Here is a 142,967-nt window from a genome sequence, read left to right on the forward strand (position 1 = left end):
GGGGACTCCCACAGGCCCCCGCCCGGGCCGTGCCAGGCGGGCCAACACCCCCCAGCCCTGAGGCGGCCCCAGGGAAAGCAGCGGACCCCGGCTGAGGAGAAACGGCGGGAAACTGCCGGGGAGAGGGCGACCCCCTCCCCCCATGGAGGAGTCACTTGGTATCTCCCTCCTGCCCCCCCCCCCCGCCACCGCGAGGAGGTGGTTTCATCTCCCCCCCACCCCGTTCGACAAGGGGAGGGGCGTGGCCGGGCTGGCTGGGGTTTCCCCGCCTCCTTCGTCCATATTCATGAGCGCGAGCCGGGAGGTGCCCGCGTAGGGAGGCGGTGCGCGGAAGCCCCGCCCCGCCGCCACAGCGGCGGGGCGGGGCTTCCGCGCGCCACCTCCCTACGCCGGCGCGTGCCCCGCCCCCCGCGGTGAATATTGATGAGGCGTGATGCGCGGCGTAGTGTCGTCTCGGGCGGCGCGGCCGGCGATTGGCCAGGTGCGTGTGTGCGCGGTGACGCGTGTCGCGGCGGTGCGGGTCCCGATTGCTGCAGCCGCTTGTCAGTGTGACGAAGATTGGCACCCAGGTAAGCGCTGTCACTCAAACCCGCTCCCAGCCAGCCAGCCAGCCATCCATCACGGCGCGCCCGCCGCCGCCGCCGCCGGCCGGGCCCAGGCGTACCACCAGACCGGGGGGGTGGTTGGGGAAGGAGCGGGGGGGGCGAGCCCGGCACGCGGAACAGCGGGGAGGGGGCACCCGCACTCCGCAACTCGCCCAGAGGGGGGTTAGGGGCGGTGGCGGACAGGCGCGGGGAGGGGAGGAGGGTGGGGGGGAGCGAGGAAAATTCTGGAACGGCCGCCGATGTAACCGTTGTCTCTTGTGGGCGCGCGCCGGCGGGGGCGCGCAGGCGCCGCGCGCGGGGAGGGGAGGGGAGGGAAGGGGCGAGAGGGAGCGCGGGCCGCTGCTCGGAGCCGCGCGGAGGAGACGCGGCGGCCGGAGGGGGGGGAGGCGGAGGAGGAGGAGGGAGAGGGGGCGCCGGGAGGAGGGGGGGGAGGCGACGTGATACTTAAAGGGCCAGCGCCGCGCTGGCAGGCGTTCCTTGGGGGGGAAGGGGGGCAGGGCAAGGCTGAACGGAGAGCCCGGCAGGGGCTCTCCGGGGTCCCCCTCGCCCCCGCCTCCCCTCGCTGCCGTGCCAGGCCCCGTCGACCCGGCCCACCCCGAGCCAGCCCGAGGAGCCCTCGCCCGTGGCGGGGATCAGACCGCCGCGGCAGCTGCCTCCCCTCCGCACCTGCCCAGGCCCGGCCGGGTGCGGCCCCAGCCCCGGCGCCCGCGGCGTGGGGGGGGGGAGGGGGCTGGCGGCGTCAGTTGGCCGCGCGCGGGCCCCGTGCCGGCGGGACGGGTGGTGACCCCCGGCCCCGGGGCCGCGGCGGTGGCGGCGCGTTCCGGCGGAGCCCGGCCCGGCCCCCGGGAGCGCGGGGGCTGGCGCGCCTTGGGCTGTGCCCCCCCGCCTCCCCTCCAGTTCATAGAAAGCAGATTCTGTCAGCGGCTGGCACTTGGGGCGGTGTGCGCCGCTCTGGCGTGAGGCGGTTTCTTCCTCTCTTTTTTGGTTTTTGTTTTGTTTTGGGTTTTTTTTTTTTGTGATGTGACCTCATTGTCTCTTGGTTATGTGTAGAGGCTTCTTGACACCTAGACCGAGGCTTCCTGAGTGTTTACACAGCCGCAATTAGGAGCTGAAACTTGACATTGCCCAGAGGCCCTGCATATGATGTGTGTAAACAATAATAAATCAAGTGCTGGTTTTATCCTGAAATATTGCCTCAATTAGCCACATGTCCCGGGTCTCCCTGGAGTAGTCGATGGCTTTCCCTCATTCCCACAACACCAGCTGTATGGCACAGAGTTCATTGCTTAACAACATAAGTAGTTAACACGCCTGTGTGATACTTCTCTGTATAGCTTGTAACTACCTGTTTTTATTATTTCTTAAATATTTTCTGTTGTCCTAAATGGGAACATACAGTGTAACTTTAGAGACACAGTCACAGTATTCTTATTTTTTTTATTTGCTGCTGCAGTTTGTGACCCCTTTTTGTCAGTTACGTCTAACTAGATCACTAGTGTGGTTTTGGGAGGGAGAATGAGACTCTAGATCTGGTATGATGCCCTTATAGGTGAATTTTTATGCCACACAATGATTTAAGGTGGTTTTGGGGGTTTTTGTTTGTTCATTTTTTTGAGTGTGTTGGGGTTGTTTTTTTTTTTGGTTTTGTCACATGCAGTTAAGAGCTATCCAGGCAAGATCAGTTTTTGTCCTTGCCCCGTGTTGGAATATGATGTGTGCGTTCCGTTAAATAGATCACAGGAATAGAGAGTGTGGACAATATGTTCTGATCTGTGGTTAGTGGAAAACGCTTGAGCCAGCATCTTACGGAGGATAGCAGGAGCGTGTAGATCATTTTCAATGTATGCTAAATGTCTCATCATACTGTTATAAAAAAGCTAAAAGATTCTTTCTTAGTCTTTACAAAAATATGCATGTATCGTTGGTTCCTGATACTGTTCGTAATTTCATTCTAGAGCATGCGCTGGGCAAAGTTTCACCAGTGCAGATTGTTTGATTAGGGGAATTGTAACAACTGTAGCTTAAGAAATTTATGCACCTTGCTATTTTCTATACCATGGATACACTTACAGGTCCCTTTCCTCTGTGGGATATAAACTGTTTATGGTCTGCCTGTGCTATGGGGTTATATCCCTTTAGTTACATGTGTGCAGTTAAAGTAATATAGCTTTTGCAGCTGGGTAAGCACTGAAGTCTTGTTTAAGAATGAGATCTGGTTAGTGCCTGTTAGCTGCATGTACCAATTTCATGGATTATACTGAACCAGGAAACAAACTGTTGTGATTGTATCAGGAATCTTCTGATGTATTTCCAGACTGTGTCACTGCTAGAGTAATCGAGCAACAGCAAATGCATTTTGAGTGCATTTTCTAAATTGCTCTGTAAAATAAAATTGCCAAATTATCCTTTTCTGAGTCTGTGTGTAGCCATATATAATCATTACACTTAAGTTTTCAAAAACTTGTGAGGGGAAAAAACTCAAAATATTTCACATTTATTCAGTGTGAAGAAACAGTCTCACACTTCTTGGTATGACATTATTTTTAATCTATCCAAAACAAATAATTAGGATTTTTTTTTAAAATGTGTGTTTTATCTTCAGTTTATCTTACAAAGTGTATAGTATGTTTTTACTGTTGACTGTTGCCACTTTACGTATTTTCTTGTCATCTTAGGTTCAAAGTATCCATAGGAAAACTTCAGTGTAGGTTTCACTATATTTTCTTAATGTAAGCTTCAGTTAAGTAGTGAAAGGCATACCTGCATTTATTTCATTCGCAGGGTAAAGATAGGCAGCGTGGAGGCTATTGCGCTGCACTGAGACTTTGACGACTGATACTGTTCATTCTTATCGATCTCCCCAGTGATTCTGGGGCGTGCATTTTTTTTTATCTGTGTATGTGTATTCTCTACTTAAAGTGAATACTAATACCTTTCTCATACCTGAAGTGGGTCTTATTATCATGTAGTACAAGTGCTTTGCTGGACTGGAATTTATGTCATTAACATTTCCTGTGTACTAATAGTAAAACAGAATTCTTAAGATTTTGTGTATGTTATTGTTACAGTTGGTTAGGTTTATTTCATATTTGGAAATTTCACTTTGGCGTGTAAAAAGTTTAAGTTACAGCCTTGATTTTTTTCGGATTGTCTTTTGGATATAAAATAACATTTTAAAACTAAATCCTTGCAGTCTTCCATTAGTGCAGCTGAAAGGAGTTCAGAATGGGTGCAATACGTGTGTTTATTCTGAAAACTTCAGTCTTATAAAATGGATGTGTCTTCTAGAAGCTGTACTTCCTTTTTCAGAATTTTGCTTTCCGAGTGTATTTTTCTCATACCTTTTCCTGTACTGTAAATGCAGTGCTGTAATAAAATCGTCATAATTCTGATTCCTACCACAGCAAGTTTAGAAGTGTTTAGGAGCAATTCAGTTTCCTGGAAAAGAATAGCTCTCTTGATGTTTTTAAGCCATGTGCTAACAGCCAGGGGTGAACGATCCACAGAGCCACTACTGCAATAGTGGAGCTGCTTGTTCTAATGGCTGTGTTAATGTCCTGAGTGAAGAAAGATGTAGTCCAAACTGTATTTCAGAATATTATGTAGTGGTCTGGGAATCAAATGTTACCTCTGCAAAACTGGTACACATGTGAAAGCTTACAATAAAGCAGCTGAATATTTTATTTTGGTGTAAGTAAGACTGAATTGGGTTTTTTGGTGTGTAATTTGAAATGGTACAAACGTTACTTCTCTTTTGCAGCAGCTGGTTGCTTGACTCTCAGTGTTTAAAAGTGTCTGTAGGCTTACAAGTGAGTCTCAGGGTGGGGATGTGTATTTTACCACAGCTCAATATTGTACAAAATGTAAAACAACTTCTCTTCTAAGCGAGAGGATTCCAAGAGCAAGGAAAAAACCTGCTGGTAGAGTTCTTTTCTTTGCTTAACTTGGTGCCAGATGTTACTGAAGTATTGTAGCCAGACCATTGTTGCTCTCCCCGAGGTAATGGAATGCTGAAGTATTCACATTTGTTAGCAGGTTCTTCACTTTGCTCTGTAAGATTGTTCCATGTTGTAACTGTGGTACACAGGTATCATCACACGGAACTGGGTAGAAAATAAAAGTAGTGACACCGAGAATCTGGGAACACCAGTCTTTGTTTACAGAGCAGCATCTTTTTATGAAGTTGGTAAAGGGCAGTAACTTGGTTCCCCTGCCAGCAGCCTGAGGATACAAAGTCGTGTGTGTTACTGAAAGACAAAAAGGAAGTTGATGTTAGAAGTGGAAATAAAACTTAGATCTACTTGTCATCACATGCTTGCTTATCATCCTTCATATGAACACACTTGTTTATTTTTACTATAGCAGCTACTTCAGGCCATGATACTCTCATTTTTTCTACATAGGTGTGTAAAAGAGGTATTTGCTGTTAAATGGAAGGCCATTTCAGTGCTTAGTCAAACGGTGATTTTTGAAAATGGGAGCTAACTGACTGTGATAATCACATACTGCCCCTTAGCCTGCTATACCTGTGGATCTCTGTGATCTTCTGCAGCTAACAGTAAATTCAGGCAAAAAAAGTAGAATATGGTAGCTTACTGCTACTAAAAGAGGGATCCATTTTTTTCTTTTTAAACCACCAAATTCCAATTAATATTTTATTTGTGAGCTTTTGGAACTGGCTGTGTTTTTTCTTGAGGACAGGAAGTTAGGAAATGTGGCTATACTTCACATCCTGCTTAGCTATTTTTCAAATTACATAGAGAACAAAACAAAGGGAAAAGGATATTATAATACTTATTACTGAAAAATGAAAGCCAAGTCTTTAATACTTAAAGGAAACTGAGACGATTTTGAAATGGGAATTGGAGCTTTACACATGTTTAACATGCCTAGAGAACAGGGGAACAAAAATGTGTGTGCTGTTTTATGTTTTTATAACTAAAGATCTTGAACTCCAAGGTCAGTCTATGATCACTTAATTTATATGTGTTCTAGCCCATTTTTATGGGTTACAGGCCATGACAGTAGCAATGCCAGGAGCAAGGTGACCTGGTTATTCTATTTTTTGTTTGGAGATAGTGTTTTCAGTGGCTTATTTGTTACTCATACTGAAATTTGCCATGATGAATACGTTTGAGCAGGGTTATTCCGGAAACTTTAAGCTAAAATGACTTGGCATTTTGAAAACTACTTTAAGAGAAAGTAAATATGTTAATTTAAGGGGGGGAAGGGATATGCTTGTTAGTCTGCCTTATTTAAGAGCATACCAACGTTTCAGTTCTAGAATTTAGCATTGTAGAGCATAAGCATTCAGATGGAGCATACAGCTGTTCCTTGAGAAACTTCAACAAAACATAAAACTTTGGACAATCTGGTTCATGCATGGTAACTTGGCAAATATTTATTAACTAAATTACCTGAATAATCCATGTAACTTGGGTATCTTCCTGTCTGTCGGTCCTTGCATGTCACCTGACTGTGCAGTCATCATCTGGACCAAGTATTTAAGCATGATGCATCCCACTGCAGTAGGTGATGGGTAGATTTAATCCTGAATAGTCTTTCTTTATCTGTGCGTTTCCCCCAACCCCAGAATGCATAGGCAGCAGCTGTACTCATGGAGGGGTGAAGGCTGGTTGGTATTCGGGGAGAGGTGGGGAACAGAGATGGAAGTTTGGTGGCAATACAGGTCCAGGAACCTGAAAAGCAAAAATGACACATGGTCAGAAGTGGGGGGAAAAGAGAGGGCAAGAACTGAGAAGGAGGAGAAGCGGTACATGGGTGTGGAAGGAATAATAGGGAAGGGTAGTATGAGGCTGAAGAGCAGAAAGGACATGGATAGAAAAGAAAGGGAACATGAAGATCATTGGCGGGAGGAACAGAAGAGGCTAGAACATGTCTGACTTGCAAAAACTAGTTGAACTGATGGCTTCTGGTCCACCATTGCTAAAGAGTTGTCATGAAGCGGAGCAGGAAAGGAAGAATTCTTATTTAATCACCATTTTTAAAATAAAATTACAGTTCATTTTATGGCCTACACTTAGTAGCAAAGCGAAGATGTTCTTGTTTAACCAAATGTTACAGTCAAAAGAGGGAAGAAGATTATGGAAAAGTTACTGACCAGTTGGAACTGGATTTTCACAGAGGGTTGCAGGACCAGGATTTTCTGTCACTTTAGTGTATTCAGTGAGTCCAAGTTAACACTTGGTTCGTTGACAGGCTCATTATTTCTGAAATCATGAAGGACATAAAAATTAAATAATTGATGATGGAGCACCTTGATGAAGTGTTTTAAGGCTAAAACTGTGTAGAGGCATAAAAATGAAATAATTGCCAATGGAACACCTTAATCTTCATGAAGTGTTTAAATGCCAAAAATGTGTAGAGGGGATTTTCTTATGCATTCAACATCTTAAGTGCATTTTAAATGGAGTTACTAGTTAAAAAAACCGTCTTCATCCTTTAACTGTACTTCAGCAGCATTAGGAATTCAGTCTTTCATAGAAGGACTCATTAGAAACTTTTATGGTTTTCTAATAAAAATGTCAGAGAAGTTACGTGTGCTTACATAAACTGCTTGCTAACATTGTATTCAATAGCAATAAAGGCATACTGAGATTGGTGGTTATTCTGTGTCTTCTTTATGAAACTGCAAAGAATAAACACAAAACAAGATCAATTTCAGTCATAGTTTATTGGGTGCTGATTCAAATCATTAAAATAGGATTTCCTGTTGCTTTGGTTTAATTTGCCTAGAAGGATATGATAAAATGAGTGTCTCCAGTAGCAAGAGATTCACTACATACTTGCGTAGATATTCCACAGGCTTCAATGGCAAAGGAATGGAGTTGGGTTTAGCACATATGCAGACCTGTTTTTCATCCATGTGGGGAACACTGTCCTTGTTTGTTTGTTTCGGGGGGCTGGTTTGGGTGTTTTGGGGAGGGATTTGGTTTTTTTGGGGGTGTGTGTATGTTATTATTTTAAAATTGTGCTTTAAAAAGTTGTTAAATATCATTAAGTAGGAAAGTTGTACCAGAATTTGTTCCAGCTATGGAATTGCTGATACGTCCTCTGGTATGTAAGGTGGTTTTGGTAGTCTTTTCTAACGCAGTCCTCTTACCACCATAGCAGCCAGGCAGATACTACACTACCTTCTTGATCTTGGGTCTACAATGTTATGATGACAGCACTCTGGGTAAATACCGAGGGGGAAAAAAATACTTCTCTGTCCTGTGACAAGCAGATACGTGTGAGGATTCATGATGTGTATGCTAGGATTCACAAGTGAGAACCATACAAAGTTCTGTTTGCAGTGTTAAGAATACAGAAAAAATGTAAAAACTGAAGGAGTCTTCATTTCCTATGTGAATATTGGGGATGGATGAGGGAGTAATGGGAAATATTTTTGCTCCCTCATACCCTAATCCTTTGGGAGTCTTGGAGCAATTAAAGAAGGGAGGCTTTCTTTCCCTAAAGTTTATTTTCCTTTTACCAAAGTTTCTATTTAGTCTTCTTAATTCCTTACTTTATGGAGCTAATAAAGCAGGGTCAAATTACAGCGTGAAATGGGTAGGAGAAACTGAGATGCTGCAGGAATTATCTTGAATTTGAGAATCTCTTAATAGTTAGAAGAATGAAGTTTTCATTTGGCAGAATGTAGGAGAGCAACCTGAGGATTTCCTTCTGCAATGCCAAGAGCTACCTGGAGGCAAGATACCTAGCATACTGAGGCGACATTATTTTATGACTAGATTTGATAGGATTTCTCATCTTTCTCTTTCTTATTGTTAAGCACTTTGGTAAGTTGGTGATATGTGAACCATGTTTATGTGTGCTTCCCAAGAAATATGCTGCTGTAAACCCAAAGGGTGTATGCAGAATTAAGGAAATTAAGTTCTTTAGAAGACCCAGATGCCCTTAATTCTGCTTTTGTTGTTGTGCCTTGAGAAACTTAAATTATTTTATGCATCTTTAATATCCATTTTATCAGTTACTGCATATGCAATTTTAACTTGTGAAGCAGTATGGGGTTTTATAACACTTTTTTTCATATTTGGTATCTGCAAATGGGGCATTTTCCGGAACGACTTTGAAATACTGAAAACAGAGTTTACACAAAGAGTGAATTGCTAAAGTAATGCAAGTTGTTTCATGAGGTGGTTCATCATATGTTATGCTGTGTGACATTGTGTGGTGGTGCTTGGAATATAGTCTCTGATAGAAATACTTTGTATGGCTTGTTAAATTCTGAAATGAGGTTATATGAAAATAGGATGCTATGAACGATTAATGGGACAGCAAATCGGTAATGTTGGAGAGGTCTTGCTGAGTAAAGTCAGTGTTACATAGTATCTATGTTCAAAATCCTACAGGCAAAGAAAGGTGGATGATAGATTTTAGTGTAGCCCGTATTTCTGAAGAAATTTAATGGTGGATTCTAATTTATTTTTAGTTTTCAGTTTATTAAAGTATAATATGCATTTGTTTTTTAATGTAATCTCATATTTATCATGATTAATATAGAAATAACTTTATTGCACCACCAAACGATAAAGGGAAAAAAGTGACACAAAGTAAATCTCATTTTACTGCAGCTGAAAATTGGTTTCTTGGCTTTTTAGGGCTTGTCTCACAGGGAAATCAACAGCATAGCTGTTGTCTAATAACTGTTTAGCTGTATCTACGTAGCACAACTCCCTGAGGCTGGTATTATATTCCCGAATAGTAACATTGTTTTTCTAAAAGTATAATTTTCCAAATAATGACTATATTTTGTAAGTATGTAAGATAGAGGAAATGGAAGCCACCTTGCTGGTGAATGAAGAGTATGTTCTCATTGAGCAGTTTTAATAAACTTGTATGCATCAACTTCATATTGATTTGTTTGTCTTAATTTTACTGAGTGTCTCTTTGTAGGCAGGTTGATGGAGAGAGAACCGCTGCAGCAAAAGTAGAATGAATCCCTGATAGCGTGTTGTCATATGTACTATACATACTGCTTAATTATTGTTACTTAAATCTAGACAAATATATTTTGATCTCAATGTTGGCTAATATTTGCGTATGTGAATGTATGCACAGGTCTTTGTTTCTTACTAGCTGATGTGCAAAATGAGAGAATGACTGAAAAGAGAGTACTTCTACACTTGAATGAGCAAGGTCATATTTTCGTAGTAAAAAACTTCAATGGTGATATGCCTTTTAATTGACAAAGCAAGTTGCTCTTGGTTTTGGTTTCATAGTTAAGCATCTTTATTATGATAAATGACTTTAAAACTTGTCTGCAAGAGAAATAAAAGGAAAAAAATTGGCACTAGCAATTCCAAGTTTAGGCTCCATAGTGCCTTGATGTTGTCTCTGTCCTTTAACAGGTGTATCTGCTCCTTGTTCTTGCTCCCACATGTGAGAGGATATAACATGCAAGCTCAGATCTCTCATTTTCTTGTCTGGTGTGTTTTAGGCTGGACTCTAGTCTTCATTGCTGTCAAGTATCTCATGGAAGAAGGCAATATGACTGCAATGACCTCTGGCTTCTTCTCAGCCAAACCTTTTCCTCTGCAGCATCTTTCACCTGGGCTGGCATTTTTTTCAGTACCTCTTTCTTTCTGCCCTTGGTATCTCATATTCTGTCTAGAAACTTGCCTATTTCCAGAGTTTTAGCTGAAGACTTTGCAGGCAAGGGCTACTTCTTCATACATGAAATATTTTTGATTGACCAGTTCGGGCACAGTGGCACAATCTGTTCTTTGCTGCAGTTGTTTCTGATTGAAGGGAACAAGTTTTCTAGACCTGCAGTGGTGAAGTAGTCCTCCTTTATGGCTGAGCAAGAGACAAGGAACAGATAATCCCAATTTATCTGACCTCCATTCAGAAGATGTTACAGTGAGAAGTCCTCTTGCTATAGTGAATAGTTCTCTATTTCAAAGTAGCCCAGTAAGTTGAGGTGGGTGAAAATGAATACCAAAAATATGGAAGGTAAATAGCGTGTGAAGAAGGGACTAAGAGGGTACTCTGTCTTCTCAGAACAGAATTGAGTTTCAAAAATGAGAGAAGCCCATTCTTTGGGGACATAAGTCTTTGACAGTTCAAGAGAAACTGGTAAGAACGTCTAATGTCATCTTCCGCTTGAGGCTTCAAGACCAGGCGTATCAGTTCGGACTGAAACCCCCTCTAGCTCAGTACTTAATCTCTAACCATGTCTGAAACTTATACTGCCTTATAACTCCTCAGAGTATCTTCTCCCTGCTCTTCTAGAGCCAGGTTTCATGAACCGAGGTGGCATCTATATTGACTAACCCTTAGCATCTTGGTTTTTTCTGTGAACTTGTCTGAAAAACATTATTTCTACAGTATGTGTGGATGAATTTTGCTTCTCAAAATCCAAATACCAACTTCATCTCACTTTCAAAAATGTTGGGAGTTACTTTCATTCCAGTTCTTATGCAGTTGGCAAAACTGGGTATGTAGTTCCCAGCCTTGTCTATGTGAGAAACAGAAATAATCTGAATCAAGATCGCATCTGTGTGTTTAGCCATTGTATCATTTCAGATGGCCTTTGGTGCAACATTAGTGTCTGGAACTTGCCCCGAGATAGTTTTGAAGGCTTTTTGATGCTTTTCAGCAGTTGTGTGTTCTAAACACATTTTCACAATCTTTGCTACTTTGCTTTCACAGTCATTACTACTCTTTTAAAATAGCTTTAATATATCAAACAGGTGCTATTAAATATAATTAAAGTAATTTTAAGTGGTAATTTTTTGAAAGCTTTTTAAAATTGCTGAATAATCTTGTAGGAGAACCTGTCTTCACAGAACATGTGATCCTAACAGTGGCTGGTGCCCTTTCCGATAGTCTGTATCATGTAGCAGATTACTTGATCGTACCCATAATTAGAATACATTCTATGGTAAACTCAAAGCATGATTATGCAGGAGTTAAACTTGAAGAAAGGTGAAAGCCTTTTTTTTGTTTTGTTTTTTGTTTCATGCTTAATTTTTACAACACTGCTGAGTTATTCCTATTTGCATTTTGTAGTTTTGTTTTTGGGATGTGTCTTGTCTAGTCTAAGCAGACAGACGCTGAGCCAGAGTGTAAAATACGAAGGTTGAACAGCAAGTGAGTTAGCAGTCCAAATGTAGTCTTCTGTTAAGACAAAGGTAATAATGGAGAATGAATGGAATAACATGCGAGAAAGTTGAAGTAATAGCATGGGATAGTGGGTATGATCAGAAATTATTAGAAATAAAAAAAAAAAATTGCAAAACATGAAAAACCTGTCAGTTTATTGAAACTTGGGGAGGGGACCACATAATAAAGCAAAACATCTTCTGTAATCATATTTAGTTTCAGGAAATATGTTCTCTGTTGTTGTCTCCTTCTGAATATTTCTCTTGGTTTTTAGGTTTCTGTCCCCTACATCGTACATCAGTGGGATCACTCTGCTGGAACAAAATAATGTCATCTTCAACCCATTGAAGGAAAGGGGTGAGCAGCTTTCTCATGGCCGGTATTTTACCTCCTTTAGAAAGCAGCGTGCCCTGGAAGCAAATATCATCATCTGTTTTGATGAAGAGTGAAGCCAGTTCTAGATGCTTTCTATGCATCAAACAGGCTTGCCGTTTTGTTTTTTGTTTCTTTTTAACTTTGTGTGTGAATATAAGAATCTATATTGTATAGAGCAAGTGCCAGGACTGAAGTTAAATAATGAACAAATAGCCGTGCTGAATCTGCCAATCGTCGGTTTCTCTCTGAAGGACTTCAAAGGAACGTGTGTAGGGGAAAGTTAGAAGGAACGAACTTGTTAACAAGTCTGTTGGGTAGTTTCTTCACAACCCTGAGACAGTTAGTGGTTAGTTTATAGCCTGAAGCATAACTATTTATATCTCTTACAAACATCTGTTGTAGCTTGTATATGTTAAAAGTGATATTACTGAACTCCAACAGCTTACTTGCACCCTATGTTAACGTTACTGGGTGGTCCCTTTGCTCTTAATTATGAAAAAGTAGAGCAAGTGAGGAGTGATGTGTGTTAACTGATGACTTTGTGTACAAGTTTCAGCTCACCTTTAATCTATTCTCTTAGATGCTCCTTACCTTGCACAAAGTCTCCACATTTCTAATTATGATTACTCCTCTTAATTTAGCTTCCTTTCTACTCTACTTTTTACCTGCATACTTATTTTTATTAAAGGCTTGAGGTTTTTTTCCTTTTTGCTTTGTTTTACAGAATGCAATGCGTCTATGAATTCCCTTTCACCACAAATATCAATGGAGTTTCTGATTGCAGTTCATGCATCAGCTTCCACTTTACATGACCTTAAACATTTCCTTGGGTTTTCCTCACACTGTGTTTTCAAAATAAATAGAATGAGAGTTAATTCTGTTCTGCATGAAGCAGACTGGCTGACTCTCTCACCCCCAGCTTATTTTTGTTACTTGTAACTCTTTGAATGTAACACAAATGCACAGTTTTCCTTCTACTCTCAGTTTCTTTAACAAAGATTAATTGGCATTTTTAAAGCTAAGTTGTCCAAAAGTCATAGGTTCATATGCTTGTTTCAGATACCTTAGGTCATATAGTGTTGGGTATAGCTGTGCTGGTTAAAGATGGTCCTGCTGTGAGTTGATAATCACCACATATGAGCCAGAAATTACCATGCTAATAGGTCAACCGAGAGCTGGGATTGTATGAGTGCACAGCAGTGTACTTAAGACAAAGTCAGCTGGTTTACATCATAGCCACCTTTAACAGTGGGTTGAACTAGCCTAACTGACTTAATGTAAAAAGGATGAGAAATCATTTGCGTGTTCTGTGAGCTCAGTGGTAGAGCTGTGGAAGTAATTAGCTCTGGCAGGGTGGCAGTGGTAAACATCTGGGAGCGATACCAGCTTCATCTAGCATTGTTTGCAGAATGAACATCTGCTTAGGCTGTGTATCTGCTAACTAGAACTGGATGCTTTACCCTAAATTAGGTTATAAAAGCCAAATGTGTAAATACCTTTTCAGTTATTTTTCTTAAAGTTTAACATAGTTTGTTTCTTACCACTACTGTGTAATGAGGAGATGTTTCTCTTTAGTGAACCAAAGTAATTCCTCAGTTAATTGCCTCAATTTAAGTGTGTGATTAGCTCAATTTGTTCTTCTTGATTTGCAATAGTTGTCTTCACTAAATCTCATCAGTTGCTATCTTGCCTAATAGCTTAATCTTCTTCTACTGTAATTATAAGTCAGAGGGGAAGCTCTTACGGGAAATAAATGATACACCCATGTAGAATTCTTTCCAGCTGTTCCCCTGGGAGAGAATAGGGCAAAAGTCCTTCTTGATGAAATAATCTATGGATCTAGCTCAAAGCTGTGCACCTCTTTCTTCCTTAGTGGGGCCTGAGGGATTTAGATGTGGAATGGCTCTTCTTTATGGAAATCTGGAAGGAAGGGTTGGTCCAGCTTGTCCGATTCTTCAGAAATTCTTGCCATATCCTATTGTCTTTACCAGTTTACATGTGTTATCTCTGTTGCTTCCCTCTCCATGTTGTTCTTTGTGTCACTAATATGATCTTGCATCCTTGCTAACTGTAAAGCATTCTTCTTTTTATGTGACTGTTTTACCTCTTATTTCCTCACTTCTTGCTGAGAACTTCATCTTTATCCCACAGCTAAACAATTTATTTTAACAGCATTTTGTGAGGAACTTCTTCAGCCTCTAAAAGATTAAATAGTGTTTACTCTTTCTTTGTTAATCTGTTCAACTGTTATGCTTTTATTTTGAGGGTAGCCTGGTCTGTGCTTCGGATATCATGGTCAGAAATTAGATGCGTGTCTTTTGAGAAGGAAGAAAAGCAGCATTTTGTATGTGCCTGTTCACTCTAAATACTGAAAGACACTAATGCCCTCGCTGGTGTTTTAAAATGTGTCCCCTTAAAGTATTTTGAAAGATATCTCACTTTGTTATTGTAGTAAATGCTGTTTTAATTTTAACGTTAAATGATTCACAACTTTAAAAAAAAATAAATTAAAAACTAAGCACTCCTATTGGTGAGTGCATTATGTCGTTCCTTTTTTTTTTATTTTGGTGGGGAAATCAATAATGTATTTGGGGTTTCAAAGAAAGAGATACTGATTTTATAAAGACAGCTAGACAAGCTAGAACCAGAAAATACATTCATTAAAGCTATTAGACAACCTCTAAATGCAGTTTTTACTCTTTTCCTCTGTAAATTGTATTCTTAAGAAAAATACACTTCATCATAGGAGTCCCCAAACTGTAGCATACCTTTTAGCTAGTATTCCACAAGCTACTTAAGATGATATGTGCATGTTGTCTACAAATAGAAGCTTGTTCAGCTCTGCAAGCACATGACCCAATGCCAGAACCAAGATCTGCTCTGTCTGCTCATATTTGTGGTTCCCAAGATGCTTTTGCGTGCATAAAATGGCACAGATTCCCTAAGAGTAACAGCTCCATTTAAGCACGAGTGAGTGAAAGTCAGTAACCTAGTTTGTAAGTGAAGTCATGCTTATGTCATCCTGGTGAACTACTTTGGTCTTTAAAACTGGAAAAAAAAATAAATAATGCAGTAATGTTTAGGAATCGTACTTTGAGTAGAACCTGATGCAAAGTAAGGCCCGAAGTTTGTCTCTATGCCTGAAGCTGTTAAGTAAACAATGAAGGGAATCTTGAAATGTATCCTGTTTTTCCTAAATTAGACATGTACTCGAGACTGTTATAATCTGTAGGGGAAAATATCCAGAAATGTAAAAATTGCTCTTCAAAATGGTCATATACTGTAGCAGTATGCAATGGTGAAGAGACGATTTAAAAATAGCTGAAAAAATGTGTAGTGGTTGAACACATTACAAAGAAAAAAGGCTCTGTTTCAGAACTTAAACCAATAAAAATTCTAAAACTTGGTTGTTTGATATTGACCTAAGTGGAAGAAAGCAGAAAAGCTGGAATTAATACCTGGATGTAATCTTTTTCAAGACTTGAGCTCTATCTTCTTTTCTAATATTAGTATTTTTTATAGTCGTTAAAAATTAGGATTCCTATGCGTCAAGGAAAATTGAGTTTTGTGGTAGTTTTTAATGGTAATAGCTTAATGATTTGTGTGATTTCAGTTATAATGGCTGCTAATCTGACAAGAAAATGAAACATGAATTAGTAATTTGATGGAAAAACTATCTGGTGTTGATATTATGCTACTTTTTTTTTTAAATCGCTGAATGTCTAACTTTAAAAAAAAAAATGCTGAACTCATCTGGGCACCAAGCTCCAGCTAATGCTTAGAGGGAATAACATACATAAATTTACTTGTATTATAAATCCAATTAACATTATTATTTCCCAAAGTATAGAACGTCTATGAAAATGAGACTTGTGAATTCTTAGGTTGCTTTTGAAACTATATATTCACATAGGCCTAGTTGTTTAACAGTTGCTAGATATTGTTCCATTCTTTGTTGAGCCTTAATGAGTTGGACTGTAGATTCCTGATGTCAGAAGTGATTTGAATATTTGGTTTCTAAAAGTAATTTCAGGCCATTACTTTACAATATGGGATTCATACTCATAAGAGATGAGGAATTCCTTAACAATTTTTACATTTGGGTCATTAGTTGTAAACTACTGTTATTTGAGTTATAGCAATGACTTTTCAAAACAGAAACATAAATCTTTGCTTGTTTCTAGATTTTATGTATTACCTTAGAATAAGTAGTGCAAAAATAAATGCTAAAGTTTATTTGAAGTTTATGCATGTTAAAGAACCTCAACTTCTTATGAAAAATTTAAATTTAAAATACAAAATGATACAATGATTTTTTTGCTGATGAAATCTGTTGTGTTTTCCAACTTTTTTTCTGAGAATACGTATGTAACTACCATTGTCAGTAAACTTGCTGATTTTTTTTTACAAGGGGAGGTATACATAAATCTTAATCTTTTACAACTGAATTCTAAGTGGTCACTTTTGTAACTGACTTTTTTTTTTTTTAAGAATATTTGTTCATACTTATGATGATTTGACATAATTAACGTTTTATTAACCATGATGGCAACACAGACATTAAGTATAGACAACTATCAAGATGGACAACAGGTGGGTGTGGTTTTCTTTCTCTACAAACTAAATACAGTTAGCAAGAGAAAAAAAGGTAGTGTTTTTTTTCCTTAAAGTCTGCTTTGTCATTGTTTAACTATCTGTTCTTGTTTGTAAACCAAAATCTTTAAAGTGATAAGCTGCTATTCTTTAATACTTAGATACTTATTAAAGACTTAGCATGACTTTGCTGAACTTGTGCAACAATGGTTAGGTAAGGGATTTTCTTCTGAATCTGCTCTAGGTGATTTGTGTGCTGTAATGTTCCTATTTTTAGGAAAGTCAAATGGATATCTGTAATATTTTGTGTATATGATGTGTCTGTGTTCTTATGTGCTTGCAGTTACAGTAGGCAGATGATGTTTATGCAGTCATAGACTTGCTGGTCTTGCTTAAGTGAAGGATAAATCAAGTTATCTAGAATTATATGCTACTTTGACAACATATAAGTTGATGCAATTATGCTGCAGGCTGAAAACTGGTTAAAACACTTGAATTAATTTTAACGAGTTTATTGATTAGAATTACTAATTTCAAAGCTGGTCAGTGGGATTCCAGTTTCTTATTTCTGTTAACAGCTAGAATAATGAAAAATACTGAGATATGTCTGGTCATGATGTTTCTTTTTTGTACAACAGGCTGTATATTGCAACAATTTGAATTGCTAAATTAAAATAAATTAACTGGAGACAAGTCATGCAGTGGCCTGTACTCTGAAGACACATTTTTACATTACTATGTGTCAGCCCTAAGCAGTAAAAACAAGTACTTCTGTCAGCAGATGGCAACAGTGGCGAACAGTCAGAAGAAAACCAGCAACTTTTCCCATCTCTTAGAAGATGTGTATCTGAATGCAATCTGGGATTATTGATTTTTGTTGTTGTTTGCTTCTTTTATTGCAAATCTTAATTTCTCTGTGTCCTCTTACCTACCTTAGATCTTTTACTATATACCCCCAGCAAATACATGCCATCCTATGACACATCAGTGAAAGTAATACATGTTTTTGTAAAGAACAGAGTGGGAGAGAGCCTTTTCTTTCTATTTTGTATTTTAACCTCTCGGTGACCAAGATAGGTCATTTGGCATCTTGTAGCTTTTGTAGTTTGGAAATGGCCCACAGAAAGTAGTTTGCAGTTTTAAGTGAGCTGTTTTCTCCTCCTAGTGAGATAGAGCCCTAACTGAACATGCTCTCTCCCTTCAGACTCTGCAGATGTGTAGCTCAACATTTATAATCAATTGTATGAGTCATCCTCTTTTTATTTTGCTCCGCCTTCTTGTCCTTAGCCACGGCGAGTCCATTAGTTGCATCTTTTCTGCAAACACTCTGTTTTAAAAATCATCTGTGCTTGCTGAGGAAGCTTTTGCAAGGCAGACTGCTCTGTTGGGTAGGATACGCTGGCATTTTCTCAGCTTCTGATTTTGCTTAGGAGATGGCCCGACAAGTAATAGAGCACAAACCTTTCAGTTATCCCAGACTTCTTGTTCAGAATAGTATAAATTAATTTGCTACTGTTGTGTGAAAATAGATTACATTCTCTCGGAGTCAGGTTCTCTACTAGTTTCTGGAAGCCAGCTTTCTTCTTGGAGGTTTTCTGTGAGTGATGTGATACGTACATCTCACAGGAAAAGAGGGCAGAGGATTGCATTCTGTACACTTCCTTTCTGGAGGTGTCAGTTCTGGCTGCCTGGTGATATCTAGAACAATGTCTGTCCTCTAGTCAAGATAGATGTCGTTAGGTTTAAAATAGAAAAGAAAGACTGCAGTAATTTCTTGTCTTCTTACAGATGGTTCCTAGTGGTCAAAGGAGAGAAGACAAAGAAGTTTGGGTTGGGGGGTGGAAACTGACTTTCACAGGTCAGGTTCCTTTAAGAAAAGAGATTTAGCTGGAGGTGATGGGACAACCACATTTGACACCTTCAAAGCACCTCAAAGGCATTACCAGCCACCTAGTGCAGTTTAGGAAGTGTTCAGTAGAAGCTGTGTCTCCTTGGTGTTTCTCCAGCAGTGGCAGGTTGTGAAACTGTGTTAAATGGATTTGTAGAAGCAGTTACTGCTCTTTTCTCCAATAGGTCAACATTCCTGAAATAATTGGTTATTACAATACATAAATTTGAGTGGTAAAGGTCAGGGGAGGTTATGCACCTGATAACTCAAAGATTGGAAGGACATAGAATATTTCAATGCTTTCTAAGAAAATGCATGTTTCAATGGGCAAGAAAAACTTCAGGATCCCTTTTGTTCAGTATCCCAATAAAATGTACAGTAAGAAATAAGAGAACTTATGACTAGAAACTTTCCTTTCTATTTTCATCCTAAAGGATTTTTCTGCAGACATCCCCATATTTTTTTTGGAGCAATGTACTGTAGCATATTCCAAAAATTCAGAGACAAAATGCTTTAAGAATTTACTAATATTTGTCATTCCCATTTTACAGCTGAGTGCTGAAACTTGAAGTGACCTTTACATTACCCATTAAAAAGTGTCAAGGATTAAAAAAGGGGTTTTGTAACTGCTCTGGCTTTTTGAGTAACTGCTACGTCATACCAACTTTCTGGCAATTTAGTAGCCCTTTCCATTGCTGTTTCATTGGAAAACAGTACGCTTATTTTACATCAAGCATACAGATTTACTTATCGTTTTCTACAGATGCAAGTAGTAACAGAGTTAAAAACTGAACAAGATCCCAGCTGCTCTGAAACTGATGCAGAAGGAGTGAGTCCTGCCCCTGTAGAATCTCAAACTCCAATGGATGCAGACAAACAAGCCATTTACAGGTAGTAATGGACTTGTGTTCTGTCTTTGAAGGGTAAAGAATAGAGGATTTTATATTTTTTTCATTAATAATAAGTAGCCTAAAATCAAATGATCTCTTGGCTAACTGTCTTAGTAGCTTGCAGGGATAGAATGAGATCAAATTAGTTTCACTGTTAGTCTTCAGCCAAGAAAAAAACACTTCCCTTTATTGTGGGATTCTTCAGTTTCAGCATAGTTTTAAAGAATGTTCTAAGCGGGACTGCCTTTAAAGCAGAAGTGAAATTTAGCAAGCTACTCAGACTGTTGAACTATGGTCACTATTTGTTATACTGCAGTTTTTATCTTTAATGTGAGATTTTATTTTTATTGTAATTAGGTTGATCTTTACTCCCTTTTCTTTAGGGATAACAATCTATTGCCCAGTAATTAGCTCAAACTGGATTAAATGTTGATGTATAAACATACTCATTTGAGGTTTTTCTAGTGTTAAGTGCTTTGCTGAGCAGTATGCTCAGTTTTTATGAGGTTAAGTGTTCTTTCACTTTAAGTGCTTTGTAAATACATAATTATTATGAGTTTGCAGGTAAAAAAACAAAAAACAAACAACCCAACCCAACCCCCCAAAAAACCCCAAACCAAACCCAAAAGGATGTATCCACTCATTTGCAGACTTGTGCTAACAAATTCATCTTCTGCTCTGAGCATGATTTCATAGGAGGCCTCTGAGTACAGTCTGGATACTATTCTCAGTTCTGTAAAGTTTTGTGATGTGTAAACATGACCCACATTGAAATAAAGTCTGATAAAAATAATTTATTCTTCATAATTTAGATCTGCATTCATCCTATTTGTAAATCCTAATCCTCATTCCTAATGCACTGTATTGATGTATCTCTTGCCACTCAATGACATTGAATGAAATACAAAGCCATAGCTTTGTAGATTGTGATTATTCTCTTTATTTAAATATGCATATTTAATGTTTTACTTGCCTCTAGGTTGTGTGGTAGATCAAAATGAAAACAACCCCAAACTTTCATCTTTTGCTGTAGCCAGTGGTGTTATATTCAGTCTCTTCCAAGATTTATCTCTTTCTTACATGAGCAACTGTTAACCTTACATTAGCTAGATGTTTTACTTTTCAGTGGTGTACAATGTGTAATACGTGAAAATATTTACTTATTTTAACTTTTATTCTAGGCACCCACTATTTCCCTTGTTAGCACTATTATTTGAAAAATGTGAACAATCTACACAAGGCTCAGAAGGCACAACTTCTGCCAGTTTTGATGTAGATATTGAAAATTTTGTAAGGAAGCAGGAGAAAGAAGGAAAACCCTTTTTCTGTGAAGATCCAGAAACTGATAATTTGGTAAGTATAAGCTGTTTCTTTTATTTCTGAAACAATCGTCACATTTGCCACCTCTAAATTCTGATCTCAACTGGTGCATATAGTTTCTCCTCACATTTTTCTTCCTATAAGAGATTCTTTTTTTATGTTAATGCTGAGAAACACTTTTTTTCTGACCCCTTTTTTGCCCTCTTATCTTTAAACTTACATTGAGCCCTTCACAGTTGTCTCCTATTCTAAACTGGCTGAGATCAGTGTATTAGAGATGAACAGAAACGTATGTTTGCCATAGCCAGGTTGACTGCAAATCAGTTTTGGAGTGTTAACTTAAAAATCAATTTATCCAAAACATGTATTCGATGTAAATCTTTTCCAACTGTGTTTTTTAATCAGGGTTCATCTACTTGGTGTGAGTGAAGGGCTGTTTTAAGACAAGCTTTAGAAACTCTTCAACATCTACAAATTTTTTCTTATGTGTCATTGTCTCCTTTAGGACTTTCTGAAAGTTCCTCCTGTGTCCCCCAGTGCTTCAGTCTCTCTTGAATCTCATCTATAGAGAATACCTCTCTTGGCATACTAGTATCTAATGCCTGCTTTCCTCTCTTTTGAGTCATGTTGCAACTAGATGTTATCATATTCAAGAGTGTTAGAATTATAGAGGTCGTGTTTTGTTTAACTCTTTTAAAAACCTGTTCCTTTAAGGGGACTGTGTAATAAAACAAGTCTTTTTCCTTGAGTTTACCTTGTAGAAGAAAAGGCTATTTAAAATATGGACGTTTACAAACAGAACTAAATTGATGAGAGATTGTGAACAACAGAAATGGTTATGTTTTAAAGCTGATAGCTAGAAAGACTTATGTGGGCAAACAGTATCCTTGTGGGAGGCTAAGATGATGTACCTGGCAAAAACTCTTAACCTAAACCAACACTTAAACAAGAAATAAGTCTGAGATGCTGTTTAGAATTGGCAGGAGTGTTGCAGTGAGCAGTGTGTTAGGAGGGGCACATACTACAGCAAAAAAGAGGTCAATTTTGCCTGCTTTTGCAATCAGACCAAATAGTCATTTTGTGTAACTTGATTTCTTTCTAAACACTTTATGACCAATCATTAGTGTACTTAAGTTCTGAGAAGATAGTATTTAAACAGTGTCATGAAAAATAAAGCTACAAGAGTCTGTATGTATAATTAGACCAGTGTGAGAGTAAAGAAGGTAGAAGACAGTCTGTTCTAGAATGAGACAAGCTTTTACAGTTTTAGCTAAAGAGGTGTAAAAAGTTACTTTCTTGGCTACTTGTTATATCCTTTTACCTGTAGGTTACAGTGACCAGGACAGAAGTATCTTAATACATTTATGTAAATATAAAGACATCTTAGATTAAATCTTCTTGAAGGATGGATCAAGTTAACATAATTCACTTTGAACTAATCCGCCTGCTTTCCAAAAGGTCTCTTACAGCTTTGGATATGGAGCTGTTTGTCTTACAGAAGATTTCATTTTCAGTTTGGAAACATTTTAAGGCTCAAAAAAGGGTTTTTGTGTTAGAAGGTGACCCAAAACAGTGCCCTTCAGAATGATGGAAAATCAGCTAAAGGAGGATGCGTAACATGATACATAATGATACTCTCAGTATTAGTGTAAAGATTCTCAGTTTATAAATGAAGAACTGAAGAACAGGTGTTGGGTACTTTGACCAAAGTTACAACTAGAACAGAGTTGAACCCCCAAAATCTCAATATCTTAATCATCATATTTGTGTGGGCAAATTTTGATGCAGCTCACCTGAGAAATATTTATTGATACAGACAGTGACTTGGTTTTCTAAGTAGAAAGAAGCATTGACATACCTACTAAAACAGTTCCATGAATAAGACCTGTAGAATGACTGTTGTTGCTGTAGAAATTAAAAATATACTACAAAAGAAGAAAAATAAAAGCAGGAGGGGAAAAAATGAACAATAATTACCTTCTTTAGTTACTGACCCAGTGTGAGCAGCAGTGGTGTGTGGGGTGCTTTGCTTTTTAAATATTTTTTTTTTATTTGAAATGTGAGTGGTGTAATAATACATTTATACTTGTAGCTCAATATAATGATTGTCTTACCTTTGTAAGCAGAGATATGTACTTCAGCACAGTTATAATGAGATGGTTTGTCTGTGAAAAGTTATGTTGGTTCTGTTGGGCTGCAGTAATCCTTGAAGACTGAGGGCCACTGGTACCATAATTTTAGATCTTTCTTGAACAGGAAAGCATTCGGGCAAATTTGGGGGGGAGTGTAATGTCAAGGGAAAAGGAGATAAATACTCTAAAGAGCTATTAGTTTCTGAGCAGGTCTAAATGCAGGCTAAAAACTGCAATTCATCATGGATGCTGATTTGCATATGTACAAAATCTTACACCTTTTGGTTGTTAAAGAATGAATTACACAAAGAATTCACCCAAAAACTTCCCAGCTTCAGGATCTTGTGGTTTGACCCAAGTACCTAGAAAGTTGACTACCAGGAGTGCTTATAATTTTTTAATTGCTTCTTTCTTTATCTCTTTAACTCTGTAATACGTTTGGGATTTTGTTACTGCTATCGAGTGACATCTCCAGAGTGCTGCTTGTGCATTAGCTGTGAATTTGAAGACACCAATAAATTTTTCCATGGCTCTTTCTTCAAAGACTTTTTTGAATATACTTGTCTCCAATGCTTTACTCAAAAAATGAGAGTTAGTTCTGTTCTGCATGAAGCAGGTCTGATGACTTGCTAAGCCTCAGATTAATTTCTTCATTTGTAACTCTGATTTCAATGAAAATACACTTTTCCCTTATAGTTCAACTCCCAGTCCTTTGTTTTCAGAAACATATCTGAAATCTAATCGTTGGAATGTTGTAGTTCTGATTCAGTGGTTGAGGAAGGAGCAATGGATGTGGTTTATCTTGACTTTAGTAAGGCTTTTGACATTGTCTACTATAATGTTCTTATAGAGAAACTGATAAAATATGGACTAGACAAATGAACAGTGAGATGGACTGAAAACTAGGTGAACTTCTGGGCTCAAAGGGTTGCAGTCAGCAGCATGAAGCCCAGCTGATGGCTACTCATAAGCAGTTTACTCCAGGGACTGATACTAGAACAAACACTGGTTTAACATCTTATTAATGACATTGACGATGGGACAGAGCAATAACCTCAGCAAGTTTGCAGATCTTGCTTAACTAGGAGTGAGTGGGTGATGACCATATCACTATGCCACTGTTGAGTTATTGTTGTATTTGGAGAAGCTGGCAAATGGGGATCTCATGGCGTTCAACAAAGGGAAATGCCATAGTCCTGTACCTTGGGAGGAATAACCTCATGCACTAGTACACTCCGGGGCCCAACGAGCTGGAAAGCAGGCTTGCAGAAAAGGATCTGGCAATCTCAGTGGAGTCAAGCCAAATACGAGACAGCAGTTCATCCTTGCAGCAAAGAAGTTCTACATACTTGGGCTGTGTTAGGAGGAACATTGTCACCAGGTCAAGGGGTGTGATCCTCTCCCTCTGCTTGGTACTGGTGAGACACATCTGGAATGCTGGGTATGGTTCTGAGCTTCCCACTACTAGACACCTACATACTGGAGTGAAGCCAGCAAAGGACCAAAAAGTTGATTAAGGCACTAGAGCATCTGTCATACGAAGAGAGGCTCAGCGAGCTGGGACTGCTTAGCCTGCAGCAGTGGTGGTTTGGGGCGGGGAGGATATTATCGATGTATCTAAATACCTAATGATGGAATAAAGAAGACAGACTCTCTGACTCTTCTCAGTGGTGTCCAGTGGAAGGGCAAGAGGAAGCAGATTTAAATTGAAACAGGGAAGTTCCATTAAAGCATAGGGACACCTCCCCGCCCACTCATTTTTACTGTAAGGGTGATTGAATACTGGAGCAGGTGGCCCAGAGAGGTTGTGGAGTCTCCATCCTTGGAGACAGTCAAAACCCAACTGGAAGTGGCCCTGAGTAACCTGCCCTAGTTGACCTTGCTTTGAGCAGGGAGGTTGGATTAAACAATCTCCAGAGGTCTCTTCCAACCTCAGCTATCCTAAGGTTTCTGTGAGCCTTCAGAGATCCATTTCCCAAAGATCCTGCATGCCTTGGCCTATTTAACATGCTTTTGGTTGTACACAAGCATTCCCTCAGGTCTAGCTTGCTTTGGTTGTAGATGGGTTTGCTGTGTTCAAATAGTCCTTCCTCCTGATTGACCTGTTTGTGACTTAAGTGGTGACAAAAGTCTTTTGGTTTATGTGGTATTCACTTTGTTGATGGCCTGCACAAATCTGGCTGATTTTGCTTGAGATGGATGAGGAAGTAACTGTTCATATCTTGTGTTCTGTGGCTACTGAGGTCAGTACTGTCTTAAACTAGAACCACACTGCAAAATCAAAAATCTTTGGCATTTGAACTCCTCTTCTGTAGTTGTATTGTTAGCTATGATTTTCTGTTACTGGATACCAAATGAAATCTGAGCATGACTTGTCCTCTGCCTGTCCTGAAGGCTGGGGACTCTGAACAGCTGACATTCTGACAGGCTATTCATTTTGTCAGGGGCAATAAGCAGAAGAGTTTCTGTCAAGTTGTGAAATAGCTACTATGGTTTTCATCTCTTCTTCAGCTTGAAATATTGGTGCTTGCACAGACAAGGCTGTAGCTGGGCATTTTTTCTGCCTTATGTCACATTAATCTGGAAAAAAATGTATATATTTAGAATCTCTTTTTAGTAGAGAGGGTTTCTAATATTGTGCACCCTTGTTATATCTTCTGTTCTTGCTGTCCCTCCCTTTTTAACTGCACAGTTAAATCCACCTTCACTTGAAAGGAGAAGCTAGTGAAGACTGCTAATTAGAACGAGCCAGAAGGGTGGAGTAGGTAGGCAGGACACCTACTTGCTTTTATCTGACCCCAGCAGAGTCGAACAAATAAGGTGTAAATGCTTGCTCCGTAGCAGTCATTCAACTTGAAGCCAGAGCTAAACTAAGATGAATGGCTCTATATAGTTCTATAATGTTCTAATTTCAAGTCCAATCTGAAAAGAGTGGCAGGCCTGCCAACAGTAAGGAAATTGGCCACTAATTCAGCTTTTTCTGGTTTTTTCCTTCTTTTGGAAGGGGCAGGTACAACTCAACTACACTGCACAGTGTATTTGACGGAGATTGAACTAATGGTTCCGAAACAGCAGAATATCATTTCAGGCTCTGTACTGCCTATAGGCTAATTAACTAGATAACAGAAATTGTCAAGATACTGATTGTAGGGCCTCTTAACAACCCTGGCAACGTTTCACATCCTGCACTCACTTGAAATGCCTTGAATATTCCAAAGGAAAAGTTTGGTTTTCATCCAGGGGACCATGGAATGTTAATCTGGGTGGCATAGGCATTAGATCGGTTTGACCAGAAAGGAAGTCGTTAAGAGCAATGTACTAACTTGAGTAGCTCTTAGTAAGCTGCAGTATACATTACCTTGTTACTTTGATACTGTGGTTCCCATTCTAAACTAGTTGGCGGTTTCCTGCATTAGTAGTATGAAGGATTTCAGCACAGGGAAATATAGGTAACATCCACCTTTTGAGGATATGTGTATCTTAAGCTGGCCTGTAAACCAAGTTTCAGTCCTTTTTTATTATCTAGGTGGAGGGATTCCACTCTTTCTAGTTAACTACTCCAGCAGTGCGAGTTGGTGGTTTTGAAGTGGCATGGCAGAGGGTTGTAGTCAACACAGAAATAGTGTCACTAGGCCTTCTGCTTTGGCGTTGCCTTTCCCAAGTCTGACTTTGTCAGGTGCATTGTCAAAACAGGGTGTTTGCAGTGAAATGGATGAGAACATTTCTGTAAATATTGATGGTTTCTGGATTGGGTGAGAACTTTGGTATTAGGCTTCAGCATATTTAGAAGAGTGAGAATTCCTCAAAAGAGATTGTAACAATTTGGAAACAGGGTAGAAAAACTGGCACTTCCCTATGGAAGGTTTTTTTCCTTAAAGTAATTTTTAAGGTACGCTGTGAAATGACCTGAATTAAGCATGTTTTTTATTTGATTTATTGTTATGTTCCTGATCTTTTTTTGTATGTGCATTCCTATAACAAAGTCAGCAAGTGTTTGTGTTCAAAACCTGTAGCACTAAAAAACCCACAAAATTGTGTTATGGCTTCCCTGATGATGTTGTCTCTTCCTGTAAGAGGTGTACAAGGTGCCTCTTTTCCTTCCAAGAAGAGCATATTGCAAAAGAACGCAAAGTTCAATTCTGAAATATGTTGAAAGAAAACTGAGAAGCTTCAGTGCTAGCTTCTGAGCAGATTTTATCAGCTCCTTCTGAGATGTAGGAAGTCTTGACATTCTGGGTATGTCTTTACTTTTAATGCAGAATCATCTTCCAGTTAGAAGAGGTAGCTGTCTTGGGACTGAAATTTTCCCAGGAGTTCCAGTCTATCCCTAATTAATACCTACAAACACAAAGTAGCTTTTCCGTGGTAGGTAATGTTTGCTCTTCAAGAACTATTGGCTGAAAACAGAACTATGAATTTTTTTCCTTCCAGTGTCACTGACTGACCATATAGGTTAGACTATTCAGGAAGGTAAAAAAAGAGAGGTACAGGTTTATGATTTTGTGCAGTATTTAGCTCTCGCAGATATGCATGGCACAGTATATTGTTGGAGCCAGAATTATTCTCTGTCTTGGAATGTCTTCTACAGGTCTATTCTATTCTTCAGCAGTTTTGTCTGTTCTGATTCTTGGTCCCTCACACTGTCTGTGTTTCCATTGTTCTTCTCTGAACTTGATGTAAGTGCTGATTAGCTGTAATAAGTGTTGCAGACCTTCCCTTTTCGAATCCTGATCCTTGCGGGAAGGAAGTGGAAGCTGAAGGTTGTGCACATTTTACTTGCTAGACTGAAAGTGTGCTTTCTTTCCCAGAGCTTTAACTTCCTCTCTTTTTTTTTTTTTATTGTTACTTGTCATCCACTTTAGTCCTTCTGTCAAGCATCATTACCAGAAGAGGTGTGTTCACTGTTAAGAACCAGATCTTGGTGGTCTGCATTGCTAGCTGTAGGTTCTTAAATGCACATGCTTCTTTCTGGAAGTGCGCTCAGCTGTATCCACATAACATGGAGCATCATCTGTTGGAGCTCCTTACCCTTTGCCATCTCTATCTCATTTTCACAGATAAAACAAATCTTGAAATGAAGCAATGAACCAACTTCTCCTTGTTCTCCACTAGTATCTTTTTGTGCTTAGGACTTAACATGGACGTTTTCCTACATGTCTTAAGAAGTTTTTCAACATGGGTGTTTCCAGATAATTTTTAGAGTTTTCACAGATTATATTGTATCTTTACACATTCAGTACTTCATAAGTTGTGTTGCTTACTGTTAACCCAACGACTGCAGAAACATCATGTTGCTTCAGGATGGTTCCTACCTCTTGTATTGCTTCTGTTCAAAGTAAACTCTTCCCATATATGGGTGTGGCTTTTTAAATTTCTCCACAGTCATAGGGCCCTAGGATGATTCAGGTTGGATTACAAGCTCGAGGTCTGTAGTCCAATCCCTTGCACAAAGGAGGGTCAGCTGTGAAGTCAGAGCAGGTTACTTATGGCTTTATCAAGTCTAGAAACAATACAAAACAATGAGTGTTAAATACACTCTCACTTTTGTATTTGAACAGGACACTACCTTTTTTGAAGACCTCTGAGTTTTTTGTTTTGTTTGGGGTAAGGATTTTTGATTCGGTACCCTCTTCTCAAAGATGATCCTATTGAATTTTTAGTTGTATCAGGAAAGGTTGTGGTGGTGAAGCCTGCTGATTTCATTTGAATATTCTTGACTGGACAAGTCATGCTTTTGTGTTTCTGAAAAGTGTTCTTGCTATTGTAATATGAAGAACTGTCTTGTAAACCTCTAGTCATCCCTTTCCTAGCTGTGTCTCCTAGCTGGGAACTCAAAATAGGCGAGAGATTATCAAATCAAAATAAATGAAAGCAAAATACCCTCTCTCCCAGAGTTTGTGTTCTTTCCCTGGAGACCTAAATTTCCCCAGAAGGATTTGCTCAGTAGGGTAGGTGAGCTGTGAATGTATGTATTTTAACTATTCTTGCAAATGAGAAGTCATTTGAGTGCAAATATTACTGGTCAGTATATGAAGATTCTTTCCTGTATGTTGTGCACATATGTATTTGCTATATGCTTATGTTATGTGCCCTGAAATCTGTAAAAAATTGTGTGTATATGTTTCAGATGAACAAAGGTGAGCTGGGGATTATGACTAAGGTGGTGCATAGTGTGGTCTGTGCCCTTTGCACCACATGCTTGAGGCACTGAAAAGATGGGACGCAGGCACAATCTAAAGCATTTTTAGGGCTAAAGATGTCTCCAAATTTAATATATGATATTGTTATATATGAATAAGCTCTGGATAGCAGTTTTAGCAAGAACTGGAAATTTTCCAGTAATCTTTCTTTGCTTAATAGTTTACCATTATTTTTATTTACAACAGTTTCAGTAGTGTACGTATATCTCATGGTTACTCCTATCTTTGTACATACCTCTGAAGTGATGCTCCAGGCTTATTTCTACAGCTGAAAAGACTGAATCAATTGGGTTATAAAAAATCATTGTTCTGTGGCATATTCTACTCAGCAGCTCTAAAGAACAAAACCATGGTTGTAGATTTTTAAGGTGTGCCTTTTAAGAACATAGGAATGAAATATTACTGTTGCTGTGATCTGTCTGAAAACATTTCTCTGTATTACCTTTGTTCAACGTGATTTATTTTTCTCAGGAGTTCTTGATTTTTTTTAAAATATTTTTTTTATTTAGTTTCAAGGGAAACCTGAACTTCTGATAACAAATGTAAGTTTGGTCCACCCATGTTGCAAGAGAGCAGGAGCCATGTGGCCACAATTAGTGTAGTTGTAAATGAGTAAGTCCTGGTGACAGGCGTGGTGTATTTACAAAGTTTTGTTTCCCTTCGTAACAACAGTAGCCCAGATTCCTGTAAGAGTAGTGTGACTGTGTGTGGCTCTGCAGAAGCCTGCACAGTGTTACTAATTCTTGGTTTATAGTTAATTTTTACTTTAATTCAACTTCACTTCAAGTATCAACCATCAGTTTGAAACTAGATCTAAGCTGAAGAAAGGACTTCAATTTTTCTTCCAAACAAATGCTGATAAATAAATAAATAATATAAATATGAGTAATAGTTTAAGAAAAAAAAACCCTCCTGACGGAGCAAAACTAATCACAAATACAGTCAAATATTATGTGCCCAAAGTTATGTTACCTCAATTTTGGCTGAGTGTTTAAGGCACTCACCAACATAGGTGCTTTGCCACACATGAAGAATTTTGTAACTTAAACTTTTTTTTTTGTCTCTGAAACAGTGACAGAATATCTTTATACATAGATGACGTTTGTTCTGTGTTTAAAATCTAGTTAAATTTGCATAATTTAACTTGGTTGTGTTTAAAGGTACTTAAACATAGTTTAAACAGCAACCACTGCTGAGGGCTGTTTTATATACCTCAGTGCTGGGCCATTTCACTTATTTCAAAAGGCTTTTGGTGTCATAAGGTCAAAAGAGTTACCAGATACAAAGTCTACAGCTCAGATTTTTCTGCAGCTGTGCTTTTAAAGATACAGGTTGGGGTTGGTTTTCTTTTTAGCCCTGAGAAGGGATAAGATTTCTTCTTACCGCTTCATTTTTTTTCCTCTTACTTATTTTAACATACAATTGCCTGCATTAGGTGAGTGTCATTTGTGTGCAATACCTTCTACTGAAAAAGCAGGGCAAATGTCTGTCACAATGAAACCTAAAGTGGTGATGGTGGAGAAGGGAGCACACACCCAGAAGTTTGCCTGTGTTGATCTCCTTCAGGTGCTTTGAACAAAGACAACTTCAGCTCCCGGTTGGCTTCTTTAGTTAGAATAAGTGGATTACTTATCCTGTATAGTGTATATATATATATATAAGTAAGCTATCATTTCTGGTCATTGGATTCAGTGCTCTGGCCAGGTAAATGAGCCTTCATGTAGGACAATTTTTTCCAAATAATGCTAAAATCAAGCTCTGCACTATGTTTCAAAATTACAATTATTCAGTTTCATAAAAGGATATTTTTCTTGGAGATCTAGTATAGCAAGTAAATGGGGATGGCGCGCTGTATAAAAAGTAAGTTAACTAATTACTTTGCCAATATGTTATGTATATATTTGAATGTCCTGGAATTCCTACTGCTTGATGAAAATTTAGACCATCTCAATTTGGTTTCAGCTTTTGGTCTTCTGCCATGACCCTTACAATCACCTAAGCTATTTTTATGCAGTATGTAATACCGTTAGCTATCCAAGCTTACAAGTCTTTTCCTTGCAGTAAGCATGTTAAGTATTCTCATGACATACATATCTCCTGCACTTCAATTTTTGTTTAAACATGGATTTGTTACTGGGTTTAGTGCCCTGTATTTAATGGTTTATATTTCAGAAACAGTCTCCTCACCTGAAAGTTCTTACAAGATGTTACCCCAGAGTTTTTAATCTTTTGACTTAAAATTGCAGAGGAAGTTCAAAGCTCTCAGGCTGAAGTGTTTGGTTACTTTTAAGCTTTTTGAACAGCGTGACAAGTTTGGCACCTCTCTAATTCTAAGCTATTGTATTTTTGTTACAGGTGAGATGGCAGGCCACCTCCTGTACCTTTCAGCCTCCCTAGCAATCTGTGTGACAAATTTATGCTAAGTCTAGAAGGGTCTTCTCAATATATCTCTAATTCACCTGTACACTTTTGGTTTTCTTGGGTCAGGGTTAATGTGGAACTGAACCTGATGTTTCTGATACATAGCTCAAGATGACTATTGCTTACCAAGCATGTTGCAACCATTCTTTCCAAATAGTATGTGTGGATGGAATTACTTTCCTTCACATTTGGTCTTGCGTGGTGTATGGCCCAGATTTGCTTGATGGGGATAAAGATCACATGGACATACAGGCTCATCCTGTGCTCCATGTACACCTTAACTATTCGCTTTTTCCTCGTGTGTCACATGTGACAAAGATTATATTGTTGTTGTGTTTCATTTCACCTGTATGGTAGTTTACTTATGTAGTAGAAGGGTACAGGTTTGGTATGTAAACATGTTCCTTTCACATTTTGGGAGCATAATGGTCAGAGCTAGAAAACTCCAGTCAGCACTTAGTAACTCTGCTTTAGTTGGTCTTTGTTACTGGCAAGTAGTGTTTGTTTAAATCTCTCACTAAGTAGTCTTAAATTAAGTTACTTTGTTTCTAAATATTTTTTCCTCAACTCTCCGTAGATGGTAAAAGCAATCCAAGTTCTACGTATCCATCTGCTTGAGCTAGAAAAGGTTAATGAACTCTGCAAGGATTTCTGTAGTCGTTACATTGCCTGCCTGAAGACAAAAATGAACAGTGAAACTCTATTAAGTGGAGAACCTGGAAGTCCTTATTCACCTGTGCAATCTCAGGTATGTTTCAAACACAGTTAGGTTTTGCTTAGGAAGTTATAACTACAGTTCTATTAGTTTGCAAACAGAGTTTCTGCAGTTTCTTGTACTTTCTCAAAACTCGTTAAGAGTAGAAAGAGCTGTATTTTTGGTGCACACCTGTGTGCCACTGCCTGATGGGCAAATTTGTTGAAATGTGCTAGAACACATTTTGGTTTATATGTCGCTGACACCACCTAAATGCAATAGCCAGTTGTATTTGTTGTAGTAAATTGACAACAGTTAATTAACAACAGTTAGTATATTATGGTTGATGCTTCTGCTGTCCGAGTACCTACTAGATACCTAGTCTTAGGGTGTGGCCCTTGTCTGCGTTACTAATGTGTTTGATGGTATGTATTCTGAAAAGCCTCAATTACTTTTAAACTTCACTGTCTGGACTCCTTACTGAGGTTTTGGTATCTGGAAGTGTGGAAAGGAAAGTCTAATATTAGACAAAACCAACTTTTAAAAGATTATTTTTGCATGTCTGTTACAGTCTTCTGTAGAGACAGGAGGGACTGAATTTTGCATTTGGTAACGAGATTATTCGTACATACTAAGAAATTTATAAGAGTTTGCATGGTAGGGGTTGAGTAAGAACTATCCTGAGCAGATTAAAATATTCTGGGCATCTTGAATTCTTATGCTTAATACATTTTTTTTGAAATTGAAGGAATTAAGGTAATAACTAAAATTCTAAAGCTTTGAAGTTTGTAATAAGAGCATCAAGGGTATATTCAGTTTGTCCTTTTTGCCTTGTGACTTTGGAAACTGTTTCTCTTAGTTTTTATATACCTAGAATCATTTCTCTTCTAAAATTTCTCAAGGTAGTTTTACATCTTTTCTAACAGTTGCTTTCATGAGGGTTTTCAAAGGTGTAATGGTTGGTGATAATGAGAAACTTAATGTAGGTAATGATGAACCTCTAATGAAGTCTCTTTCTCTTTGAAAGTTAATCCTGTGATTGAATTACAAATGCATTTTTAGAGCCAAAATTACACAAGCATGCTTCATCTCCTTTAAAAAAAAATATGCAAGCAACTAATTGTTTTATTTTTCTAGCAAATTCCAAGTGCCATTGCAGGCACACTCAGTCCCCAAGGGATTATGGTGCCAGCATCAGCATTGCAGCAGGGAAATGTAACTATGGCAACAGTAGCAGGTATGACATAGTGAAGAAAAACTGGCACCTTGCTCTTCATTTCTGTTTCTTTTATGGCTGTTACAAAAAATACACAAATGCTTTAAAAATTTAACTCTAATACCTGCAAAGTTGTTATAATACAGTAAAGTGCCTTATTGGTTTCCGAATGTTTAATTTATATGTGTACCAAGTATGCATGTGTGAGCGGAGGTTACATATATATATATATATATATATAATACTATGAGATTTTTCTGTGCAACACTACTTTTTTTGAAAGACATTTCAGTGACTGAGGTGTTTTACTCTCCCCCCCCCCCTTTTTTTTTTCTTTTTCTTCTTCAAAAAAAGGCTAGTTTGACATGTGTTACTTACAATACTGCACTTATTAGCTGTCTCATGCTCTATAGAATTTGGAAACTAGAGTCTGTGAAATCCTTGATGGTCCAAGTTGTTCTGCTATTGTAGGGAGATGACATTTGAAGTGAAATGTTTTATCTTCTAAACAAGGTTTTAAAACAAACAGGGGGAAAAAAAACCCTTGACTACAGATGCAACAAAGTGATGCAGTCTGCTCTTACGGCATGTACTTGCAGAGAGGCTGTCCTGAGACACAGCGTGTGCTTTGTGGCTTTGGTGCCCAGGATCCCCAGTGCATTCACTGAGATTGTCACCTTAGTTGACCTGAACATGTAGGTGTCACTCAGCTGACTGCCCTAACCACTCAACACACATGGGTGTGGTTTTGGTGTTGCAAGCCTGGTTGGCTGTAGTTAGCTCAGTTAAAACAAAATCATGAGTTATTTTATAGCCTGATAGTCATAGCATTTTCCTTTTGAAAATAGATTTAAAATGCCTAAAATACAGGGAAACATAATAAAATTTCATACAGATTTTTGTGGACAGAAAAAATTCTAGTGTAGCAAGGAGCACATCTTGCATGCTTACTAAAAAAGAATAGTTGATACATCATCAAAACTCTTGTATTGTCTGCAGTTCTGATGTATTTGTGTGTTTAAAGAGAATAATATGTGAAGGGCTTTTACTTACCTATGATCTTTGTTTTGTTTTAAGGGGGGACAGTGTATCAGCCAGTCACTGTGGTCACGCCACAAGGTCAAGTGGTGACACAAGCACTGTCACCTGGAACTATTCGGATCCAGAACTCTCAGGTTTGTTTCATGGGCTTCACAGAATAGTATTCTGGGTTCAAATAAATATCATTTTTTAAGAGTTTTGGTTTAAATTTAACACACTGTCAGTATAAGCTCTGTGTTCGTACACATAGTAACTAATGTAAAATTAATGGAAGCATTGCTATAGGAGTTACAAGTTGTATGATGTGGCATAAGGTCCCAGGTAGATTTTTCCATGCCACAACAGGTTATCATAGTCCCTACTTCTTAAATACAGTTTTTTACTGGTGGCAGAACAGTATAGGTACAGGGATTTTTAAAAAACAAAAGTCAATCAACCAAACAGAAACCAATAAAAAAACCCAAACCCAACAAACAAAAAAAACCCGCACCAAACCAAAAAAAGTCTGAATTATACAATTCAGTTTCAATTATTAAAACATTCCTAATTGTTGAACTAGATTTATGGCTAGATAGATTTACGATATTGCATTATGGTGCCACAATGCTGCTGTCAGAAACTTTACTTTTTATCATGATGGCAACCACTAGTACTGTGAAACCGTATATATTTCAGAATTTATGTATGTTGAGAAGCATTTTGCCACAAACCCTTCAAAATACCCAGCTGAGACTATGGGAGATCCTCACATTGGGCTCATTATACCCTCAAAGATAATAGCCAGCACCCTTTTTGGGGGAGGCTTGTAAAAGTTGCATTTGGAGAGCTCAAAGAAACAACTAAAGAAAAGAAACCATGAAAACTAGACCATCTTCAGTTACGGAAAACCTTGGCAAGTGGTAAATCAAATCATTTAGGAATCTGGGGTCAATTAAAAATGTGAATGAGGAGCTACCATCTCCACAGTATAAGATCTGTTGGTAATCACTGACTAACTGTCTTCTCTTCTTCCCCTTCTTCTGACTTCCAACTGAAAAAATATGCTTATTCTTACCTTCTTTTTATTTGCTGTAGCATATATGTACTTGCCCATACTCTTCTTTAGAATCCATGCAGTTCTGTCCTCAGATACCTTTCAGAAAGAAATGTGTAATGTTACTCTTCTAGACTGAAGTGGGTTTGAAGAAAAACGTGTTTTATAATTCTGACCAAAAAAAAGAAAATACTGAGTGGAAAATAACACCTGTAGTCTATAAACAAAAAAAGGACCTTCTATTTGTATTTGTGGCTACTCTTCATGTTAGTACGAATCTCCAAACCCACATCTGTATGGGCTTGGATTTGTATCCTTGTCACCCATAGGAAATCCTTCTTAGAATTCTTATTCCAGTGCTTTGGAATGCTGTGGAGGTAGGGGAAAAATGCTGGGGGCCAGCTGTTGAAAGTTCATTATAAAGCCTCCATATACAAGCAGATGATTTGAAATGTAAAACATTATTTTGAAAACAAAGGTATCCTCCAAATATGTATTTGTTGTAATTTGATAATCTCGTATGCAATTTATATGCTGTTTCTTCTTATTTCTGCATAAGCATGTAACAATGTATCCCCTAATGTTCAGATAACCCATGTGCAAATGATTTGATGTATCCACAGGCAGTGAAAAAGAAAGCAAAAGTGAGAAAGGAATATGAACCTTTAGGAAAATAGTAGGAGTGTTATGAAATGAATTAATGGTTCTAACATACGTATCTTCTTGCTCTTTGAGAATTTGGATCCATTTATTTAGCAGGATCCTTAGCGTCTTTGTTTACAGCTGTAGCATAATAATTAATTTTACTTTTGGTCCTTCATTTAAGTCTTAAATCAGTACTGGTTTGCAGCTTCCATAGTTGTTTATGTTTGCACACAGTGAGTATATTCGGCGTTGTATTTTTCAATTGCTCTTCACATGTGCAAATGACTGCATAGGGTGGCAAGGCTATCAGATCCCTAGGGTAGTGTAGATGAGTACAGGGGATCATTAACCTGACATGTACTACATAAGTGGATTTTATTCTAAATTATAGTAAATCAGCATTTGGCTGTTGTCACAATATCACATATACAGCCTGATAACAGCTGTAATTCTTAAAATGAAGTTACATAAAATGTGAAAACTATAGAAGTCTGATACAGCATTTTCCCTGGATAAAGACATTTTGGAATGCTATTGTAGGAGAACTGCTATTGTCTTTCCTAGCAAATAAAGTAGTTTTTTTTAATCAGCATGCCTCAAGCCTAATTTCTTTTCATTCCTTATTCATACATTGATACAGAATACTGCTATTACTATGTTAACTGCCTTATTTCTTCTAAAATTATATGTGCAGCTTCAGTTGCAATTAAACCAAGATCTAGGCATCTTGCATCAAGATGATGGCTCATCAAAAAATAAAAGAGGAGTTCTTCCCAAGCACGCTACAAATGTGATGAGATCTTGGCTTTTTCAGCACATAGGGGTAAGGACTGAACATGATCAGGAGTCACAGGTTTTTATGTAACTCTTTTATGTGATGTCTTATGATTTTGCTTCATGAAGAAGGTGAATTTATTCTGTTGTCATTTGTGTAATCTCAGTTTGGTTTTCCCTGAAGTAATTTGGAGTAGTTCCACAGTCTAATGTCAGTTGATCTTATTATTATTTTAATAAGTATGTTACATTTGTACCTCATGAGCTCAGTAAACGTTGTTCAAAGGGATCTTTCTTCATTTCATTGTGTTGAGAACTTAATGCTTTCTATACCTTCATTCATGGCGCAAGGAAGAATACTTCTATCTGTGTTCTGTGGGATATTCTGTAGAGGAGAATTTCAAATTTTCTGACTTTATCTTCTTTCTGACAATCCTTCTAATGTGTACCAAGTGTGATACTATCTTATTGTGCTTTCAGTAGAATGTCTTTCCTTTGCGTAAATACTTACCCTGAAAGGATAAATGGGTCTCAAGTTATATCGCGATGTTTAGCTGATTGGTACTTTTCACTTGCATCATTTGGCTGTTGTAAAATAGTTGTAGGGAGACTGCATGTATGCTTCTAATGTTGCATACACTCTCTTCATCTATTTAGTTCAGAGTAGCTTTATTTAACTAGAAAATGCTTGTCAGTACTCATACGACATTGCCTTCAGAGCATAACTAATCAGACCTTATCATATGCCGTGTTGCCCAGGGATCACGCTGTTTAACAAAGACTGTCAGCCATGAGAGGCTTTTTCTTCTGAATTACACATCAGCAGTTTAATGATATCGTATAACTTTCCTGGATAAAAACAATTTTGTGTAGTAAAGCTCTCTTTGTTAAATTATTTTTATCTATAAAAGTTTGTGAGGTTTCTAAAGTTCATTTTTTAATGAGTCAGATGGTCTTAATCTAGCAGCTTTAATCAGTTGTAATAAAGGAATCCTTATTTTTGATGAGGAGTTGAAACGTTTATGCCTTTTTTTTTTTTTTGCTTTTTTGTCCTGTTTAGCATCCATATCCAACAGAGGATGAGAAGAAACAGATTGCAGCACAAACAAATCTGACACTACTCCAGGTTAACAACTGGTAAGAGCAAAAACTTACTTAATGTCTGTCTCCATGTGCTTACAAGGTAGAGAAATAGTTAGGAGTATAATTTGGACATCTGGAGTTGAACTTACTGGTCTGCATATGTTACAAAATACATATAAAACCACAAGAATTATGCACTGATACACAAGCATATTATTCTAATAGTAAGGTATAATAATACCTGTGCCATTTAGATTATATAAGGGCTCCAGAAAACTTTGCAGCATTAAGGAATTACATTCTGTTCTATTGCTGAAAGAGACGGAAGTACTCATGTGTCTCTTCTGCCAGTGAAGAAATTGAAGTTTAAAGGCATTTAGTGACCTGAAGCTCTGAAAAGTGTTCTCTGGTAATCATGGTTGCAAATGTTGTAAGAAGTTACCAACAGCAGATACTATTCTGCTTTTGTACCAAAGGATGCTGTCTTCTGAGTGTGATGTCCAAATGGAGAGTGTCAGTACCTTAACTACTCTAGTTCATGGTTCAACATGTTTTAGCATGTCTTGTCTTCACTAGAGGCTTAAGATAATACCCCTGCCCCGGGAGAGTAGAGGAGTGAGGATGCTGACATGCATCCTGTTCTGCTTGTGGTATCGGTTCCTAAAATTATCGCAGCTAAGTCCAACAGGGATCTTCCTCAGATGTCAAAGATGATGCTGGCTGCACAGCTGCAGAGGGGACCAGTGGGGAAATACTTAAGATAGTGGCAGTACACTGGTTCCAAAAAGTAGAACAGTATAACAATGCCTGTGTGATGCAGTACTAACAGAGCTCTGTGGTACTGGGATCCAACTAATGTCTCTGCAAAGCATTGCATTCCACCACGTGGACCTGCCAGCTACACCCTGCTTCCTTCCATTGCAGGTGGAGATGGGTCCTGGATGTGTTTGTCAGTTTAGCAAGGGGTGCTAACCTCAATCACAGCACCTTGCCACAGCTAGCTGTGTTGACGTTCAGTTAACTGGTGGCAGTTAATTAAGATGTAGTTTAAGTATTTTTTTGTTCACTAGCAGAAAGGGGAAGGGCAACAATTAGCATGCTAAAGTAAACAAGTGAAAATAGAGGAACCAAAAGGAATTGGGAAAGAGCTGAAAAATGTGTTTGCTATTGTCTCCTGGATCAGGAACCAGACGCTGGAAAGCCAGAGAGCCTATAAAATAAGTAATACGGGAGCTTAAGGAAGTAAGTGAAATTAGACCAAACAAACTAGGTTAGGCAGGGGCTAGGTTTTAGGTGAACCCTACTGAGAGGGGAGTATCAGCTTTCTGGACTGTGCTGTCAGCAAATTATGTGGTGCTTAGTTTTTAATAAGATCTTGAAATGTACATCTGTCATACTGTCTGGAGAATTTCTCCTTCTGAGGTGGGGGAAAAAGTGCTACTAGCAGCAAAATGATAGAAGTACTTTCTTGGCTAGTTTGCCAAAATCAAAGAATGCCAGTGTTCCAGGAGCGGTATTGCACGTTAATAAGTGTGTCAAACCAAGCTGGTAGGGAGAAGATTTTATATTATGAATTTTTTCTTCCCCACTGCGTGCTTTGTAAATCTGAGAGAGAATTTACAGCCAACTGGTCATAAGCATTTCTTGCCTTTGATTGTGTTCAGGTTTATCAATGCTAGAAGGCGAATTCTTCAGCCAATGCTGGATTCCAGTTGTTCTGAAACTCCAAAAACGAAGAAGAAAACAGCTCAGAACCGACCAGTTCAGAGGTTCTGGCCTGACTCCATTGCCTCAGGAGTTGCTCAGCAGCAATCTAATGAGCTTACAATGTCAGATGGTAAGGAGAGCCCACTAAACCACAGATAAAAAAGTTAATTCCTCTGCAACAGGGAAATGAAGGGTTTGATGCCTTTGGAGGGAGGAGAACTTCTTGGTATTTCAGTATAGATTTTAAATCTGGAAAAATATAACAGAAATGTATCAATTTTTCCCTCTAATTTTTTCCTGTGTTTGCGGGGGTAGGGGGGGGTATTTTATTGGAATTTATGTTGGGAGACTGTTTTATTTCAAAAGTTAGGAAACCACAGAGAAAAGGTTAGATGTACAACTAAGTTCTCTCAGTATGTGTATGCATGTCAGTAGCGTTCCATTTGATTGGCAATATTGGACTGAAGTTTCAGTTTTCTGACTCCCCATTCTGTTCACATTCCTTTCACTATTGTTAGAGAGACTGAGCATCTGCAATTCTATGTATGCCTCATGTTTCAACTTGAACATTGAGAAGCAGAGAAATGTTACAGAGCTGCTAAAGACTTTGGCGCAACTTCCTTAGCATCAGGTCAAACAAATAGACTCAATTTAAGAAAGATAAATAATTCCTTTAATCTCAAAACCATCCTTTCTGTCCTGCTGCCTGCTGCTTTATTCCTTTGCAGTTTGTATGAACTTGTCACTCAGTCTCCACTGGATTTGACAACAGCTTTATCCATTTAAGTCACCTTGAATCTCAGTGAACACTCCCTTTTTTTTTTTTCTGCAATGGATTAAGCTGAAATACTTTGCAGAAACGGTCCTGTGATGACTTGATTGGAGAATTGCTCTAATGGGTGTTCATGACACAGCTAAGTTTAAGATTCCTGGCCAACTTAATTTTGTCATTTTCTGATATTTAAGTGTTTGCCAACCTATATAGCTTTTATTTTAATTTAGTTCTCTAAGCTTTCTTCCTGTCGATTAGAAGTAAATTCTCTTATATATAAAAATGTATAACTTAAAATTAGAAACCAAGGAAGATGCTAAAATACTATGATTGTGCTTCTCCAGGTGCTGTTGTAACAATTACAGCTCCAGTCAACATGAATGTAGACAGTCTCCAGTCTTTGTCATCTGATGGTGCTACTTTGGCTGTTCAGCAAGTTATGATGGCAGGGCAAAGTGAGGATGAGTCTGTAGACAGCGGTGAAGATGATGGAGGAGATCTCTCAACAACGAATATCAGTGGGCTGGTCTTGGATAACAGCGATTCTCTGCAGTAGGAAGCAAGAGAGTGTGACAATGTTTAGGAAAAAGAATGGACTGACTGACTTTTTATAGTTTGCACAGCAAACATTTTACACAAGTTTTATTTCTAATATGTTTTATATGTAGATATAGAAGGGTGCACTTTTTTGTATTTCATAGTAAGCTTAAAGAGTGTTTTTGCAGGTGCAGCAACTTCTTTCAAATGTGTTTTTTAATTTCTTTTCCTTATTTCAGAAAATTATATCTAGTAATATAAAAGACCACATGGGCACCCATTTGTTCTATGAATTGGAAGTGCTGCAATTTCTAAAGAATTACACAGTTTCATTTAGTGCTGTTATTTAACAGCTTTTGATGGGGAGGTGATGTAAATTTAAAGCATGTGACACTAGTGTGTGAAACTTGATCGTTAAGTTAGATGCATATATTTGAAAGATGCTTCTGCACCTTAAAAACTGCTAGTCTGAGGTGGACAGCAACACACATAAAAAGAAAATGTTAATGTGTGATTAAGTAGCGAATGTATGGCAATTTAAATAAGTTTAGTTTCTCTCATAGTCCGTGAGCCTGTTTATCATTTGCTATAAAAACTCCTATTTTTACCTTGCCGGGGTTATTGGATAAAAAATATTTTTATAAATTCACTAGGAATTGGGATGACGACTGTATTAAGCAGGAGGGGGAAAAAAAAAAAAAGAATTTCCAGAGGGGAAAAAAAATAAATGTTTAGTATTCCTATTTGGAAGGTCTGAAAACTGACCAAATTTAATAAACAAGCCTACACTAGCATTCTATGATTCTCAGCTATCCCACAGTGATATACTATATTTGATAATAGCATAAGAAGGGCCCACTGTTTGATGGGATTTTGATATTGTCAAACATTGATTTATAATATGTGTAAACTACTATTCAATTTACATTAACTCTGTATCTAGACTTGTATCTGAAGATATTTGCTAAATGAATATTCAGGTAAGTAAATTCAAATACCCACAACTTTTCCAGTTGTTAGAGAAATTTAACAGTTTATAGTTTGTACAGCTGAACCTGAAAAATGAAGAGTTGCCTACTATACAGTCATGAATTCTGCTATCACTTTGCTATTTTATTGCATTTGAAATACTTTCCCCTAATACAAAAAGAAATATAACTTCAGGATTTATATAAAATTTCTTCAAATCTGAACGTCACTACCAGAGTATACAGCAGGCTTTATTAGAGTAGAAAATCAGTGTGTGTCATTTAAAAACTAGGAGCTAGTGATGAAAACACTTCTTTTTTTTTGTTTTGTTTTGTGATAACAGGTTTTTTTTTTGTTGGGTTTTTTTTTTTTACCCCAAGAGTTTGGAATCTGTGTTTGTCTATCTATGAACAGTTACTTTTGGAACTTTCTGTTTCCCATCATTAACTACAAGTAAGACTCCAAGAGTTTCGTGGTATGATCAACATCCTCTTTTCCCCCTGTCCATTTGTCACAATGCTGGGCTAGATCAAAGCCAGAACTTCCTTCTGATTTAGACTGAATCTAGTTGCATTTCTAATGTGACTGGGAAGAAGATGTTAGCTTTTAGAATCTTTAGACGTTGTATTTGAAGAAAGCCCTTTGACAGATGCAAATATTTAATTGAATACTTAATTTCTGCTTAGGTCCCGTTGATTTCAGTAGGATTAATGCATGTACTTTTTGACATGCTTAAATGGTTGGATTGTCTTCCAAAGCAAGTGTAAGTTGGTATGAAGAAAAACTTCAGAAATAAATGTCAGTAGCATTGGTATACATACATGGAGAATAATACTAGCTTTCAGCGACTAGTAGGTATTCTGAAAAATTGGCATTGGGTTTTACTCAACACAAGTGGTGTTTCTGCTATGGCTTTCGCTTATTCCTGGCTGAGGATCCTGCTTCTTAGTTCAAATGCTGTAATGATCCACTCCAGCTGGAGTGGTAATTTCTAAAGAATTTGTTTTCTTCTAACTTACCTGTTTTGCCACTAATGTGCCATGTTTGTTAAAGAGCATAGTAAATCAATAATGACAGATTGAATTTGGCAGGCTTTGACATAGCATAACTATCTCGAAGGTTATTGTCAAATTCACTTTGACCCCAAAATATTTTAAAAGGCAAATGTCATGTACAAATGATGCTCCTTTCGAAACATTCAACGCACTGTCTCCTATAAAAGATACCTGAGATGACTAGAACAGAGACAGATTCTGTATTTTTCTTCTTAGTTGTTTTGGTTTTGATTTAACTCCCTAAGTGCTTTATCACCCCCCTCAGCCTCCATTATATAGTAGGTTATATTGGTTGATCTGGGGGATTTATTCAGCTAGTCTTGTTCGTGTTTAATAGTACGTTAATCTTGTACATGACTCTGTGCAACCTGCTCTAGGAGAACCTGCTTTAGCAGGGGGTTGGACTAGATGATCTCCAGAGGTACCTTCCAACCCCGACCATTCTGTGATTCTAGCATGTAGGCAGGTAATAGTCTGCTTCTCAGTGTGTACAGGCCTGTGAACAAATGTATGCTTTTCAAAATCAACATACACTGGAAGAACAGGCCATTTCTCACTATCTCCTTTCCCTCCCTTGACCAGTTGCTGCTGCCTCAGATGTGGCAGCAGAGCCTTCCCCAGCCTGCGTTGAGCTGGTCGTGGAAGCAGCTTAGCCAGCAGAGCTGTTGGGGTAGCAAGTGGCCAGCAGTGAAGGGAAGGGTGGTCTGGAGGTAATGTGGCAATGGACACTTGCCCGCACTTCAAAACTGAGAACTGAGATCCTAAAAAAGAGAGAGGGTATTAAAATAATATCTATACAGCTGGGCTGGAAAGAAGGTTCAGGAATATGTAGTTTATGTGCCACTTGGAACTCAATTGGAAACAACCAGGCGTCAGGGTTTGCCAACTTCTGAAAGTTTATTTTTCAGAAAAAAACTTTTATCTGGTTAGCTGCTTTTTTATTCCCCCACCTTACATGCAGCAGCAGTTTTATTCTTCTGAATCATTTGTGACTTTGCCTTCAGCAAGTTTATTAGTACCTGGCAAGTGAAGTTGACCAAATTTACTGTGAAAGGGGGAATATGGAATAGTTGTACTGTCAGATTAGAAACATAAACCGGTAGGGATTCAAATTCCTAAAACTGAAAAGGGTTTACCAGTGTAACAAAGGTATTGTTTAATATATGGAACTCAAACCTTGTCTTTTAATTCAGTGAGAATTCTGTAGTGAGTATGAACTGCACAGACGGGCTTGTTTGTTCCACGATTTTTAAAAAAAGAAGAAAAAAAAAAAAAAGTAGCATCCTTAATTTTTTGCTGTCTAAGAAAGATTGCTGGTTTAAGAAAGATTGCTGGTTTAAGCAAAGCATCACTATTCAGGAAAGGTACATGTTTACATTAGTTAAAAAGACTTTGTAGGGGACCTAACTTTAAACCCATGTATAATTCCTCCCTTACCCCTAATTAAAGTCATATTCATATGCAATAGAATTAATTTGTTTTTTAAATCGGTGTAATTCTTCTGCAGTTATGATCATTGAAACTTTTAATTTTTCTTCCATGTAATCAAGTTCATTAACCCAAAATGGGGTTCTCAGTCCAATTTTTTCCAAGATTTCTGTAACAGGCAAGAGAAGTTCCTGTTATTCTTTAACTTTAGAAACACTGCATTTTAGTAGAACAGTTCTGAGTCAATGAGGATATATTTTTAAATGACTGTTCCAAAGAAATGATCACATTGGAAAACATTTAGAATTGGCAGGCATGGCTCTGGCTCTGCAGAGGGTTTCCTAGATCTGGATGTTGGGTCAAAGTGGAGTCCTGCTGACCTCAGGGAAACTCCTTAAGGCTGCACCTCAGGCTGCATTTACCTGTAAGAGAATTGGTTCCTTGTTCTGGTGCCTGATCACTGTTAGGAACTTCTTAGAGAGCACTCCAGCTTCCTCTTGCCTGCATACCTAGGTTTTCTTTCAGTGGAAACCAGGGTACGGACAAAGGGTTTAGAAGGGCAGGAATTCATGTTGACCTGGTGTTCACCATGTACCGTTTTGATGTTCAGAATACAGCCAGGAGGCAGACCTACACTGAGGAATTAAGAGTTCCCAGTCCCTGTGTTTTAAAAGTAGCTTCAGGTATATGGATGTTCTAGTGGAGTGTGGCCACAAAGACTTAATGCATGAATAATATATTTATTTGTTTCTGAAATAATTAGAAGGCAGTTCAGCTTCCTGACTTGATGAACTTGACAGCCCAGAGGATGCAGCAAAGCCTTTTCAAAGGATGATAGTTTCATAAAACCGTTAGGCTTGTAGCACTTAAACAAAAAACCAGAACACCCTGGTATTTTGAAAAATTGGAACACATGCATCCAATTGTAATTAAAGTCAGTTTAAGATTTCTTTTCTGAAGTTGAGTTGTCTTGGGAAAAAAAAAATGAGTATTTGTCTATGCAAGACACAACTGTCAAAAATGTGTGAATTACCCATTTTTAGGTGCTGTGTTGTTACTGTCTTTCTGACTTCTGTTACTTTGATTAGTCTTTTAAACCTTTCAGCCTTATATTCAGCTTACTTTTTAGAGCTGAAGAGGCAAAATGTAGTTTTGAAATCCTGTTGGAAATGTAACTAACCTTCATTCCCTCATGAAAATCTCGCATGTTAAACAATTAAGTGAAATGTTTTGGTTTCCTAATAATAAATTCAGACTCTCGCCACCTCCTAAAAACAGTACATATCCATGAAAATGCACGTTTAATTGTAGTGTGCGAACAGTCAAATCATCAGCCTTGTGCTGGATACGCTTTGCTCTTTACTGTTCAGCGTAGCTGAAGAGTAAAGCAGGTTCATTTTGCCAAACTCAAACTCAGTGTGGATTCCTTCCCACCCCAGCCCTTGGCTTGCTAAGCTCCTTCAAATGGGTTTTGGGTTGTTTGGGTTTTAAGTCCTAAACTAACTTCATCATCCAGTGTAAAGTGTAGTGAAATTGGCACTAATGTGCTTTTAAGTGATTGCCCAAATCATGTTGTTTGTTCATTCTTGTCACCTGGAAATATAAAATCTGTTCCTTTTCTGTGACTTAGTTCTTTAGGACCTGCTGAGTGATCACAGCTGGTTTTGCCAGAGAAAAGCAAGGTGCGAGAAAGCAGTGAAATGCCTTACCAACCTTGCAGGCTACTATAAAGATACTTACTTCATGTTAATAGAATCCAGTGCTTTCAGGTTGTGGAAGAAATGGCTCGTAAATCTTTCATGGGTTAGCAACACTCGGTCTGTACAACTGGGAATCTTTAAAATGTGAACCCTAGAACTTTTTCTTCCTTGGTTGTTAAGGGATCTTGAAGCAACTGATCTATCAAAGGAGACATTAAAAATGAGAATATGCTTCATGGATGATGTATTTTTACACTACTGTTCCCTATGAACAGAAAAAGCACATTTGTAAAGCAAAGCATTTGCATTACTTTTTAGCAGTATTGTTTGGCTGAAAGACACAAAAAAATGTGTTTTCAAGAAATCTTGAGCACAGTTTCAAACTAGTTAACCAGTTCTTGGCCAAGGACAATCCTTGGCCATGTTACTTGTTTGGGTTTCCTTGTTTATGCAAATGAAAAAAAAATGTTTACTAGTCCTTACCAGTATGGGGATTTTTATTACTCTTTTGTAACGCAGGAGCAGTTTCAATGAAAGAAAGAATTAGCACATAAATAGTCCATAATGTGTGTGACTTTGGGTTTGGTTTGGGGTTTTTGGGTTTTTTTTTTGTTGTTGTTTCAAAATTGTTAATTAAAATTATATGGACATCAAACTTTCAGTAATGGTTCCAAGCATATATGGCAGCGACTTAACTTGAAAAGACTTCCTCTGTGTAAGTCCCATGTGTGAACTTGTTTAGCCAGATAGATTGTAATGCATTTCCAAAATTACCATGTTCTCCTAGATCAGAAATCTTCAGGAAATGAACAGCCTTTTTATTACAAGATAGCAGTTCCTCTAGGAAGAAGCTCCAAACTCATCCAGTGCATGTGAGTCTTCCTCACAAAGATGTAGACAGTCATGGGGGCTCTGAAGAGAAGTGCTACTTCTGCTTAGCACCGAAGGGTAATTTATTCCTACTCTTGCTTCCCCAGCATCTGGCATGGTGACATCCAAGTGTGATTCCCAAACAAAACAGCCCAGAGCCCAGTACACCTGGCTGAAGGGGTTGTGTGTGACTGTCCTGGCTAGAGCTGGTACAGCCTCCTGGTGCCTTGCCTTGCTTGGCAGACATGTCCCCTTGAGTAACAGCTGGGTGGGTGTCATGGTGGGGTGTCGGTACCTTCCTTTAAATTTCATGGGCTATGTCAAAACTGTTCAGGTTACCAGGTCTCTGTCAGCTTTCAGACTGACTGTGTGACAGAGTTCAGCTTACCCTGAAGAGCATGCAGTTCTAAGCATAATTGACCATTTTCTCAGAAAACTACCTTTTTATAGCTATTTACTTACTCCAGAACTGTCCCCAAGAGTTTTGGATCGTACGTTGGTTTTAAAGGGTTAATCTGTGCTTAGCCGAGTAGTTTGTGTTCTAGACACAGGAGTATTTCGAAGAGCGCCTGAGAGCAGCTCAAGTAACTCCTGGTGGTATCATTGGAAATACTAACTCCACTGCTGGCAGGAAGCAATTTTTTTTCCTTAATCTGAAGAGAAGAAAAAATGAACCAACCAATCTGTAAAGCAGATTATTTCACCTAAATTATGTCAAATATAGTGTATTCCTAGTCAGTTTGTTTCAGATTCCCCTGAAAGATGAATTCCATGTTCAGGAAAGCATTACAGGAATTGGAAGCACAGTCATAAGTAAATGATGGTTTACTTTTGTGGAGCACCTGTTTACAAAACAGTAATCATTTAGTATGCAGTTCAGGGCTTTTTCTAAATACCCCACACTGTAGAAAACGAGAGCAACATCCTCAGTGCTAAAATGAGGGGAAAAACCATAAGCAGTGTAAAATGAGGATTCTGCAAAAAATAACAGATAAGGCTGGGACACATACTGCATACTGTATTATTTATTTAAAATCCATGTTTAAATTCATGCAAGTCTAGAGTCTGCAAGGTATGCAGGATTAAGCCTGTGGTGTATTTTAAAAACAAAACAACAAACCACACTCTAGATACCCTACTAAAACCTGAAAGCTGTGTCACCTTTGTAGGTCGGGTTTGGTTTGTCTTCCTGATGCAGCTAAGATGTGATCTAGACCTTACGAAGTAACAGGGGAAGATCTATGGATATTTATCTTCTCTGCTCGTCTTTGGGCTTTTGTGTCACTACTAGCACAAGTCAGAAGATTAGGCCGTTGGACCTGCTCCTGACAATTGTTCCTAGCTTTTTCTTGAGGTGATCACTGAATCCTAAATATAAACTGATGCATATACTAAATGTGAATTCGATAATAAAATTTAATTTAGAGACCTTTTGTTAAGAACCAGGCATTTTTAAACTAAGATTTTTAACAGTCATAAAAATAGGCAGTACTTAAGAAACCAGTGATTGATTTAAATGCTGTTTTTGCGGTACCCCTGCCCCCCTGCATCCTTTCACTATGAGCTACAAACTGCAGAGACTCCTCAGTCTCTTAACGTTCATCGCATTATGTTTCCTATGGATTTCTGCAGAGCTCAGGTTATAACCTTATTTGGTCTTTAGAATTTAGACCACTTTCAGCAGAGGCTTGCACACAGTAAAGACAAGGGAACTGACTTACCTGTGCAATTGCATAAGCAGAATAATTACTGCACAGGTACTGATTGTTTTTTTTCCTAAGATACTTGGGAGTATGCATGGCTCCATGGGTGAGATTCAGGTCAAGGCCAGGAAGGAGAAAGAGTATTTCTGTTGCTGGTATCTGACTGTATTTTTATATTGAAACAAGGTGATATTTTTTTTATTTGGTTGGGGTTTTTTACACAGAGGAGGACTGCTTTGTGCAGCTGATTCCGATTAACTTTGTTAACTCAGTACTATAGCTGGATTGAGATCCCTGAAAATTTTAAGAAGCATCATCAAATGAAACTCAGAATTGCAAAACTGCCAAGATTCTGAGGAACGGGGTTGGCAGTTGTTAGATAATACCTGTGCTGCCTTTTCAACTTGTCAGGTAGTGGGGGAAACAACAGCCCTGTCTCACCTGTAAATGCAGTGACACTTTAAGCAGCTACAGAAATAATAACTTTCCTCTAAGATGCTCCATTCTGCTTTCAAACAACTGTTCCAGTATTCCTGACTTTTTTTTTTTTTTTTTTTTTTTTCTTTCTGTCCTCCTTCCTTTATTTGAAAGCTGACAACAGTTAATCCTTGATTACATACCCTGGACTTTTTCTGTGTTTCTTGAACTTTTAACTGTGAGTAGTGTTGAATAATGACTCTGTAAATCCTTCGCAAGATTCAAATCCAGCTTGGCTGGAAAAAGCCCAGCAACCTTACAGAACAGAGTTGTGGATCCTGCTCTGAATGCGGTATTGGAATGGTAACTAAAAATAAGCTGTCCTTAGCGTAGATGCACAATGTTAAAGCTAAATCACTTTAGGCCTAAAACAATTTGTACATTATTTTCCCGAATGAATGTGTGTCATTTTTGTCACGTACATGTTTTTTTATAATGTTTGTGGTTGCTCCAGTAAAAGGTCTTAGGCACAGAAATGCATATTTTAATACTCTGTGTCACAAAGTATGCACATTGGGAAACATGCAAACCCCCTCCCTAGTAAATCATGCAAATCCTTAATTTAAAGAAATTACACTTAATAAATGGTCAGAAAAATCCATTTCTGTTTAAAATTTTAGAAGGAAAATATATACTGCATCAATTGTGCATATATTGAGTTTGTCCTGAAACTCCTGACCAGTAAATCCTCCTCCTTATGCAGCCCCTTGCTTGCTGTTCCGTGGTTTTGACTAAGAGAACTGAAGTGTCAGCCTCTCTGCTTTTCCCAGAGGACATCTGTTTTAAATGTCAAATCTACTTTCCTTCTTCCCGGGGCGGGGGGGAAGGCTGCTGTTTGTAACACAGAGAACATCTAACAATCGGGACTTTTAATGTCATGCAATATTGTTTGCAATTTCTTCTAAAATACCTCTGGGATTTTTCACTGTGATATTGAACCAAAGGGATATGGGAAGGAGTGTGATTTAAGAAATCTGCTTTAGCTCAATGTCCTGGTGTAGGTCAGCTTCTACTTTATAATATTTTTCTTTTTATGTTGACCCAGTCGCATTTGTGTGTGTGAGTTTAGTTCTCATCCTCGTGCTGTTTGCTGGTTAGTAAGTTGCATCATTAGCACGACAGCAGGCATGTCAGGCCCACTGTACAGGCTTAAAATTTCTAAGGAACACATTTGAAATGTGTTAAATAGTGTTAAATGTTACCTCTCTTCCTGCCCTCAGATTTTTAAAAAAAGTATTTCTGAAGGGGTGTAGTCAGTCCGTTACCAACCAGTTTAGTTAAATTAGGGGATCCTCTGGGAAACCTCTGTCATGTTGCTGTCATCCTGATCAGCAATCACAAGTGCAGAACCTGCCACAGCATCAGGATTTCTAATAATTTAAGAGCATAATGCCTAGACAAAAAGGCAGCCATCCCCCTACACCCAGGCTTTGCAGATGCAGGCTGGGGGAGCAGAGCAGCAGCTTCCACCCAGAAGGAATTCACTTCTGACAGGTTGTCAGGAAAAGCAGAAGGACTTGGCCAGACACTTTGACTTCTTGGTACTGGGTATAGTCGTGCTGAAAGGTCACCTCCTAATGGGCTTTCACCTGTGAATATTTTACCATAATATTTTACAGCCTCATGAGGCAGGAACTGAGAGGGTGTGTTGAAAAGGACTGATGCCCAAAACATGGTTCTCTTTAAATCAATGATTAAATCATTAATAAAATGAAGAAAGGCCCTATTGGTTCCACAAATAACTGAGCAGCAGTAATGATCTTTTACAAAGTTATGAGGCACTGAAGAACACACACCCCCACCCCCAAACTTTATTGTGCTATATGTAAAATTCGTTCTTTTTAGGAGTTGCAAATTTCAGTTGACTCAATTTTCAGGGCTGGTTTAGGGATGCACAAGCATTTGTGTGCTGCTTTGCACTTAAGAAACACGTTTGGCTCCTTACCTGCAAATACCTTCCTGGCTGTGATGTGAAGTAACAGTGACCATGCAAATGAGTAGTTGTAAAACTACACCTGACAGACCATGAGGAAAATCTGACCTGGAAAAACAGAAATAAAAATACCAGCAATACTCTGTCCAAAATGTAGACAAGCACATGGGTGATCAATATTGGAGAATCCAGAACAACAGCCATTCAAATAAAGCATGCTAAAACCCAAGACGTTAAATGAATAAATTCTGACAACTGAGTGGTGCCTCATCTTTGAACAGGGTTGGGTTTTTTTCTTCCTGTGCTGGTGCTGTTTATGGAAAAAGTAGCAAAATGCAGCAGCTTATTTCAACGTGATGAAATACAGACAGAGATCCTGTGAGGCTTCCAGGCAGAGAGGCTAGAGATGCAAGCCATCCTCAAATCAGAGATGGTGGCAGAGCAAAGAAGCTGTTCACCACCTCCAGAAGGTGGCTTGCAAAGGAACCGGTACAGACTCTTTGCACAGATGATTTGAAGAATAATGTCTCGTTGTTCCTGTGCTGGCCCTGTATAAAGAGCATTCACACAAAACCAATATTCAGGGATTGCTGTCTTGTTCTGTCCTGTTCAAAGGTTATCAGTCACACAAGACAGGGAAGCAGTGTGACAGATAAGATGGGTGACAAAGGATAAACAACCCCAGCAGACCACCACCCTCCCCAGGCGGCAAGGAGTCTGTCCAAATCACTGGTGACTTCCCAACAATTGTTGTGCTTGCAAAACCCATCACTACGCGGGCTAACCCGTTCTGATTTCCTTAAATGCTTGGCAGGCACAAAAGAGAACTAACCCCATGGACTGAAATACACCTTGCAAGCATGTACAGGATGTGAATTCATTCAGCTATTTGTAAATACCTGGACAGCATGTAATTAAAAACCTGTAATGGGAAGAATTTGTTACGCTGCTGGCTTCAACACCAGCATGGGATGTCTGGTGACTGGTCTGGAAGGTGACAATTTCAAGAACTAAGTTTTTCCAACCAAATGGAGAAGAGCAGAGGGGGAAGGGGTGCTGGGTAAAGCCCCCTTCCCCATGACAGGAACATGTCCTGTGGGAATGAGCAGGGACGCGTGTGAGGCCAGGGTCTGGTGTGGCTCGGCTTGTGCTGGAGCTGGGGAGTCCTCACTGGTGGCTGGACCCGGAGCACAGGCAGGCGTGGGCACCCTCGCTGGCTGGGGAGGGCAGTTTCTGGCCCCCTCCTTATGGAATCGGCAGCGGCAGAGGTGTGCGTTCACCGTCGCACGCTCAGTGTTCGCTTGCACCCGCAGTCACCGCCTGCCTTCTCTCGTACCACCTACCTCAGAAAACCAGGGGAGAGTAAGAGGTGTCGTTCCCTAACCTTGTCAGTTGTCACCCAGCGACATTTCTCAGCCCTGAGCTGCAGAGATTGCTGGTGGCCCGCAGGTGACTTGACGCGGTGCCGCCTGCAGCTTTGGATGCCAGGTGGGAAGGGAGCGCGCGGTAGTGTTGCGGGGCCGTGCCACATGCCAGGCCATGCCACATGTCGGTGGCATCAAGTGCTCCACCTCACCCGGGCCGGCCCTCCACTGCGCTGCGGTTTTCTGCACATTGTGCAGGCAAGAGGCAAAACTGCGGAGCGCTTGGGCTCTGCCGGTGGCGGTGGCCGCAAGGGTCGGCCCATCCCCGCAGGGGAGCTTGCCAGGTGTGGGTCGGGTGCCTGGGGAGGGACGTTTTCCCTGTTGAAGGTGCCCTTCTCCTCTCCTGCTTCCCTGTCCCTGCAGCAGCTGATGCAGGATCAGAGCAGGAAGGCATCCCGGCTGCCCTGGCTCCACGCAGAGCACATCCCCTTGTGTCCCCAGCACACTCCCTTCATGTGCTCTCAGTCTGCCCGCTGCAAGGCCCCAGACCAGTGCAGCATTGTTAATCCCCGACAGCCCTCCAGCCATGGGAAAAGTCCAGGTTGGGGGTCCCATCCCACAGGCACCAGCTAAGGGCCATTGGTGGAGTGGCCGTGCCGAGGGGGACAGTGCAGTCACTCGGATGCCCTTAAGCCCCAGGCCCAGCTGCGAGGTGCAGTGTTTCTTCAGACGTGCTGAGCTCGCACATCTCTGGCCGAGGCTCAGCAGAGCCCTGGGCAGGGTCAGCCTCTGACAGCCCCATTTGACAGGGCCCCTTGTTTCATCTTGAAAGGCAAATTCACCTGCTTCCTCCAAGCGTTTGCTAACCCTTCACCTGAGTCTCATCCACTCACTGTTGTTTTGCAGTCAAACAGCATCAGAGAGAGCAGTAGAGAGGAATGTGAAAACATCAGGGGTGGGGGGGGTGGGGGGCGGTGGGGCGCACTTTTAATGTTTCCAGGTATACCTGAGGCCACGGTGGCTGGAGAAAGGCTTGTCTGGCCCCTGGCCCAAGTAACACCGGATAACACATGAGGAAAGTATATGCATACTTATCAGTAAAGTTTTCAAACGCTTTTTGGTAAAATTGATTTTATTCAACCCCTTGAAAGAACGCAACTAACACTTGTTAGCATCTCAGCCTGATGAAGCTCGGTTTTTTTATTAAAGTATCCCTGCATATATATATATGTGTCTCTGTATATCTATATACATCAAAGTGTTCAGAAGACACAGCTCTGCTGTATCCTCTGTCTGTCTCCAGCAGTGGTAAGAGGAGAGCACAAGTGAGGGGACAGTCACTGACACACAGTTTGGGGTATTCCTGCGGAACTGGCACTGACAGGGGTCATCCCTGGGCAACTGCTCCATCCAGGTGGCTGTGAAGCACTGACCCTTGGCTGCCAACATCCTCACATGGGTCTTCAAAGCTTTGCTTTAGAGGATGGAGGCACGAGAGGGGTTTGTCTTCTAAGAACACGGCCATGTGCTAACCCACCTACTCTTCCCACGTAAGAAAAGCCTGGAGAGGGGGATGTCAGCCAATCTTCTCATTTGTGTCCCGCCGCTTTCAACTTGATGGCATTACAGGAAGCAAAAACCTGGCTCCTGGGAGGAAGTTTATCCAGCGAGCTTATATAAAGAGACTATTAAACATAAATACATACAAAAGCACAGTCATCTTACAAATAAATAAGTAACTACATTTGTTCCAGTTACATGCTAGCAGCAGTCAGTCTAAACTCTCACAGTCCACTGCCATGGAACAAACCTTGCAACAAAGAAAGCTCACCCGCGACACACACTTTGCCCTGGCGTATAAATGACAGACAATGCAGCATCTCTCTAGCACTCTGCGGCACGGCCATAATAATTGCCAAGTTCTCTAGGACAGATTGAAGCGCTTAATGCTTTCAGCGAGAATGCCCCACGGTGCAGAAAGCCTTCTGCTGCCAGAGAGGCTCCCCTGTCCTCTGCCTTTGACTGGCGGAGGGGAGACGTTCACTCCTTGCTCTCATGGTCTCTGCACTGCAGCTGGCCCCCCTTGGTGGGGCAGGTGCAAATCTGGCCCCCCCGGGTGGTGATGGTGCCGGCAGGCACTGCCATCTCCTCCTCATCATAGCAGACACAGCGAGGGCAGCCATCGGCCACAGGGCTGCCCACAGCCTGGCAGGTGGGGGGCAGGCGGGGGCACAGTGGGGTGCAGGTGATGTCCCCGCTGGGGTGGCAGGTGCACAGCTTGCGGGCGAAGTCGATGTAGAAGGAGCGGCCAGCGGGGACATGGCCACTGGCAAAGCCTTGCATCTCGCAATCGCTCTCCAGGTAGGGGGGGCACGTGCAGGGTGGGGGGCAGGGGGGGCAGCAGCCCCCAGCTGTGGTGGTGGCCAGCTCTTCCACATCCCTCTCAGGGCACAGCGTGCAAGTCCTGGGGTCGCACATGGGTTTTGGAGCCACGCCGCAGAGAAGGAGGCAGACGAGCAAGAGGTGAAAAGCACCAGCAAGAGCCATGATTCTGGGGAGAGAAAGGGGGAGATGGGTGCAGGCATCACACTTGGCACAGGCATACCAAAACCCAAAGTCTGGACCCACCCCACCCCCACCCGCACCGACCTGAGGTTTGAAGCGAGGGGGATACAGCCGCCACTCCCTGACATGCTTTGGTTTGTAGCTTTGTAGTTTGTGGCTTTGGTTATCTGCGGATTCCTGGGACTAGGATGGTTTGCTCTAAAACATAAAATCTTGTGCCTGAACAGTCATCCTGGCTTGACCAAGGTGTCCTCCACCCACCGGCTGTTCAGATGGCTGCAACATGGGCACTGGGTCAGCGAAGTCCACATTGCAGCACACACCGAGCTTTGGCACAGCTGCCCTGGCTGGCAAACGGTACTTGTTCACCCCTATATAGATGCTAAAGTTTACGTTTCAGTGACTAAATGCTCCTGGCAGGCATTTGGCCACAGACACATGAAGGGCTCAGAGAAGCACTGTCTGCTTTGGTGGCTCACCCTGTGGCTATTACTGCAGTTGGGACCCTGCTCCTCCACAGACTGGGTCTGGGTGTCCTGCCTCTCCCAGCTGCCTCAGTCCCTCACGGGAAGCCAAGCGGGTCACCTCAGGCTTGTTTCAGCTTGTGAAGCTTTTCCTTCATAAGCAAGATGCTTCTGATGTTGGGCACTCCTGTGTGACTCTGCTCTTTGCCTCCTTCAGTTTTTTTTGGCCAGCCCGTTTTTAAGTGGAGAGTTGTTCATGGACATGAAATCCCCTCCCCGTGCCTGCTCTCTCCTCCACTTACACCTCCTAGGAGGCACAGCACTGCCTGGCAGCCTACGCTGACTCCCCTCTTTGTTTTATGGCTAAGGACCCTTTTTTTAGACTTCCACCTTTTCAAGACCCAACATTTTCCCTAAATGGTGTATTTGTTAACCCCGATTTCCTACTCTTGCAGACATGCAACTACTTGCAATTACTTCTTAACGTTTCTTTTAAACAAGAATATTTCCAAATTGCATAACTATAAAGAAAAAGCTTGAAAGCATGAACTCCATCCATCTTCAATTTGAAGAACTATGGACTTTAAAGCTTTCCTCTTTTTAAAGCAAACTCTTTGTTTGTTGAGAGTTCCTGGTAGCTGCTTGATTCATCCTTGTTGTAAGTTACTGTTCTGCCCCTTTGTTTCATTCACACATTTTAATCTACCATTACTTTACCACCGTTCCCAGCAGACTGGTCGCTGTGCCGAGCAGCACGGAGCCCAGACCCGCTCCTGGTGGAAAGCCTGTGCCGTGCGAGGATGCCCCTTCCACAGCCCCCCGAGAGCTCCCTCCCGGCTGCCCCAGCTTCAGCTGCCGGGTCCCTCTGGGCTTCGCACACAGACAGAGCAGGGCACCACTGCCAGGCACCATTAAGTCAAAGGTTTTGCACACCTGAACCTCTGTCCAGCCCTGGTGGCCCCACTCACCGCCGAAACCCCTGACCCCCACCTAGCAATGAAATCAGGCTTCTTCAGCAGAGCCCATTTCCAGCAAAGCCACAACGTGGAGTTTGATGTTTAGCAGCTGCAGTGGCAACAGCCTCCTGCTTGCGCCAGGCCACTTGTCCTAGTGAAATGTTCGCCCTCGCCCTTAGCTCTGGAGAACCAGGCTGCAGGCTGGCCACGGCGCTCCCCTTCTGCCCCACGCCAGGTCCCGGCCGTGGCCGCGGCTCGAGGCGCAGCACAGCGCTGGTTACCTGCAGGGTGGCCGGGCAGCTGGGGTGGGTGCTGGGGTGGGTGCTGGGGTGCGGAGCAGGACCCGCCGCGGCAACTCCGGTCTTCGGTCTTCACCCTACAGACTGCCCGAGCCCTCTATTTATCTACTGCTGGTGGTGCGGTGCGGCTCCACCAGATGAAACACTGGCGGGGGTGGGGGGTGGGGGGTGGGGGGGGGCGGTAGGAGGTGGAGGGGGTGGAGGGGGTGGAGGCGGGGAAGCCTCCCTAACACAAAAGGTGGCTGGGCAGGGCCAGCAAGATGCTTATCTTGCTAGGGTTGTTGCATTGGTCTGTCTGACCGCAGACTAATCCGGCATCTCCCAGCCGTCTGCAGGTCTGGCATCTCCCCACACACCCTTCTTTGCAGACTTCAGCCAGGGTTTCTGAAGCATCAGGTTCTCCCTGAGCTCTGCAGACTCAGGGGGACATGGAAGCTAGTGTCCAGAAGGAAAACAAAATTAGATAAAAGCTCTAGCACAGTAGCACAGGTGGAAGGACAGCCAGCTCTGGGGTAGTGCACCCCACAGTGCTCCCCCTCAGAATCCAGAGGCTGGCATGGACCTTCTCAGAGCACACATTTTATCCTTGTCTCCATGCAGCTTCCCAGGGCAGGGCAGCCCTCACACACCGCTTGACACACACCGTTTGAAGCACTTTGGGCCCTGCATGGCTGTTCTCCTCTGGATTAAGCTGTGGGGAGCCAAGGCCAATGTATCTTAGCGGGGGAGCTAAATGTGAGCATAACCCCTGTGCCCTGACTGTCGTGGGCAGCCCGAGCTCCCCTGGGGCCATTTGCTCCCTGGTATGATAATGTCTTAGCCTGAAGTACTAATTGAGCTTGTTGGAAATGTGCCCCTCAGTCTTGCAGAGCAATGGGATGAAGAGCAAAGACATCTTGCAGCAGACGGGACTGTGGGGAGCAGCAAGAGTTTTGGAAACATGCACTCCCCCATATACGCGCGCACACACGCGTACCCCTCAGAGCAGGGGGTGTTTGGGAGAAGAGCGTGGGTTGATGCTGCAGGACTGGGCTCCATCTCCTGCACCAGAGCTGGGCACTGCTGCCCGGCCCTTGGCCTCCTCCTGTGGCGCCACCACCCCCCCCGCCCCCTCCGCCCCCCAGCTCCTTAAGCCTGAAAATCCCCGTTCCTCTAGTAGGTATGTGGGAGCCCCGTACCCCACAGAGCCCAAGAGCACTGAGTTGGGTGGCCGCCTCTCCCTGGACACATGAAATACTGATATGGCCTTGGTATAGCCTGGATAGCACCAGCTGTCCCTCCTGCCACCCCGAATGCCCAACTCAGGGGTGCCAGTGGGGCAGTGCTCTGTCCTGCTGAGTGCTGCAGGCTGCATTTGCATCCTCAGGGTCACAGCTTATGGCAAACTACAGCAGATACCATTCTGACATCCCTGGCCAGGGCAATGCCACCACCATCAGATGTGCCTGCTGGAGGCAGCCCCCAGGGTCAGGGGCTGGAGGGCCTTGGGAGTGCACCCCGGTGAGCCTGGCTCCAGCCCAGGTGGTGCAACCCTGAAATGTCCAGAGCTCACACTCAACTTTATTAGTTGCCAGTTCATAGATAACATACAGAATCTATTGTAAATATTCATAGTTAATATTCAGCAGTTACTTCACCCCTGCTGGGATGCAGCTGCCTGTCCCGTAGCCTGCCTGCAGCTAGCAGCCACTGCCCCACATGCTGCTGCTGCTGCTGCTGCTGCTGCTGCTGCTGCTGCTGCTGCTGCTGCTGGGAGCACTGGGGTTTGGGCTGAGCCGTAGGGGCCACGCAGACTGCAAAGAGGTTGAGAGCGGCAGAAGCCTGGGCTGTCATTACATGCTGCTGGCCTGTCTGTCATCTGGGGTTTCAGCTGGCTGTTTTTTGAGAGCTGCTGGATTTTGCCCACCCGGGTAAAAGCACAGCCCCACACACTACATGCTCAGCACGCCGGGCAGCAGCCTGCTCTGCAAGCAAACATTCAGCTCAGATGCATCAAATACCGTATTTGTTCCTGTTCAAACTCACAGTAATGGAACATCTTTTGCATAAACATATGCCATTTCTGAGAGTCCAGCCCATTAGCATGGCTAGTCCCCCACAGTCTTGGGTACTTCCAGACCACTGAGAGAGCTGTCTTAGGCTCTGGTTTGCACACACACGCACATGCAGCAGCAGCAGCCTGGAGCGCTCATTCCAGCTGCAAAGCTCTCCGGTGTGACCCCAGGCACCCTAAAGCTTCCCTAACCCCCTGGGAGAGACCTGCTGTGCATGCAGGGACTTATTTCCGTGTGCACTTAAAGCAGCCTGTTCTGGGGCAGGGTGGCAGCAGTCTCCAGGCGCAGGCAGGTCACCCTCTTTGAAGGTGCCCACGTGTCTGGAGCAGCCCACGGACCTGTGTCACACCTAACCTTAAAACTCATGAGCCGCCTTCGGGGCAAGAGCTATCAGATTGGGGTGCTTGCTTAGGAGGTGGGGGATCTGGGAGCTGGAGAGGAGCATCCCAACCCCCAGTGACGGGGAGGTCCCTGTGGAGAGATGTGCCCTTGACTGTCGGGTGTAGGCAAATCTTCTCTATCAGTCAGGTCTACTGCATATTACAATCAGGGTTGTCAGGAAGGGTCTGGCATGTCCTGGGCTTCAAAGTGGTCCAGATTCAGACTCAGTTCTGGTCTTCATGGGGCACTTCAAGACTTCTTCATGTGAGTTTGGAATACCTGCGGGGACTAATATCCTTCAGTTTGCAACAGAGTTGCTAAAAGAAATACAATATAATGAGGTTGAGCTAATCGGTTTTTACGTTTTGTGGGCAAATGTGATTATTACTCAAGCAAAAACTTGCAGGTGGTCTGATACAGCTTGTGTCACTCAGGAAACAAAAGACAGCAGAGACACTCTTCCTGAAAATAAATACTTCAGCATTCTATAACCTAGTAACAGTCTCATACAAACTAGATTAGATGGAAAGTACGGACTAGCCACTTAACAGCAAGCCAAAACTGAGATTGGTTGTTGCAACCTTGGAGCAGCTCCTGAGACTTAAGGAAAGACTGCAAAGCTCTTCACATCCTTTGAGAGCAACTCCCCCAAACCAGGTCTCAATGGCACTTCAGTTTGGTCCCACAGGCTGCCTTTCACATTTGCTTTCATTTATGTTTTTACGCAGCCATGGCAAATTGCTCTTCTGACCTTCATTATCACTCCTGAGACATAATACCCTGACAGCAAAATTAAGATCAACCCTGCCTTCCCCTCAGCCCCTCCATAATGAGCTCTCAGGATGCATATTCATGAGATGACTGTTCCAGGGTGCAGGGATGAAGCCATATCCCCTTTCCCAGTCACCATGTTGCGAGAATGAGTCTTCACTTCTTGAACGGGTTTGGTTCATTGTCGCCTCCTGTGGGACTGTGGGTGAGGCACCTGGTGCCACCAGCTCCCCCAGAGATGAGGAAGGTGCTTCCCAAAGGCCAGTTGCCACTGCAGGAGCGGTCATCCCACACCGGCTCAGCACCTCGTTTCCCTGCCCATCACAGCCCTCAGCTGTCCCTTCCCATCCCTCCTACCCAGCTCCCCACCTTTTGCACACTGGGGCGCTGCATCCCACCCATTCCCTGCTCCTCATCACTCCCCCAGGGTCCTGCCTCTCCTGCTGCCTCTCTGGCCCCCAGAGCCAGAGGTGAGGAGGAGGGTCTCCTGAACTTGGGGCCTCCAAAACCCACCGTGTGTAAATGAGGGGTGAACTGGGGCAGGCACGTGCAGCTGTGACGTAGCTTGTCCCTAGCCCTGCTTCTCTCAGGGCAGAGTCAGGCTCTGGCCCTGGTGGGACCAGAGAGGCTCATGGCACCTGCAACACCAGCAGTGCGTAGGAACTACTGCTAGCAAGCACACCAACCCTGCCCCTGCTAAAATCTGAGCAATAACATCCCTCCCCCACGCATGCACACACGCAGACACACACAGAGAGACACAGACACAGACACACGCAGACACACAGACACACACTCTCTCTCTCTCTCTCTCCCTCTCCAGCCCTGGGAAGCTCCACATAACCACCACATATGGCTATTAAACGCAATTTCTTTAGTTATCTTCTCTTTAGTGATATTCTGGGTGGCATATAGCAGACAAATGGTTATTACATTACAATTTTCACCTAGTCATTTTGAGAAACTATCAGCTGGATGAGCCCAGAAGGTGCCCTGGGCCGGGGGGCTGGAGCTGGGGGCAGCTGCCTGTGCCGGGGGGTGGGGGGAGGTGGGTGCAGCCAAGCTACTGCGCTACTTCTTGTCATTTCTGCTGACAAAGTTGAGGAGGTCCATCGCTGTGACCACACCAAACACCATCTGCTTCATGAAGGAACTGCCATTTCCATTGACTGTAAGCACAGAAAATGCCAGTTTAGTGGGGGGAAAAAAAAAAGAATACACAGACCACCCCCCACCAGCTGTGCAGAGGTTGCTGTTGGTTTATTAAAAGAAAACCTTAACGGGGACAGCAGCTGGCTCCACTCTGCCTCAACAGAAATGACTGATGCAGCCTTGGGTGTGTTGCTGGGATCACATAAGGGAGGTTTTAGCTGCAAAAATTGCACATTTACCAGAGCAGGAAACTTAATTTCCCAGTTGTTTTCATCAAATCTCTGTTCCAGTCCTGCTTCTATCACCACAAAATTTTTCAGGCCAAACTAATGAGACTCTTTAAGAGCAGCAGCGAGACCCTTTCTACTCTGTTCTTATCCTACACCATCATTAATAAAACAGCATTGCAACAATTGCTTTAACTATCTGATAAATGTTTTCTTAAATAAAAGTAAAACTAGCCACCAGAGTCCAAACACGAGATAAAATGCAAGCTCCAGAGGTATGGGAAGAAAACTACAAATAAGTGGGTAACTGTGACAGTGTTAAGACAGCAGCTCTGGAAAAGAAAATGAGTGTTGTGTGAACAACAGAGCAAGAAGCACTGCATACAGCTGGCTGATAGTTTTTGGTGGGTATCATTTAATTTGAGCCTCCTATTTATTTTATATTGAAATGTGACACAAAACAGATTTTCATTATTTTATGGCAGCATGGCTGAGAAAGGGAATTCTGCCTAGCATTATTTTTGTAAGACAATTGGAAATGGACATCAAAGGCAGTTTTGAATGACAGACTTTTGTCTGCGACATTTTGTGGGAACGTGGCTGGGCTTGCAAGCCAGCTTTAGAGTTGATGGAGCTTCAGGGCAGCAGGCCACGGAGATACAAGCAGAGGGGCTGGGCTGTTTACACACGGTGGATTTCAGACACCCCGAGTTCAGCAGGCAGCCCTTTGATGGCAGTCAATACAGCGCAATATTGTATGCTGCTTACCATAGGAATGCTTTGCATGTTCAATGCATAATCCCATACAATCAGTATAATTACACCCTTCAGCTCTAATTTAGAAGAACTAAGCATGGGTCTTCTGACTGCTTTTTTTTTTTAGTGTTGCTAACATCTTAAACAAAGCAACTCCTTCAAGATAAGGCCAAATTTGTACCTCTAGAAGTTCTACAGTATAATGGTACTGGAAAGGTGTGTTAGGTCAGATTTGCAGAACAGTGTCTGCCACCATACCTGTTTTGGTCAAAGGAGCAACAAGGCGTGATCCCTGCTGCCATGGATGTGTCAGCAACCCTCATGCTAATGCGGTCCTACGGCATGTGACTGTGACTCTATTGGGTCGGTTTGCTTCACAGAGGAGGGGGTGGCCGTACAGTGGTTTGAGAATAAGTCAAAGCTGCTGGTACGGCTGCTTTATTGGACTAGCCTAACGGTGCTCCCGAATTGGCAGAGCATTCATATACCCAGTCGGGGTCCAGGTAAGGCTCAAACACAGATGCCCCATGCTGCGTGCATCAGTGAGCATTGTGCCTCCCGACTCATGCCCCTGCCACAAGGCTTGCTTAGGATCCCACACATTTGTTCTCAGCTTTCTCAACTTACCCTGGGCCTCCAGGGTAGGTGTCTGATAGCACCCAGCAGGAAAGATCCCTTAGCATATCAATTTACCCAGACCCCTTGGGGCACACAGGCATAAGGACAGCTCTTGGCTGCACCTCCAGGGGTGGCGGGTGGGAATAGGGGCATTCAGAGGAGATGGCGCAGCCTCTGGGCATGCACAGCAGGTCTTTAAGCAGTCAGATAAAGACTGTGTTGTCTGTTCCCTTACATTTTCATGCCTGAATTCCACCTAGGCATGATGTAATGTGCCCAAATGCTCCTTTCGACCTTGCCCTTGGGATACTAAGTCTATGAAGGTCCCAAACTTCCCCCTTGTTTCCTCTGTTGCCCACAACCAGCAAGGCACTGATTTGAATTCAAAGTCAAGAGATTAAACAAGTATTGGAGGCCTGAGCCTACAGCTGCACAGCAAAGGAACTGCACCCCAAGCTGCTTCCAGTCCACCTTGGCTGTCAGAGGGGACGAGATGAATTCCCACAATGAAAACATTCCCATCCCCAAAGGTGGGTTTCCACGGGAAACTATAAGGTGAGGGGAAGGGATGGAGCTGATGGGTGCTTCAGCATCACCCCTGCATGGGGGGACAGCACAGATCCCATGGCCATGATCAGGGAAGTACTCCTGCAGGACACACATCCAGAAGTGTGCTGGTCCCCGGCTCCTGGGGCTAAGGCTTCCTCCCTCTCCCCTCATCCCTGTGGTGTCAGGAAAGGAAGCGGGTGAAAAGCCAGCAGTTCCTGGGCTTTGCAGGGCCACGGGGCAGAAATCCTTCCTGCAAAGGCTCAGGGGCTGCGAGTGTGGGGCAGCTGCACTGATACCTGTCAAGCTCAGTTTGAGAATTTCCCTTTCCACTCTCAAACATTCGTACAAAGCCTGTACAGTGCTTCTGCAGATACCTACACTGCATTTGCTCGTGTACAACGATAGCAAAATGATCATTCTCCAGGATGCAGGAAAGCTTTCCAAGGCTGTCCTCCAGGCCAATCTAAACAGGATAAAAAGAGAGATTTTATGTTTCACTTCACATTTAGAGGACAGTGGTGCGAAGCCTGACTCCTGCCTCTGACTGTAGCAGCGAGCGGGCAGAGTGGCACCCGACTGGACCATGATCAGGTGTGCCTCACTCATCCGTGCTATTTCTGGAGAGATGGGAGGGGATGCAGGCAGCCTGAAAACCCAGCTTTGCTGTAGCTGAAATACAGCACTGTCTGCCTCCAGCCCAAAGGGCCTCCAGGGGCCAACAGGAGGTGATGGCTCCAGCTCCCCTAAAACACCATTCATTTACCTCACTCCATCTCTGGACAGGCACCCCTCCCCTGCGCGCCCACAGGACCTGCTCAGTGTCCTGGCAGTCCATGCCTGTTGCCCCAGCCCTGCTGAGCACTGGCAATGGCTGGGCTCTGATTTCAGAGGGTGTCGGTTCCCCAGCTGGATGAAATCCTCTGGCAATGTAAGATTGGGAGTGGACGGTCACACACTTTGCTCCTGGCAGGAAGACTCCCACCTCTGAACGCCACAGGCTCAGCAGCATTTTTGCAGGTGCCTGTCCTTATTCTCATTTCCATGACGTCACCATCACCTTCCCACCTCTCTCTCCCTTCACCTCTGTCTTTTCATTGACCTCTTCTCCCAGCTGTTGTCACACCTCAGGGTGGTGGTGCACCTCTCCCCCTCTCCCCATCCCTGGACAGCGGTTGTCACCAGCCACAGCCTTAGTGGTACCTTTGAGAACTGGTCATAGATGACCTTCGTAACAGGGTCTGAGAACTGTGCGTTTCCAGCCAGCACTGAGGTGAGGGTGTTGCTGAGGGTCACCATTCCCAAAATAAGTCTGTAAGGGAACAGGGAGTTTTCCAAAAGGTCAGACCTAAGCTAGGGCACATGCTTTATGTAGGGGCTGAACTGCTCCCCTTGAAGTCAGTGACTAAATTGCTGCTGCCATCAGCAGGAGGCACCAGATTTCTCCTCATCTGAGCAGGACAGGAAGATCATTGTCCTGACCAAACTGTTGGTTTGACAGTAGTTAAAGTCTGGCATTGTAGTCCAGGGCTCAGCAGCCGGGAGAAAGAAAAGTTGTGGGGTCTCCAGCTGCTTATTTGTATGGGTTTCCCACCCAGGCTTCACCTTTCCTCTGACCTCCTCTTGCCTGTGCGCTGATCCAACCTCTGCTGAGTCTGATGGGCACTGGATTTGTCTTTCACTTTAACTAGCTCATTTACAGGGAGTTTTCTTAATGAATATTCACAAGGAAGCAGATGATATCTTAAAAATATGCGTTGCAGATTCCAATGCAAGAGCCCTGTTAATGGATCAGTAAACGGGACTTTCTCTTTAGCTTCATCATAGCTGCTTTGTCTATGTGAATGGCCATCTCTGTAATGAGTAAAAATAGTTACCCTGATTCAGCAACAACAGGAGCTTGGTCATATCCCTTCTCCTGGAGGATCTCGATTGCCTTTTGACAGCTGACTTCTGGGAGGAGAATGAGAGGGGCTGAGAGATTCAGTTTCTGCACCTTGATGTTCCACCACCTGTTGAAAGACAAATGTCAGCACTAAGCTGTTAACTTGCCGTGCTCAGGGAGGCAAGGCCAGGAGGGATGAGATCAACCACGCAGAGATATTCCGCCTGCCTGCAAAGCTCACCCCACTCCTGTCCCCAAAGCAGTAATGCTACAAGTCCATCATGGCCAGGTCTTGTTGAAGCCAAGCTCTTTCCCTACACCCAGTGTTCATGCAACTCCAGCAGTGGGACTGAGGCCAGAAGCTGGCAAGGTGCTGAGCTGTCCTGAATCCAAGCAAGTTGCTGAGGGCTTCATTTTGCAAGCCTGTGAGTGGGGCGGCCTACCAGTTCTGCCTCTTTGGTTTGCATCCTTGGTTCTCAAAATGCAGCATTTGCAGCCTCTCCAGGAAACGGCCTGGCAGAGATGCTCATGTGACTTATGAGGGACAAGCTATGCTTGTTTGCTGGGGACGATGGGCAATTCCCAACTCATCTCAGCCCTTCGTCCTTGCAGAAAAGGCAGGGCAACGCTACAGGCTGGAAGGGCCAAGAGCAATTCTAGCTGGGAACAAGAGGCCTTGGAAATGAAGTTTTTAGGAAATATTTTGGAATAACCATTGGTTATATTAACCCAAAGGACCAGTGACATCAGTAATACATGCTGTCTTTAAGGTGAGACTAGGTGCTTTCTAAACAACTGGCATTTGCCCAGCCACATGTCAACTGGCATCAGCAGTTTCCCTGCCTTGAAGGGACTCTTCCCATGGCATCCAAAAGATAGCTGAGTTGGTCATCTTTCCTGGCCCGCAGCTCTGGAAAATGAAAATCTACTGTTCCCTGTCCCTGGAAAGACTTCCAGACCTGTTTGAATGGGTGTTTGCTACATGAGGGACCCATCTCCCCACTGTCCTGATGTTCCTTTGCACATCAGCTGTGGAGTAGAGAGAGGAGGTTGTGAGTGGAGCTAGGTGTCCACCTTATCTGTTCTTCTCTGCAGGGTTTAGGTGGCCTGGACAGTAACTGCTATGTGGGAGCAGACTGGCAACTTTAGGATGGAGACTTGTCCTTTATAGACTTTGATTGGAGAACGGAGATACCTAACCACTCAAAAGAGAGGAGCTGCTATTGCAGCCTCCCCAGAGGAATCTGGACTTAATGGTGTTTTTTCTAAATACTAAAAGATCATACTTTCCTTTGAAGATAATAATTTCCAGACGCAGAAAGCTGATCCCCTTAGCACAGTTTATACCAGTGGAAGTTGTCTTACCAAGGCTTGTGCTCCTGGACGTCATTCAGGAAACCATTTTTTGTCATCCACTTATCATTCAAAAATTTGGACCTAGAAATCACCAACAAAGAGCGAGTCTGTGAGCCTTCCAGAAGAAGTCGTGCTTTGTTTCATGTACTAGACCACAGCACTGCCCTGGGGCTCCCATGATTTTTGCAGCTGGCTGCTCTTAGCCCCTTTTAAGGTCAATGGGAGCTGCGGGTGCTCAGTAACTCTTAGAAGCATGCCAGCTATTTGCCTTCCTAATTTTAGGCATGCAAGTTCAAAAACTGTAGCTTGACTGATTCCTGCTCCGTGCAGCAAGTCAGTGACAAGAGGAAATAAAACCCAAGTGTCCCAACACCCAGCCCTTGATGTTTGCCATAGTGGTATGAGATTTCTCCCTTTTGTTTTGGGTTTTGTTTTTTTTTTATTCTTGTAAGCTGCTCAAGGGAGGCTCCCAGCTCTGGGCTCAGTCTGGGCACCATGGTACCAGAATTATCAGGGTGGTTCTCCAGCAGCCCACATCACCTGGGCTCAGCAGTGCTAAGCTCATGCCACTAAAAGACCCCATGGCCTCGACCCAGGCCATATGCAGAGAGTGAGGGGGAGGGCTATGGGAGCTCCTGTCATGATGCTGGAAAGCAGGCGAGGAAGCGAGAAACTCACATGTAGTTCCTGACAGAGTCGGGCAGGATGACGACACAACGCTGACCTTCCTTCAGGTCCTTGGCAGCCCGCACGGCGACCGACATGGCACTGCCCGAGCTGCCACCTGGGTGGATACGAAGAAGAGATAGAAAAGCGTTGGGGCTGCCCAGGGTGTAGGGCCACGGTCCTGACGTGTGGGGCACAGTGCTGCCCTGGCTAACGGCACAGGGGTGCCCAGGCAAAGCTGTAGCAGAGGTGGCACCTTGTACACCAGGGCAGCTCAAGACACTGGGAGAGGGAGGACAATCAGCTCCTCTGCCTTGTAGGCTTTAGGGTCAGGAAGATGCAGGGACTGAAGGGACGTGCTCATATGGTGGCTCTTGGTGACGGGCCTTTGAGGCGGCGTAAGAGTGACCTTATGAACTTCATGAACCACTTCTTGTGGTGGCTCTGCAGACTGGCTAAGTGCCATTCAATACAGGGACATTCATACCACTGCTGCCCATGCCGCACCCTTCCTCTGGGTGAGGAGAAGACCATGCCAAACCTGGAGCTTCTGGCTGACATATTTGACAATAAAAGATTGGCTTTAAATGCATTGTAAAGACTGAAAAAAACATAAACATTACATTCATGCTTGGAATACCAGGCCAACGTGATGCGAAGACTTAAACACTCCCTGTGTCTGTGTGCACGCATGTGGTTTGCTGCACGTAGGGAAAGCAGGTCCCTGCTTTACAGAGGCAATTCTTCCACCAGTAGTTTGAGTACTGGAAGTCAAACACATTCCACTATCTGTGTGCCAATTACACACTGCATTCAAGGCAGCACGTATTTTACAGCAGGTTAATTAGCACCAGGTCACATTTTTCAAACAAATGAGGAAAGGCCCTGAAAAATGCAGTTCAGGGAACATGAAGCTATTCACGAATCATAGTTGAGTTCAGCAAGTGCTTTCTGTTGAAACACAGTGACGCTGTGCCTGCGAGGTTAAATCAATGTTTAAGCATTTCATTACAAATGACCAGATCTTTTTCAAAACTCCTTCGATGTGAGTGCTCAGGACTTTTATCAGCTGTAACCACAAGCCTACATATTGTCTGTCTGGTCCTGGATGCAAACCTATAGCTATCTGCCTGGTGGCAGGGAAGGCTGAAAAAGTGCTGATGCTCTATAGAGGTTCTTAGGGTACAGGCAGGGCTTGTCTGAGGGCACCTGTTCATTTTGGAAAGTTGGTGGGATCACTTACAGCTTGTTGTCACAGGGAGAAATACCCAGTAAGAACACCTTACACTTTCTTGACTTTCAAACCTTCCTGGTCCAAACCTGGCACTTCTAGTGTGGCAACCGTTTAACAACAGAGTATAGCTTCACAGTGTTGTTAGCAGAATGACAGTTTTAGCCCACCCGTCCTGCCGTGAGTCCCATTAATCCTCTCTTTAGCCTGTGTAACACTACACTGCCAAGAAGAGGTCTTCGGCCTGAAGATCCAGTTCCATGTGCAAAAGTGCTCCAGTAAGAGGAGAGTTATTGCTTCTATAATTATTGTGGCCGATGAGTCAGATCCCAGACCACACGTCTACTGCCACACCTCTGAAGTCTACAGTGACCTACACACCAGCCTGAGGTTCGGCTACCCAGCCCTGTTAACTTAGCAGACACAAAATGCAGAGAGCACCTACCCTGAAGTGTTTTGATCCCAAAAAGATGAGGTTCAGAAAGTTTAAGAGAAGCAACTGTTGTCATTGGTACTTACCACACAACAATCCCTCCTCTCTGATCAGCCTGCGAGACATGAGGAACGAGTCTCTGTCATTGCATTTATACCACTGATCAACCACCTGAAGAGAAAGCAGGAAGGTAGGTTCTTGGCGATGTTATTTCAGGCTGTCCCGACCCTCTGAGGCATGCTGTGGTGCTGACGCCTATCACATCTGGCAGCTTTGAGCTGCTTTCCACACTTGTTGAAAGCAAATATATTTCTCAGGGCATCCTTGGTCTGGAGGATGTCTCCTTGCTTGCAGGCACCCACTCTAGCTTTTCCAGCCAGCGCTCTTTCCTTGGAGAGTTAGGGATGTCTGACAGGTCCAGAGTCAGGATGAGGAGAGGGAATGGTGTTCATGATGTTCCGGGCTAAGCTACATCAATGGTCAAGATTTTGCCAGACAAAATCAGATCCAACTACAGAAAGAGTTTGGGGTTATTACAGGCCACAGCTCTAAAGCCACATGCCAACAGCAGAGGTGCAGTTAACATCTGAAAGCAAAATGAGTCTGGGGTCTGAGATTGTGGGGAACCTTTCTAACAATGAGGCCAGGGGAAACAGGCAGCTTGAATTAGGGCTTTAAAGCTCTGTGCCTGGTGGCAAGTGATACAATGAGAAGAAATTTGTCAAGAAGCGGTATGAGGTTCATTGTCTTATGCAGCTTGCATCTTGTCTTCCAGCCCATAAATGGCACAAGGTTTCTATTGTGTGCATGTGGTGCCTGCGGCAGCGAAGGCTTGGGAAATGCTAGCGTGATGAAGAGCAGCCTCAGCACTGACCGCTTCTGTCTTCTGTGTTAGCACAGTGAAAAAGGTGCGCTCCGAGTGTTGGTGAGGCTGAGCTGAGGAGGCTGGTACTCTGACATACTCCTTGCTTGCCCCTGTATTTGCCTTCTCCTTTTAGATCAGCCATACCCAGATCTACTCGGAGAGATGCTTTACTGCCAGTGTCCCAGTCCCCCCCCTCCAACAAGCTTATTCTGCACTAGCAAGGTTTACAAGTAGCCTTAGGGCTGGGCCACAGCCGGGTGCCAGAGCTGGTACCTCTGAACCTGGGAGTAGGCTGTATGCGAAGCTAAAGATGAGAGAGAGGCCACTCACCACACAGCTACTTACTGATCTGTCGAGGACAGTAGGGATGAAGTCATGCCCAATGCCCTCCACTTCGATGGTTGTGGTGTTTGTCCTATTCATCTCACTGGGCAGAGCGACGATGGAGCCATCGGGATCTACACCGATGATCTTTGATGGAAGGAATTTTTGTTAAACCACAAAGGGAGTTCAGAAATAGTCAAATATACAAGTCAAAGCAAAAATTACCCACACCCTTATCACCAATGTTTTTCTTCCCGTGATACTCATTGATATTCCTATCCACTGGCAGTATGGAGAGCTTCCAGGATAAAAGGGTACGGCTCCCCATTGGTTTTTCAGATAGATCCTAGGTAGTGCTCAGCTGCCGAAGAAGTGACCGGTGGCTTAAAATGTTATCACTCTCAAGGTGTTTGTCCGTGCCTCTTTGTCATCTGCTACTTCCAAACCTCAGCCCTTAGGACAGCGTGAGTGCTCCTTAATCCGCTCCAGTGCAAAGCCAGCCAGCTAGCTCAAACCTGTGGAAACTGGTGGCTACAGGCAAACTTTTGAATCTAGTTCTGCTGGCTGACAGTGACACCTCCCTGGTTGCTTATAACTTTATGTCTGGGCTGAGATTGCTTCCCTCAGCACACAGCTTAAGAAGGGGTGGTGAAACTGCCCCAGACAAAGCTTCAGCAGTCAGTGAGGTAATCCAATGCCCAGGTCCACACCATCTCGATTTGTGTTTGGTGGATCAGGGATCACTCGCACACTGGCTACACCAGAGAAGTGGTAACTGTCAAGTCTCCAGTCTGCCTCGAAGCACAAGCTCTGCAGAATGAGCATCTATGACTGGTGTCAACCATGAAGCATGGAGGTTCTTGCGACAGCAGATGAGGAGCACTTGCACAGTCTGCACTCTTCCCTTCAGAGCTGCCAGAGTGGAAACTTTCAGCAGGTGGATTAACTGGGAGCAGTAATGCTGTCACCTGGGCCAGCCACTTCTGCAGTGGATATCAGCAAAGACCACCAGGCAGGTGGGATCGTTAATGGGGCTGTGGAGCCTTTGACTTCTAAGGAGCTCAGATGGATCTAGGTCAAGCTGAGCGTAACACCAAATTGCTTCCAACAAAAGCCAAGCTTGCTGTGAAAAAACAAATAGGTGGAGACAACAACTGCTAGCTCAGGTGAGCCATGGGGTTAGGATTGATCAAAAGCACAGGCAGGAGAACCCAGGGGGACCATGGCTCCCAGTGGGCAGCCCTGCCTCCCAGCTTACCTTGCATTCTGGGCATTTCTCCTTCAGCTTCCTGGCCACGCCAGTGACAGTGCCTCCTGTGCCAGAACCAATCACCACCATGTGGACCTTGCCTGCAGGTCAGGGAAGAGAGAAGCTTGCAGGGACCCGGCATGGCCTCCAGCACAGTCTCCCCTTTATTCAGGGCCCCCGTGTCCCTCAGCCGCTAGAACCCCATGTGCAGGAAGGACAGGCAGAGGTTCTGCTAGCGGCCAAAGCATGGTCCTGCGGAGAAGCTCAGATAAGCTTGCAGGATCTGACCACAGTTAATCCTGCCTCAGCACAGAGGGCTGAAGATGGCCTGCAAATCTTCCACTGGTGTCCATGATTTTCACATCTTTAGCATCTACTGGCGTAAGGGGGAGGGAGTATCTCAGCACTTCCAGCCTTTTTGAACCACGCCACACTAAAGCGAACACACATGTGAATAGCAGCACCTATTAACAGGCACGAGTTTTCAGCTAGTGTTAACATTCACAGTGGAGAGATGGCAGAGCTCTGCCCCGGCACCTGTGCCGGTCAGATGTAGCCCCACTGGCAGCAACAAAATTATACTGATTTAGGACTGGTAGGAACAGAATCAGTCAGGCCTTCAGAGCCTTATGCTGCAACTGCATTGGGAAAAGGGGACTTGTAATTCACAGCTGGCAGCCAGTAGGAGCAAGTCTAAACACACTAGTGGAGGGAACACTGGGACTCTTTTGCTCCTGTTGCTACCCGACTGCTTTAGTGTTATGATAACTGTTCTCCAGTTAAAACCCCCAAGTCTTGTTTACATTTTGCAGTGCTCTCAGTACTGGCAACAGATTTCACTTCTATCAGCACAGACGTGGACTGGGATAGTCCTTTATCCTCCCCCAGCCATCACATCAAATGTCATTAGTCTGTGAAGTTTCAGTCTATTCTGATTTGCAAATGAGTGTGCTGGATCAGACACAGCCTGCCAGGCCCTGATGGATTTATATTCCCCCGTGAGGTCTCTTGGGCAATCTTGTGTTCTCAGCTGACAGGCTGCAGAAATGTTGTAGCCACCAAGAGACCTCATTCTTCCTCCTTGGGTAAAAACTGAATTTGTTAAGCCTCTGGTGTCCTCCCTCAGGCTTTTGAAATGGGAGGCTATAGCAGGGAAGCCCTGCAGGCTCAGGTGTGTCTGGAGTGGATTATGAGAGGTTGTAACACTCCGCGTGTCAACATTATTAAGGGTACCTTCACCTACAGAAGCCTTTTTGGTTGTTTTTCTAGACATTTAGGTCAATAAATGATGTCCAATGAGCCTCTGAGAGAGAGCTGTAGCCCTCTGCACATCCTCAGCACGTAGAAGCAACAGCGCAGACAGTACCTTCACACTGCTCCAGGATCTCCTCAGCTGTGGTGTCGTAATGAGCCAGGGGGTTGCTTGGATTTCGGTACTGTTTATTTCAACAGAGAACAGCATGAGTTACTGTGTGAAGCATAGGACAAATACCAAACTAGCAATAGCTCCCGATGAGCTTTACCCAAAGCATGCAACTTCCCCCTCCTCTCGCTGGCAAGGGGTGGACTGCAACCCAGCCAGGCCAGGTCACAGGTATTCCTCCTGGTTGTCACTTCGAGACAGATTTCCAAGGACATTTGGGATTTGACCACACTGGAAGATTAAATGTGCCCACAAACACTTGCTACCTGTCACTAGGTATCAATTCAGTATGAGAATGGTGCGGCTGTCCCATACACTGCATTGCCAGGTTTTGTGGGATGTGGTTATTTTGTTAAAGCCCTAGCTGCCAGAGGGAAGAAAGCTACTTGGTATTTTAGCTATTGCTTAGCTAGAAGCATTTTGACCTTTACTGTTGCATTGGAAAAGTTGAAAACACCACCTCACAATACTCCCAAAACCAAAAAAAATCCCTTCTCAAAAGCCGTATTAGAAAACTTTTTTCAAGTATCCTATCTATTCCCATTTTTGAGAGCTGTTTTGTCACTTAGGGGCATTTGTAGCTGGCAGTGCAGCAAGTCAGGTGGCTGGGAACTGTGGGCCAGAGCAGTTGTCCTACCTGTGCAGAGGGATTTACCACAGAAGGTACACAAGCACAGCACTGAAATGTGTGCAGCCCCATATTCACACCCATGGACCAGGCTGCTTCTGAAAAGCATATTCAGACACTGAGCTCCCGTTTTCTTAAAAGGAAGGAACTTCACTGACTTTTCTGCACTACTGGGGCTGCCTACCTGCCATGGGGATGCCTTCCTGCAGCAGGGTGAGACCCAGGGAGGAGGTGCCCTCCTGCACAAGACCCGGTGCTGCAAGAACCACTGGTGTGAAACAGCAGTGTTTGCCTTTTACAGAATAAGGCTTGTTTGTGAGGCAGGACAGAGGTTGCTAGCCAGGCATAAAAAAAATGATTTTTTTTCAGGTCAAAGTTAAATCTGAAGCAATTTGAGTTTTGAATTGTGCAAGAAAACCCAGCCTCACCCACATCCAGCTTTGGCAGAAACATTACAGGTTTGGAAGTGACCCTTATTTTGTTTCTGCCACTCCGTGCCTGACAGAAGAGTGCTTAAGTTTCAAACATCATAAAACACTGACAAAACCTGTCTCCGTCTCCAGTTTAAACAAAGCCCCCAAAGATTCACTCGGAGCACATGCCACAAACTGTGTTTGGAAAGAGAGTCAGTGGAGGATTGGCATTTTACCTGGTCCAGGATGTGAGAGTTTGGGATTTCACTTTTCAGCTTCCAGGCAACACGAATGTTAGACTCTGGGGCATCAAAACGAGTGCATGGGGTCCTCACAATTTCAACACCCAGCGCCTTCAGAATATCGACCTTTGGGAGGGAAGAAAGTAGATGTAACACAACCAATCCCACACAGAGATGGTAATCCAAACCTGCAGGCACAAGGCAGCGTCAGATGCCAGAGGAGCTTTGCATGCAGGAGACATTTGGCATTTGGAGATACAATGTCTGATTCTCAGTTATACTATCTCTGACATTGTCCTGGCACCCAGGGCCTCCTGCCTGAAGCTGACACACAGACTCAAACCTGGCCACGTGCCCTGTCCTACTCAGAGGGCAGGCTGGGGACACAGCAGAGGTTAACACTGTGCTGCTCCTTGGTGCACGGAGAAAGGGGCACAGGGGACTGTAGGGAGGAGCAGCATCTCCTGTGTGCTATGGTCTGAGCCCCTGCGTGCAAGGAGGAGGTCTTAAAGCTGTCTTTGCCCTATGTCCCTTCTCTCCCCTCACCAAGCACAGGGAAGGAGCAACTGCAAATCATCCCCAGAGTATTAATCTGCTGGGAGATGCGGCTGTCAGGGGGAGAGAGGGTCAAAAGAGAAGGGTGGGTGAGTGTTGGGGTGCCTGGAGATGAAGCCCATGGCAGCTGGAGGTGGCATCTGATCCAGACTGAGCTTAAGTGAGATTTAGATTGAAATGAGGGTGGCGCTTTGGAGAAGGGCTCAGCTCTGAGCCAAGTCAGGGTCCAGGTCTGGCTTTACTGGCATGAGTTCAGCTGAACAGCTTGTGAGGCTTCTGGCTCCCCAAGGTGGAGATTTCTGCCATCTCCAGGATAGCAGTTTCATCTGGTCATCAGCTGTCGTGCAAGCGACTTGACTCCACCATCTCAAGAAAGCGGCTCAGACAACTATAAGTGTCTCCAGGTTAAAGACAACTGCAGAGACACAGAGACACCAAATGACATGTGAAATGTCAGAGGGGAAGTTAGCAGGACCAGCAGCTGAGCCCTGGCACCTGCCTGCCTCCTCTCTGCTCCATCCAGCCCTTGCCCTCACAGACAGCAGGTATTGCTCCATTTCTCTGCACCCGTGCACCATGTTTGGCTAACATGTGAGCCCAGCTGCACTGCTGACGCTAGATGATCAGCCAGGCCATCACAGTGTGCTTTTTTTCATCAAGAGGAAGTCTTCTGAACAACTGCAAAGCTATGTCTGTGTGCTTGGCAAGGCTCATTACCCTTTAAAGGAGGGGGCACTCCATCTCTAGAAAGGGAAAGTCAGAGAGAGACAAGGAAGGAGATGTTCCCCGGCTGTGGGGCAATACCGTACAGAGCACTGACCTTCTCCATGCTCATTTTCTCCGGCAAGACAATGATGCAGCGGTAACCTTTCACTGCAGCTACCAGTGCCAGCCCGATTCCTAGGCGGTGAGGAGGAAAGGGAATTGGTTGACAACAGCATTTGGCAAGGCCAACCGACGTGGGTTGTTTCCTACATTCCACTCTCCTGCCAGCGAACATAACCTAGAAATGTTCACCGATGAGCTATAGGTGAGGGTATCCTCCGCAAGCCTCTTGGGATGTGCCAAGAGCGTGGGAGGATGCACTAACAGGCGAGCCAAGCTGAAGTTTCCCTCTTGCTTGCAGGAGTCTGTTAGCGTGGCACAGAGCAAATGGCAAGGCTGGGGAGTGCTTTCTTCCCCTCACTGAGGCTCAGACCTCTTCCTTTGTTTTCCAAAACAGGAGAGAGGTGATTTTGCTCAGGAGTGCCTTCCCCTCCCCCTCAAATGCTCGCAGCTGGGGGGATGTACACACGAAGCTGCACATGTCACCCTGTGGTGAGCAAGTGAAGGGGACCTCTGCTCCAGTTTCACTGGGGATGATGGATGGAGCCAGCTGCTCCCCAGCTAGACAGGGAAGGTGAGGCTGGAGCAGCATGTCCCCTCAAGTGGCTGTAGGGAGCGTGGTGCTGCCCAGCTGCCCCGGGTGGGCAGGGAGCCAGCACAAGCCACCTGGGGAACAGCCCTGGGGGCACACAGGTCTCCTCGCTCCAGTGTCTGGGGGAGGTGGGGGTGGGGGTGGCCAGGGCAAGAGGGGCTGTCTTTGGAGTTCCTGCAGCAACAAGCCAGTAAGGAGCAAAATTCCTAGAGATGAGTCCTGTTCTTCATGACTAGTGGGGGGGAGGCAGGGAGCACAGCGAGGGACACGGCCTCAACTCCATCCAGAGTGCCTTGACAGCCTCCGATGGGCCTTTTTGCAGGAAATCATGCTATGCACACATCCCTGCTGGGGCAGGGGCGCTGGTGAAGGGAGCAGCAAACAGACGTGGAAACTTGCTTCCGTGGTCCTGTGCAGGCTGCAAAATAGGGGGGGAGGCTTCTCTGTTGTCCCTCCTCATCTCATACCCCATACTAGACATACATTGTCTAGTGCTTGAGCAGGATGACAAGGAAAAAAAATAGATTATTTATCTTCTAGCCCGTCAGGGAAACTGTCTCTGGGAACCTCTGAATATTCAAGAGCTTTCCAGCCTGAAAACACCTGGGGTTGCCCCAGCTCCTCCAGCTGAAGCTGTTTGTCTTGCCACAAGGTAACCTGCTGGGCATGCCTGTGCAGGCATGGGACCCTTGCAGACCCTTGGGAATTTCAGCAATGAGGCACTTCAGCACCCCAGGATGCCCATGGCCACTATGAGGGGAGCCAAAGGGAGGATGGAGCCAGAGCCGCAGGGCCCCAAGCTGGCCTTGTAATTCCAAGTGCAAGAGCTCTTTGAATCCCTGCCCCTCCTGCAGCCCCTCAGAAATGCCACCCTGCCCAGTACCCAGGCAGAGAGAGCATCCCTGTACTTCCCACCTGTATTCCCTGAAGTGGGTTCAATCAGTGTGTCTCCCGGTTTTATAATCCCAGCTCTCTCTGCATCTTCCACCATCCTCAGGCTGATGCGGTCCTTCACACTGCCCCCCGCATTGAAGTACTCACATTTTGCCACTGGAAATTAAAAGGGGAACCTCTGTCAGGGACGAGCTGCACCCCGGGGGAGCATCAGCTCCTTGCTCCCCCCAGCCGTTGCTGCAGTTATTTGAGGACACACATTCCTGCCCTGCAGGATGGTCCTTTGTTTCAGGGCAGCCCATTCACCATCTGCTTACAGGGTGCCACCACTCGTCATGGTATTACCCATCATCATACCTGCCCATAGTCCATCTTTCCCCCATGTTTCGTCTACCTGCAGCACCCTGGAGGCAGCGGGCAGGCCTGGTAAATCCCGGGTGGGTTTAAAATCAACTGGACATACAGTGATTGCTAGGTGGAAGGTCCCACACCGGTATGATACACCTTGCTGCCCTGCTTTGAGGACTCTTCTCTGAGCAAGGCACTGTCAGGTTAACAGCAAGGTCTCAGCCTTTCCTGGGGCATGGCAGTTATTGGTAGGTAGCTAAAGAGGTGCCCTTCTGTAGGGATGATCTGTAGTCCTGGGCGGGGTGCCATAAAGAAAAACTGCAAGGCACACCTCGGCTCCTAACCAGGCCCTCCACACCGCTAACACCCGGGGCAGGACTCCTCTTACCAAGGTTTTGATGAGCAGCTACACCTGAACTGACGGTACTGAGCTCTGTTTTATGGGCAATAGGGAGAAATTACTAGTTTCAGGGTGTCTGTCGCTTAATTCTAGCAAAGACAGCTACTTGAAGCTGAGAAATCAACCCAGTACATGAGCAGCCAGAACAGGGAAAAAAATCTTGTGCTCATCATTACATTCTGTAATGGGAAGTGCCAAAACTTCAGCTACACAGAGATCCCTGGAGGCAAAGAGATTAGAAAGTAATCACATCTAACCGCAACTGCTTCCTTGATGCAGCAGCGCTGCAAGCGTTTGAATATTTGCTTGGTAAGAGGCTCTGTGCTGATCTGCAGCTCAGAGAGGGCCCTGCAGCTGCTGCCTGCCCTGCTCTCCTTCCCCTCCTGCACCATGGGAGGGAGACACCATCCCAGCAAACAGGGTCTCTTCGGCTTCCCCGCAGCTGTTTGCACCAAACCCTCCCATGCCCCTAAGGTGCCTGCCCCAGCAAGACGTCCTCCAAGGGACAGCCTGCTTCAGAGGTGGACCAGACATTGCAGACCTGTCCTCCTGCTTCTGCCACCTCTGTTCCACTGTCCCCTACGGTCCCCCGAGGTCTCGTTCAGGGAAGTGAGAAGCGGTGCAATGCAAGAGGTTGCAGGGTTAGGGGCCCAAAGATCCCAGATCCCACAAAGGGATCTGGTTGAAGCGCCCGGGGGAGGCTGGCTGCCGTGTGGATCCCCAGCTGCCAAACAGGACCACCAAGTCCCTCCTCCCTACCCAGCTATGCGACACTCGTGAATCTTACTGCCTCTGAGACACCCGTCTTCCTGCCTATTTTGGCTGAAATTAATTAATAGGGTTAAAAGTTATAGGAAAGGAGACTGAAAAGTCCATATGCACAGAGGCAGCTTCATCTTGTCATCCTCGTGTCTGTGGGGAACCAGGCTAAACCCAGCCCTTACACAAGACAGCACTAACGCTGCGCTAACACTCCCTTGGAGGAGGACTTGGGTCCTGCTGGAAAACCTGGCCCTGCAGCCAGCGCCTTGGCCTGGCTTTTTAGCACCAGGGCCCAACACACATGTCTTTAATAAACCCAGCTGTCTGCAACCCTCGCTGCTCTAACCGGGGCTGTGTTTTGGGAAGGTCCTCAAGGGAAGTTGTCTGTTCCCCCCGGGACAGTGGTGCAGCAGACAGCAGTCCCTGGCCCAGCTCCAGCTGACCTGGCAGAGACGATGCCACGGCAGAGCAGAGTCCCCTCATGTGGGAGCTCTGCCTGGCATCTAGGGGCCACAGTGGTGTGTCCCTCCTGCAGCCTGAACTGCTCCCTCTGCCCGGGCAGGCTTTGGGAAGGATCCTACCATCCTCTTTGCCCTGTCCCAGACACCATGTTTCGGGAAGACTGGGCCAGTCTCTCCTGTGCATGCCGCATGCTACCACGGGTGCTGCAGCATCCCTGCTCATCACCCATCCCTAAATTTAGCCCAGCTCTGCTCTGAGTTTATGCTGCAGTTATCTGGGAGGAGAGATGCCTCCACTACCATTAGCCCCCTGCTCATTGCAGCTTGAAACCACCTGTTTGGCCTGACAAATGACTGTCGTGTAACCCAATGAGTGGGAGCATTCAGCATGGGCTACATCTGGCCCTCCCCATCTGTGATTGCTCTCCACAAAGCCTCTTCTGAAGCTCCCCTCCAACACCGCCCCTCACCCTCACCTCATGGTATGGAAAAACCTGGTGGAAAGGGGACACTCACAGAGCTCACACTTGAGCCCATAGGACTTCCCAATCTTGTTGACTCGGACCATTGGGGTGCAGCCAATTTTCTTCAGGATGTTGGGCAAGATCTTCGTTTCTTCTGGCCTGAAATAATGCAAGGGGAAAAAAAGACAAAGTCACATCAAAGCAACTGTTGTGCAAAACGGACCAAGATAAAATGAGTGAGGTTTCAGCAACTTTAGAAAGGCCACCAAGAGACACCCCAACTCCAAGAGAAAAACTCCCTATGAACAATTAACAGCAACAGGAGCTAGTTATGGTTTTCTATCACTCTTACAATGACTTACTAATTCTTTTGCATAAAAAATAATGTAATTAATTTTCAGGGCTGTTCTGAAATATCTTGTTCTCCAAGACCCTAGGCAAGGCCTGTAACCGAGTGAAGTGAGAAGAACTGACAAGCCTCGGGATGTTATGTAGTGGGTGAGAAAACCAGAAGGCCGTGCACAACACAAGGCTCCTCCTCTTTCCTCTGTCCTACCCAGCACCACCTCCACTTTTCACATTTTCAGCTATCTCTGGGCCAACCGCTGCTTGCCTGGCCAAGATTCTCACACTTGCAAGGATGGCTCCAAGCAATCAGAAAAGCTCAAGCCACAGAGGACTCTGGAGGTTTTTTTGCAAATAATTAAACTGAGGTCTTGGATCAGTGCAATTCAGCCTCCTGGTTTTGCTAGTCTCTGGCAGACTCTGGCAGAAGCCAAGAACCAAGTCACAGAAATTGCAACCAGAATGAAAAAGACTTGCTCATCCAACACACAAGCAAACGCATCTGGCCATGCAGCCAGGGAACTCATGTCCTTGAACTTTTTAGAAGACAGAAGGAAAAGATCGATAAGGGTTATGTTTATTGGGGCCACAAATGCCTTGCATTGACAGCCAGCATGTCTCTCTCTGAGTGGGGTGACAAAGCCACACTCCCTCAATACTCAGCTCTCCTTTGCACAGCTCTCACTTACTATCATCCTTCGAACCTTGAACCCAAGTTATCCTTGTCTGCTACCACAGCCAGGCAGATGGCTGTCTGCTGACAGAAAGTTCATATGGTACAGTGATGACACACTGATTTACTTAGAGAGAGAGAGACACACACACCTCCCCCTGGGTTTTGCAAGCATGATATAAACACTTGTTGCTTTGCAAGGGTACAGGGATAGTGGTTTAGTGTAGGTCTTTACTACCAAAAGCAGCCAGCCTCCTTACATTTCAAGCTCAGAAATGATGGAGCTTTATACGCATGCTGTTCCCTCTCCCTCCCTGGGAAGTGTTACCGTGCACACCACAAGCTCTGTTGAGTGCTGGTAAATGTGAGGCAATAACTCAATGAATGAGCTTTCTGCACAGCTGCAGCCATTTTCCATCTGCTCTAAAAGCCACCAAAATGCCCAGGGATTTCAGTGGGGCTGAGCCATGGCACAAGGAGGCTGCAGCTGCAGCTGAGGCATTTAACTAGAGCCTGGCTTTCAAGTGAGCAACCTGCATATTACATCTAGATTGCAGAAAGTCAGCTCAGGAGAAGCAAGCAAGGCCATTTATTTACCTGCAGCTCATAATTGTGGTAAATGAGATGCTACCATGCCCTTTGAACCTCAGCAGGGCATGATGTGGTGTGGTGAGGTGCTGCGCAGCCCCGGGGTCTGCAGCGGTGGACCCTGGCAAGGGGAAGGGTGAGGCAGCCTGTGCTGCCCTGAATGCTGGGACGAGCCTTGCTGGGAGGGCAAAGGTGGGAACCAGAAACCAGACTGCTCTTTTGCATTGCTACCAGCTAGCATCCCCTAAAAAGAAGAGCCTTTCTCTCACTCTGGGGCAAATTTTCTGCAGTTCCTATCAAATTCCTTACCTAATCACTACCATATTTTACTACAAAAACAATAGTAATATGGTCAGCCTCCATCCCCGGCTGGTGCCTGTGCCTGAGGGCAGCAGGTCTGTGGGGAATACAAGGTTTTGTGCAAAATGCCTTTGGTGCTCCTAAAGGATGTGGTGGGGACACTAGTCCTACAGCTGCTGGTGTCAGTTCAAGATGGCAGTAGACAAGGATGTTTGCTCTCCAGGATTCCTGTTTTTACTCATGGTATGTTATTCTGTAAGATGTCCAGGGGAAAACCAGTCCTCGCAAACCAAGTGATTCTTGCTGAGGTTATGGTGGGTCACAATTGGCTCAAGGGATATCAGAACTAGTCTACCTCTGTATCTTTGGAAAGATTTAAATAGTTAATATTCTTAATTAAAATAACACCTTGTTTTCTCCCTCTGCCCCCATCCTCTGCTTCTACCCCCAAAACCCAATCAAGGTTTCACATGAGAATCTCAGAAAGTCCAGAGATTTTTGCTTCGTTGGCTGCCAACTGTGGTTTACCCAGAACAAGGAAACCAACAAGCCCTTCCATGCACTGCTGCAAAGTCAGAGAAACTCTGTGATGTTTCCCAGTGTACTTTCTTCACTGCTGTACAGTGCGTTATGTTTCAATCCCAGTCCCAGCGATGTTGCATAGGCCCCTTCAGCCAGACCCCCTCGCCAGGGAGCTGCCTTGTGCCCAGGTCTGGGGCTGCCCCAATGCCCCCCTCAGCTGCCCATCTGGCTGCAGGGTAGGATGGGTCCTGGCACTTGCTCTGCCTTGCTGCCCTGTGGCACCCTGATGCTAAACTGCTAAAAAACAATAGTAACCTGCTCAGCAATAACTGAGAAAAAACCCGGAACAGTTTGACTGAATAGAGCTGACCCTCTCCTTGGGCGCTCGCTGCAGGGATTGCACTGGGTGGACACCTGGATGCACATTTGGTGGATCAGCTCTGAGGCTGTGGAGACCACTCCTCCTTCCTTCATGGGTCAGGCCCAGAGGCAGTTCTGGGCTTCACACATGCCAGCTGGTGGCTGTGCTCTGGCCATGTCCTGCCTGGCATGCCATCTGAAGCTCCCTCAGCCACTCCTGGTTAGCAGGCGTCCACGCAGAGCAGTGCTGCACCTCCTGTGGGTTCCACTGCCTCACATGCCAAGCTGAGTTCACATTTTACATCTTTGGCACAGCCTGGGCTTGGCCTCAGTTCCCCTGATATTTATAGGACAGCCTCACCTTTAATAGCTTGCCTGGGTCTGGTTTGCTGGGCCGTTAAAGCACCTCCTGTTGAGTCTAGTCTGGGAACTTTAGCAGCTTACCTGACCCTGGGAGGACACCCATGGCTGTGAGGACAGGAACGACTCGCAGCAACCACTTCGCTTTGCACTGAGCTCTTGGGCAGCTTATAGAGAGGGGCCAGCCTCTGTGTGAGCCATTTTCTGCTTATTTAAAAGCCCAGGCACTGGTAATCTCTTTTCATTAAGGTCTCTTACCCATTGGTAAAGACGTTGTTAGTACTTTGAAATGTCCTTACGCACAGCTTCCAACTGCTTGAATGAACAAGGGCAGCCAAGCTGCAGCCCTTCGACTGGTGACCACACGGCTCTCACTGACTGTGCTGTACAATGGGATGGGTGCAACAACTCTGGGATGTATGCAAGCATTCCGCTACAGGCAGGAGAGCCATTGCTGCATCTCTGCGAGTGCCTAGCTGTTGGGAGTGCCTTCACTTCTGCTGTGCAGCACCACATCTCATGGAGTCCCTTTTGCAGAAGTGTACAAGTCCCTCGTTGAAATGTACCTCTGAAATATGTTCACCTTAATTCTTCTAAAACAAGATGCCCCAAACTAGCAGATGCTTATAAATCTGTGCTGGAAAACACAGAGCTGAGTCTTGAGCCAGCTACATCTTTCTGCAAGATTAAAGGGAGTGAGAAAGTTCTTCCTGGAAAGGAGATACTAGATGAGTGTTGCCTTCTGGAAGATAAACCGTCATTAACATAACGTATTGTCTAACTACTGACTTCTGGTCATAACCATCCTGTATGTAACAATAGTCCCTCATCTTCAGAAAAAGATACCGAGCTGTCTGCACTCTGAAATAACCAGCATGAAAGAATTACTTACAAGGGCATACAGGAGTGTGGAGACTTGGTGGCAGGCGTTGCAGCTGTCCACGTGCACTTACTGGGCAAGTTGGGAAGAATCCATGTGCTGTCAGCTTTGCTTTCCTGACTTCCCACACAACTGCCATTCACAAGCAGGCACGTCTTGGTCAGCTCCTGTGTCGTGGAAACAGAGACTCAGCCTCCTGGTAGGAAAAGCGGGCAGGCAGGCATCTGGGCAATGATTGTCAAAGGCAAGAAAGGACGTTTGTGTGTGAAAGCAGGGCAGCCAGCCTGCATGGGGCACCCCTACCAGCATGTCAAAAATTCTGTTCTAACAGAAAGAGCATAAAATTGCTCTTTCAGAGTGGTACGCTAGACCACGTACATGGTAAACCATCATCTGGCCACCACCTCTGGTAAATCTTCCCCTGCTCTAATGTACATTGAAGCATCCCCTCCACTAGAAAATTTGGTGCGCTGTATTTAATTGTTTGGTCAAGAGCAGTATTTTCCACCCTAGCAGTGAAGAAACTGCAGATGAGTCTGCCCAGCAATAAGTTGAGAATATTTGTACAGTGGTAGTGGGCCTTAAAGGGCCAGAGGATACCTCTACTCTGGCATTCAAGTGTATTAAAAATGAAAAAAAAAATTGATAAAAACAAAACATCAGGGAAAGGCAGCAAAGGTGCTCAGAGGTACAGAGCAAGTTCCACAGTAAAACAGCTTAAATGGAGGAAAATTCATCAGACTGGAAATGAGACAGATAGATGGCTGGTGGTGAGAGCGGGCTGTAAATCCTGGGGGATCTGGCAAAGGTGACTGACACACACTTTGTATCTCAGCATCAAATAGTATGGCAAAATGAAATTATCAGGAACAACTATAGGAGCAGAGCAGGAAAAAGTGGAACCAGAAAAGGGTTAAACAGGTCTTCAATGGTTGAGTTCATTAGTGGCTTTCAAACACACTGGCCCTAATGGTACCTATGCTCTGTGAACATGGCAATGTGCTGAGCTGGTTTCTCTGTATTGCTGGTGCATATACAGAGAAAAAGAGGAGTCTGGTTTTATAGTCTCTTCTTGGCATCTGCTACTGACCAACAGCAGAAACGAGGGTTACATGGAGCTTTGGTGTCACCCTCTCTGCAATTCACCAGCCACCCTTTGGCACCAAGGAAACCAGCTGCATGGACAAAAGACACATGATTTTGGTAAACGGAAGTTTCCTTTCTGGCTTGTTCACAGAATTAATTTGCTTCAATTTGGACTTTGTGGAATTAAAGGGACCTTGCAGCTAAGTAGAGTCGTGGTTGGAGACCTGTGTCTGTCTTTGGTTGGTGAAGAAAGTTGATGTTAACCTGCTTGTTGTAGCATAGCCTGCCCTACCTTCCTGCACTACTGCAGTGGTGTGTTCTGCAATTACAGCAAGTGTAATGCTCTCATTAACGTTACCGTACTAGAAATTCTCAAGGGCACGGTGTTGGACCGTCCTTCTACATTTAAGTTCAAAGACATAATTTTGAAATTTGACAGAACCAAACCAGTGACACAAATGCAGAGGGCTGCCTGCAGAAGGGCAGGGGATGTGGGAAGCCCACTCTAGCTACTGCCCCGGGGTGGGAATCCAGGCCGATGACCGATGACCGGAGGAGGCTGGAGCCGACATGCGCAGCACAGATAGCGGCGGCCGACGTGTCTGCAGAGCACCACCTTCATCCCAGGCCATACAGCCACCGCTCCACCTCCCCAGACACCGGGCTGCCGGCAGCGCCTGCGAAGCCCAGCTGACTCACGGCGGCCAGGCAAGCAGCCAGCACACTGTTATGGCTGGGTCCTGATAATCTAATTAATTTGTGGCTCAACATGTGAGCCCAACGGCAACCTTAATTACCATTTCTGCCATCCTCCTGCTTGCTTGTTCGTTTCACCCACTCGTTGGGAGCTTCTCTGAAGCAGCGCGGCAGGACTACCTGAGATCAGCGCCGTGCTTCCCTGGTGCTTTCCCCACTAGCCGGGAGGATGGGGCTGCGGTTTGCTCCCTGAAACACAAAAATACACCACACCATTATTCTAGCAACGGCAGAGTGCTGAAATAGCCCGTGGTGTGCAGCCAAGCTTTCTTCTCAGCCAGAGGCCCTAGGGCACCTCTGAAGATGGAGGTCAACAGCCTTGTGTCGCTGCCTGGCCCTGTGACCGAGGCTTGAGGCAGCAGGGCAGGCAGGGGACAGCGAGCTGCCCCCGCATCAGGCACTGAGCTGCCTTTTCCTCCTCCGGAGACACCAACCCCAGCCTCACAAATCAGCGAGAGACCACGAGGGTGCAGGGCGGTCATGCCAACATGGCTCCAGCCCTGCAGTTGACAAAAACTCTCCTGGCAGACTTTGCCTCCCAGTGCTCTTGCCCATCACCGCCAAATCTGTTGCTTCTTGGAAGGGATTAAAGGAAAAAAAAATAAATTCATTTCCTTGCAAGCCAGGATTTGTGTTGGCCTTGAGTGTATCTTCCCAAGCAAATCCCTGTTTACCTAATGAATTAACTGGGAAGGAGCAAAAGTCACTTGCGGATAAAGAAGAGATAAGCCACAGCATATCAGAGGCAATTAGCATGCTTTCACAACTGAGGTCACCGTTTAGTAACCAAAATGCTGGCAAACTAGATTTTACGAGTATTTTTTTTTTTTTTTCTCCTTTTTTTCTGGTGATCCCCATCTCAACCATTTTGTGGTGGGGTGGAGAGAGAGGAGAGGGCTGAAATTATTAGGGCTGCTTTTGCCAGTCTTTTCCCTCTTTGCTGGCACGTGGCTCCCTGCCTGGTGGGTGCCAGCCCCGAGAGAGGCCGGCATTGGCTGCAGGGCCCCATGCAAGCCCCCTCTCGCCCCCAGCCCCTGCTGCATGGGCAGGCTGCCTGTGCCCAGTCTTTCCCTGTGGAGGCAGCTTGGCAGAGCTGCAGGAATTGATGGAGAGGGGCCGGTGCCACTGGCCAACCTCCAGGCGGGGGTTTGCACCCCCACTTTAGGGCAGAGGGCCCAGAGCCACTTCACATTTCAGTTAAGCAGAGGGGGAACCCACACCACGTGTCTGGCTGCAGGGACAGCCACCTGCCAAGACCTGGGTGAAGGTGGATGACCTCCCCAGGGGCTCAGGAGCAGCCTGATGCCCTCAGGCACCCACCTGGGAACAGCAGGCTCCAAGCACCTCCCTTGCCACCACTGAGAAGTGCCACAGCCCCAGCATCACCCCTGCCAGGAGCAGCCAACCCTGCCTGAAAGCCAAGGGTGGGAGGCAGTGTGTGCCATGCTGAGGTGGCTGGTACAGGAGGACTTCATGGAAGGAAGAGCATTACTGGCTTTCCACCTTCTCAAATACGGTTGCATTCTGCTCATTGTGTTCAGTTCCCTTAACATCTGATACAAAAAAATGGCAAGAATGGGGTTTTCATTTGTTCACTCATTTAAATGGATACAGGTTTATTTTCTAGATGCCCAGAGAACAAAGAAACAAGATCTGGCCCTTGACTAGGTCAACATCTACATTCATCTCTGCTGGAGGATTTTTCATGTACCTCCTCAAGGGTTGGTTAAGTCTTGGCATGGTGCCTGCAGAACTGCACAGATGTCCCTCTGGTTATGAATCACTAAAATCTCTGCATCACTATGCCCATGGTCTGGATTCATATTTAAATTAAGGTATGTCTAAACCACAGTAGTTCTGAAGGTAACCTTAAAAATCACCTGAAGTATAGGAACCCCAATAGTGTCTACGTGAGGGGGCAGATGACCTGAAATAGTACCAAAGGCTGGGAGGAATCTGACCTTCCCATATCTTTCAGAAGCCTTGACACGACACCCGCAAGCTGCTCCCCTGCTGACAGTCTGAGCGGTCACATCCCTTGAACACACAGGCTGGATGGGAAGTGTGGGCAGAAAGGGACATGGGGCCACTGTGGACAGTCTGACTGCAGCCAAAGATGGCTGGGAGGAGCAATGTCCAGTGCAAACTTCTCCCCGTGCTGCCTCCAGTGCAGTTTTAAGTCACCTTATATCACAAAATGAAGACACATCCTCTTTTAGTTACCAAACCCCTTACCTTGTGCCGGGACTGCTCCCCAAGCCCTGCCTGAAGCTGCAACTATCATCTGATCAGCTGGTGAATACACCTGACCTATTGCAGGTGTCCTGCAACGGTCCCGTTACTCTCTTCTAAACAGAGAAGCTCGAGACGGCACAAGGCCGGACAAAGGATAAATGGCAATATCCTCTGGAGCTGGCAGGCAAGCCAAGAGACCGGGCATGCTAACATGCAGTTCTGCAGCTGCTGCCACTTACAGAAAACATATGACAAAGATCATAGGCCAACATTTATAGAGTACTTTGCAGGTAGATTACCGTTATTAGGTTATCAGACTGCACTGATAGGGAAGGGAAGAAGATCAAGACGCTCATTAAGTAGACCGAGAGAAAAGAAGATTAATTCAGCAGGGCAGAGTTACATGTGAACTTGCCAGTTCAAAGCAAAGTGCCATTTTTTTTGCTTTATTTTAAAAAAAATGGTATTTCTGTCACTAAACAAGACAAATGCAGTATCAGTTTAACAGAATCACAGAGTGACCCAGGCTGGAAGGGGCCTCGGGAAGTCCCCAGTCCAGCCTCTTGCTCAAAGCTGGGTCAGCACTATGTTCAGCCTGGGCTGCTCAGGGCTTTGTCCTCCTGGGTCTTGAAAGCCTCCAAGGATGGAGAATGCACAAGCTCTCCAGACAACCCGCTCCACCGCCCAGCTGACCTCGTAGCATAAAGCCAGAACCTCCCCAGTTTTTGGATTTATTCAGATCCTGCCAAAAGTGCAGACACTCCCCAGATCAGAGTCAGCCTTTGAACAGGCTGAGCAGCAGACACTACCAGATTCCTCCTCTTTTCAAGCCTCTCCACGACAACAAAGTTACCTGGTTAGCAGGCATAGCTCCCATGCAGTCTGCCATTAGAAAAGCAGCACGTTTGGTAATAGATAAGCCATACTTACCACCTTCAGCTTTTCAGCTGGGTGCCTTGGCTTGTACTCCAGTGCTGAGCTTTATATGTACCTGGTGGCAGGGGACACCAATGAGCAGCAGCAAGCGCTCCGTGGAGGGACGCTGATTGGGTCCTGCCCCACACCTAATTATGCCCAGCACCCGATTGCTCTCCAAGCATAAATGAGTGGGGTATAAAAAAAGATAAGCAATTTATTGTTTGCTTTAATTCATACTTTCTTCACAAGTGCTCTCGACCCATCCCCCAGCAATTTTGTGGTGATTTTAGAATTTTGTTTCTGATCTGATTCTGTGTCTCTTACTTAACCCGCTACTTAAACCCGCTGGTCTGTGACAGCATGTGCCTTGCTGAATCAGGCAAAAGCAATGAGAGAAATGACATATTTTGTTAGGTGCTGTCTGATATGGACTCTCAGTGTCCTCTGGGAACCTAAGGTTAGTCTCCGTATCGCATCCAGCCCTAAACCCCTTTCTCATGATGGCTCCAGCTCCTCATGCAGCTGCTTTACTATCAAATCAGCCGAGAGCAGTGAACAGCTTCTGCTTTATGGTGATTCTCATTCCCAAACACCAGCTGGGCAATTAGCAAATTATCTGGGTGCAGATTTACTGGAAGAGGAAGAGCCCACGGGAATTTTGGTCTCTCCTTTCCCTGCTCCTTCACACAGCCAGGGCAGTGCACAGAGATGCCTGGCCCAGGCTGGGGCTGTGCTCCCCCAAAACACGGTCGGCAAAGGAGACTTCATCTCTATTCAGATGATCAGGGGAGAATAAGGCTGATTGGAGCGCTTATTTTGGAATTAAATCTTTCAAAGATCTGACTGGTGTAGGTATTAGCACAGGAATTACATTACCTTTGGTCTTTTTGCAATAAATGAACCCTCTGGAAAACATTGCCAGAGGTAATCCATCGTAGAAAAATCTTGCGGGCTATCTGATGTGACGCAGAGCGTGCAGGTCTTTTGTAAAGAGGCTGCAAATAACCCTAACCACAGCAAGAATTGTGTTTTCTGGGCATTGCAGTTACAGAGTAACCCAGCCACCCATTTCCGGCTGCCTCCTAAAGCAGCATGTGCTCGAAGTGAAGCCACATTAAAAAATGAGATTCTTCCCTTTCAGTGAGCAAACTGGAAGAAAGGAGGATTTTTTCCAACCTAAAAGGAAACTGAGATTTAGATGGGTCTTGGAGAGACAGAAGATAATTTTGAAATAAAATAATTTGCTTAGAGATATTTTTATCTTTTTTTTAAATGAAATATGTTCTTCAGGAAAGTTCTAAAGGTTAAGTTTGGGGCCATTGAAAAAAAATCCTCCCCCCCCATGTCCCCTTTTTTAGGGCAAGGTAAAAGCTGTTAGCTATACCTGATCAGAATGCTTAAGTAATTTGCCCACCACAGCTGTGCCCAGAGCTGCTGTGCCCAGAGCTGCTGTGCCCAGAGCTGCTATGCTGTCTGACTGTTCGGCACCGCCAGCCGTACAGGCATGCACACAACTGGGATTGCCCCCGGCAGGTGAGGGTGGCAGGCATTTTGCCCTGGGATTTCCTGCTTTGCCTGTGCTAGGTTCAGAGCAGAGGAGGAGCTGGGCTGCGGCGGGCTGGCTGGAGTCTGCACTGCCGTCCTTGCTGTGCTTCCACTCCACACAGATGCACCAGGCACATCACGGCCTGTGCACGTAACAAAACCACGTCCCATGGGTACCTAATCCTACCTTGCCATTCTGCAGTGCTTGTGTTTAAGGTTACGAAGTTGAGAATGACACGCGAGCACATCGCACAGCTGTTTATCCCACAGCAGGCTTGCACTGCCCTGTCCTTCATCTGAACAGTTACGGTGCAGCTTTTACCCTGCAGGTCCCGCTGACTGAACGGCAGCGTCCTCAGGCCAGGCAGCAACAACCGGAGCGAACCGGCCAGCCGGCCATAAAAACTGAGAGGTACAGGGAGTGACAGAGGTGGCCAAGAACACTGGGATGGCTCCTTGCTCTCACAAGGTGTGACAGGAGAGTTCGTGCCCATGCGCAGGGAGAGTGCCTCTGCTTTTACAGCACCGTTGAAAAGCCTCTTTGCAGAGGTAGTTTCATGGTTCTCACCTCAGCGGGGTCAGACGGGACACAGCACTCGGCTTTTACTTCCGGGCTCTTGGGAGGAGAGCTCTTTCATGACCACAGAGCCACCCCCGCAGTGAATTTTTCTCCTAGAGGAGACAATCCGGTTTTAACATGTTCCTGATTCCGCTGTACCAAGTGGGAAGAAATCCACATTTTTCTCTCCCATGTAATGTAATGTAATAATCAAAATGGCTTTCTCAAAGCAGTTGAAGCTCCATAGTAGGGCTTGATAGGATGTCAGGAGAAGAAGAGTTAGCAGTGTGCTGGGAAGGCCCAGCAGGTAATTCAGGGCAGAACAGGCTTCCCTTGGCTCTTGACTTATCATCAGCTGTCAGAGAAAGCCATTTTCCTGTGAGTTTAACATGGCGGTAAAACTACTACCGGTCAAGCTGAGTGGGACTGTGAGTTGGAATACCAGTGATAATACCCACTATCTGAATTGTGTGGGTAAACTGGGAAAAAAGGTGGATGCTACTTGCTGTTAAACATATTTTGCACCTGTTCAATACACTTGGTGTAAAAGCCTTATTTTATTGCAGAACTATTCCCGCTGAAACACGGCATGTGCCCTCTGTCCAAAATACAGATTTTATGCAGCCCTCCTCGCCATAATTTAAGTCTTACCAAGAACAGATGAAGAATGTAATTGCTCATGGCTAGACCCCATTGACCCTTCTGAGCAGCGCTGCGTTTCGTGACTAGCCCCACCTCAGCAGGGAAGCATACAACAGAGCGAGGTACTTGGTGTAAGGTGCACTAGCCCAAGCCTGTCACAGTCCAAGGCAGAAATGGGTCAGAAAAGTTGTATTTTTGTCACTGCGTTGAAGAAGCCATTCACACGCAGGAGTGTGAACCATTGAGTGAAGAAGCCATTCACACGCATTCACATTTCAGGAGAGGTCAGAATTTGCCCATGCAACCCACAGATGTTTTCAACGCATCCGATGTGCTTCCTTTGATGGTGTATCTGCTGCTGGTGGCTGTAGGGAGAGCTACGCTCCAGAGACAGGCAGGGGAAGAGCAGACCCGCTAGCTTTTGTTAGGAGGACACTGGAAGGAACCCAAGGCACAAGCAGCTCCAAACACGCTGGGTTTCCCACCCTTCACGGGTCAGACATGCTGTGCTTGCCCCATGGGCCCATATCCTGATACGGATATGGGATATGGACCCATATCCTGATGGGTCCAAAAGGCAGAGGTCTCACTGTGACTCAGCACATTGCCTTCACTCCCGTTTCCCCATGGACACAAAGTGTCTGTTACATACCACACCACGCAGGGAATGCAGGGGCGGTTTGTGCATGCGGGCCACTCGCCCTGTTTCTTTGGGCACACAAATCCAGCTGGTTACCACTAGAAGAGGCAGCGACTTTTCAAAGCCTGAGAGTTGGCAGGTGTGAAAGAAGAAGGTGCATTTGTTTGAAGAAGCTATAGCATATTTTTAGCTACCGAAAGAAAATGCAACCTGCAGTGTAAACAGCACTTGGCTTTTCCCCTAAATAGAGGTAGATTTTTTTCTCAAAACTAAGGCAAGGGTGCACAGGTGGTGGCCGGGGAGTTGCCTGTTCTTCTTACTGCTACACCACAGGTCAGGTCCTCCAGGCTCTCCCCTCGCTCACCGCCTTCCAGCACTGCAGCCACCAGGTGACTCCCGGCATTTGGCACCTAACAAAGCAGTGGGTGCACACAACCATGATGATGTGGCTCCCCATCGTTCCCCTGACCTTGAGGAAGGCATGGGGGTGGTTCAGCTTTGCAGGAGCCGCTGTTCGATGCGGCAGCCATGCCCAGCTCAGCAACATTTGCCTGCAGTCCTCCTTTCCACCCCCCTTCAGCCATCCCTCTCATGCATTGCCCTCTCCATTACAGACACCTAGAAAAACAAACCAGAAAACTGGTTTCAGTGGTGAGGTAATGTGGCGTGGTGGGAAAGCTGCAGTTCAGCTGGATGTGGCCTGCAGTGCAGTTCACTAGGCAGAGCTGGGGCAGCGCTGAGGCCAACCTGGGGCCCTGGCAGGCAAGACAGCAGTGTAGCTGGCTGGGTGCAAGGCTGGGCACAGGCACGGCTGCAGCACAGCTTCGGCAGGGGCTGAGGGAGAGGGCCCGGGCTCTGCAGGACCCACATGCACACAGAGTACACGTCCCTGCCGTATGCATTTAACCCCACAGCAAGCGGGGCCAGCACCCTGGTGCAGGCTGGGCTCCTTGTGCCTTGGCAGGGGCTGTGCCTCCACGTGCCCATGCACAGCCACTTCCCTCTCCAAAGCTCTGTCTCCAATAAACACATAAAGAATGCCTTCCAGAATATTTCACAAGAAAACCTCAAACGCATCTGCCTTTAACTTGGGAGTGGCAAAAGGTAGCAGCGCTTCCACCAGCACCACAAGTGAGGCTTGGTGTGGTTTTCTTTTTTCCCCCCAAAGGGCATTTATTGCTCTTGTAAGGTAGCTTTCTGGACTGAAGTCCTCTGTTTATCTCCAGAGCCAGTACAGCAGATTGTACCCAGTAATTTTCCCTGTATTGGTGACCCACGAGGATGAACACCTCCACCACTGGGGCCAGTTCAGTCCTAGCAGTTCCATCAGGCAGCCCCTTGGCTGTCAGGAAAGGTCTTGCTTCCTTCTGCAAAAATGGGACGTGCGCAGCACCTGCACACAGCACTGAAAGCCTGGGGGCTGCTGCTAACGGGACGCCCCTGGGGCACGCCAAGGAGCCCTCAATTTTTCTCTCAATAGCTGCACTGGCTAAACCCACTCCTGATCGACCTGGCTAGGGTATTTTTTAACTGGTCCTGCTCCTTGATTGGGACAGTGGCTGCAGCCCGGTGGCAGAGGCAGCAGCACAGAGCAGGGGCCGCAGCTGGGGCAGGCATGCCCTCAGCCTGCTCACAGGTGGAACTTGATCCTGCACGCTGCCGCTGCCCTCCGTGCCTGGTAGGTTAGACTTTGGCCTTTCTGCTGGAAGGCTCTTTCCCTGCAAGGGTAAGCCTAGGAGCAACATCAGCCTGCTGCGTGTCAGACTGCAGTATCAGGAACGCTTTTGCCTCCAAGTAGAACACCAAAAGGTAAGTGACAATTGATTGGCAATTGCTGCTGGCAACATTTCAACTATAACATGAAGAAGTGGTTTAAGGCAAAGCAAGCTTAGCATATTGTCTGCCTGCTGTGTCAGTCAGCCCACACTGCTGGAGAGCAAACTGGATCAGAAGAAAAATAAAGCTGAGGACAGAGCACTCTGCGTGCGTGAGGAGGTAGATGAACACCTTGGATGCAGGAGAGTGAGCAAGCAAGGAGTTCCTGCCATGCGTCCACAGGACTAGCTCCAGCACCCAAGGCAGGCAGAGGAAGCCCCCCTGCACCCCTCTACCCACTGGCCTTTCCCCATGTTTCTGAGATGGCCACTCACTGGAATGTTGTTCCAACAGGGTCCTAAGCTATTTAGACAGGGCTGAGCAAGGAGTGACTGCGTAAAAAAAACGGAGACAAAAAAAAAATAAAATCAAAGGATGAGGGGTTTACACACTTGCCTAGCAGATATAAACCACCTTCACTGTGGTTTAACTTGAGCAGTTGACCAAGATGCTGAGTGACAACACAAACACATAGCTCTGAAATAACACAGCCAGCCCCTTTGGTTTCTCCCAGCCACTCCTTATCCACTGAACACCACCCATGCGCCTCATGATACTGCCTTCCCACAGAAACACAGCCTGGCCTGTTCCCCTTGCATTAATGCAGAAGCATCTGTCCAACTGACCACACGGGCACCTGTTGCTGTAGGAACTTCAACAGAGGCATCCGAGCCCCAGCTCTACATCCCTCCTCTCCTACCCTGTACAGAAACACCAGGGCTGTACTAGAGCCAGGCATGAGCAGCAGATGGTGGGCTGGCTCATCAACAGCTGCCATACCAGCAGCTCTGGAGACAGAAGAGCTGCAGTGTCTTGCAGTCCACACATTGAAAGAGAGAGGTCTTCTGCAGCCAACAGGAATTTCTCACAGGCTACAGTCTAATACACTTTCAATTTTTCAAATTTTGTCAATTTCAACAGCCGTTAAAAAACACCCGGGTCATTTTGCAATCAAACAGCTTTTATTCAGCTCTTTATATTGTACATTTGTGAACATTTGTGCAACAAATACAGCACATAGTATTGATTTTCCCCAGCTCCATAAAGCATAAGAAGTCTTCCCTTCGTCTTACTGCGTAGTGTGTTGACACTACGCAGTAAGAAAGGCTGTTGGATGACAGTGGCAATGCTAGGCAACTCCTGACAGTGAGCACGTTGTGTGAAATTCATAGCAGCAAACAGAAGTTTTCAGAAACCATTTAGCAACAAGCTTAGTGGGCAGATGAGACTGGTCTGGCTGCTTAGAGGAACCTCAGCTAGACAGAGTTCCGGAGTCAGCCACAACTTGTGCGAGAGGTGGGAAATAACACTGGACGGGATGACTTCAAAATGATCCTTAAGTTATTACTGGATTAACTGCTTGCAAAACATTATACACATTTTATTGGATAATTGTCTTCAGGTGCAAAAATTAGTATTTTTGCAGACCCAACATTAGAGCAAAAAGACTGATATTCTCTTACAGCAACAAACAAATACAGCATAAATTGTTGATATAAATACCCATGTGCAAAATAGTTTTCAGGCTTAGTCAGCACTTACGTAATGAGCACAGGTAAACAGAAGATGCAGGCACTTGTTCAGAAAAAAACCCAGTTTCATTCAAGCTCTGGACTTGAACTTCAGGTTTAAAGACCAAACAAACTACAATGTCTTCTTGGTCCTCACAGTATTTGGAACAGAGAGACGAGTCCAGCATTATACAGCCCTACTGCTACTAAATAGGGCCAGGCTAGTAACATTCTCACACACACAAAAAAGCATTACACTCACAAGCTTTGAATCAGAGGAACTTTAAACCTGCAGGATTCCCTGCCCCCTTCTTCTGCTGCCTTCATCCCTACTATGGGAAAGAGCTCTGGAAAGTTTTTCAGCGATTCAGCAACTCCATTTATTTACCCAATTCCTCTGGTCAAACAGGGTTGCTACTGTAGAAAAGAGAGCATCTGGTGGTCACCATTTCCTCCTTGTGCCAGTGCAGAACAGGAGACAGCTCCTGCTCTTAAACTGCACAGGAAGGGTGGCACAGGTGGATTTCTTTGGATATTTTTCTCCTTATTTGGATCGCTTTAGATTCACGTTCCCTCTTCCCTACCAGCTCTAACCACTCCTTCTTTCATAGCCACCAACACCGCCTGTTTCCATGACACTACAGAGATTAACATATGACCAGTAAACTGAAAAAAAAACCCCAACCTGAAATCTTTACACTTTTCTCTATGCCACAGGTAAACCTACCCACTAATCTGCTGCCCCAACTAACTTCTCTCCTGTACTGCTGTTCTGAAAAGAAGTTTGGAAACCTCCTACGCTCCTCATACTTCTTCCTGAATGCAGTTAGGCTGGAGCCTAATTGAATGAAGCCTCATATAAGGCTTTTACATGCACAAAAAGAAAACTGAAAAAACCCAACTACTTAAGCACCCCTCTCCCTACCACTGTCAGCAAGGGTCAGATGGAAAATGGGGAAGAAAAAAAAAAGAAATCAGATAAAAGTACATTTTCGAAATCAACAGTAATGCCAAAATTTAGCAGCAGTGATGGCTATGATTGCAGCAAACACTTCAGTTTGTAGCATCTAGTGAAGTACACATTTTAGAAGTGTGGGCATTAAAGGAGGCAGTGAAAATATAAGAAATCAAAGAAGTCTCTCTCAGCCTTCCCCGTAAACTAAGAATAGATATGAAAATACATCTGACAACAGTATTTGAAATAATTCAGAAAGGAGTTCAGAAGCTCGGCTGAAATACTGATGTCTCAAGAGGTACAACTGACTGTTCACACTCTGCACTAAGAAACGTCAAGGATGTTAGAAGTGGTAAGATCAAAGATTGTGCCTTTAACTGTGCAAAGTTATTTATGACCCTTTGGGAAGTAGCTCAAGAATATGGTTTGAAAGATGAGTTATTAGGCTCTGCCAAGCAGCAACAAACCTAAGACAGAGCTGTTCAGCCTAGAACAGCTAATACAGATTTGAAGACAGTGTCTTTAACACAGATACGTGCATCTGATACACTAGCTCAGCTGTTCCACTAGTCAGAGCACTCAAGCTGGGGTTGCTACTACAGCAAGGGGCAACAATAAGAAAGGAAGCACTGCACATCATAAGGGTAACAAAAAAAAAATATTTAAAAATTCAACCATCCTTTAGAACAAGAGTTGCACATTTTTAGGCTTTATAGTAGTTTATTCCAGAGACTTAGGGAAAGTTGTCTTGGATCTTAAAGAACTATACGAACTTAATGGTTAAACCATAGCTTAATGTAAGCAGGGGTCACATTACTTCAGTAATAGCCCTAATCTGAAGGGACAGCCAATGTCTGAAGAAATAAACCAAACAAGGGCAGAATAAACTTAGCATTCACCAGCATGGCATTAAAGAGTTAATAAAAAGCCTCAGACTGATTTTTGATACTAGAACAAAGTTCTTCACATTCACAAGTCTAAGGTGAGAGAGAAGCAGCTAGAAAACAAATGGGGCTGTCACACTGCTGGCTGGCAGGCAGGCATGATCTCTGCTGTCATTCCTTTGTCTTCTGAGCTCTTACACTGACATGGGACAGGACAGCTTCCACCACTGCTCTCCTCTGAGCATGCATTTCCAAAACGTACAGCAAATCCCACTGCCATGGGGAGGCCAACAAGGCAGAAAGAAATCTATACACAGGAAGTAGTAATTCTGATTTTTAAATAACCCCTTTGTTTTCTCTTAGCTTGCAACTCCCCTTCAGCTTTTCTTTTTTTCTAAAAACAAAACAAAACCCAAGAACACTAACAAAACAAGTCAAAGCCAACAACTTTGCTATCCTACCAGCAACAGCCCCAGCCCAAATAGTATTTTTCTACTTCATTGGAGAGACAAGCTAAGAAAAAATGTCACTCTTGCCGATCAAAAACTATTCTTGGCAAAAGGCCAGTCAGAAGACAGTTAGAGCAGTCTTTTATAAAAAAAGATGAAGAACAACTATTTTTCTCCTGTAGCTATATTCTCATTCCACTCATCATTACCACCAACAGCAGCCAGTAGCATGAGCACAGCAGTGTACAGATGAGGCCGCTAGTGCCAACAGTGCCACGGCTATGCAAGTCGAACATTACTAAGAATCCACAGCTACAGATGTGGTGAAAAGCTGTAGCTGCACACACCTACTGCACATTACTCTTACCTTCCCTTGAAAGTACCAGTCCACACCTTGTTGCCAGTTACTTCTAAACTTGGCTACAGTGAATTCAGTTAACAGTAGGGTTTTTCTCCTGGACTAAGATGCTATAGTGTAAGCAGCATGAACAGGATTTGAAAGAGTTTACAGCTCTTCACAGCTCACCTTTGGCTCTTCTAAAACAGGCATAAAAAGAAGCATTTTAAGATTAGTAAGAGGGTGGGGAGGTAAAGGGAAGGTACTAGATGAAAGAGCATGATTTTCAAAAACCTTCAGGCAAAGAGCTTGATCTCACCTTTTAATCTTTTCACTTGTGCTTAGTTATCAGGGTACAATTGGAAAAAAAGGAAATTAGGTCTGTCTTCACAGCAAAAGCTGGTGCACTGCATAAAACAAAGTCACTAATTTGCGTTTGTTACTTCACTGTCAGACTTCCACTTAAGTCAGTTTTTCCTCAGAGCAGCTGGCTGAAATAAGCCTCAACTCCAACTGTCAGGATTTCCTCTCATTCTACTCTGATGCCACCCCAAAAGGCAAACCCCCTTTCTTCTCTTCATGCCCCTGTCCCACTTTTGTCTCCAAACAAATATTAGCTAACTTAACACCCTTGCATGGGAAACAAAAAAAAAAAACACAAACCCAAACAAAAAAACCAAAAAATCCAAAAACTTTCCAGAACTCTTTTGGGTCTCCACTTCAGTAACTCTGTTTCAGATTCATAAAATCTGTTGAAATAAAATGTTTTGGAAATCTAGACCTTGGACATAACAAGCAATGAACATACCAGTTAATTTAGGCAGTATTTTTCACACATACATATATATATAGTTAAAAAAATAAATTGTCTTGATAAGAAATATTGTGTAACCTGATTAAGAAACAAGTCCCCAGAAGCTGTGCAGTACAGCAAAATGCATTGGTTGTATAGCTGACACCAGGATAGCTAACTGCTTATTTTCAGAATTTTAAAAATAAACAACCTTAAAGACAGACCAATCTATCTAAGCAATGAACCTGATTCTTTGTTGGAGACTGCAAAGTGTTGTTGAATAGGCTCCACTTTGTTACTTGATTTTAGTTGGACTTTCTTTCCCGTTCTCGTGCAGTCACGAAGTTAAGCAGGTCGATGGCTGTAACGATGCCGAATACCATTTGCCGCTTACTGGAGGAACCATCAGTGTGATCTACGCAGAAACAAAGAGGGCATTCTGGCTTTAGGCGGCTCAGAGACACACCATCCCACTTGGTTTTAACGGCAGTGCTTGTAAGGCAGATGCCAAGCCATTCCAGCTCCATGTGTCAGGGCCTGTTGGCGGAGCTGGTTATCCCCACTGACCCTTGTACATTGAGGGGGAACCCAAACAGCATCTTGACCAGTAGTCACACAGGAAGTGGCAAGGACTTTAATTTCTGAAAAGCTCCTCAATAAGAGGTATATATAAACTCAAACATTATGGAAGGAAGGATAAGGGTCCATCAGATTTGTTTGGGGTTTTTTTACATGAAGATTCAAACCAAATCCTGTTACAAAGCGCATGTTCCTTATGCATTAGTTTCTGTGGCTCTACTTGAAACAGCTGCAAATTGCTATCACCCCATCTGAACCAGGGGCCACTAGAGGACAACATGTGACACTACCATCTTCCTACATCGCTGTCAAATACAGAGTTAGTATAAAACCCACAATTGAACATTTTCTCATTTATATCAAAAACACTTATTAACTATGTAATCATTGCTGCACTGAGAGCACAGATTCAAGTGATTTTTCATTGTGAGTATAAGCCTTTGACCTGGGAACCAAGAGGCCAAGTGACCTCTGACCCTTTATCTATGGTCTAAGTTCCCTGTTCCTAAAGCCTGGCTGTACTGAGATGTTTAGCCTACCTATACACTCAGTTTGTTCAGCCAGCTAGATTGTCCTGGACTTTTCATTTACCCAATCTTTGTTCCATTGCAAGCTTCCAGTGAGAGTCTATGTTTATATAGTTAGTCATCACAGACTCAAGAGCACATCCCTATGGAGATTATCAGGAACAAGCCCCAATTTGACAACTATTCTTCATTTACTTATAATTGAGATAGCTGTGAGATAAATTTATTTGGTGAGTCTTAATATTGCCTTTAGTCTAGTCTCTCAGTGTTCGTGATTTTGCAAGTTGCTTGCTATAGGAAGATAAACAAGGGGGAAAAAAAAAAGTATTACTCATGTATAACAGTGATATCCCCTAGCTCTGAAGATTTGTTCAGTCATTTCCAGTTCATAAAGAAGGCAGTGTAAAGGGTTGAGAAGAAAGAAAAGTAGAGTTTGGAGGAAAAACACGAAGTGAGTGGGAGTAATTTAAACAAAATGAACAGGAAAAAGAAACATTAAGCTGTCTTGAGACAGTGATGTCAGTGTTGACATCTAGATCTTACTAAGCTTTACAAAGTCATAATAAAGGCTTTGCTTTAGAAAGGCAAAAAAATTAAGTGCAGTTAACCCGAGAGGCTCACTGTAATGGAATCTGATTACTGCTACTAACAAAGCCACCCAAAGATTACCTTTTGTAAGGCACACTACATCATACTCACACTGAATTTGTTCATGAACCACTAGAGCAAAGTGGTCTATTTCCAGGATATGAGAGAGTTTCCCCAAGTTGTCTTTCAGGTTAATCTGAGGAAAGAGTTACAAAACTTAAATAAACACAGTCCTTTATATGTTTAGTGGTCAATAATCCCCACATACTTCATGCAGTATTAAAACCAGTATATCAGCATTTATATACTGCTCCCATCTGAAGCATTGTAAAACACTAACAAATCAAGGCCAACTGCAGAGTTTTCTTTCTAATTTCCAACAAAACAGAACCAAAAAAAATAATGAAGCACTACATGAAGTTATTCATTCTGTAAACATAATGAATACACTGAAAAATGTGAATAATTGAAGAAGGTCAAGTGTTCCATGTGTCTAACAAGAAGTTACCATGAAAGTCATTATACTTTGTGATTTTACTCTAGCAAGACTGGGAAAAAGTGTACGAATCAGGCTGCAAATCACTGTGGAAGTGAATACAATCTGCAAGGGCAGCAGGGGAACAGAATAGCCCAAACAAGCCAAAAAAAAAAAACCAAAAGTGAAGATTGCTCAGCTAATGCTGTATTCAGGTGCATATCAAGGAACTGAGATTAAGAATTAATTTTTAGTGAAGTTCAACTTTGCTATGACTAAACAAGAAAGCACCCTGTGTTGACTCCCCAGAAAGAATAAAGATCCTTGTGAAACACTTAGCTAATCACCTGCTGGAACCATCTGAAAGAATGCATAAAACTGTTCTTCCTACATGCTTTAACATATTGAGCAGCAGCAACAGGTCCATCACCTAGGTGACTCTCCCCAGGTAACAGCAGCACCCACCATCTGACAGTTTCATTAAAGGGGATTAAATGAATTTACAGGAAAGCAGAGTCTTGCACTGCAGGTTAAAAAAGCCTTTATCCTGCAGTGAGCTCAGCTTGTGACTGAGAAATAAATGAATAAATGCCACAGCATAACAGTTGGGCTGCACTGGAACACAGAGCTCTCATCTCCATACTGTGAATTACAAGAGATCAAAAGTATTCCCAGCAGCCTGTGTTTAAGGGACCAGCAGGCTACAGTGCCTACTGAAGCATCAATCTTTAAACCTGTGAGCCAGGCAAGGGGTGGGGGGAAATCTGGACCTACTGCCACATCGAGTCAGCGATCAGTCACTACCACTGACAAGCAGTTTTGTGCAAATGTACGTGCAAAGCCTAACTTTTGAACCTAAGTTCAAAGCTCACTGAAGGGGTAGAGCCCCTTGCCATCTGATTGTGTACAACCCATGGACTTGTTAGGCTAAAGATAACCAGGACAAGCAGCCCACAGGCAGCACTGGGACAACTGTGAAGACATAAACATGTTTTGAAACGCTTAATAGAAATTTAACAGAACTCCCATGGAGTTTTCACCTGTCTCACTACTGCTCGTTCAAGCCCCCTAAAAATTTTGCCCATGAGTTTTCCCACATTCAGGTTGGGATTTTTTTTAAACCTATTAAGGCAATTAGCCTATGCACAAGTTGCTACACCACACATGACTGTGCCTACTTGACTGGCACTAAGGGCAAATGACATGACACCGCTCAGATAATCAGTTTTCCCAATTTCACCAGAAAACAAGCCAAATAAGCTTTAACTGAAGTGGTAAGTGCAGCAAAATCCACCATACTTCTGAGCTTATATGCATTTACCTGTGTTTCTCTGTTAAATCATCAATTCAAATGGAAAATAACCAATGAATGATGCTTTTAGTTAGCATGTTAGCAACACCAGCACTTTTGTGTCACTCCCATCCTCCACCAAGAAAAAGTCAGAACTAAAGACAAAAAAAATGGTTAAGCTGTTCTTTACTGAAGAAACATGAGAAACTTAAAGCTGCCCATGGAAAAAAGCCACAACCTCTAAAGCACAGAGAATTAGCTACTACCACTAACACCAGCGTAGCTACAGAAACGATTGCACACCACCAGCCCCAGAAACTCTTAAGGTGTCTAAGTGAGGGAGAACATGAACTAAGCAGTTTTGTTACGCACCACATTTCCACCTGATGCTCGATTATCTGTCTGGGAAGGAAAAAGTATATTTACATGTGTCCATAAAGAACTAGCATCCTTTCCCAACCTCAAAGACTTGGTAGTTTGTAGATCAAACGGAAGCATTACATATACTTCTAGAATACACCCCCTCATCTACTATAAGACAGTATTGAAACTAAAAGTCTGATGAAAACTAGGTCAACCATTCCATGTTTTCTTGCAAGAGAAGCAAAGCAACAGCAACAACACTCATTTTAGAAAAGCGCCCATACAGCTGGGAAGTTGTGGTATCTTGGCATGCTACATTGAATGGACAAATAAAAGTGGCTAACATCAAAATTCACCTATCTTGAGAACATCAGCTTTCAGCAGCCATCCTCTTATATCAGCAAGGCCTCTCATACAAAAAGCAAACAGTTGCTTGTTTTTAGCAGATATAGAAATTATTTATTTGAAAGAGCTGCTTCAACATGTCCTTGTTTCTTCCCCTGGTTAGTTACATTGCCCAGATTTGTGCCAGGGTTTTGAGGGAAGGAGGAAATGACAAGTATACTAGAAGAAAGCCCACTGAAGTAACAGAACAGCACAATATAGAGCCACAACACAAACCTGGGAGCTATTCAGTGACCTAAGACAGTTTAGAGCATGCCTGTGCTCAGTAACGGCTGCTCTGTACAGTCCCAGGCAAACCTTACCCAACCTGATGCCACTGTAGTATTAGTACACCTACAGCAGTACTTTAAACCAGAGAACTAGGAGTTGTAGAATACACCTGCTTACCTGTTTAAATTGCTTGTAGATTACTTTTCTGACTTCATCAGAAGGCTGAACTTTTCCAGCAAGCAGTGAAGAAAGCATATTACCCAGGGTAACCATGCCCAAAATCACCCTGAGGAGGGAGAGAAGATAGGACTAAACACCACAAAAGACTCTCAGCCAGCCTGGAAAAGTCAGTTCAACTGCTTCATGGTATAAAGCCCCATAATTGATGGTATACTTAGATTCTGTGTCTCTGCAGGAAACAGAATCCAGTTTCCAGAACTTCTGGAGACTCACACAGAAGTTAAGAGGTGCTGTGTGTGCCTGGCCCTTCTAAGCATCAGGCTCTTCGTATCTCTAGTCCTGGCAACTGGAGAGCTTCTTGCTATCTCAAAGAGCTTTTAAAGCACTTCATTGCTTTATGCCCTCACCTGTCCTTTTGAAAAGCGTGACATGCTCACCTCAGTTTTGCTCATTCCCTTTCTCCCTACAAGGATTGGCAAAAATTAATCCCGAGTTAGCACTGTAACTGCAGAGTAACTGAGCAACTCTTCATTATCTAGCCTGTCCTACAGGGGACCTACAGGGTAATAAAGCATACCAGCTTGCTGGGGACACCCTGTTCATAGGGGTTACTACAACACTGCACTATAATGCAGTGTTCTGAAGAAACTGGGTGAAAGCTGTGATGCAGATGGGTTTGGGGTTTTTTGTTTGAAATAATGAATTTTTGCTTTAAGTTAAACAACAAAATTATCCTGCAGAGACTCATTGAGTAAGTGTATCATAATAATCATTAGAAGCCGAATATGTGAGGGGTGGGACAGTCCTGGCATGACAACATACTAAGTCCAGCATTGGTGTTTCAATATAACATTTCTGAACTGTATTATAACTGCAGAAAGATGAGCGAGAGGATATTACACTTCTAGTAAGCATTTAGAAGACATCCCTTGGGACCTGGTGAGGGAAGTGATACATATGGATGAATAGTGATATATACATATGTGGACATACCCAGATTCATCAACAACTGGTACCTGGTCGAATCCCTTCTCCCGGAGAATTTCAACAGTTTTTGCACAGGTAACAGTTGGAAGCACAGTCAGGGGAGCAGAGAGGCTTAGTTCCTGAACGCTGATGTTCCACCACCTGGGGGTGAAATGAAAAGCAAACCCATGCAAGTCTTACAGAGAGAACAGAACCAGTTGTTCAGGTACAGTGGCCTTCAACACTACAGGAATGACAAAAGGCTGCAAGGAAGAGTCAGGGTTCAGAGTCAGTAAAGCTTCAAGGCTTTCGAGCTTTCTCTCTAGTATCAGAAAGTTACTGAAGTGCAAGAAGGCTTTAAGTCCAAAACTCTTTTCCTTATTTCACCTACTTTCTAGGATTACAGATATTTAGTGAAGAGTACTAACCTCCCCGATTTCATTGCTTGTATCTTACACAGAAAATTTTGTGCTCCTAAAGAGCCAGCCATATTTACAGTCATTACAAGTAGCAATTTTGGGAAGATCCCTTCCACCTATGTAGACTTGCAGCGCTTGCACTCAAGAACTCTGATCTCAGAAAGGTTCTCTGCATACTACCTTCTCATTTCAGAAACAACCCTTTTCATTAAAAAAAAAGAAAATTCCATCATTAAATATCAAGTTTTCTTCTGCTGCCATGCAAGCTGAAGGACAAACTAACTTAAGTAGATTGGATGAACAGCTGCAATTATACATCAACACAATAGCATGAAAAATTAGCTAAATCAAAGTACTGTAAATTGAAGTGATCTTTAAATTAGCAGCTGCCATAAAGACAATTGAATAGACTCACGAAAATCCAAATGGATCTGACATGCTTACCAAGGCTTTTTGACAAGGTCATCATCTTCTTTCATGAACCCTTTCTGAATCATCCATTTGTCGCTCAAGAACTTGGACCTGGAAAGCATCAGGAAATGAAAAGTTTGTTAGCAGGCTGAACATCTGAAAGCAAACTTAACAGCACAGGGGCAACTGTTTACAGCTCACTACCACTATTGAAAGTATACTGCCATTTGCCACCCAAGCCTTACCAGCCAGGGACACTGAGAAGAAATATTCACAGGACGAAAAAAGAACCCCATAGAAAACAAAGTTTCAACTACATCAGTCCCTTGCAATATGATAGCGACACAGCCTGGAATGGAGGAGTGCCAACCTGTACTCAGGCAAGGTCTGTCTGCAGTTTCTAGTTGTCATGTATTGTGTTGCACAACAAGTCAGGAAAACATAGCTGAAAACACCATGGCTTGGGATATGTTTTAGTGTGGCTGGAGGGCAACAACTTCTCAGCACAGCTCAAAGGCCTCAGGCTTCCACCTGTAAACTCACCCCAACACTGACTGCTGCTACAGTAGTGCTGTGTTCTGCTGCGGACAAATGCAGAGGGAGCAGACAGCCTTACAGGGACCCCTCCAGGAATGGGATACCAATGGTCCCCAACAAAACAGTGAAAGTAAGTCTTCTCCTGTGAAAGACGCTAACCAGTGACGGTTATATACTGAAGTCTGACACAAGGAGGAGCTCAGCATTCAGAGAGCTGAGCTCCTTTCTACTCCATGTCAGACCCTTTCTAGATACCTCAGAAGCTGTGCTCCAAACACATCTTGCTTTGGTAACTGGGTGCTACAACAAATATGTATTCAACTTGCCACTGCTGTAAAGGAGGTTTGAGGGACTGCCTCACCCTTTTCCCGGAGAGAAAACAAGCAGATTCTTACATGTAGTTCCTGATAGAGTCAGGGAGGATAACAACACAGCGCTGACCTTCCTTCAGTTCTTTGGCTGCCTTCAGAGCTACAGACATGGCACTGCCTGAGCTGCCACCTGCCAAAATGCAGATCAGAGGCAAGACTGTGAAACTGTAAGTGAAATAAGAATGAAATAGGGAAGGAGAGACTGTAGAGGAGCCCAGGCTGAGGAAGACAGCTCCTGAAGTGGAAGGAGGTCTCCCTGACCTGCATATGGCTTCAGTCTCCCACATATTATTGAGAGAAACCCACAGGATTCACATCTGCTCTTACCACACAGCAGTCCTTCCTCTCGGATCAGCATGCGTGCTAAAGCAAATGACTCCTCATCATTGCTCTTGTACCACTGGTCAACTGCCTGGAAAGGGGCAGGAAGACAGAAAGAAGGGTCTATTTAAATGAATCGGGCTAGAGAAGCTACACAACTAGTGTGAATTCAACCTCTGCGGTAACAGCTGCCCTGCTGTGCCATGTGCCTGGGTTTCTATACTCCAAATGCCAAGTGGGCTTTTTTTTTGCCAAGATAAGACGATCACATTAGCACAGCAGGCTCCTTATTGAAACCTTGGTGTAAGAACAGGCTGTTGTGAGACTACAACAGAGGGCATCAGTGTCCTCCCCTCTTGGATGGCTTCCTAGGGACACAGGTTCTGCTCAGGACATAGTCATACCGCTTTTGGCCAGGATGGGTTGGGGTGCTTTGTTGGGTTTGAATTTTGGTTTGTTTTGTGGGACCCCACTAATCAACCAGAGTACTGTGCTCTAGGAGAAAGTTCCTTCTTCACAGCATTTTGACCTAGCATTGTAAAACAAATGTAGTCAGTGCAGGAGCCTTCCAAGGACTGCTTTTGCTGATGGAAAGAACAGGAACAGTTCTGTCTGCTAGCCTTCCCCTTCCAGCTCAAAGAAATACTTCCCCAAGTTTTTCTTCCACCTTTCACCTCACTTCTGCATTGCAACAGAGGGCAAAGAGCAGTAAACCAAGAAGTGTGACTTACAGATCTATCCAGCACTGTGGGGACAAAATCATATCCAATTCCTTCCACTTCATACATTGTTTTGTCAGTCTTGTTCAGTTCTTCCGGCATAGCAAGGATGGAGCCTTCAGGATCAACACCTATAATCTGGAGAAGCAGTTTCCACTTTGGCTACCACAACACACTGCTTTTGAGAACACAGCTATTTATTCATGAGTGCTGGCCTTATTACAGCTGTTAGTGTCACACTGGCTGCACATACAGCCAAGCTAACAGCAAGCTAGCCTCCTATTCACTTCTTCCTGGCAACATTCAACTCCCCTGTGAGCGAACTCCCCTTTGCTGCTCTGGGCCTCTTGGCAACCCATTCTGTCTCTTCAGGCTGCAGACACTAGGTGAGGGGCACCCCCCGTCCTATATGGGTTTTGCTTGGTTTAAACAGAACACAGGGTTTCCCCTTTCTGTGAGGCAAGATCGTCCTCATTCACGTGACAGGCATCATTACAGCCAACACATTTTGTACCAAGTGTAAGCAGCTAAGTTTTATTTTGTTTACCCCTCCCTGACTACATAGGAAAATATTCACAATTGAAACATGATACCAGCTTCTGTGAGGAAATATAACACAGCACACTGGTAGGCACACAGGTTGGTGTGTGCAGAGAGAATTTTCACGGAGTAAAACCTCAGCAGCTCCAAAAAACAAAAATCAGTGAAAGCACAGTCAGAGAGGAAACACAAGGCTGCAGTACACATCAGAGAAAGAAGTTTCTCAGACATCCCTTGAAGGGACTTGAGGGCCAGTTTTCATTTGCTGAGCCAAACCTGAACTCTGGTCACCAATGGGAGCAAAGCACGATGGCTTCAGTCTGAAAACCTTTGCTGCTCAGAACTACCTTCTAACTGAGAACATCCAAGAGCTTCCCATAGAGAAACAGGACAGGCTTGCAAGGAATGGGATGTGCCAAGTGGAGCAGTTTGAGGTTCACCCTGCTAAAGAGAAATGCTTTAGGCTTGCCACTTACTTTGCAACCTGGACACTTTTCCTTTAGCTTTCTGGAGATGCCGGTGATAGTACCTCCAGTGCCAGCTGCAGCCACCAGCATGTCTATTTTTCCTGTTTAAGGGTAAGGGATAGAAGGAAGCTGTGAAATCTCCCCCCTAAAGATGGATTAAAAACCCACTTACACTTAAGTATGGCCTTCCTTCAACAAAAAGGCTGGAAGTGGCAGAAAAGGGTAAGATTAGGCTCTTCACTTCCCAAGAGCTGTTACAAGACTTACCTTGAGACCACCTTGCTCAATCCTCATTTACTTCAACAATGGTTTTGAAATGTCTATCCAGCAGCCTGGCAAGGCACCAATTTGTGGTACTTTGGACACAGCTGGAGGCTGCCCATATTGCTGACACCTGCAGTTTCCTGTTACAGACTAATTCATTCTCTAACTTAAAATGAGCAGCCAATTATATTAGTTAATTTACTAAATGAATGCCAAGAGCATGGGATAGGCATCCATTGAGAAAACTGTTAGCACAGCTACTCTCTCATTTTCATGTGAAAAAGACTGTTTTGGGTCACAAGCACTCAGAGTGAGTGCAGGTGCGATAGTTCATCCTTCTGTCACCACTTACAGTTTCCCTGGTGCATCCATCTGACAGCATTGTTAATTAAAAAGATTTTTAAAAGGTCACTGATTCACAAAAGCAAATGCTTACCAGTCAAAAGAATAGCTAACACCTCACCAAGCAGGGGTAACTGAATAGTGCCTGGCCTATAAGACAAAGTAAATACAAACAAGAAGCCTGAAGCTAGAACTCATCTAGATTCTCAGCTTACAGGATGGCAGCTTGTTAAAGTATTCTTATTTTAACTCAAACCTAAATAAAGTTTCCCACAGAAAGACGAGCCAAATCCTGTGAACAGCTAGAGTTACTTTTGCAGGGGGAGGAGGAGGGGAACCCTTCACCTTACCTCAATAAGAAGGAATTCAATAGCTGATTTTCCTATTAGAGGGTCCCACTACAAACTTCTGTTTTAATAAGGCAGGTCAGTAGTTTCTTGACTTCCTCCTACCACCAGTGGCAAATGCCTTAGGCTGCCACATCCCACTGAATGCCTCCAACGGCTCTGAAGCCAGCTCCAGCTGGGTGAGTTAGCCCAGCTAAAACTCTCTGCTGCCACAGCTCAGCCACTTCTGGTACTCCAACTCAGCTGCCTACAGCTAATATTGAAGCAAACCCTGCAGAGTGAAAACGTCTTACTAGTGACAATTGCAACACGGAGCAGTCTGTACTCCTGAGGACTCCTGAGTGAAGAAGCTGCCAGTGTATTGGAGTATTTGTTCTGAGAATGTAATAATACCTAGTTCTATACTTGTGATCAGAGAAAAGTGACCCTATTCTTCCATGCCACTTACCTATGTCTTTTTTTTAAAAAAGCTAACAAGCATCACTGCTTTTTCCATCTGATCAAAAGCAGAGAAGTCTAAAAACTAAAGCATCCTTCTTTAATGGAAAAAAAACCCATTACTACAACTACTGAAATAAGGTAATTCTCTAATGACACACAGCGTACGTATGGGATTTGCTGCATCAAAATCCATGCGTTTCTCATTTACCTCAGGCCCCATTCTCAAAGTACTAAAATAAGAGACTACCAGGGACTCACTGAAGGGGGGGTTAGCAGTAGAGCAAACTTACCGTCACATTGCTGCAGGATCTCCTCAGCTGTGGTGTCATAGTGCGTCAGGGGGTTGCTGGCATTACGGTACTATATTGAGACAGAACAGCCATTAAGTAGACCAGAAAGACAAAATTCACATTGTAAGGCATTTCAAGAACATGACAAACATTCTCCAAGCCCCACGACAGCTACATATGCTCTTTTCAGACTGTTTCCTTATCTATTACGTGGACCTAGGCAGAACGCCCAACAGAAGATAAATCAGGTCACTTAGGAAGGTTGTAAGAGTAGTTCTAAGGCGTCATCACCCTCCAATGCCAAAAATCAGTCCCGTCTGTGGGACAGTTTCTTTTAGGGACATGACCCTTGTACTCAGTCTTCCACCCAGGAGTGCCAACTCAGTGGAAAAAGCCACCCACGTGCTGCAGTTGCTGCAAACAGGCTCGTTGCTGCCGTCTAGTGACTACAAAAACTTGCTACCCTACAGCAGGTGATCACTCAACTACAGTTCCACACCTGGGACAACTTTTCCTCCAGAGACACATATAGGGTGTTGAACAGTCAATCAAAGACACTAAGGAACAAGGCTGCAGTACCTCTTCTCATGCTATGCCTGCACCTCTGACACCTTGGCTCTTACCTGGTCTAATATGTGTGCATTGGGGATTTCATTTTTCAGTCTCCATGCTACTCCCACATGAGATTCAGGAGAATCAAATCTGGCAGTAGTTGGTGTCCTCACGATCTCAGCACCCAGAGCTCTCAGAACATCCACCTGCAGCAAATAAAGTTGGTCACAAAACCCCAAAACGCACTGCCAGCACAGAGACTTCATTGGGATGCAGGGAAATTAAAAAGTCTTCCCTTTTACCTGGTCTGCAATAGCCTCCTTGGTGGTTCTCCAAAACCCCAGCCTCACATCACTGACCCAAATCCCTAATGACATGTGGTCTTAACTGAGTTTTACTTGGGAGCTAGATTCAAATTCCAGTTTCTATTCTAGGCTTCCAGGGACTATTACTACACTAAGAAACCCCATTCAGGCAAAACACCATCTCTTCTCCCACCAGTCACGTATGTTCTGTGCTCCAACAGTGCTATAGAGCACTGTTTTATGTTTAAGTGCAAATTATGTATGTTTACCACCTCCTGTGGACACAGGCAGCAAAAGAGATCCACCGAGGCCCTATGCACCATTCAACTGCTACAAGGGCAAGAAAGTTTGACACTGAGCTAAGGCAAAGCCTGTCTTCAAAGGGGAGGGGGAGGCCTTTGGTGCTGTGTGGCACATGGCAATGGCCATGCAGTTCCTCTTCCTCCACAAGAGGCAACAGCAAACAACGGGTATAGGCCTTCAGAGGACATGGGTTTATTTGTGCCACTGCCTTTCAGCTGGAACACTGAAGAGTTTGAACTGGAGTAAGCAGTTTTGCTGACAGCAATTTGTTGCCTTTGTGAAACAAAGAGGGGATCTCTTCTTTTGGCTGGAGGTACGGCACCACAGGGCAGGGCTTGCTCTAGACCTAGATGTTTTGTGCTTTCCACAGTGAAGGTAAGTGGATATTACCCAGGTGGCTTTTCCTTCTCCTGTGTTGTGGTGACACAACTCAGATCCTTGCCAGTACTCCCCAGCGTAACTCAAGCAGCTCAGCAGGCTCCCTCACAGCCTTGCTCAGCCCAGTGCAGAACAGGATATTCAAAGCTTCAGCTTCGCCTTCCTTTGTCCTCCTCTGCTCAGTGAGGGACAGGCAGTCACTTCAATATGCTAGTTGAATCTCAAGTTCCCTTGACACTTGTATTTAAAACAGTTATGACAGTTTTCCAAGTGAATGCTGTGGGGATGGGCCTTGAAGACCTCTTCTGCCCATGTCTAGCCAGCCCAAATTTCTCTGGGCACTGGCAACAGCCCCTCAGCACAGATCTGCCTGGCCAATGACTTGGAGACCAAGAGCCTACCACCTTCATTCCTAAAGCCACAGCACTCATCTGCACCAGGAGCTCTGCAAGTGTGAACATGCTCATTTGTAAATTCTGGAAAATAAAAGCAGATCTGACCTTCTCCATGCTCATTTTCTCTGGCATCACGATGATACAGCGGTAACCCTTCACTGCTGCAGCCAAGGCCAACCCAATTCCTGGAAGCAAGCAAAGGCATGTAGAGCATACAGTGAGCAGCAACAAAGAACAAAACCCACAATGCTAGCTTTGGCATGCCTTGGCTTTAATCAGCTTTTCACCAGAGGCTTCAGTAGAGTGTCTCTAAAGGGGTGGCAAAGGGAACATTTCTGGCTACTGGGGAGAACTGCATTTACAGATGCTGCCAGTTCTTCGAGAATCACAGCTAACAAAGTTTAGCCAAGGGTGGGGAAACATAGCATGTGCCAACTGCTACCTTTACCACATGCACATCACCTTCCTCCTGTCCCACCCGCTTCATTTTAAAAGTAGTAATTTGGGAAAGGAACAAGACTACAGCAATCATTTTGATACTGTCAGAAGAGCTTTACATCCTCTGTTGACTCATTTCTGCATTAAAGCCCTACTTTGTAATATGCTGAAACTAAGCCCTTTCTAAAAAGGCTTATTTTAGATGATGTTTGCGATTGAGGTTCTAATGCACTATGTCACCTTGCTACCACAGTGAAATACCTTGACTGTTAGAGAGACACCTCATTTCTACATTAAAAATCTGTACCTCCAGCCCAGTTTCTGCCTTCCAGCTCATCACTGTCTGCCCGCCTGAGGAGTTAAGCTCAGAAGTGCCTTCCCTATAGAAGAGAAGCTTTCACCTATTATCAATCACTTCTCTGCTGGATAAGCTAAACAGATCAAGTTAGTGCCTGAGGTCAGACTGCATGGCAGCTCCCCTGCTGTTTTGGGTACCAGGCACAGTACCAGCACATGCCCATAACAATGCCTCACAAGCAGTTTACCCTATACAGAGACTTGCTTGTTCAAAGCTGGCTGTTTCTACATGGTGCTGGATTGTGTAGGGGTAGGAAAAAAAAATTTGAAAAAAATATCTTTAACTGTTTCTGTAAGAAAAGCATAGCTCATACCTCAGGTAATTCAAGTAGTATTTAAGCATTGGGGGGGGCAACAAAAACTTTTCCCAGTACTACCGATAAACAGGATGCCCAACTAAAATAATATTAAATAAAAAAAAGATGACAAAGGCCTCACTAAGGCCAAAGGCTGAAGGGAAGCCATCCAGCACTCTCCCTTATGGTCTGTGATAAAGAAAGCATTTTGAGACTTGAACTCTTAACACTTTGTACTTACTGCTACTAACCTGGAAACACAAACATCAAAACAAGGTGTTTGCTGAGGGAGAAGCGGGATGCAGAGAGGACAAAAATGTAACACATTAGCTCTCACATTTAACACACTCAGCAATTCTCTCAGGTTACTGTCTGCCCTGGTCTTTGCTTTTACGTGGAGAAAGACATCTTTCTGAAGTAATTGTCCCGTATCTCCTTCGGTTCTGCCTTCTTTATCTTTCGGATTCTGTGGCAAGGAGGATCATTTATCAGATGCTGACCCAGAAAGCAGGATGTCATAGTATGACTTCATATAGTGGAGGAATGCAATACATAGGTGTTTTCCACTACATGCCATTGCTCACACAAGAGGCATAGCCACAGTCACAAGGGCTTCAGTTGCCCCCACACACACAGAGCAGCTGCTGAGCAAACGGCAACAGATAAAACTTCCCAGTTTTCTGCTGAAAGCAGGGGAACTGGTCACAGATCACCTTATAATCCCAGCCCCTCCATTAAACAAGGCTAGACGGGATCAGAAGAACAGAAGATCTGCCTGGCCTGCATCTATCACACGGCAACAGCAGATAAATGCCCAGGAAAGAGTTAAAGAACAGGACAAGACATCTCTGCAGAATACTCAGGCAGCAGAGTAGCTTCTAGCTCAGCTCAGGAACCTCCTCAGAGGTGGCAGTATATTTTATATTTAGCTAGCTCAAGGGGGAGCATTCCAGGTATGTTTACTCCCCACCAGTAGAGCAGCTTAACAGAAGTACGACAGCTCTGACAGAGGAGCCCAGAGTCAACTCCAGTCTGCTCAGATCATCAGGTGCTCTGCCCTGGCCCCTGACTAGCAGGACTGTTCCTTTCTTCAGCCCTTCAAGGAAGAGATGCTGGCTGAAATGGAGTCTGTCAAAAATCTAGGTGTGCAAAGGCTATGTCAGCAGAGTGCTGTAGGGATGCAGCTCATCTCCCATCTCAACTGCACCAACATGGGAAAGGCTGTTTCTCAAACCAGGCCCACCTCACCTGACAGAGGGACCATAGGACTTCCCAAACAGAAGGGGAAGATCCAGATTCACACCAGTCTTCTGGGGCTTTCCCCCCACCCCAATAATTTCAGTCAGACTTTAATTCCTGAATAGGACCTAAAGATCCTAGTGAAACTGGCCTAACACTTCTCCTCTTTTAAAGCAAAGAGCCCCTGCAAATTTAGCAGACCCCCTCCCCAGCTGTTCTGGTTGGCATAGGACACTGTAGAATTGTTCCTTGCGTGAGGCAGAAGAGGCACTGCTCCCTAAACCATGCGGGCAGGAAGAGATCCCCTTTCTTCCTTGCACAGGCAGCCTCCATGCTCCAGTCTCAAGACTGCCTCTTCCAGGAAAACCACCACAGCATTTTCCTCCCACACTTTGCTAGGGTCTTCCCATCCCCTACCTGTGTTGCCAGAGGTTGGCTCTATGATTGTGTCCCCAGGCTTCAAGATCCCAGCCTTCTCAGCATCCTCTACCATCCTCAGGCTGATGCGGTCCTTCACACTGCCTCCAGCATTGAAGAACTCACATTTTGCCACTGCAAACAAAGAAACCAAGCAGTGTTCTTAAAGAGCAGTCATTTGCCAAACAGGCTGCTAGCGTATCTGCAAGAGCAACTCTATTAAAGTGTCTTCCCAATTCACCTCCCTATTTTACAACACCAGAAATGGGTATTCAGCTCACAACAATCTCCACTATTACAGATCACAATAACATAGCAACAGAAGCCATACTCTATCCATCTCCTCAAAATGTTACCTCTCCCTCCATCTTTCCTCTTCATTAAAGCCCAGTCATTCAGATAAAAAGCCCCAGGACTCTTCCAGTGCAAGAGCATGGGGGGAAAGAATTTACCAACATGTCTTGCCTCTTCCCTGCTACATTCTCCAGCCAAAGAGTTTCTGATCAAACTGGAAGTTTCTCCCCCTTGTTCAGCCTATGCTTTTATTTCAGTACTCCCAGCATTAATCCCTTCAGTGGTGTTAAAACATCAACTTTCAGGACTCTGATCAGAGCCTCCAGATATCTCCAGTATGGTTGGGTTTAAAACAAAATTCACCGATTACAATTAATCATTTTCAGTGGTCTCTAGTGGTAACTGCGGATCTGCATTTTACACACACCGATGAATACCCTGAATGTGAGAAGCAGTCAAAAAAATTATGTAAAAGTTTTAAAAATATTTTCTATGAAAAAAGTTTTACTTTTTCTACAAAAACAGAAGTGGCAGGAAATATGCTCAGGAAGTAAAAATTGAAAGATGTTTTAGATGACTAAATTCTAAAAAACTGGAAATCTGCTAAAGAAAGAGAGGAACTTTTCCTCACCATTTTCTGCAGGGCACCTGCACTCCTACAACCAGGTTACATGATACTACTAACCAGGACTACCCAAGTTTCTGAAACAGTGTTTTCTTATTTCAATTTTCTTCCTGCAGCAGTACTCACAGAGTTCACACTTCAGCCCATACTGCTTCCCAATCTTGTTGATTCGCACCAAAGGTGTATTGCCAACTTTATCCAGGATGCTTGGCAGGATTTTCAGAGGCTCTGGCCTGGTACACATACAAACAAAGTCAATGTATTGACAGAAGGGGCCACAGGCAGGTCATACAAAAGTAACACAGTACTTCTGATGCTTTTTAATTCAATCAGCTTTCTCCGTCCCCTTTATCAGGCTAAAATATTTTAAAGTAATCAGGCTAAAAGAATGCACATCAGATACAAATTCACAAAACATCAAGTCCTTGATCCAAAACAAGGATTAATCAGATATCAACCCAAAGACTGAGGCAAGAATTAAGTGTTCTGCACTTCCTTCTGACGTGAAGTAGCTTAGCACTGCTCAAAGTCAGCTATTTTGCAAGCAAAAAGCATTAATAGCGTAATCTTTCATCTAGTCAGGGAACTGCTTGCCAGGTTACATGAACTTAGTTGCACCAAAAATGTGAAACTACATGGCTGGAAGGCCCCCGCATGTTTAATCTGGATTCTTAGCTTTGCTTATGCGTGGAAACTAAGAACCGTCAGCACATCTACAGCATCAATTTAGATTGGTCATCTTTTGTTAAATCTACATGGCTCTGAGGAAACCGGGATTAGTACTGTACTTAATCAGCAAATAAAAAATACTTACAGAGTGGTATGACGATGAGGGGAGGCAGAGAGGGGTTTCCCAAGCTTCCATGTGCATCTGCTAGGTGTATCAGGACGGATCCACTCCCTTTCCTTTTCATTACCCTTGCAGTTCTCATTGTCCACCCCACCAGGGAGAAAATATTTGCCAGGTGCATGAGGGCATGAGTTCATATCTGGTTTCTGGGAAGGAAGTGTAGGCATTCCATCCTTGGGAGAGGGGGAAGGAAAAGAAAAAAAGGAAAAAAGGTGGCAGGGAGAGACAATGTGCTTTGCATGCCCCTCTAACAGGATCAGACCATCTTTTGACACTCAAGTTCTGCACTGCATCAGCCATTCGTGTCACTGCTCCCCGGTAAAACAGCTAAAAACCATGTTACTAATAAAGAGCCCTTATTCTCTTATGGAGAATAAGGGACAGAGACATGTTGGTGAAGGGATAAATAGATATGTGTGTCTATTTCCAGTCTAGAGTTTCAGCACACAGTTTTTCTGAGGGAAGATGAACACCAACTACCTTGGTGGCAATTTTCAGGAAAGCAGTATTGCCCATAAGCTAAAAGCTGCAATCGCGACAAGTAGCTTTTAACACCCAAGAACAGGTTCTGCCACTGACTACAAGAGACCCAGGTATTACAAGAGAAAGCATAGCCTCTCTCTGTTAAATGAATCCCATCCTCAAATGTCCCAGTCTTGTTTTTCCCTTTATATGAAAAAGGTCACAACACATGGATGTTTTAACAGTCAGTTGATGTTTCCGTAGCACTGTGAAGATGGGAAAGCAGTTCAACATAATTTTGATTTGCTAAATCCTTATCACCAAGGTAAGAACCTTGCATTGCAATGCTGAGTGCAAAGACTCAATACAGTGCCCTACACAAAGATAATTTAAAACATACTGAAGCATGTGCTTATTATAACTAGCCTCCATAAATATAAAGAATACAGGGCTAGTCTTATGGGAGACACCCACACACCCCCAAAAAACTTCTCTCTGAAATGAAACCTCCCCATTCCAAGCAGAACAACAGAGTAAGACTACTTGCTGGCTAATTAGGAAATGGTACCAAAAGACTCTGCATTACTACTTGTGGTCATGATGGAGAATTCTTCCAGAAAGGCCACTGGTTTCAATAGCACCTACCTCTACAGCATTTCAGAAAAAAAAAAAAAAAAAAAAATAGAAATCCCCCCAAAAGCAGATAGGGCTCTCCCAAATTCTCGTGACAGAAAGAAGGAAATTGGTCCCCAAAGACCAATGAGTACCTTAGACACAGAAACAGGCCCTTCTAATATCAATTTCTCCATGCTCTTTGGTGAAGGTGACAGCACAGTAGACTGGACTTTCTTCAGGAGACCAGGTACTATGGGTCACGAGACTGGGACAGCCTTCAAAGCTGCAGATTGTGCAAGTTAGGAAAAAAAACAAAAACAAAAACAAAACTATCAGGAAACAGTCTCTTGTAGGGGCAAAACACAAATCCCATGATCACAGGTAAAAAAAGAAGCTGCAAAACAAAGTGAAGATGACTTGTATAAACAGGATTAAAACCAAAAATAATAACACGGCAGAGATATTGTGCAAGATCAATGGAAGGTCTCCTGAATCTGTTCTTCCCTCCACAACTCAGATCCAATAAAGCAAGCAGAAAACATCTCTATTGTGCTGTCTGTAAATCTGTAAGCTTGAAAGCCACACAAAGTAGTATGAAATACTCAGTTTTTCACAGGATATATACTTCTAGAGACACTGAGATGAAAGGGCTTCGTGGTGCCATCACCAAAAGACCCTGCACACAACTTGGAAAAAGGCTTTATACAGGAACATTTGCAGAAGCCTCTTGACCCTTGAGGAGACAAAAATCTCAAGTTCCAGCCCAAACTGAATTAGTGTTGCATACACAACTATAGTGATGCTTGATATGCAGCAAACACTTCAACCACAAGGAAGCAACGAAGCCGTCTAGGAGACTTTTTGTTTCAGAAATTAATGAGTATAAAACTGAAACCATAGTTCTTTTCTCCTACTCCAGCCAGTTGTTCATAGAGCCTGCCTGCTTCCTTCCCACTTGAGACAAAAGTCTGGGTTGGTTGGGTTTCCCCCCCCCCCCCAGTATTTGTTTTTCTCATCACCGTTTTGTAGCAAGATTCAGCTCATTCCACTACTGAGTTGTGCTAGGCCCAGAAAGGGTCCCTGGCCTCATCCTCCTCCTTCTGACAAATGCACACAGAACAGATACAGCTTAGTTCAGGCAGAATTAATGGTCTGGTGACACACTGGAAGAAAATCTGAATCACAGGATCAGTGAACTTTAACATTTGATCCTGCAGGTTAACATGCACCACAAACCACTACTGCCTTGCACACAGCAAGCAATTCTTTTCTTGCATGCTGTTTCAAAGAAAACACCTAATGCATTTAAACTGCCTTCCTTTAGGAAAAAAAGCCTCTGAAAGCACCAGCCGTCCAGACTAAGGCTTAAAATAATTCTCCTTCTGGATATAAAGACTTCCATGCCACCAAAATGATATGACTCTACTTTATTTAGGTTAATACATGCAAAAGAGCCAAGATGGACTACATCCCATCCTAGACTAATGACCAGGACTAGACTGAGAGACAGCAGTCCAAGAAAGATAACATTCCATAAACATATACAATCTAACACCAACTAGTTTTTGTTACTAGAAATTAGCATACTTCCAGTTCCAGAGTGAAACCCAGCCTTTATTTTTATTTCTGGAAGGTGCCATTCAGAGTATCAGCACTTTTTAAAAAAACAAAAACTGAAGAAGTTTCAAGGTTTCCCATAAGCCACATCCACATGCTCCTTCAGACAGCTGGCAGGCAATACTGGACATAGACACCAACTGCCTCTGCTCACAGGTAACTGACAATATTTACAATGTCCATCTAATACGAGTACCTTGCTGCCAAAAGATTAAACCATTTCAGCATGCAGGAAGAAAGCAGCAAGGGGCTATAGACAGGAAACAGGTTTTGTTCATCTGCTAGGCTCTCATAAAACAGGAGTGCAAAAGCTTTAAATCATCAATTCTCAGTGTTCTTCAAGAAGGTGCTAAAATTGAGGAGAAAGGGAGAAAAATTTTTGGCAATAAGTTTCAGAGGTTAAAAAAAATAAGTACTTGTTCTTTGTATTAACAGCAGGAAAGAAATTAATGTGGCTCTCTGAAAGCTGCTTTTTGGAAGATTCCCTCTAAATTGGGCAAGACAATCTCACTTCCTCCACTGTAAGGCAAAAGAAATCTACCAATGCACTTACAGCAACACCCATCACCTCTTGAACTAGAAACAGCAGAAACTGAGGAAAAGCTGTACTTATTGCCTTCAATTAAGCTGTGAGGTTCTCATGTGTTTAGAATGGCAATACTCTGCTGTTTGATCAAGTCTTCGATAACAGGGCTAGAACTCTGAACAAAAACAAGGAGAGAGAAAGAAAAAAAGCTAAATCACAAGCACTGCCAACAAAAATCCTGTTGCCAAATACTAACCTTAAGCAACATCTCTCATTGGAAGGAACACAAGCTCCAGTTCAATAAGTCCCTTCAAATCATTTTATTAGGCATTATTTTACATAACCCCATACCCACCCAGCCTAAAGTAAATAGATATGCATATATACAGTCAATTTCTAATCATGCTAGTAGTAGAGAATCAGTCCCAGCTATGGTCAACCTAATATCTTAGCGTTTTGAAGAAGGACAAAATCCTAGGATGGACTTGGTTGTCCTCCAATGGCAATTCTTACTACACACTCAACAGAGACATAAAAGCAGCTGTGATGTCTTACAGTTATACCTAAGAAACAGGTCAAGGGCCTACAAGTGACTTGTCACGTTCAGAACCAACAGAAACACCTCAGATCTACAAGCTCCTTCAGTGATACCGATTATCTTCCTGACACACCACCCAGAACATCCAACCAATGCTTACAGCCCTAGATCATGCATCTTCAGCAAAATAGGGGGCAGAGGTGGTCAGTTTAGGACACCCCCATGATCCCACCTACAAGCCCAAATCAGGCCTCAGGAAGCTGGTGCATCTTTCTACTGGCAAGATCTCTGGGGAACAAAGGAAAGGGGGCGAGCAGAAAATGACCAAAACAGAGGATGACAGCAACTTCTTTGCCAACCTGACCCCATTCTCAAGTCTTTCTTCTAGGAATGCAGGCTAGGGAGACAGGACAGGAGAATGGCAACTCTGCTTCTCTAACTGCAACTGAACATTGCTCTGAAGAGTCTGAGGGAGATAAGTAATAGGAAGAGTTGCCCATCTTCAAGAAAGGAATTCTGGTAGCTTGAATGTATGTTTGCTGTAAAAGGAAACGCTCCCGTAACTAGCTGGGGTTGTGGGTAGAGTCTAACTAGAAAAGCCTAACTTCTGTCATACTTGCAGAGCACGAGGCAGAAAATTCAGAAACAATTTACAAGTCACTTAAACCTAAGACACAAAGGGGACTGGGACACAGACAGAGGTATGAGATCCAGAAAGCCTCACAGGCAAGGCTCACATCTCTAGATCAACCTCCACAGGGAACCCAAGACCTAAACTATTTCTCAACTCCTACAGAACAGGATTGAAGGCCAGGGAGTGAAATTAATCCCCAGACAGCCTGAGCTGAACTCACTCCATAGATATGTTAGAAGCTACAGTTTCTAAGGCCGTTTACAGTATGTGTCAGCACTCATGTAGATATTTAAAGAGTATCATGCATGCAAGAATCTAATTAACTTGAGTCTTGTCTGAAGCAGAAATGAAGCTAAAAGGCAGGTGTGAGGTGGATCAGAGAGAGATGCCCCAAGGGCTGACTACTCAGCAAGAGCTGAGATACAGGATACCATTATGCTGCAGCCCGAGAATGGAAAATTTTGATGTTAATCAGGTACTCTACTCTGTGAACAAGTAAACTACCACAAACCAGCTGTCCTGCTCACTCCGAGTATACACAGGGTCTTAGAGAGCTTTAGGATCTTTACAGGTTACCAGATGCAGCAGTACCCATCCAGTCTTTGGAAGCTGTTTGGAAACACCACGGCTGTAAGTGATTCAGGAGACAGACAGCCATCTGGGTTTGGGGTAGGTGTGTGTCCCCTTGCTACTTCTTCAATAGCAGACAGCCACCACTCCTGTATCAGGAGACATCAAATGACCTGAAGTAACTGGAATATGAGTTAACAATACTGTGGCTCTAGCAAGAGATCCTTTAAGAAAGGAAAGTCTTATTTCCATTTTCTTCTGCAGAAGAGATGAGCACATGCGCATCCCCTCAATGATCACTTGTTCTTTCAAGGCCAGACTGGCATACTCATAACCTTCCCGATAGGAAATGGGTAGTTTTTTAATGCCCCCATCTTTGTAACATTGCAATGATATTAAAACTTCAACAGCAAAGCAGATCAGCCAGTGAAAACATGAAAGTGTTCAGTCTGCCTTCCACCCACAGAAGGGAAGCTGTGCGTGCAGCCCTACGGCAGCTGTCTTCCGACATCTCCATTTCCTGAGTTCACTCCAGCCCTGTCTGGACTCACCTAGTAAGTCTTCTGACCAAGTGCTGATGTCTTCAAGGAGCTCAACAGCATAAAAGAAAAGACTGGAGAATGCCCTATCTGCATTTTTACCTGCTGCAGTCAGAAGCTTTCATTACCTCTTTCCCTGCTGCTAGTTCCCTCTCCTTAGTGCACAAAGATGGACCAACACTACAGCCTTAACAATGCTCTTGATCTGCCAAACCCACCAAGTACAGGGAGAGCAACATTACAGGTACAGTAAGAGAGGCTCAGAGATTAAGCAAATTGCCCAGCATGACAAAAAGAGGGAGTTAAGAGCTCTGCTCTCAGTTTCTGACCAGGTCTGTAGAACAGGGAGAAGCACAGCTCCCCTTCCCCAGTATCATACAATCATAGAATCATTTAGGTTGGAAAAGACCTTTAAAATGACCCAAGTCCAACTGTTAATGCAGCACTGCCAAGTCCACCACTACACCATGCCCTTAAGTGCCACATCTACATGTCTTTTTAATACCTCCAGGGATGGTGACTCAATCACTTCCTTGGGCAGCCTGTTCTGGTGCTTGACAACCTTATGGTGCCACCCTGAAAGGCATCACATCTTTTGTTTGACCACGGATCTCTTATAAAGGCTGGCAGAGAACCCCTGGTCACCACTGCCTGGGCAGGAAGACAGCTTTTTGGCTGATGCGTGTTTTGTGAGAAAGACCAGCTGCCACCCACTTTCGGGACACCAATAGAGCTTTTGGCAGGCATCCACAGTGCAACCGTGATCATGGTACATCCTGATGTCTACCTAGTTCCTATGGATCTCATATACAGACAGCATGACACCTGCCAATAGCCACAGGCCAGCCCATCCCAGCCATCCTGGCAGCCTGCTATGCTGCCAGTGCTAGATTAGTGATGTACTTGAACCAGCAAGCAAGCTCCAGGATACACCCCCCCCCCCCGTGATTCTGGCTACCAACCACAATTTTTAGAAGTACTGGTCTGGCTTCACGAAAGCAGGCTGGTTAACTCCCATGCAGAGTATCATAATAGGATGCTAAAGAGCCACCAACTACTATAGAAAAGGATGACTTGTCCAAACAATCCAAGCACTGGGCCTAACCTAGCACCTAAACTGTAATTCATCAGTAGTGATCTCACTACAGCCATTCTCCTGCCAAGAAATAGCAGGTTCTGCACAGGTCTCAGTTTCTTAGAGGAAAGTGTCCTTTCCTCTCAGACATAAAATCCCCAGATTTCACCTATCTCCATACTCAAGTTTTCCTTCTTTTCTGCAGCACAAGTTTAGCAGGACACAGAGCTCTCATGCCTCAAATCAGTAAACAGACTCATTGAAAGGGTAAACAGTCTAAGCAACTTTGCTGGAACAGGGCCCTGCACTCCAGAAACCTCCATGGTCAAAGGCTTCAGGATTAGAGAGATACGCAGACTCCAGACAATCAAACAGGAACAGAAGAACAGCTTGTCTTTCAAGTAGTGTGCCAGCAGCATTGCTAGCACTGAAGTAACTCTGTCAGGTTTTAGTCAAGTTCAGACCCTTCCCAAGAGGGGAAGGGCAACGTATGAAATAAAACATAAGAAAAGAAGCTTCTCAGTACACTGCGTTAGCCATACTTGCCGAAAAACACTAGCAAGAGAGCACGAGAACAACGGATGGCGTGCCAAGAACGGCTACAGAGCCGGTGCCATACCCAGAGAGAAAAACAAAAGGCACAACCTCATCTTGCAAGCCTGTGTAAAAAGCGGAAAGCCCGTCTCCCTTCCTCCGGTTCCCTGCTCAGAGAGGGCTCCTCACTGGCACCCTCCGGCCCGCCCACAGCATCCCCAGCAGCCGGCACACACACACACACCCCCCCCCCGCCCGCCGGCACCAGGGCTGGCTCCCGGCCTCCACTCGCCCAGCACAGCCCGAAGCTGCCCGTCCTCTTCTACCGTCTTAATTACTACGAGAAAATCGAAGCCCGACGGCGCAGCACAAACGTTAGCCCACCAGCCCTCCATCCCTCCCCGCCGGCCAGGGCCACAGCGCGAGAGGCGCCCCTGAGGCAGCCCCCACCCCCCACAACCACCACAACGACCGTTTAACGGCCGACCCCGCTGAGGCGACGCGCGGCGCGTTCCCCCCCCCGCCAGGAGTGTGAAAAGGGCGGGCACGGCTACCCCCGGCCCTCCTCCCCCACCCCACGGCCGCGGATGATGCAACGGGCGGCAAGAGGCACGCAGCCGCCGGCCCCGCCGCTACGGCGGCCGCCACCTCACCCACGCGAGCCGGGCGCTGCCGACGACACCGGACGCACCGCGCAAGACGCGGGCAGGGAGCGGCGCGGCGGCGGTTAAGAACAGCCCGCGAGCCGCGTGGCCCCGCCCCCGCCCCATCCGCCCTCCCGAGGGGCGGGAGCGGGGGCGCGCGCGGCGATTGGGCGCCACGGGGGCGGTGGCGAGTCAGAGGCTCGGGGGATACCGAAGGGAACGGGGAGAGCGCGGCGGCCGCAGCCGGGGAACGGCCCGGCGGGGCGGCCGCGCGGGCCCGGCGCTGCCCGGCCGGTGCTGTGAGGGAAAGCGACGGCCAAGGGCCGGCTTTCTCCACGTGGCCTGCGCGCAGCCCGGGGCGAGGCCTGTGTCGGGGCCGCGGGCCGGAGGGGGCGTGACCAGGCCCCGGCCTTCGGAGGCGACGTTTAGCGGTGCGCCAGCGGGCACCGCCCGGGGGGATGCGACGCACACAGGCGGCTAGTAGTAACGGCCAAGCGCTGCATGTGCGGCTAGCTGCTTGTCTAATTTGGGGGGAAAAAAATAACAAAAAAACCCACCCACCGCATCAGAGAGGGCTGCTGTGAGGCAGTTTCGCGGCTGGGCCTGCAGCCAGGCGCTCCCTGGCACCTGGAACCCCTGGAAAGGCTTCGGGTTGTGCTGTGTCAGGGCAGCCGGCCTCATGGCATGGCGGGCTGCCCTGGCTTGCCCGGATAGACATGGGGGCGGGGGGTGAGGGAGAGGGCCCAGGCATCTCTCGGTCTGGTGTCAAAGCCTGGCAGTACCCAGCCAGGGGCAGGGAGGGGCTGGTGAATCCCCCAGCTGGGAGCCACAGGCTGGAAATGGTGCTGCAGAAAGCAAGCACAAGCATCTCGCTGGAACTAACTCACACGGGTCATTTCAGTAGAAAAGCTGGGCCACAAGTCAGGAAATGGGTTTATCCCAAAAGGTGCCAAGTCCTAAGCATGACTCTGGAAAACACCTAAACACTTCACCTGTTTGAAGCTCCCAAGCTGCCTACAATTTGGCACTCACCTGTCCGCTGGTGCACTTGCTGGCTCAGAGGCAAGCTGTGTGCTGCTTGTGAGAAGCAGCCATCTCATGGGAGGCTGTGTCCTAGCCAGACTGGCTTTGTCTCCCTAAGTTCTTACGGCACCAGTGCAATGGGTAGTTATTTCGCTTTGATGTAATTATTACTCTTCTGATGGTGTCTGAGAACGTGACAATGAGATATTTGCCTGGGAAGTTTCTCAGTGCCACAATGTCTGCATCTGCACTGTTGTGAACGGAGCTTTATAATGTATAACACAGGGTGCAGGTGAATTTAATCTACTCAGTGCAAATTGTCTCATAATAATTCTTGACAACCACAAGGTGCTCCAGATTATTCAGAAAGTTAAAAAATAAAAGACCAATCCTTTCGTGAAAGTATGAGCTACTGGAAAGGCTTACCTTACCAGAATGAAACAGTCTCAAGAACATAGCTTATGGCTGGAGAAAGTCCAAGCAGCAATTTCTTCTGTATCTTTAAAAAATACCAATAAAGAGAAAAGCAATTCAAGGTAGCTTTATTTTAGAACATGATTCACCCTGAAGTGTTCCATGTGTTTTAGGTTTTAGGTAATCCAAGGAGTGGAGACAATGGTATGTCTCCATCTGTACATAGAGATACTATGTCGTATAGCTATTTAGAGGGTATTGCATACTGTATAAAAATAAAATATAAGGAACAGGATGTTTTAATCAAGTCGTAAAAAATACAGGAGAGACTTTACAACTGGATGTGACTGGTCTGAAGCTGAATGACTAGTCTTAGTTCCAAAGCCAAGGGTCTCTCTAGTACAAAAATGGACCATGACTAGAATGTGGAGTGAAATGTATGAAAAAACACAGGAAAAACAAACCAAGAGAAGAGCCAGGTATTTTATATTTGCCTTAAATAAATAGACACTGAGGCAGCTGTTTCATTACATATGCTAAAAATCCATAAAAATTACAGGGAAAAATTCATGTTGATGACAAATTACATTGCTTTTTCCCTGCCCCTTTCTGGACCAATGTAGATATAAACCTACTTTGAATCCCACATTGATATTCTCATTTTCCTAAGGAAAGATTTACTAGAAAATCCTGCTGTTAAACATGACAATAATTTACTTTAAATCACAGCTTGCCTCACTAATTATGTCTGAAATATGCATATAAAGTGAGGTTTGCACAAGTAACCATTAACCCCACTGGAAAAACATCAATTGGAAGAGCAGGTGGGATCAGATTCTAGCTTGCCTTTCGTGCAGCTAAATTACAGAATGGCATAAGAGGAATGCAGTGTGAAAATGGTGATGTTAATTACAGCTGGCTTTTGAAATGGGTATCAGAAAAACTGTAAGATACCAGGGCACACGTGAGGCCCAGCCGCAAAGCACAGTGAAACAAAAATACATGAATATTTGGAACAGGGTGCAAGTGTTTGAAAACTGCAGTCGTACCCAGAGAGGATAGATAAGGAGGCATAACCATACCTTTTGTGCCTTCCAGAAGGGACTGAGGGAAGAGGCACTGAGTCAGCTGTTCTGTCTGCAGAAGTGCCAGCCTTGCAGCAACCACTGCAACTTCAGGCAGATGGGTGTCAAGATATGAAATCGGCAGCACAGATGGATTTGCCAGATCCTGTAAAATGTAAAACAGATACCTCTGAGGAGACTTGTACGACCAAGTAGCAGCACTAGGCGTGTTGGAAACTATCCGAACATAATGTGTGAGGCTAATGAGAGGGATTGCACCACAGCTCTGCACTCGAAATTCAGTCTCCTTCACCATGGCAGCAGACAGGTGAAGGTAAACTGGCAACACTTGCATGAAAATGGCAGTTTTGATGTAAAGAAAAACCCCTGCCTTAAAAGATTTCCACAGCCACACCGACCCACACTGTGCCATTGGCATTAATTATTATTAAAATCGGTCATAGTGACTGGGAATGAATACACAAACCTCTTCTCCACCCCACGATTAGATCCATTATGGCCGAGCCCAGTCAGTGGGACACTGGGGCACTTAGATTGGTCTTCAACCCAGCCTTGTGAATAACTCCCATAAATCAGCACATCACTACCAATTGCATAAGTGGAGCCACTTCATCTATTTCCTGTGATCTGACAATGTTTAAGATTATTTTTCACCCAAGGAACAAGAGGAGTTGCAGTGAAGGTTGGTATACAATAAAAACTATTTGATCATTGTAGTGGCAATGTGACGCTGAGTGGAATATTAGCACAGAAATAAACAGCATGTTTAAGATCAGCAAGCAGAGAATGTTGTTTCTTGTATCCGTGATGACTAGACATGCTGAAGACTGAAAGGTCGAGGAGTGAGATCCCTTGGACAAGTGCAATCACTGATCAAAGGGAGGGAGAAAAAAAGTAAATGCTGTTGTAGGATCTCTGAAGCAGGAACATCAGGTGGAGGAGGCTTTTTGTGTGCAACTAATGAAGTTGCCCAAAGAACCAATGGTGCTTTGGTGGCAGCCAGAGCCCTTTTGGGAAGGGAGAGCACAAGGCTATGGCACAAGCTCCCAAGGCAGAAAAAGCAGCCCAAGAAGAGCCACTCCATATTTTAATTGCATGGCAGAGACTGCAAACAATTTGGAGGACAGAATCATAGTTCAGAATGATCTTTGACAGACTGGAGAAATAAGGAAGTAAAATAGGAAGCTGGTCAATAAGGACATGCAAAATTTTACAGCCAGGCAGGCGCAGTTCACTGGTCGAGTAGCCACTACCTGGACAGTAGTTGTGTAGAGTGGAAGGTATGACTATAGTGCCGTGCAAACTCAGTGTGAGTCAACAAGGCCCTGCTGTTGTGAAAAAAGCAAACATCGTACAGGGTCATGCAAACAGGAATACAGCCTGCAGGACACATGGCACTCTTGGCACTGGTGCACTTTTTTGAGGTACCACATCCCATCTGGAATGCTGTATTTCAAAAAAGATGTGGCCCACGTGGGACATGGCCTGAGTAATACAAGAAGGTGTAGAGAGAAACATGGCCCAGGAGTAAAGACTGAAAGAAGTGGAGTTTTTTGGAGAAGAGAAAACTGAAAAAAGGCAGAACTCTCTTCATTTAGCTGAAGGGCAGTGAAGAAGGGGATAAACCATTTTTCATGTTCCTTTAGAGAAGGAGAAAGTGGAAAAGGTCAAAGTTACAGCAATGAGGATTTAGGCTAAACATCTACACCACAATATTGCTCAGGCTGGAAGGGACCTTGGGACATCTGCAGCCCAGTCTCCTGCTCAAAGCAGCGTTCACCTAGAGGTCAGCCCAGGTTGCTCAGGCCTTGTCCAGTCAGGTCTCCAGGAAGGCCTCCCAGGAGACAGACTGTGCAGCTAGTCCAGTGCCTGACTATCCTCAAAGGGAAAATGTTTTCCCTAGACCCAGCTGGAACTTCACCTCTTTCAGTTTATGACCTGAGTAAAGATCCTGACTTTTCCTCTTGCTGACCTCCCTGTAGGCACAGGGAGGTGTCTATTAGATTCCCCCAAAGTCACCCCTCTCCCAGGCTAAGCAAGCCCTCCTCACCTGGCTTGTCCTCACAGGGCCACCACTCCAGCCCCTGACTGTCTTGGAGGCCCTCTCCCCCACCCTGAGCTCACTTCCAACTTCCCAATGTCTTTTCCATACTGGGGGCCCAGAACAATAGCCAGTATTGGATGTGATCTAATGGGTGCCAAGTAGAGGAGGATAATCACTTCCCTCAGTGTGTTCATTGTCCCTGCTCATCCCACCAAGGATGCAGTTGGCCCTCTTTGCTCCCAGGATAATCGTGGCCTCATGTCCAACATGCTGCCCACCATGACTCCCAGGGCCTTACCTGCAGAGCTACTCCCCTACCTCGCAGTCCCCAGCCCATGCCCTGCCAAGGGTTGGTCCACCCAAGAAGTAGGACTTTGTCCTTGCTGAATTTCATGATGTTCCTTCTGGCCCATCTCTCCAGCTTGTCCAGGTCATTGTGGATGACTATCTCACCCTCTTGTGTGTCAGGTGCACCACCCCAGTTTAGCATCATCCACAAACTTGAGGAGGACACACACGTTTTCTCCTCTAAGTCATGGATAAAAATATTAAAACAGGACAGATACCAGCACAGACCCATATGGTACTCCCAGCTGGTCTCCAGGGAGGGTATGAACCGTCTGCCCTCTTAAGCCCAGTGGTCACTGCCCTCTTAAGCCCAGTGATGCAGGCAGTTTTTCTTCCATCTGACAAGCCACCTATGCAGACTGTAATAACCCAGCTTGGATACCAGGGTGGAGTGAGAGACTGTCAGAAATCTTGCTTGAGTCATCTACTAGTACTACAAGGAGGATGTAATCTGCTCCCTCTTCACTACAGAGCTATTCCCTTTGCTGAAGATATTTTTTCCTGTAAGGTGTTACAGCTAACACCACACATGTTTAAGAATCACAGAATTCTCCCAAAGACCATAGGCTTGCCTCCTTGGAGGCAGATCAAGAAGGGCAATTAAATGTCTCTGTTGTGGTCAACATGGTCACATGAAAGGATCAAAAATAATGAGTCAAACCCCTCTGAAATGACAAGACTAGCCCAGGCATTAATGAGACTATTACTTGGTCAGATTTTGGCCTCTCTTAGACTTTGGAATTTCCCTCGCCCATCCCCAGTCCCGCAATGCAACAATTAATGTTGCATGCAATCCCAAAATCAGTAAGGCAATCTGCTCACTTTCCACTTGTGCTTTATCCAGAAATCAGTTCTTTGTGTCCTGCCTCAGAGTTCCTTTATCAAGTCTCTTCCTCCTACTGCTCCAGGACTTGCCTCCACAACACAAGAAGCAGTAGAGGAAGCATCCTTTGTGATCACTAGAGAGGAAAGAAATGATGGAAGATGCAGGACTGTCTTGATCCGTGAAGCTTTCTCTCATCTTTCCCTTGACATGAGCAGTATTAGCTCTCAAGGGAAATGGGTGGGTAGAAAAGGGAGGAGCGGTTGCTCCCGCTGGCTCTTCCCAAAAGCTCTCAGCCCAGGAGGCAGACTGGTGCACAGGCAGCTCCCTCCCTCCCTCTGCCTGGCAGGAATCCCAGACAGCTCCAGGAAGAAAGATCTGAAACACGTCCAATGTTCAGCTGCATAGGTAGCAAGACTTGAAATCAAGCCAGGTGCTGGCAAAAGCACAGCAGGCCCAAGCCTGGTAGACTATAGGCTTCCCTGTGAAAAACAGAGGCAGGAAAACCAGCTTGATCGCTGTCTGCTACCTTTCTCCCAACTTATCTTGCAGCTCACTGAAACCAGAGCAGAAACTATTTCCCACCACCACCCCCCTCCAGACCTAACCAACATGCAATTTTGGAAACCAAGAGCTGGAAGTGGCCTACAGCACACTGATTTCACAGTGCTCAGGAAAAAAAAGTGCTGTACATACCTTTGTCAAAAATGCATGGGTTTGTCCCAAATGGAACACCTGAATCGTATTAATTTTCTCTTCCTAGCGGGAACAACTTGTATAGCTCTGAATATTTTTAAGGTACTGGATCAAATGGGCAACCATACTCACGCAAGCTGCTACAGGGCTCCGGCTCACCCGAGAAGTTGCTGCCCCCTGCCTCACTTGCATCCCACCATTTCATCAGGAGTTACCGCCTTTCTGCTCTGCTGATGTATGAATGCAAGCAACTTGCCTTTGGTCCTGTCAAAACAATCTGTCAGAAAGCAAACACCAACACTGAAATTATGAAAAAGTAGTGAACCTGGTGGCTATCAGAGCACTGCTAAGCAGCAGGCATTTGCATCTCTAACAGATACATGCAAACTGGGAAGGGGAAGGGTGTGCTTATGTTGAAATGAAGCCACTAGCTACTGGAGCTGGTCTGTTGGCAGCAGGTCTGGTTTCTTACATTCCATTATTCAACCCGATTCCACAAATCCAATTTACAGTTGAAACTTTAGATCAATTAAATTAACACTTTTTTTTGGCAGTAACCTCCAGCAGGAGAACAGGAGCCTCCTGAAGTGGTTCTGCCACTGCCGCTGACATACTACAGGGACTGTGGTATAGGTTCTTCTTGCTGAAGGTTATAATTTTATAAGGAATAAAACGTGAAATGCATTAACAGGGGATTAGATGTTTGTGACTGATAAGCACATCGCTGACAAGAAAGGACTGTCCACAGGGTTCAGGAGACACGCTCCATTTTCCATTCATGTGGATTTAACAAAATGAGTATCGCAAAAAGTAAAATAATTTGGAGACATTTGTGAAAAAAGTTACATTGGCTGATTGGATGATTTCAGAAATACCTGTGCATAGTTTTAGAATGAATCATGGGGTGGTGGGGTTTTTTTAGTTGAAGACTTACTCCACCAGCTCTACATATACAGAAGGCAAGGAATCACTCCCAAAATAGCTCAAGACAAGAGCTAAGAATTTGAAATTCGCAGTCTACATCCTCATTAGTCATTTAGAAAAACAGCATCCAATCTAAAGGAAAGGGATAATTTTTGTCAGATTCTTATAAAAAAAGGCTTTATTTTGAACAAGTTTTCTCCATTTGGTTTTACAGTCTCAACATACATCATATTAATGGACAAGCAGCATTTTCACAGAATAAGAGCCTAATACAAAGAAGAGGAAGCCACTTGGGATTAACAGTTTCAACCAAATTGACTCAGACTTCAGAAAATACTGTATGCTGTCACTTATTTGAGGTAAAGGAATTCCATAAATTAAGATCCACTGTTTAACAGAAGAGTCAACGATGAAATATTTGTGAGAAGTAGGTACCTTGGGGAGGAGGGGAAAAAAACCTCAAACCTTACTCTTAAGACATTGTGAGCAACAGAAGGGGGAGGTAGGATTTTTCACGTGGTTTGTATCAGTCACCCAATACAGTTGACTACCATGTTTAAATGTTCAACCAAGTTTGTACAGTTTAATTTCAAATTTGATGAATTTTACTGCTAGTATACAGTCTTAAAAGGTGGACCTAACTGAAGATATGTCATGAGCTTAGTTTATATGCTGAATGCTGTCACTAAGTAATCATTACACAATCAGGTAACGATCAATGCACGAGTTTTTTTCCTTCAATGATCCAGTAAAATCCATTACTTTCAGTGCCCATTATGACATATTCCAGTTACATGGTTAATTTTTGTGCAGCTGTGCAATCAGACCACAAGATGATGCATGTGGTGGAATTCAAGGGTGCTTTCTTAAGAAAAATTGCACTGGGGGGAGGGGGGAAATCAACATTCTGCTATGTGTTCACACAAAATTATACCTGCAGTTTAAGAGGCTTTAGATAAAACAGATGAAAGCTATTACAGGGACACATTTATACTAGTTTAAAACTGACTTGTTTATGGAACGTATCAGTTTGTATCATTAATCTGTGTAAAAATGATCTTAAACCTTTTAAAACAGCATCCACATTGTACTAGATCCCTTTTTTAAAAAAATAAACGGGAAGACTAGCCTCACCTTTTTTGATCTAGAGCTTGAAATTAGCTCACTAACAATCCTAAATCTCACTGAAGAGGAAATGGAACTGGATTAATACCCTGTAAACTGCAAGAACTAAATAATCAATGTTAAATTCCTAATGCCTAGCAGAAATACCACAGGTTTCAATTCAGCCATTTATTGCCACGCACTGCTCAATTTCTTCCAGTGAAAAGAAAGCATACTTTGATTTATGTACTTGCAACAAAACCTAAGCAGTGAAGCCATCTTCACATAGAGTGATGCATTTTTTCAAAAAGCTTACTGGCAAAGTTCCACAGTCTGGTTGGCTAAACCATCCAGTGCCATTAAATTGGTGCAAGAATTTAGTTGTAAGAAGCAAAGCAGACTCATTTAGAAAAGCTAATTTTTCAGTGCTGTTTGCCCACTCCAAGTTCCAGTGAGCAAAATGGTTTTACACTTATTTTGGAGGCAGAGAAGCTGGTTTGTTAATCTAGGTATGTAATGCTTCCATATTCTTTTATTTCTTTTTTTTTTTTTTTTTAATAATAGAGATTTAAATAATCACATTTATCATTTAGCAAGTTACCCGACTTGGAACTAAAAAAGCAATAGTGAATTCTCTCCCCCATTGGAAAGCTATATAGTATTATGTAGCTCACATACATGAAGTTGTATCTTGCAGAAATACAACCACTGACCAAAATTTCTTACAGCTACACTTTAAATAAAAGCAGACATGAATGAAGTTAAACTGCAAGTCAGCCATTGTACAAATTGCCTCTCAAGATGTTCTAGCAATGCTTCAATTAGAGCTTTAACTCCTTAAGGGATGCACAACCTACGATACATAGCTATCGTGCAATTAACTCAGACAAAAAAATATAGTTTATGAAGAAACTGCCATCTATCCATGAGCTTTTATTGCACAACAGACTATCAAAAAGCAAGTAAAGGTGGGAAAAAAAATATTTTCCACTAGCATCTGATTAGTTTCCTATGACCTTGAACACTAACAAAATGCTTTTCAATAAATGACAGCTAAGATAACATGGGGTAGAGGGTAGGAAATCAGTCTGTTAAGAAATTTGGTCCTTGTATTTAGGACCTTGCACTTCCTTCAATAGATCCTATGTATCATGTTGCACGGGGCATAAGGTTTCTTTAAAAAACTCACTTGCCTATTATGAATTGCAATAAAAATACTACTTTTTTTCCACACTGCAATAGGCAACTTTCTTTCCAGCCAAAGACAAGGAATTTAGTCAACAATCATAAAAAAAATATTGAACTATCAACTCTGGCACAGCCAGGAGTAGCAATTCAACTACTCCAGAGTGCTTAGAAAAAAGGCTTTAGATTTTACACCAAGAAATTGGATTTATTGTAAATGCCACAGTCACATTGATAGACAGAGCACAGACTTCTGGTAACAAACAAACATACATTTTTGTAACTAAGCGTTTCTACTTGGTAAATAAATGCATTTTGCACAGCCTTCCTTTTAAATGTGCCTAAACTAACCTAAATAAGCAGACAGCATAGCAGAAAAGGGAAACTTATGTGAGTAACTGTTTCTTAAGCAGTATATTATTTTTACTATGTATATAATATTTTATATTATATACACACACATTTTCATCAACAGTTCAAATTATACCCGAATAAAAGAAAAAAACCAAAAACAAAACCAAAACTGGCGCTCCTCCAATACATTTACCAGCTTTCCCTCAGGCATAGTTAATCCAGGTATTTGTCAAGGTAGAGGAATGACAGTTAAAAAGACTCCCCCCACAAGAAACAAGTTACACAAAGAATACTGTATCACTACAAATTTTTTATTCAGAAGCCCATCTTTAAAAAAAATCTCATTATGAACTTGTTTGGTCAAACTACAACACTTTCTAGCAGACATACAGTAAAAATGGCATGGCTCAGAATCGACCAGATCTTTCACGATCTCTTGACCGCCTCCTATCACGTTCACGTCCTCCTCCTCCTCCACCACCTCCACGACCACGATCTCTGGATCTAGATCGACGTTCACGGGACCTCGACCTGGATCTATGCCTTCAAAGAAAGTTTGAACATTTTATTGTTTCATTACACTCCGCAATTTACTTGTAGTACCACACAGTGGAACTCTTAAGCACGTAAGTAATGAGGCAGAAGAAAGACAACGTGGCATTAGAAGGATTGGCAGATTGGTACTCAGGCTGCAAAACCATGTATTTACAAACTGAACAAACTCAGTACTGGGGAGTCAACACATGCTGTTAAAAGGCTCCACTATTCGCTGCCAGTCACCCATTAGAACAGATGTGCAAAACTCAAGGAAAGGCATGTAGAGGAACCAAATGCACTGTTACACAGCTGTTAAAGAAGCAAGAGAAGGGGACACCTGCTTTTGCAATTATGACTAGCTCTTAACAACACACAGCAAAATCCTACAGCTGTTTGTAAGTCCACTCCTATTAAATCAACTGCATTAATTCGTAATTGCAACTCAGTTATCTTTCTTTTCTATTTTTTTTTCCTATCTCTCCCCCCTTCCAGAAGCCATCAGCATTTGTAAATAATCTTCCCTGCCACTGAGGTCAATGACTTAAATTCGGGAAGAAAGCTAAAACCACCGAGAACGTACTGCTAACACAGCTACTATGCATTTACTGCTTATACGGCACTTGCCAAGGAAAAGAGTGGTTTGAACGTTTTTAAGCATTTTAGAAAAGTCAATTCTATAAAACAGGTAAACAGTACAGTTTTAAATAGGTGTAGAAATTACAAGAGAGCTAAAAAGCTCACGGAAACAAATGCCACAAGTCTTAAGTTTGCAGAATACTGTTCCACGGCAAGATGTCTTGGGGTTGGAGTGTGTGTGGCAACAAATTTTACTGTAACAAGAGACACATACGTAACTCTTGCATACCACTGAGCTGTCCAGAATTACTAGATTAACCTATTGCTCAAAAATTCTGGTTTACCCTCCTTTTTTCTACTCAAAAGACTACGATGTATTTCATTCTGTGTAGAAATACTTTCAGCTCAGTCTAGTTTATACAATCTACTTGTAAAACCCCACTGACATGAGAACTGAATATCATTTTTTTTTATACCAAGCCCTACTGCTAACCTGTGACAGCTTTAGCTGCACGAAGAGTTTAAACAGGGCCAATAAACACAGAATGGATGGAGGATTCAGCTATTTTATTTGTGTTACCACAGACTGAAATTGGACTATGAGTAAAACAATCATAGTCCAAAGCCAAACACACAAGTCTGATCTTTCTTGCAGTAAAAGGTAGTAACTTTTAATTAGCGTTACTAAGTCAGATATCCAGATTCAGATTCATAAAAATGATGAAAAGGCTAATACAAGAGCATACTTTGTCTTTTTCATAAATCATTCAGACATCTTAAAAGCTTACATTTAAGTTTAAATTAATATTAATTGGGATATCTTAGGAAAGTATTTAGGCACAAATACATGTGCCTAAGCAACACAATCTGTATTTTCCCAAGTTCAGTTCATCCTCACAAATTCTAAGACACTGCCAATTAGAGACATTTGTAGGAAAAACATGTTCATAATCTCAGGCTCCTTCTGTGATGGGAAGAAACCTACAAAATTATGCTCTATATAAAAGGAAGCTCAAAAATGTTATATGCCTAGCCTGAATAGCAAGGTCCTAAAAGCAAGCAGATTGAATCCAGCTCAAAGTGGCCCATCCACAAGACAGGTATCACAGTAACAACGATATACGCCCTTCTACAAGGTACCTTAATAAATGTAAAAAAAATACATAATAAAATGTATTTATCACAATCTTTTTTTGCCATTAAGCAAAATTACTATTCCTTTGCCCTAGTAAGAATTCCTATCAAGGGTCACATTGTGAGGCTAGTGTTAATAAAAAGTGAGCTCAATACAGTGACTGCCTGTTACTAAGGAATGAATACAGGCTAGAAAAATCAGCTATTAACTGTTAAAAACAAATAAGGTTGGGTCTTGAATATAATCTACAGATACGCTTGATTGTGCATAATATGCTGGAAGTGGCCAATCTGATCCTGCCAAAATGCCCAATAGCCAAGTACCCTGCTTCTAAAAGAGGCCATAAGCAAATACATTTAGAAGAGAATAAAATAGAGAAGAGGCGTAAAGCAGTACTTCTCCCACATAATGGCCACCTGTAACAGTTTGCAGCTTGGAGATCTGAACCACAGGTAGGTCCTATGCACTTAGTAACTCAGTGAATATTCTTCTTGAACCCTGCCTTCTCTTAAAGCCACATCAACTTTCAGCATACACAGCGCTGCACAGCAAGAATCACTGTAACTTTTTTTTTAAACAAAGACCTATTCCTTTGTTCTAAACTGGCCAACTCCTAGCTTTACTTGATGCCTTTTCATTGGTGTGTCAGAACTGCATTAGAAAAAACAAGAGGACTTTGGTTTAAAGATTTGCCTTCAGAATTTTCACCAATTAATCCTCAATTTCCCTGTTTCAATTTTACTTAAAAGCAAACTTACTTTTTACGACGACGTCCATACAACTCACGCCTTAACTCTCGAGAAATGGGCTTCAAATGCATAAAGTTGCAGAAACCTCCTCGTGTACACTCTCTGCAACAGAATTAAAGACGCACAGTTAAAATTCTGAGCTCTACACTCTGTCCTAAGCCCTAGTGAACCTCTAGCCATCTAAAAGTTAACCACCTCCAACATTAAAACCAGTATACTGGTACTGACTCATTTCTAGATCAAAATCCTAAATAGATGGCAAAAGTAGAGAGGGTCACTGCAGGCCCTCCATATTAACATTACCTGAAGTGGTTTTCTTCTCACACTAAGCTACACATAAAAGCCACACCTAAGCAATCACCCGGTCTGTGCAAACATGTCAAAGATACTGTCATAGGCAAAGAGGAAGCCACTTTTTACCCCATTTCATATTGACGGCAACAGGCCTCTCTGAAGTCAGTCACAGGTGAAAGCTCAGCATGAATGGGCTGTCCATTAAACCAGCGATTGTTCAGGTCAATCACAGCCTTTTCCGCATCTTCTTCACGGCGAAACTAAAAGCAAAATTAACATTTTCTCATGTTACAGAGAAGCAACAGAAGGAGATTGAAGATTCCCATCAAATCAGTTGTGTGGCATCTGAGGCTTAGACTCATAATCAAGCTAGAAGCTACTTCAGAGTTCCTAGGACAGTCTATCAAAGCAAGGAAAAAAGTGCCAGCTTTTCATTAATCAAGACTCTGAGCTAATCAAAACATTGCTATTTTCTCTTCAGAGAAAGACCTATTTGGTCTTCCAGGTCAGAAAGTTAGTCAATAGAAGATACTGTGTTTTCTTAGTACAGCTGTAAAAGAATGCTTAAGAGTACTTTCTAGAACACTAATGGCTCCAGATTAAGGATTTTTTCAAACATTTGAAAGAAATCTGCAGGAGAACTGAAGCTCTCACTCATTTAGATTAGAATTCACAAAAAACTGATCCTGTTTTATGATGAATGTAAAACTTAAATTTGAAATTCCTTTTCACAGCCAACAACTTGAAAATTTTTAAAAACAACTTTTATTTCTGATTATGACATTACAGTTGAGAATTTTAGTGTAAAAAATATACTTTCCAGTTAAGGGAATGTAGAGGAAAAATATTCATATTCTCTCACATCACAACACTGTGTACACGCAACAAAATTTCTGCAGGTGACAACTCTGTACTCGTTATTCAAGAGATACCAATGACTTAAGAGCTAAACCTAAGTGTTCCAGTTTGTACCTTACACCATCCAGCTAATGCTAGAAGTAACTTGGTTACAAGATGTTCTGTTTAGCTGTGAAGTTAGAAAATAAATGCACCTAATGAAAATAAACACACCTGTTGCAAATAAACCTCTACTCATAACGATGTGTTTAAAAGCAATTGTGATGGGAAGGCAGATCCCAAATTAATCCTGGTAAACAAAAGAGTCCAGGAGTGCTGACTGTGTTTATAAGACTGTACAAACCCAAAGTGCTAATCTTTTAAAAAACGACACAGACTTTGACTATCAAGAAAGCTTATATTCTCTTAAAATTTCTTTCAGACTCCATTCACATTCTCACTTTCTACTTTGTATTATGAAGTTTGATATAAGTTTATATCCTGAAGAGCTACTCTTGCAAAAATCTACAAGCATAGTAGCTTTTGAAGTTACAAATCAACAAACACCATCCCTACTGTTTATACAAACATGTGTCTATCCTACCTTTACATATACATTTCCAACTAGATGATCTCCAAGGTTATCACAAACGTTCATCTCCTCAACTTCACCGTATTTTTCTTCCATTTCTGTGAAGACCTCCTAAGCACAAAGCAACCAAATAAAAGTTTGCAGCACGTTAGTTATAAGTACAAGTACTGCATTTAGCTGTAAGCACAAAAGAAGGCTTTCCTTAAAAAAAGGAAAACAAAAGCCCTTTTACAGTTTTGATTTTAAGATTAGTACTTGCTTGGCCTGTACTGTGTCCATCTGCAAGGACAGCACTAACAGGATACCATAAAAAGCTATGGGAAACATACAGTATTATAGAATACATAGAATACATAAGATGCACTGAAAACACTACAAGTAAGCCTTGATGCTATAGTTTCACTTAATTTGCTTCTATACAAGTAATAAAGTGTATTTTAAATTTACAGAAAAGAAGATAATTATGGAATCAAAATGCTACATCACTTAGGTTGTTGATTTAAGCCTATTATAAACAGTAAAGTTAAAGCTGAACTAACCACAGGTTATACCAGAAAATATTTAGCACTGAAAGTTTTTAGTTTTAGATGAACACCTGAGGAAAAAAGCGCTTTTCTCTGAATCCATCTAATTGTGCTATATACTGAATCCACTTAACTCATATGAGCTGACAAATCCATGAACACTTTAATGCATTTTTACATACCTCAAAGAATTCATCATAATGTTCCTGCATCTCAACATCGCTCACAGCACCTGTAAAAAAAATAATCAAGAGTCATGTCGATTAGAGCCTACAAATAAGGAAGAAAAGATTTTGATCATACTAAAAAATAATCTAGAGAGGCCACCTGGAGCGTAAAAGACACCATATAGCATGGAGCTAACTAATAGGAATATTAAAAATAAGTATGTGTGAAGAGCTTTGAATCCCCAAAGTATATGTCAAAACGTTATATTGACATGATCAAATCAAAGCAAGTTTTAATCAGAGCCAAACTTGTATGAGACAAATTTAAAGGAAGGGGGAAGGAATTACTTTGAAATATCACTTAAATTTAATGTACAGTCCCACCCTACATCTACTAAAACTTTTACCTAAACAGAAGGCAAGTGCTTTGTTACATTTTCATTATTTTAAAGCATGATTACAATTTAGTGTTCCTCTTCCTACAGGCAGAATTTAATTTTTACAGGTCCACCTCTCCAGCATATACACTAAAATTTGAAAGTTCACAACGTAGCATAGCTCAGAATTATTCTTTTTTAAAAATTTTCTCGAAATAGTTATTAAAATGACAGTTTTCTCAGTGCCCTCGAAGAAGGGTACCATAATGCTTTGCAATAGAGAGCAAATTTCTAGCTTAATTTTGAGTATCACTTCATTTTTTATGTAGTCCTGCAGAACGCTTTTAGTGCAAGACAAGCCAGCCTTATTTTCAGGTTGGATCATTTTCATGCTCCAAGTTGGACTCTACAAATGAGCGCTGCTTGCCTGCTGCTATAAAAAACAACGTTAAGTTTGGTTGATTTTTCAAAGCATTGAGAATATAAAAAAGAATTTCATTTATTTCTTCCAGTCTACAGCATTTTTAAACTACATTAAGCTGTATACATTAAAGCCTAATGCATCAGCTCTTTAGCAGTTAGAGTGGTTTATTAAGATCAAGCAGAAGAGTTTTAAAATAAACCCTGCATTTTACACTAGAAAAATATTCTAGCCTTCAAATTACAAACACTACTGTTTTAGTTCACAGAATGTGAAAGACCAGAAACTGAGCCAACAAAGCTGAGTTTATTCACTTCAGGCTGCTATGAAAAAAGACACTCTTTGGGCTCAGCCATTTTTGGCTAGTATTACCATTTGGATGAACTTTTAAGTTTTTCTTCAAAGGCTCTATACACTTTCTGGAACTATCATTACTTTTCTTCCACCCAGCTCACCTCCTGAAGAAGGCTAAGGGGCTTACATATATTATAACTTACATTATAATATTATAAATATAATATAATTTATATTATAGTTAGGCTAACAATGCTTCTGCATTTGAAACATGTTTGCTTTTAAGAACTTTCTTCCCCATGGTCATATAGCAAATTAAGGAATATCAAACATTAAACCGGTATTTCTAGACAGTTTAATACTTAACTGTATTCCCACAGTTCTGCCAACAACACTGATAACAGCTTACTACCTAAGGATATTTTTTTTTTTAAAAAAAGATTAGACAGGGGCTCAGTGAGCCACACTGGAATAACTACTTTTTACCAGATGGACAAGTGCTAAAAACTTATAAGGAGATTCCATTGTCAAATCAGATCACAAGTAACAGTTAATGACTACTTGATTGTCCTTCTAAAGTGGGAAACATACATATGCATACACTTTACAAGCATTCATATTTCAGGGCTACTGGTATCTGAACCTTGAGAAGCCCATTTACTAATTAAAATACTCAATAAAACTAGTGCTGTTCAAAACTAAGGTTAATCCTCTACGACGGCAATAGAAAGGAAGACAGTTAAGCAACAACAACAAAAGCATTAAATAGCTACCCAAGTTACCCATTTAAAATACATGCAGTACTTAAGTAGGGACAAGTATCAAAAAACCAGGGAGCCAGGAGTTTCAGCAAACCTACTGATAACAGAGCTCCAGCTCTACCGCAGCAGGTACAGTTAGGCTCTGTTAAATAGCTACCCACTTGTCAAGGCAAACTAGAGTTGGATACCAGCATTTAGAACACTACAGAATCTGTTCCACTCTTGCAGCTGTACAATCTAAACAGCTCCACAGACCAAACTGCTGTAACTCTGTGCAAATTAGTTACCAGCGCATTGAGAATTTAGGGACAGAGCAGAAATACCCAACAGCAAATTTTTTTGGTTTACTGAAACAGTGTTAACTACCAAGCATCTGCAACAAGAAAGCCTACAAACCAATAGATCCATTTAAGCATCCAGACAAACTTACACAGCTCATTATGTATCTAGCTTGATTGTGTGACAAAACTCTCAAGTTACTTAATTGGGCCATTATTACTTTTAGAAGCAAAAAAGACAATGTTGACTTTTAAGTTAGTGGCTGATTTCACAAAGCATGTCTAATCAAATGCTGGTAACTAATCTGAACTAGTCTATAATCCAACAGTCAAAAAAAAGGAACAGCCAGACAAAGCTTTATTACCACACAGTCAATATCCACTTCAACAAGAAATATTAGTGAGAAAATAACACCGATCCTTTTTGGTTCTAGAACTTTTTTTTTTTTTTAAATTGTATTCTAATATTGATGATTCAATCATATTGATATATCAGTAATCGCCGATCATCAATCCTGGTCATTTAACTTCTGCCAGTCTCACAGTAGGTGTGTTTTCTTATGCCCATTCCTACCTCATGAGGAGTCATTAAATTAGTTCATGACCATACCCAAATGCCTTCCCCCTCTCAAAGTACTTTTAAAAATGTGTTTTCCTATGTAAGTATGCAACTTGGTTTTGGAATTTGAATTTTCAAAGCATGGAAAGAATTTTAGGCATGCATCTGTCCAAAAAAGGACAGCTGCCAGAACGGAAAAGTTTGTCAGTGTATTCTTCCAATGTACACTCTAAATGGAAGCTGCATTAACCTAGGACAAATTTCTGCATGCAAAATGAAAAGTTTCCAATTCAAGTTCTCTTAAAATTTACAGAGCAGGAGATTTGTTCTGGATGAAGTCAATGTGTCATTATCCTGCTCTTTTAGACAGCGGACCCTAACTGATAGCACAAAACATACAGAAAAGCATTCCTAGGATGCAGGCAACTGGCAGGGAGAAAGGCAGAGGGAAGACAGCAGTGCAACCAAGACTGCTTTACAGGGGAAGTACAATTTCAACTCTTTTTGATTTGATAGATGGTATTCAGATTCCCCTCATAGTTTTGGGAGTAGGGAGGAAGGTGAGTGGGACAAAAAAAGGGATTTCTTTTTGTTTGGGGTTGGGTTTTTTTTGTGTGTGTGTTTGTTTTGGACACATTTAATGAAACGTGGTCAGTTTGATCTGTTAAACTAAAATGGTAGACCAGCTTAAGTCGACACTGAGCTCTGACAATCAAGCCCAGGGAACCAGTGAAGGAACTTGTATGAACTTACAGCGCAAACCGTCAGCAGACTGGGAAGAGTTTTGAGGGTTACGGTAAATGTTCAAGAGGGCAATGGTCTGAAATACAAAACGCAACAACTTTATATTATGGAAAATAATTTTAACAAGAAACCGGTTTCCTTTAGGGTCGCTTTAGCCGAGTCTGTGCTGAAAGAGAGGTGGTTATTCTCTCCCAAGAAGGAGAACTTAGCTGGTGACCTTTCTGAATCAACCTAACACTGTAAAGTAATAGAGATCTCATGATACTGCATTATTGTATTTTTATTTATTTTAC

General features: G+C 43.7%; 4 protein-coding genes across 24 annotated transcripts in view; 1 reads left to right on the forward strand and 3 right to left on the reverse strand.

The window, feature by feature from the left end:
* The first annotated feature begins 417 nt into the window (after window positions 1–417).
* PKNOX1 (PBX/knotted 1 homeobox 1) lies at window positions 418–49,960 on the forward strand. 3 transcript variants are annotated; one of them, XM_037376630.1, is made up of 13 exons: window positions 425–569; window positions 11,402–11,462; window positions 12,010–12,092; window positions 16,602–16,703; window positions 19,355–19,482; window positions 20,663–20,834; window positions 32,132–32,302; window positions 33,386–33,485; window positions 34,542–34,639; window positions 36,878–37,006; window positions 38,018–38,094; window positions 39,705–39,877; window positions 40,864–41,179. In XM_037376630.1, the coding sequence occupies exons 4-13, from the start codon at window positions 16,653–16,655 to the stop codon at window positions 41,073–41,075; spliced, it is 1,311 nt and encodes a 436-aa protein (XP_037232527.1). In that variant the 5' UTR covers window positions 425–569; window positions 11,402–11,462; window positions 12,010–12,092; window positions 16,602–16,652; the 3' UTR covers window positions 41,076–41,179. The 3 variants fall into 3 exon arrangements, with proteins under 3 accessions (XP_037232528.1, XP_037232527.1, XP_037232526.1); XM_037376629.1 differs by lacking the exon at window positions 11,402–11,462 and having other exon boundaries at window positions 40,864–49,960; XM_037376631.1 differs by lacking the exons at window positions 11,402–11,462; window positions 36,878–37,006 and having other exon boundaries at window positions 418–569; window positions 40,864–49,960.
* Window positions 49,961–61,062: 11,102 nt separating this feature from the next.
* On the reverse strand, window positions 61,063–85,283 carry LOC119143223 (cystathionine beta-synthase-like). The gene is made up of 16 exons (XM_037377272.1): window positions 85,272–85,283; window positions 83,401–83,555; window positions 79,413–79,519; window positions 76,947–77,081; window positions 75,435–75,514; window positions 74,054–74,185; window positions 72,720–72,789; window positions 71,363–71,454; window positions 70,126–70,251; window positions 69,002–69,086; window positions 67,264–67,369; window positions 66,595–66,666; window positions 65,222–65,356; window positions 64,548–64,656; window positions 63,726–63,810; window positions 61,063–61,214 (listed from the first exon to the last, which is right to left on the reverse strand). Exons 1-16 carry the CDS (start codon window positions 85,281–85,283, stop codon window positions 61,117–61,119), a joined length of 1,599 nt encoding a protein of 532 aa, XP_037233169.1. The 3' UTR covers window positions 61,063–61,116.
* Window positions 85,284–94,587: 9,304 nt separating this feature from the next.
* On the reverse strand, window positions 94,588–130,188 carry LOC119142990 (cystathionine beta-synthase-like protein). Of its 11 annotated transcripts, XM_037376634.1 has the most exons (21): window positions 129,566–130,188; window positions 126,349–126,496; window positions 125,284–125,351; window positions 119,323–119,470; window positions 117,305–117,435; window positions 116,040–116,248; window positions 115,352–115,458; window positions 114,307–114,441; window positions 111,665–111,744; window positions 110,250–110,384; window positions 109,627–109,696; window positions 107,952–108,043; window positions 106,948–107,073; window positions 106,223–106,307; window positions 105,920–106,025; window positions 105,021–105,098; window positions 104,185–104,319; window positions 103,189–103,297; window positions 102,406–102,435; window positions 100,379–100,463; window positions 94,588–98,988 (listed from the first exon to the last, which is right to left on the reverse strand). In XM_037376634.1, the coding sequence occupies exons 5-21, from the start codon at window positions 117,344–117,346 to the stop codon at window positions 98,879–98,881; spliced, it is 1,734 nt and encodes a 577-aa protein (XP_037232531.1). In that variant the 5' UTR covers window positions 117,347–117,435; window positions 119,323–119,470; window positions 125,284–125,351; window positions 126,349–126,496; window positions 129,566–130,188; the 3' UTR covers window positions 94,588–98,878. The 11 variants fall into 11 exon arrangements, 9 of the variants coding, with proteins under 9 accessions (XP_037232531.1, XP_037232530.1, XP_037232532.1 ...); XM_037376633.1 differs by lacking the exon at window positions 119,323–119,470; XM_037376635.1 differs by lacking the exons at window positions 119,323–119,470; window positions 125,284–125,351.
* Window positions 130,189–130,453: 265 nt separating this feature from the next.
* Window positions 130,454–142,967, reverse strand: part of U2AF1 (U2 small nuclear RNA auxiliary factor 1) — an 18,673-nt gene continuing 6,159 nt past the window's right edge. For 5 of the 9 annotated variants that reach the window (XM_037376644.1, XM_037376646.1, XM_037376649.1 and 2 more), the window contains 6 exons: window positions 142,684–142,750; window positions 139,256–139,305; window positions 138,562–138,660; window positions 137,247–137,380; window positions 136,836–136,928; window positions 131,347–134,372 (listed from right to left, as the gene is read on the reverse strand). In XM_037376644.1, the coding sequence (XP_037232541.1) occupies window positions 134,237–134,372; window positions 136,836–136,928; window positions 137,247–137,380; window positions 138,562–138,660; window positions 139,256–139,305; window positions 142,684–142,750 (579 nt within the window). In that variant the 3' untranslated portion in view covers window positions 131,347–134,236. Of the gene's footprint in view, window positions 130,540–131,346; window positions 134,373–136,835; window positions 136,929–137,246; window positions 137,381–138,561; window positions 138,661–139,255; window positions 139,306–142,683; window positions 142,751–142,967 lie in introns of those variants that run through there. The other 4 variants (XM_037376643.1, XM_037376651.1, XM_037376642.1 and 1 more) reach the window with 3 other exon arrangements.

Source organism: Falco rusticolus, chromosome 2 (genome assembly GCF_015220075.1).
Source record: "Falco rusticolus isolate bFalRus1 chromosome 2, bFalRus1.pri, whole genome shotgun sequence".
Classification (NCBI taxonomy): Eukaryota; Metazoa; Chordata; class Aves; order Falconiformes; family Falconidae; genus Falco; species Falco rusticolus.

Bases quoted from the DNA above. Each gene is read 5' to 3' on its own strand.
- PKNOX1 (XM_037376629.1), top strand. From the start codon at position 16,653: ATGATGGCAACACAGACATTAAGTATAGACAACTATCAAGATGGACAA. The intron at 20,835-32,131 runs GTAAGTATAAGC...AACTCTCCGTAG, and splicing joins ATCCAGAAACTGATAATTTG to ATGGTAAAAGCAATCCAAGT. The intron at 32,303-33,385 runs GTATGTTTCAAA...TTATTTTTCTAG, and splicing joins ATTCACCTGTGCAATCTCAG to CAAATTCCAAGTGCCATTGC.
- LOC119143223 (XM_037377272.1), bottom strand. The intron at 71,455-72,719 runs GTACTGTCTGCG...CCTGACCTGCAG, and splicing joins GATCCTGGAGCAGTGTGAAG to GCAAGGTCCACATGGTGGTG. The intron at 70,252-71,362 runs GTAAGCTGGGAG...CTTCCATCAAAG, and splicing joins AGAAATGCCCAGAATGCAAG to ATCATCGGTGTAGATCCCGA.
- LOC119142990 (XM_037376635.1), bottom strand. From the start codon at position 117,346: ATGGAGAAATTGATATTAGAAGGGCCTGTTTCTGTGTCTAAG. The intron at 106,026-106,222 runs GTAAGAGCAGAT...GCATTTTGGCAG, and splicing joins AGAGGAAGGACTGCTGTGTG to GTGGCAGCTCAGGCAGTGCC. The intron at 100,464-102,405 runs GTGCGTAACAAA...CTCTTTCCTCAG, and splicing joins GAGCATCAGGTGGAAATGTG to ATTAACCTGAAAGACAACTT.